Below are 144,179 nucleotides of genomic sequence, written 5' to 3'. Positions count from 1 at the left end.
TTAAAATATTAAAAATAAATGGTTTTTTGTTTGTTTGTTTTGGTCAAAGCTGAAGGGAGCCACTGGAGAGGGGCTAAAGAGCCACATATGGCTCCAGAGCCATAGGTTGCCCACCCCTGGCCTCTTTAGATCCAGGGATATTCATAATATATTCAAGGCTGAAGCCTCAGATGCCCAGGCCTAACAACGCCACTGCAGACGAGAAGGGATGAAAACGCTGGTATGGGAGCTCTTTATTTGATGACCTGGTATGAGATGAAGTTGGTAATCTTGGAGACATGAGCCATACAAAGGAAGAGTCCCAGATACAACACTGACAATCATCTCCTCCACCACCACCTTTCCACACCTGAGAGGACAAAGTGGCCTAGCACCTGGCTGATCTTGTGCCGCCTGCTATCACACACTGAAAATTGATTCTCTCACATCTAATAAAAATTTAACCATTGTTAAATTCTGACCAAAATAATGCAGATATTCAAGATTAATGTGTCCACCGCATCTACTGTAATCTAAGCCTGCCACTAGAAACTTACTTGAAGTAAAGAAATAGTGTTTCTATTCATCACTGCATTCACTGCAGAAATTCACTAAAGAGAACGTTTTTAATAAGGGAAATATTATAAACCACTGGGCGCCATAAAAAACTGTGTATCTGAACAAATATACACATTATAAGAGGAACTTGACCTAAAACAGAGGAGGAATATCCTTAACAAGCGATCTTTTACAGATTTTTTTCTTTCTGACAGATTTCAAGGTGGCCTGTGTATAGGATACAATTAACTTTTATGTGTCTACAATGTGGTGAAACGAAAAAATTATGTAACATAAATGCACCCCAGAAGAAATTTTCTTGCCTCATAACAGGAAACACAGACAAATTACAAGGCATATGTGGTATATTTAATCAAAACGCCATTGTATCTCATGTGAAATTGATACTTAAAACTATTTGCACTGCCCTAAAGTGTCTTTTATTATACTGTTGTAATGTTGCATACAAAATCACATTACAAAGAAATGGCTTAAACTACAGAAACAGACTCTTCTCTTAAAAACCAAATGATTATGGACATTCATAAGTCATTCAATGAACTACTCCCTCAGCAGGGTCGGACAATGTCCGGGGATTCCTTTCACACAGAAATGGACAATTATAGAGAAGGCCAAAAAGTCCTCTCTCACACTACTGTAATTCAAATTGACAGGAAAACAATAACAGTGCGGTTGTTTCACAAACAAGTGGAAAACACGAATGTGGGCTTTCCCCATATTTTTGTTTGTGGAAAAGCCTGTTTGTCCTCAATATGTCACATTCTTCACCATCAGTGGCACAACACACCACATGGCCTTGACCTAATGTTGTGGGTTTCCGCATAGGAGTAGCCAAGCATATTTCACAAACACATAGTTCACACTAACATATGTTGCACTGATAAGTTTCTGCGAGCAATTTTTCTGTGGAACACGGTTGTGAGGAATAACATCTATTGGGTATTAGGATTAATTCCCAAAGATGATGCTTTGAGGCAAGCTCACACGCTCACACACATGCACACAGAAATACATCCAAAGATATTGCTGCCCACCCATAAGAAAGTAAGCACCACATGAGAAAATAATACGGTAAACAGGAAACATGGGCGTAAGAATGCCAAATGCATTCTGCAGTTTCAGCTCCAGTTTGTCCTCAGCACAGCAGCATCTATTTCTGGGAAAGGCTGTGAAAACAGCCAGCAGCCTATCACTGCTGAAAAAAAATATTCTACTCCTTGTTTTGGATTGAAATAATATTGTATCATATAGTCAAATAAATGACAAGACTAATCAGTGACAGTAGATATGTAAATGTGATGTTTGTGAGCTCAGTTAAAACCATAAAGGAGGCCAGTTTTCCACTTTATTGTCTGCAGCTGTCTGCTTGAGTCACTGGCACTGTAAATTGGCGAGTGGGCAGCGTTTTTAGCAGACCTGGCGCCCCGCCAGCTTTTGGTTCCTGTCATTATCTGTGCTTTGTGTCTCAGTGATGGCCACATGCACGTAATGAATAGGCAACTCTTTTCCATTAAAATAATACCCTCATCAAGTGGGCTCCTGTCAGCAAAGTTGCATCTGTGCCCGACCGAGCTCCGTGCTTCAAGACAGCTCACGGAGTGAGGGCCAAAGGCTGGAATTTTAATTGTTTCACGGGAATCAACTAGTTAGCCATTCAAACAGGCTGGCGCAGGACAGCTTTCCATGAAAGATGATGAGCAGATAGAAAGAGGGGATTTAGGAAATGTTGCCGTAAATTAATCCTGGACAAACCACGGCTTTGGAAAGTATTGCCTTGTTGAAATGGGCTACAAAGGGTGGACTACAAAGAGGAGTGGACTTGAAAGAAGAGGTTAGACGGAGAATGAGGAGGGGGTAGTCGGCTACTTGTGAAGTTTGCCAAAGGAAAGATGCATCCTTTTCAGTCTCAGGGAGATTAGGCATTTCTTCAAGTGACAAAACACCTTATTAACCTCCGCCTGACCCTGAAGGATTGACCTTTGACTTGTGACCCCAACACTGCTGCGCCTTACTCCTGTTGGGAGTCATCAGCATGAGCCTTTTCATTACGGTTGTGCCAAAATGCCAAAAGAAAGAGAGAATGTGAGGATTGTCTGGGTGCCTGTGGGACAGAAGATGGACGGATAGCAGTAAGCAGTAAGGGGGGATCCAACAGAGAGAAGAGTTTAATTAGAGACACAGCACCTCTGGTAATCCACTCTTACCCTATTCACAAAAAGAACAAGGGTGGGAGGGATGGGCAGGGAGAGATGAGAAGTTTTTAACAAGAGGTCAGAGAAACTTTGGCTTAGAACATGGGCCTTTATCAAATCCACTGGCAAATCCGCAGATTAGTCCATTCCATTGTTTTCAGGAAGTCCGCTCCCACCGACCCCAAATGCAGGAGGCGGATTTAGGAACTTTGCAAGAGCTCCAAGCCACTGAGCTGGATGGCAGCGTGTGCATGTGTGTGTGTTCACATGTAACTGTGCGTACACGTGTGCTTGTGTCTGTGTTGGTGTGGGGGGGTTGGGATGACACAGTGAGGAAGGGGTTGTCAGGAAGGCTTGGGCTCAAGCACGGAGCTCTGACCAAAAAATTCCAATGATCGCTCATGACTTTCTGGCCACCAAAAGCAATGCAGACGGATGGCGGGCCGTTTTCCCACTGTGACCTCTCCATAGATAATATGTACTTTGGAAACTGTCATCCCTCTTGGTTTCATTAAACCTTTTTTGATATTTACATGGCCTGCTGAGCTGTTCTCTATACAGAGTCAATTTGGTCAAAATGTGAAATTCTCCCCCTTGAATAAACACTATGCTTTCTTCCCTGCAGAGTCACTTTACCACAACCAAAGTCACTGGCATTTGATATAGCGCTATGGTCAAAACACTTGTGGACAGCAACAAAAGTCAACAGAGGAGCTATGAATCAAATATTCAATTACTACATTTTGACAAAGGCCTATTCTTTTTTTTTCTCCTCTTCTTCCTCTCCTATACCTGTTACTTATCACAATGTGTCTCCAGCACTATGCTTCCTGTGCTATTCAGCCTGGGGAAATGGGGCATTGGAGTGATGACAAGGAGAAAGAATCACTTGCAAGCACTGAATCTGTCTTAGCACACTCCTGCACCTATTTAAAGTAGGCCTCTTTCAACTCCGAAACCAGGATGGAGGAGAGAAAACACATTAGCAAAATAGGCAGAAAGCCGAGACACAAAAGGCAAATGATTTATTATAGCTTTCAGCAGAAATACCTGTGGAGGAGTGCAGGCCCTCAGGTGCTTTTCTGGCAGTGTAGAGGAGGATAAGAGAGTCAGTGCTGAGAGATGCGCTGGAATGAGGAGCCGGGGAGTCTTTGGCAGTAGGTAGGCAGAGAAGATGTTGGTACCTTTCCTCGCAGGTGGGGATTTCAGGGAGAGCGGAGGGAAGGGGGCTTCAGCCACTGAAGGGTAGCTGGAAAACATTCACTGCCAAAGGGCTCTCAGTTGTTTTCTTAAACATCACGTATTCGTGACCCGCAGGCTGATGGCTGTTGCTCTCATCTGCTTTCACTGATTAATATCTTGAAAATACAAAAAAAAGAAAAAAGAAAGACACCTGTGGTGCATGAAAAGAATGAGGGAGATTCCATTCACAGCAACATTATGGACAATGAAATCTGTTTTCTGTTAAATTAAAGTTAAACTCCGCCAAGGAGGTTATGTTTCACCGGCGTTGGTCTGTTTGTTTGGTTGTCTGCAAAATAACTCAAAAAGTTATGAATGGATTTTGATGAAATTGTCAGGAGAGGTGGATAATGAGACAAGGAACAGATGATGAAATTTTGTTGGTGATCAGTTGAAGCGAAGTGGATAAAATAAGAAAAAATAAAGTCTATTGTCTGACAGCCTCAGCAGCAATTCCAATTTCAAAAGACAGTGAAAATAGCGCCATCTGGTGGCCAGAAAGCACATCTTGTTCTACTCGCTAAATATTGCTGTAATTCTAAAGTTGAAATTAATGTTCTGTGTTGGAAAAAAAGAAAGTGAAAAATACAAAAAAGCATATTATATTCTGTGTTGGTACAAAATAAAAACGAAATAAATACACCACAGTGTCTCCATGGTGAAGGCATATATAACCTAATAATGATAGTCATGCAAATAACCTAATTGTGATGCAGGCTGCAAAATCTGATGCAGAGGGGGAAGGAATATCACCTACTTGGCGGAGGTCTGAACTCTGAGTGCTTTTCTAATTTTTCACTGTTATAATCATCAAAAAGCAAAAGCAGCATGTGTATACATTCAGTAGGCTATATCTTCAGTAGCTAGCTAGCTAACCCTACACTTTAAAGGGTTTGATTTTAGTTTTGGAACAGGGAAGAAACGTTTATCTTTTTCCAACCTCTCCAGGTAACAAGTATCATTAATACATGACGTGCCCCAGGCACAACATTTAGCTCCAAATCCACAAAACCAGCTTGAAAATGAAGGAAATCTAAAACGACTGCATTAGAGTCAATGGAGCACAGTTGTGGTGTTGTCGGACCCTGGTCTGAGCCGGCCCAATGCTAGGCTATGATTGGTCAGTCTGCATCTGGGGGCGATACTGAGCAAATGGTCAATTATAGTGCATTATTTTTTGAAGGTAAGTAAGGGTAAGATCAGTGCATGAAACCAGTCTGAACCACAATATAAATACTGATAAGGTACTTGAGAACTGACCGCTTCTTCAATAAATCATTCCTGTTTGAATCTGATTAAAGGTAAGGCGAGTAGTTCATCAGTATAGACATAATCAATAATATATCACACTTCGTTACTATGGACATTTTATTTACTATTGTTGACTATGGCTCATACTGGGTCATTAGTACTTAATGCATCATTGTATTTTTTCAAAGCATTCAAATACAATAGTGCATCATTAGAGCAATATTGCTGTTCTGTACAACAAGATATTAAAATGGTATTGTGATTGGGATGAATTACTTTCATTTGGGGACACAAAAAGTGACTTATATGTGTAATAAAAGCAATACGTTATTGGTTGTATGATATTTAAGTCAGGAAGGATTCATTTAAAAAGTCCAGTCTGGTCTCATACCAGAATTTGACATTTCTGTCTAAAAGTTCTGTATCACATAAGTCTGTCTGTTGTGGTCCAAAACATGTCTGTGGATCAAGTACTGAACGACTTTTTCTTTTTTAAAAGATATTTTTATACAGCAGTCCAAGCAGCCACCACTCTTAATTGAACGTATGAACCAGTGGTACTGGCTTAACAGCACACATTCCTCACAGTGTGACAGCGCCAAGACTGTTGAGCAGCTTGAAACGGGAAACTGTGGAAACAAACTGTGTTGATCAACAACTCTTAAGTCATTATGGAGTTCGAAACAAACATTTCAACTTCTTTTGCTACATTCCAAAACCATACTTTTTTTTTTAGAGTTTCTAAATAATGTGAACAACTCAGAGGCCGTGTTCAAAAAGTACTTTTCTAGGATTTGTTCCCTAGCCATGAGTTTCTGTTTAAAGAGTATTCATAAAGTTATAAAGAGCATCTCTCAAAACTAACTAAACTAAGTTTTGGCTCTGCTTGTCCACTGGTTGGTTGATGCATTTCCAGACTCAAATAATCACATCTGCTGAGGATTCAGTGCATCTCACACTAAAAGCAGCTAATGGTGAGGCTGCGAGTCCTGTTATCAAAGTATTCTTCACATTTCTTTCTCTGTCGAAAGCTAGCTAGCTGAGAGAGGACAAGTTAAGAGTCCTTGTGTCTCACATGCATCACTTCAATCAGGAGAGACAGATGAATTAAGTAAAGATAAAGTTTAATACAGAATATGGGTGAACAGATTAACAGGTGATTTAAAATGATTAAGATTTTTGCAGAAGACTTTGGGCTCATATCCAGAGGGAGATTTTTGTGATTGAGGGACAACAACAACAGCAAGATGAATCCCAGCATGGAGTCCAGACACTGGTGGTGGTGAAGGTGGCTGATGACCCTGAGACTGATGGCAGATGAGGCAAATGAGGCTGATGAGTCTATGAGTGATGATCCATGATGATTTTTTTAGATTATTTTTTTGGGCAGTTTCTGCCTTTACTCATTAGACAGTTCAGAGAAATTGGAAACATGGCAAAGAGCGGGTAATGACATGCAGCAAAGGGCCACAGGCTGGAATTGAACTCGCACCACTGTGGAGAACTCAGCCCGTATGGGGGTCACACTTTACCAGGTGAGGCAGAGGTCGCCCCCATTAACAGGTGATTTCAGCTGATAAAGTTTTAACAGAAGACTTTGACACATGGACACCAGAGGGAATTTTTTTGTGATCAAGGGACATCTGAGCAACAGCAAGATGAATTCCCACATGGAGTCGAGATGGTGGAGGTGGCTGATGACCCTGAGGATGATGGCTGATGGGTCCGTCTGTGAAGATTAGGCAGTGATCGGGAGGTGGAGGGTACATACAGTATGACAGCAGCATGAGAGGACTACAGGCAGGAAAAGAACCATATTTAAAACAAGAAGCAGTAGGATGATAAGAAGGTGTGTCGCTATGCTATTGGTTAAATGTGAATCAGCTGTCAGACAGGTGATGACTCAGTTGACACCCCCCAGCATGCATTGAGCAAGCATGCAATCGGAGAATGACGGAAAGGATGAGTGATAAATTACAAGCCTATGCATGAAGAAGCCTGACTGAACTTTCGCTATAGCTTCATGTGTCTGAATCAATCTTAGCAAGAGCTGCCGATAAATAGATTCAAGAGCTAACTATTCACCCATTAGAGCTAGGATGAGTCAACACTAACTGTCAATTCAAGGAAACACTGGCGCCACTATTCTGTTTGAATCAACCAGTAATTACATATTTGCACGTTGCTCTGTGGGACAGGTCTTGGATTCTGAGTAAACTGGATAACAACATCAAACGGTTTTTATGAATCTCTTCCATTCGGACGGGTTAGGCCAAGTAGGTCTACACCACACAGTCCAGTGATGGCCGTGAAAACAGCTTTACTTTTGTGGAGCCGGCCAAAATCTAGGGGAAACATTTTTTAATTGTATTACACATTGTTCAGTGTAGCCTATAAATTTACCCACTTGAGTAAGATTTTCCCAGTTCTTCAGCGCTACACATCAGGATTTTCCTACTGGCCATGTGACAGAGATCTTGCGTGTTACTTCTGTTCTACTTCTTCTCCAATCAAAATGCTGTCACAATGCATATAAAAATCTTGGTGTTGTTAAACAGGGTCTCTTTTAATCTCTGAAAAATGTTGACTGAACTTTGGTCAAGTGAAAAAGCTAGTAAGTAGTTGTTGTTTTTTTGTTGGCAAATTTTTGTTTCCGTTGTAAAAATGGCTTTCACACTCAACTTTTAGGACAAGGCACACTGACTGAAGAGTCCTCTTGATTACCCCTATTTTTACAAACTGGCTCTTGAAATCTTGGTGAACTAATTCTGACAAATTTGCAGAAGTGTTTGCTGTGTAGCTGTTATGAATGTTCTCACACAAAGGAGTGTGAAAAGCTTTCCTTCATAGGGAGGATGCACATTAATCATTTAAATATGGGATAATTGCGTCCACTTTCAGACAGTCTTTCTTGGAAGGCATTCATAGGGTTAAACATGCAAAATGCTTGAAATAGTTGCATAAGGAATTAAGAAACTTAAGAAGCTGAAATTGTGTTTATTTTCTCTCTTTCGCACAAATGGCGAATCACACAGCACAGCTGAAGTTCAAGGGTGGTAACAATTCCTGTGCCAAAAAGACACCAATCAACAGCGAAGGGCAGCTTGCTGCAATGATTACATTTCAGTCAGGACCACTTCAGTCAAAGAAAACTTTATTTCCATTGCAGTATTATGGTGGTACGGCTCTGTTCTGGGGCTTCTCTGTCTTTCCTAGGCCTACACAGAAAGCCTTAAGACAGAGAGAGCACACCTCCCTGCCCTTCCATGCGCCTACATGGAAAGCCTTAAGGCAGGGAGAACAGCAGCAAAGACCCCCCAGGAACAGAACAGAGCAACATCAATGACAAACAGAAATGACATTGATAAGTCAGACACAGCATGAAAAGGAGGAGCTGGGGTGGAGGCAGGTTGCAAAGCAGCTTGCAGAGGAAGCAGCAACAGTAGACAGGCCAGAGCAATTTAAATAGGGCGCCCTGAATGACATTAGCCAGTTAGTTGTATAGAAAGGAATCATGTGATCTATCAGATGACACCCTTCCATCAATCAGCTGATCCATGAGTTAATTGGGCTGTTTGAAATTAGCTGATGAATCTGGGATGTGAGCTGAGCTTAACATCGTGTCCTGCCTGAACTAATGCTAAGTTTTTTGTGACCAGGATGTGTGTTCATGTGTTTTAGGTGAGAGGAAATTCTTTGCAACATAGGTCAACATCTCACAGGAGTCACACGACTCTGTTTATTTATTTTCTACCTGCAATTCACTGCCAAAAGTTAAATTATCCCCAACTTTTAGTTTGGCCGCAATTCACTGCAGAAACAGCCGCAGCTTGGAGCAGCCCTTGCAGCTTTCCATAGCTATTGCATAGCAGCTCACTACGGGCCGCTCTTTGCCATGTTTTTGGGGTCATTGCAGAGTTTAGAGATGTTTTTATTCTTGTACCGCTCGTCCACTATACACTGTTTTGTCAAAATGTGCCTTTTTTGCACCCCTCCCCTTTTTCTTTTTTTTCTGTGCACAGTGCTGCATCAGGAAGCTAAGCTACTTTTATTAATGCTTCTGTTATGGTTCAGGGACCTATCTGGCTAGGTTTGGGGGGTTGCCTTGGGACGCAACTCTAATCATAGGATAAATAAGTGGAAATATATTATGCGTGGTTTGTGGAGTAATTGTAGGTTTCATTAATCTTCAGGACTGTTAACACTTAATATTTCATGAAGAAAGCCCTGTGAAACTCATAAACAAGAAACCCTGAGAGCACCTACTTTACTAGGCTGGAAGGCTACACCAACCCTTGTGTTGCAGTTAAGCCTAGCTAAACAGTGTCGCCCACAACACAAAGTATTGGTCAGGTTGACTAAACAAACCTGGGTTTTTGTTTGGGTTTTGCCATAGTGTCTCAGATGCCAAGTTACTCATTTGTAATGTCTGCAGTTGTGTCTGTGTATTTTCTCAATGTAAATCCTAGACGGGAAAAGGTTCAAACACTCCTGTGATGAAAATAAACACAGCTTTAATTGCTTGCAATTTGCTGTCCTCTCATGTAGTAAATAAGCCTCAGGATCTCCCCTCCTATTGTGTAATGCTTTAGCTCATTCTTAGGATCCCACACTGACTTCCACTCTCAGTATTCATTTTCACACACGTCTCACCAGTGTCAAGTCCTGCTTTGGTTCTAAAAACGTCATTGGCAGCTTGAAGGAAAAGCAAATATTTGACTAAAACTTAAAAATAATTTTCCACCTCACTAAGAGGACCACACACACATACACACACTCACACCGACACATATGCATGCATGCATGTTGAGTGCAAGACTTTCCCTTGCACCCTCTCTCTTACACACACACACACACACACACACACCATACAGAGTTCTGCTTTCCTTCAAAGCCACATCCTGAATCTCCTTCCTCAGGGGAGAAGATTTACACTGTGGTTGTCCTTCAGGTACACCAAGAGTTCTGCATTACAGCCTCTATGCTTACAACCCCCACTTTTTTTTTTACTCTTTTCAGAGAAATTGATACAGTGGAAGGAAAAGAAAGGTGGAAACTCTTCAAATTAGGCATGAAATCATATTAGTATCTTCACATACATTTCAAATGTGCATCTATAGTGTAGTAACTCATTTCTTTCAGACATGAAAAAACACTATAGTAAACACACAGGCAAAGGAAAGCAACAAAAATGACTCACATCAGCAGCCTAGCCCACATGCTGCTCTTACATACTATGTATTGTTTGGCTGGGCTCCACTGGGGTCTTAGGTGGAGGTTAATGGGGGCTTGAAGAGGGCAGGCAAGGCCAGGGCAGCTGAGGAAGCAGCGGAAGGCGTTAATCCAAGCCCCTGATCCAGATTCAGGTTAACTATACTCACTTGGCCTCTATGATTGTGGCTGGAGTCAGCTGTGTAAGCGGAATTTATGAGGTGAAAAATTATGGGCCACAGCCTTGGTTGGTATCAAAGAATTTCTGGATAAGTGAACAGTTGAATGACGATGTCTTACTCTATCAGTCTCCAGCAATACTCAATTTTATTGTGGTTGTAAAATTTTATACCCGATGTTTGCAAGAATCTGGACAGTAACTTCACTGCAGTATTGGATCCCATTATAAGTGACACTGACTATGTTTAGATGAACAAAATATTCTGTTTTTGCACTTTTTCTGAAAAAAAAAAAGAATATTTCTACTAAACTGTTTACATAGTTAATGAAAATGAATATTCCACTAGTACCCCTGTTTACATGCAGCCATGCACACGCTGATTAACGTGCACTAACATGTCATTATCACGTCAAAGTAGACCCATTTACTGTTAGTAAACAGTATAATGTTTTTTGGTGGGCGTGGCTTAGCTGCAAAACTATTCGCCACAGACATTGGCTAACGCTAGGTAGCAACTTCTACTGGCTTGTTTTATGGCTGGTATACATTGTGCGATTTTGGGCTGTCCCAGATGAAAAATGACCATTGTGGGAGAAATGTGGCGATATCTTTGGTCGTGGCTCTAAAACGGTGGTCTTATGTCACACTGTGAGACAGGTTCAAGGACGGCCGTTGTCAACGTCTTGCAACCAAAGATAACCTGAGATAAAATTCTGATGGTGTCAGAAATTTAGGATGACTATCTCACAGTGTGACAGCTGCTACGACCTACGTCTACTAATCAACCAATAGAAGTGCAGCACGAAATGACGCAATGGTCACCGCGACACCGGCGCTAAACCCAAACAAATGATCGCTTGCCATGGAGGTAAAACAAACAAAAATGAGTCTGTGGAACTCCCAGAAAGAGGAAAGTTTGGCAGAGCTGTGGCAGCAGAAGCCTTGTTTATTTGATGTTTCCTCCAGCTGCTATCATGACCGCGAGAAAAAAGACGCTGCATGGGAGGAAATTGCGGAGGAACTGCAACTTCCAGGTGAGCAAGCTACCTATGGTGGTGCACGCTGATGATGTTGCATATTGACATATGTCGTAACCTGCGATTCGGTAGTAAACAGCCATCGTACAATCTGCACACATCAAACTTGACGTTGTACCAAAGTTTATTAGATCCACGTCTCACAGTGTGTCATGCAATAGTCTTATAAGATTGCTAAAATCGCACAGTCTATAGAGGGCATTAGACAGTGGAGGAAGATGATGTGAGTGATCCATTTGGAAATACTCATTCCGAGTGTCGGAGCGCACTCTGGCACAAACTGGACCATTCGTAAAATCGGAGCACTGTTGGAGTGTACTGAATTTACGAACACACCATGTCAGGTCACTCACTCTCTGAGTCAGTGTTTTCTTGAATAAGTTAACACTGACCAACGGGACCAGACTGGTCGACCCGTGTGCTCTCACTCAGTGGATGGATGATGTCACAGTAAGTTTTGTGGTCGATCACTATGCCAATCTTACAAAGGAGGACGACACTTGAATGGTTTCCTCCAGTTTGTTTTGCTATCAAAGCTAACGTTAGCTAATGCACTAAAAAGTTTGCGTTACGGACAAATCCAATATTCCTCTTGATACCTCCCCAGTTTCTGATGAGGTGGACATGATAACCCTTAATACACATAATGTTATTCATCCCTAGAACAGGAAATACTTTTTCCCTAACCTGATATGAAGTGTGCGCTGCACATGTAAGCATTTTTGATGTTCGCCTCCATCCAGTCGTTCATCTTATCACATTTAACCATAGTTGTTTTTGTTGACGGGCAGTGGTGGCTGGTATGCGATTAAAGATTTTTGAGTTTTGAGCCACGACTCCTTCTATTCTGGTTCCCAACAACACAAGACGACATTTTAAGACTCCTATGTATCCTCTGCAAGGAAACACTTGCAGCAGAAACACACTGCAACCTGTGTTTAACCGCCACTAAATCTCCCCAAAATTTTTAAACACAATAAGCTGTTTATTTCCCAGTAAGCTGTGACTCACTAGCCACATAGCTGTAATGCAGAACATACAGTAAGAAATAAATAGGACACAGTTCTATTTTGCAAAGCAGCTGAGCCTAGCAACATAGCAAAGGAGAGTAAATGATGGTTGATGCTTCAACTTGTGGTTTGCGGTACATGCAGTGCCAAAGCTTTACATTTTGAAATTTTGCAACTTGACAGCAGATAATGTGTGAAATGTTGCCATTTTTATGTGCAATGTATTGGGCTCTTAAAATGTGTAGTCTTGTAATCCGAACCTGGCCTGTTTCTATAACATCCTTAGTGTTATTACACAGTATAGAGTGGGTAAATATCTCTTAAATAAGAGGTGCATGTTACATTGCATCGCAAATACAAATGATTGCAGAATGCCTTAATGGAAAAAATAATACTGGACTCAGGGGGCAGCTATTTGAACGCAGCACATATTTGCAATTCCTAACTGGTCATTATATCCAATTCATGCTGACACTGATACAGTTTTACCAATCATTCTGTGACGGCCCGTGCAGACGATTGGCTGGCAATAAACACCACCCACCTTTCACAAGGGCCACCAATCTACAATAAATGATGCTTTAGCTTCCTGCGGCCAGTATAGTGTCAGCTAACACATCATCAGCATTCCTGAAGTCTTGCCCAGTGCAAAGGTCTATTTACACTGCCATAATAACACAATTGTTCAAATGGGCTGTACGAAATATGAAATGAAACGGGAGAAGAATGGAATCCAGCCTGATATGCTTGGTTTCAGAGAGGAAGGAATTGCCTGTCTCGCCTTGTTTACCGTACTCAGGCAAAATAAATCATAATGCTGACAAATATACATTTCTTTCCAATCTACCAGCATATAATGTCTTCGTGTGGTTTCTTGTCACAGGGCACCCTGTCAGATGCAATTACGTACAGCAAACCTCCTTCTTAGAAATAAACAATTCACAATAGAGGTAGCAGTACACTCAGGGGTAAATTGTTGCCCTCTGGGCTGCATTTAATGTTGTTTACTTTGCAAAGCAGTGTAGCATGTGTACACTATGGTACAATAATATGTCTGAGATTTTGGCAGTTCCCCTGACCTTGGACATAACACATGGCCTGATCAGCCAGATGCCAACATGTCTGCTTCATGCTCAATATCGAAGGCCATGCGTAGGTTGCATAGAGTCAGAGCATAGAAAATTCCTTAGCAGTGCATTTCAGTTTTGATTACAAAACTCCCCATGGTGGTATCTTGCAGCCGGTCTGTCATGGACTCTTCGCTGTAGATTCTTTAATACAGGTCTTAATAAAACACGACAAGATTAGACTCGCCAGTGGTCTCAAAACATAAACATTTATAATGAAAGCAGTAGACACCGAGGCTTCCAGATGTCGTCTTTCTACAGAGCAGGTTTACAAGGAACTCGATCCAACAGCACAAGGCTGGACAAGGCAGAGAAAAAAAAAAAGTGTTTTAGTCTGTGGCATTTCTGTCAAGCAGGAGATAAAATCAGTACATTGTCTGATGGAGAGGTATGCATGGCTTTCCTGGAACAGAATAATGGATAGCCCAACAAAACTGTTGCTAAAATAAAAACCCGCTGCTCATACACAACTGTCTCTGAAGAACAAGAAGAGAATATCGGGTAACCACGAAAAAAGGTGTTTATTACCAGTTTGGTTATGAGGAATTGCTTACAATACCTTGGTGTGATTTTCTCTTTAAAGGAGCCGTACACAACATTCAGACGATTAATATAGCTGCAAACTACTGTTTGCTATGTAAAGATCTGGTGGAGTAACGGCGTCCTGTGCAGAGAATGAAGTCAGGCTGTCTGTGTAGTAATCCGAGCATCTGTGTCCAATGTTATGGTAGACACTGTGGCCATACATGCATGTTGGTGCGTGTGAATGCCTGTGTGTTGATCTAACTGGCTAGCTAATCACCGCTACTCTGCACTGTGCAGTATACCGCTGATATTGGAATGGCGTAGCTGCAGAGGCGTAGCGCTGTCCCTTTTGTTTTCCCCAAGGTTAACAATGTTAGCTCTTTCAGCACTGTTGCCATTATTAGCACTGTTTATTGAGTTACTACTGTTAAATCCGAGTTGCCAGACTACCGGAATCATGGATATGCTCTGAATGTCGCATACTGTTCCTTTAAATCAGCATTTCCAGATGGGACATGTTTAGACTCTATAGTGACATATATGGACATGTAACACTAACCAATCACAATTGAGCAGTGGGTAAACAGTTTGCATGGAGAGCAAAAGACATGAAATATATTGGTTTAAATGCAATCTCTGAACCCATTGGTCATAATCTGATGACAATCTAGCTTTATATTAGTTTTTTAAAAATCAATCTGCCTTCATTATGCAGATAGTATGCAGGTTTATAGAGCTCAGCCACAATGCATGCACTGACGAGTAAGTCCTGGCCCAGATATCCGTTAGCTGCTCTTGAACCCCTAAAATACTGGCTGTTGCCTCTGAAGGCTTATTGTCAGACCAATAGCCAGTGAGCTCAGGGACTGGGAAATGTTAAGCTTTTATTTATTTATTTATTTAGGAACAGGGACAATGCATATTAGTGAACAAATACATGAGTATATGTAAATACGCCAGATTGTAGCCCACGGCTAATTTCCATCTGTTATGCCTATAAGCAGGTTGATGTATGAATGCAGTGAACAGCAGCGACAAAAGACAGATTTAAGATTCATAGCAACCACGTAGACACAATACAGAAGACACAAGAGGTGCACAATATATATTCAAAAATACATCAAGTGTAGCCCATAACAACACCACAAGTGACCATGGATATCGTAATATTGCACAGAAACCCTATTGCACATGGCCCCAGGTCAATCCATCTTCTGTCAAGCTTTCATAGCAGAGGCTTATAATTACTGTATTTTTAGAAAAAATATCGTATGTAACGCAAGTCATATTGTCAAGAACACATAGGTGTAAATGCAACCCGGACTCATTGTAAAGACTTCTGCATCAGACACCGACGAAAAAAGCTGTCACATTGGCATTATACACGGCCAGGTGGTTACGCTTTTTCTGCTCCAACAGTGACTCTGCCCTCCTCTTCACCTCTCGCTGTCCTCCTCACCTTTCGGTCTCTACTATTGTTTCACATGGATGTTGCAGTTTAGCTATTTCTCGTGCAAACTCTCTTCAAATGACTGGCAAGCAGCGGCAGAGGTAACAACAGCCATGCTCACGACTCAAGGTCATCCTACACCAAGCATGACTGGCTGGAAAGAGGTCATGCGAGAAGAGATGCGTAAACACAGATTCAGAATCCATTTTCTGCTATCCTGATTATGTATGAAAATGAATTAAAATGAGACACTGCAGACTAAAACCAACAACTAGTTGTTAGCATCAAAGAATTGTCAAATTATGGTATACATTATGGGACTTTTGCCATTATTAGTCATGTGGTGTGAAGTAGGTGGACACAAAAGCAGGAGACTGCAGACAACAGGAACTAAAATGAATGACTTCATGTTCAAGGTTTGATCAAGAAGAAGCAAAACTGAAGATTACATAACAAAACCAGTCATCGGACAAACACAGAACTGAAAAACAGGACTTAAATACAAACTTACTTGATGAGGGGATGAAGTGAAAAGGGCGAAGACGCTCAGGTGTAGGGAATGAGGTGATTAGTTAGGGAGATGGTTGGCTGGGAAAAACTCTTGAGCAAGGAAGGACTGACGAGGCTGATGCAGGGCAGGTGTGAAAATGAGTGAATGACAGGAAGGCAGCACAGGTACACAAGAGAGGGGGAAAACCCAAAAACCAGAAATCCAAAAACCCAGAAAACACAATCCTCTTGTGACCAGAGTAAAAAGAAAGACGAACTAACTAATATAGGCAACTTAAATGATTCTATTGTCTATTACAGATAGAATTCAATCCAGTTTTCCCAAAAGTGTCTGCAGGCATCAGGACACAGAGCAGACTTTGACATAATTAATCGTACAGAGCAAAATTATTGCAGAAATACAATAATTATTAATAATCTGGCAACACTGCTTTAAGGTAGACTGATAGGAGAGGAAACCTTAAAACATGCCAGGGTTTGAGGTTTAAATCCTGTCATAACATACAAATTTTACCCTCATATTATTATAGAATGATGAACTTAAACCTGCCCCACTATCAGGTGATGGCAGCATTACCAAGCTGCTGTGCCACGTGGTATACCGTGGGACATTGAGAACAAGCAGTGGTTTACATTTAAATCCCAAGTATTTTCTTGCGATATTCCTCTATTGTATTACCCTGAAATACTTGTGAAACTATCACTCTAAATCCTTATACTGTCTGCTGTTACTCAACATCTCCCCATGAGGTTGAATGATTATGGATTGTTTTACAATAGGTTATGCTAAGCCAAGCAATATGTCACTTAATTTACAAAACACCAATGTGCGCCAAGCAAAAACCATGTTATTGTCCATCTGTGGTCAGAGCGTCGGCTTCCCACGAAACAAGGCACCAGGGGCCAAATGTTGCTGGATTTGTGGCCAGGGCCACACTGCAGTTTGGCCATCACATGTGTCATAGATCTGCCTGGTCCCCTGATGTTGGAACAGTGTGTCCAGAGCTGGACTGAAAGGGAAAGCTTCCTGAGGTCAGGGGAGTATAATGCACTAGCTGGCTCTCAAATAAAACTGGTTTGTTTTTCTTAAAAGGAGGTTGAGGTTTCTGGGTTTCAGTCCATCACCCCCACACCACACCACCTCCACTCCTCTCCATTTGTTACAATGGGAGCCTTATGGTGTGTGCATTTGGAACTTTCTGATTCTAACACAAGGTGGTGATTGGCAGAAAACTTGTTTCATCGTGACTGGAGCTCTGGTTTGGCCCACCTAAATGTCAGCTGTGTATAAATTTGGTGAGGAGTGGTGCCATTGTTGGAAAGGTTTTTGGCATTAATAACATTACATAGAATAAACTACATATTGCACTGTTAAAAATATCCTCTGCAAAGACTGCAAGTTTATGAACAGCCATTGTAAAAGTTTATTTGCAGGGTCATCGGGGGACATTTCATATTTCAAAAAAATTCAAAGGAACAGTGTGTAAGGGTGCTCTCAGACCTAGAGTTGTCTTGCTTTGGTCCGAATCAGGGACTGATTTTGTTACAAAGTTGCATAATGGCGGTTTGTGTTCTCACGGCAGTATTTACAAGATCAATGCCTCATGCGAGAAAGTTGCTCTTGATTGGTCAGAATTCCCAAGCAGGAAAAAAACAGTACACTTGCGAGATAAATGTGACATTTTCTAATGTCACAATGGAGGGACAGCTACGCAGGTTGATTTTAGCGCTGCTCATCGTGGACTATTTTGCTGTCATTGTTCATTTTAGTCAAACCATACAGTTTGAAAACGAGGCGCGGCTCCAACTAGAAAACAATGTTTTGATGCATTGGATGTGCTGAATGTGCATATTAAGGCAGTACAGGAGGAGGTGCACATTAATAATCCTCCAGGACTGTAACATGCTCATGTTTAACCCAAACAATGTGTCATGTGACTGCACTTGGTTCACATCCAGGTCAGAACACCTTCTCACCACAAACCAACTGCACCAGGTAGTTTGTAACTGGACCGAGACCACCTCTTCAAGAAGGCCTCGGTCCAGTTGTTTTGGTGTGCACCCGAGTGCAATTGCTGTGTTCACACCTGCCCAAACAAACTGCATTTAGGGAGCAAACAAACTTGAATTTAATTGAACCAAATCAAATAGAGCAGGTGTGAAAGCACTCTAAGGTTTAGAGGGATTTAGTGGCATCTCCAGGTTCATCCAGGTTAGCATTTCTTCAGTGTTCTTTGGTCAAGAGGTTTTTACCATGTACCGAATTACCTGCAGAGGTCTTTTCCTCACCAATACAAACAGACCAGATGATTAACACACAGTTTAATATTACTAATCAATTTTTCTCCTATGCTGTTTGGCACGTTGCAGACAAGCCGCTTATGCAGCACCGACTGAGGTGCGCTCACCTTATTTCTAATCCAGACATTCAGGAAGTTTTACCGTGAACCGAATTATCCGGAGAGCCAGTAATTTAAACCAATAACAGCACTAAATAAAGCAGTATCACATTACAATTAAGTATTTCTCTGATGATGTGTGGGATGTCGGAGATGGGTTCACCTTTTCCCTCCGGATAACCTCCTGAATAACTTTAAGTTCCAGACATTCAGAAGGTTTTTACCAGGATCTGAATCATCCGCAGAGGTCTCTTCCTCTCCAGAACAAACAAGCGTGGCGATTTAAACCGGTAAAAACACAGAATGAAGCAGTTTTGTGTTTAAAAAAATCTGTTTTTCCGATGCTCTCAATGTGGACGGGCTTCTAACTGTGGTGACCTCATGAAAACGCAAATTTGCTACTGTAAAAACATAGTGATGCAACACAACTGTCTCCGTAGCCAGGGACCTGCTCCCTTTGTAGATATAAATGGCTCATTATTAGGTAACGAAACACATTCATTCTTATTTTCAGGTGATTATGCACTAAAGAAAACATAGTTATAATATCGTATTTCATTTCTGTGAATACATCCCCCTGAATCTTACACACTGGACCTTTAACTTTAGATACAAAAACAAACCTCTCAACATCCACTGAGACATAATGAGACAGAAAAAGTCATTTTCAGTCTTCATAAACAGTATGGTAAAAAAAAAAAAAGAAAGAAAATTGAGTCATCTCATTTTATAAGGTCATCCACAAGAAGACATTTGTTTTATTTTTCTAAGTCAGCGGCTGGCAAAGGAAGGAGTTATGGGGAAGAAGTTGCTCTCAGTTCCCATCGCGAGATTACACTTAAGTGTGAATGGACTCTGTTAACCTGGAGATAGCACACATCCAAAATAGTTAAAGCTCATTGGGTGTAATGGTCAGCAATGGTCAGTAATGGCCGGTGGTTTGGCGAGATCTGCTCCTCGTTACACAGTTCTTCCTGTCCACACACATACTGTATAATAAAGACTTCCTCAACAGATTGGAAACCACTCCGCTCTCACCAGCACTCTCAAGTTCCTCTTTCTCTCTCAACCCCCTCTCTCATTCTTACTTTCTTTCATTCTTGCTTTCTTTCAGCCGTTCCCATTCTCTTTCTCTATCTTTCCTTTTACATACTGACCTTCCCAGGCTGGCCTGGGTCTTTATATTTCAGGCTTTGAGGCTACATCTGAAACAAAAGCAAAATTATGGGTCTGGTTTGGCTTGAGGAGAGCGCAGTGACCCCGGCATGTGGTTTTCTTAGGCCAGACCAGAGAGAGGTGAGGTGGGGAGAAGAATTTGTGTGAATCTAGCTGTGTATTTGAAGAAAACCCTAACCACAGCTAATTTGAATGTGTCATTAGCAGGAGGGGGGTGATCTAAACTTGGGCTGGCCAGTGATGGAGTGAAATCCACATACTACCGAAGACACCGCGTTTTTTCCTTTTTCTGTTGAGAGATTTTTGGGGCAACTTAGGGACCATAGCCTCGAGAGTAAGCACACCACTTATCACCTCATAAATCTTCTCACTTCCTCATCACTTGTCTATGTCGTGAAGCTGTTGTTTTCCTGAAGCTTTTATGACTTCTGTCACTTGTTGCTCTGGGTCAGGCTGTTCTCATGGATTGTTCGTATGTATACTTACGAAAAATAATGCACCACAATTAGTATAGAACCCGTGTAATCATGAGCCAGTAATTTGTGTATAACCCACATCATCAGGAAGGCTGCAATCACGTGACCAATGTGCTGACGGGAGTAAAAAAGGAAGTCGTCTAAAGCTTAAAAGTCCATATAGGACTTTATATAGGATATAAGCCTGCGTTTACTTTCCTTACCCTAACCGGGAACTGCCCATTGGTCTGACAGCCCATTGGTCCGACATCCCATTGTTCCGACCATATTAAACTCATTGTTCCAAAGTCCATTCCAAAATCATCACGGTCTGGTTAGGTTTAGGCACAAAAACCACTTGGTTAGGGTCAGGAAAAGATCATGGTGTGGGTTAAAATGAAAAAGAAAGTGGCAAACACATAAGCCGTGAGCCTGCTTCGCCTTAAGCCTTTCCCAGCTGACCCAGAGCCGGTTGCGGCTCCTTGTTCCTTGTCTTAAACCTAACCAAAGTAACGGCAGTACGCTGGCATTGTAGTTAGCATTGTTGCCTCACAAGCAATCCAGGGTGGGGGGTTTGAATCCCAGGTGGGGCCGTCCGTCTGTGTCAGCGTGAGTTTTCGTCGGGTGCACCAGCTTCCTCCCACAGTCCAAAGATATGCAGGCTAGGTTACTTGGTGGCTCTAAATTTTCCGTAGGTGTGAATGCAAGCATGAATGGTTGTCTGTTCCTATGTGTCAGCCCTGCGATAGTCTGGCGACCTGTCCAAGGTGTACCCAGGCTACTGCCCAACGTCAGCTGGGGTAGGCTCCAGCATCCCCGCGACCCCTAACAGGATAAGCGGTTACGGAAAATGAATGAACCAAAGTAACTTTACTTGCCTAAGCCTAACCTACGTGGGAACTGCCCATTGGTCCGACATCCCATTGTTCCGACCATATTAAACCCATTGTTCCGAAGTCCGTTCCGAAATCATCATGATGCCCTGTGGTTAAGGTCTGGTTAGGTTTAGGCACAAAAACCACTTGGTTAGGGTCAGGAAAAGATCATGGTGTGGGTTAAAATGAAAAAGAAAGTGACAAACACATAAGCTGTGAGCCTGCTTCACCTCAGGCCTTTCCCAGCTGACCCAGAGCCGGTCGCGGCGCACTATCAAGGTAGAAATACGCCCACCGGGAGCCGTTCAGCACCGCGGACCGTCGGACTAATGGGATGTCGGACCAATGGGCTGTCGGACCAATGACATGGACCCAACCTACGTAACTTCACATCAAGTGTGTAGCGTAATTTGTAGGGTGCTAATTTGTGAGATATCAACTGAACCGTCATCACCATGAAGTGCAAAAGAGTGGGCTGGTATTATCCAAATTTTGACAGGTATAATTATGACATGGTCATATTGATAATATTGTGTCTTTATTCGGTTAAAGAATCCACGCTCTGGGCAGAGGATTCTTGCAGGTGTTCCAACAAAAGGTATTGCTTAATGCATGTTTTTAAGACAAAGGAAACACTTTGGTCACACAGGTACACACTCTAAAGTGCGTGGCATGACATCCCATTGTTGGTTCACATGAAAGAGAGGCGTAACAATAAAACATATAAATGGAGAACGGTGTATTTTGAGACCTGACGCAGATGGATCACCCTGAAGTAAAACAATCAGTGAAGAAAGCTCACAGTTTCTTCCTGTGTCTCTTAGAGTTTCCTACAGTGGGCCTGCATCGTACTGTGTGGTCTTGAACCCTATTTAGACCTAGTGGGTGACCACTGTACAATTAGGTATGCCATGTTTCACAGCAGCAGCAGAAAGTGGAATTCCTGTCAATGGAGCAGACCTTCTCATGTTTACTGCTCACATACTCTCCCTGCCATTCATGGCACTGCACCCAACCTGGCTTATGGTTTGATTGTATCATGCAGTATGAATAACACAATTATAAAACCCCATAAGACACTCCGTGTTTATGTAACTGCAGATCCTCCAAGGGAAGGACTTACTACATGCAAGGATGAAAGTTGATGCCCCAGATGGCAATTTCAGAGCTAACAGAGATATATGTTTCTTGGCTTAAAGGTGTTTGACACAGCTAATTTAAAGATGACATGACTTCATGTCAGAGGGAGAAATAGGTCAGCATCTCGTAGATTTTCCCAATATAATAGGCATGCAAACACAATTTTTAACACGTTATTTACATCAAAATCAATGAAAATGGCAACTCTTACTGTTATTATGCTTTCTTATCTGTCTAGATGACAAGAAACAACTACTAATGTATGCAAGCTAGCTAAAAAAGAAGCTCAAAAGTTCCCCAGAATCACCAGAAAAAATGTTTGCATTGTACGTTTCTGCAAACCAAAGGTACGTTACATTTGTATGTTATTATGTAATGAATGCACTGAAAATTTTCTTTACTCTACTTTTCAACAACACTGTGGATAATGTGAGGTATGGTTATGGTTAGGAAAACATCATATTTTGGTTTAAAATACCGAGTTTGGGGGGGCCACAATCCCGACTGGAAATGCAGCAAAGTCTTGGTAATAAACATTTGTTATTCATGGCACTTTCAGGAAACCAAACAATGTCTGTAAAAAAACAACTGCTTGTTATGGCACTATCCCGGCAGGAAAGGCAATGATGTTTCACTAATAAAGAGACGCATTTTCATGGCACTATCCACAGTGGGAAAAAAAGCCATGGTCCACTATAAAACACCCCCGTTTGGTGGCTAACAATCGTCTGGAAAAACAGTGATTGGTTACTTCAACACAACCATTTTTATGTGTTGGTCTCAAGCAGTGGTCTGCAGTGGCCTGCTGCTTGGCAGGTTTCTCACGTAGGTGTCACGCCATCCACCATTCCCTCCACCTCTACATGACAAAGTCAGCTCATATATGTCACTTTAGAAACGTTGATATGGTACATGTGAAACATACAAACAGAATGTATTTGTAGTGTGCAGAAACATGTAAAGACAACATTTTCTTTTGCCGACTGGGCTGGATATGTAGGACCATCCAGGGAGAATTTCATCAGGCCTTTGAGAAGGCAGTGTTAGCGCTATAAGCCAGTCTTGACGTATTCCTGTTTGCACTGTGAACTGCCAGTTATTCTGTATGTTTATAGATTTCAGCCAGTGACTGCTAATAGATCACAGCCATAGCCATGGATATCCCCAAAGACAATCTTGTTTTAAGGGGTGGGTCTGCAATCTGGGGGGAAAAAAGAACAATGGAGAGAAATCACATTATGGTTTTAATCCCTTGAGCCAATTGGTGCCATGCTTCATTCATAATGGTGGAAAGGAGACTTGAAGCATTGAAGTGTAGAGGGAGGTCTTATACCCATGACTGTCTTGAGAAAACCCAGCAAAAAGCCACAGCTCTGGAATCACATGTTAAAATCATTACAGCGTAAGACCCCTTACCACTGCAACCATGCCCTAACGAGAAATCTATCCATGCTGCTGCTCGTTGAGTGGTGTTGGTGGGAGGTTTGGTGACAGACCCTTGCATGAACTACTATTGCTTCATCACCCTGCAGCCCATTTGCACATCCTTGAGATTAAGCTACAGAGGCCTCCATGGCCGCTCAGCAAAGGCCGACCAAATGCAATGGCTTCTCAGAATCCACAATGCGTTCAGACTGGGCCTTCTCGCTCTCCTCTTCTATTACCATATACCACACACACAGTCCGTTTCAAAACACAGCCGGCACCCATAAATTGTAGAAACCATTGACTGATTGGCAATGAGATCTTTTTCAAATAAAGAGCTCTCTTAAATCTACCTACTTTTGCTCAAGTGGTCGTTCGAAAGTGGGAACCTTGACAATCTGATGAGATCACAATATATTTTACGGCTGAATCCTCCCTTGAAACACGCACTCTTTAGACTTTGACCCAATATCAGCAAGAGATCTAAATGTCAAATTTATGCTCATAAGTTTAAACTTGCTCTCAACCTTTCCCCAGAACAAATGGATGGCTCCCTGGCAGGTCCATCTGTTGGATAGTACTGGCCCAGAGGGTGACTGGTGGTCACAGTCTGTACCACCCTCTTCCCACACTTGGTGTCTAGGCAAGTGGGCACTAGCCAGAACGTGCTCTGGGTAAAGGGCTGTGTGTGGTCCGTGCAGCTCCCACGACAGTCCAATGTTGTCCAAAAGAAAGCCAATGCCAAATCCACAATGTACGTAAAAACGTAATAACATTTCCTTGAATTTGGGGAATCATATTTTGAAGAATATATAAAAGGACATCTACTCTTCTAGAATATACTGTAAATGTTCTCCCTGGATTGTACATGTGTCAGAGACCCTGTCAAAGTATTGTTTTTCTTGCACTATGAAGGACACTTTCTGTGCCACCAAAATACAATAAGAAACAATTTTAACAATTTGGAAAACATTTGTGTCCTCAGTCCTGGAAGATTTACATTCTAATGTAACTAACAAAGAAATTGCTTTTACAAGATGATGATTCAGTAACTGTAATGATAAGACAGAACAATGGAGCAGACTGTCATGATGACATTTTCTGGGCTGAAATACTTGTCCCCCTAGTCATGTCTCAGAGGAGATGGCAAAGGCTGCTTCTTCATCTTGTGCGTTCCCCCAGCACACAGCGGGTCTGCTCTTAATTGTGGCAGGGAGAACATCGGCAAGACTCATTCTATTCTTCATTTCATCCCACAGACACACCAGAAAACAGCTAGTAGTTTCTGCAAGCTACATTTTCCACGGGAGACAGCCACAAGCCCAAAAAAGCAAAGCGCAATGTCATCACCCAGGAATCCAAGAAATACCAGAAAGTCTGAGTTTTATTACAAAAATCATCTGTGAGCACAAACAAATGTGGAGCACAAACATGCCTTTTAATTGAGAAGGCAGATGGTCCCATCGCGGGCGGGACGGCAGTGAGAAAGGCACTGTGGAAAACAAAGCATCCGCGGCGACCACGACCCTCCATTTCTGCCGCTCCAACTGGGAGACAGGGTCTGGGGTTGGAAGCCACAAGACTCAAACAGAAATCACCATTGTTGCCTCAGCGAGACACACAGACAGAGCAATTCACAGGAACAAGTTGTATTGGGTTTCCGGGGGGAATGTTGTTTATCCACTTCATCATCATTGTTGTGTTTGTCTTCTGCCGTTTAGCTTTGATAGCTTTGGGAATGAAGCCACTTACATCTTGAACTGAAATCCCAAATGCAAAGAGATACTGGGGGAACAGTTGCTTAAAACACAACATTTACACTGAAATGAACACAGCAAAGACTCCATAGAGTGATCATCATGTAAAAGCTCAGCTTTGGTAGTCGCAGTAATTTGAGGAATACCACCAGTTGAAATGTTGTGATTTAAATAACGTGTATGAAAATGCTTTCTGTTGGCTGGGATTAAAGTGAAGCATTTTGAGGAACTAAATCTCCCCTAAAGATGCCTTCCCTCCCAGACTGATCATAGTAACTGGATCCTCTGTTTAATAGTTTGCTGTAGCAGGGGACTGACTGAGTGGTTTCCATTCCGCTGGGCTGTAACCGATTGTCCCAGTGACCACAACAAAGGGTAAAAAAGGAAGGAGGGTGAGGGGATAGAGAATAACTCGGGGCTCAGTATGGATTGGAGAACCCTGAGATCAATGACTCAATGGCTTCCAGAGTCTCCTCCGGCTTAACTGCATTTTAACCCCAACCTTATCTGCAGCATCTGCTTTACCCTTACCGCACAACAAGTCAAGGCTGTGTGATACACAGTTTGTATAACATCATCATACACACAGGATATGGTGTCTAACAACCAGTCTGGTTTCTCTGAACTTTACACTAATAGGTCGGAATCAAGGAAGCTTGATCTATTTAATTCATCCAGACATGAGAGGAAACAGAAAAAGACATCATCACAGCGGTCTACCAACAATGTAGGCCATATGTCCATTAAGTAGGCATTCTGTTTTGTGAAGTAGATGTGTGTGTTCACAAGGGTGACTGCTGTGTCAACAGACGTATGGTGTACAGACTGTGTTGTCGCGATGAAGTGGCATGACGGCGTTGCTCTACGGGCTTCCATACTGTAGCGGGTAACCATTAACCAAACCTACTTTGTGTGTATGACCCAGTACCGATGCAAGAAACATTGATGATGGATTTCCCCAACCCTCTTAAGTTACAAAGGCAGAAAACACCCTTTTGAGAAACAAAATGTGACATATTAATTATCATTGGCAATTGTAAGCTACATTTAGTCACACAGAAAAGCTGCTTGCCAGCGTGCCAGATTCAAAGGCCTTCCACTCATTAATATCACAGATGACCTTTGTCTCATTGTGGTTCCTGGAAGCCTCAATCATCCCATAGTCATGCACGGAGTAAAATGGAGCACTGAGCAGGCAGAGATACAATGATGTTAATGGGAAAGCAGGCAAACGCATTGTGACTGTCACCAAATTAAAAATGTGCCTTTTGACGCCTTAAGTCCTTTTCCCCATGATGATGCCTCCGAACAATTGGATAATTAATTCCCTGAATGTCTTTTCTTAAAATTTGAGTGTATGCAGAGACAGTGGTTTGGGAACAATGACATACAGATGTGCTCTGGAAGATCGAGCTTTGCCATTACAAACCCATAAATAGTATTTCTATCAAAAAACATTTTTTTTTCTCATTGAGCTCAGGCTAAAACAATTATAGCTTTTATATTGTCTCATAGCGGCTGATTTATTCCTCACTTCCCCTGTCAGACTGGGATTGGTTCAGACTGAGTATGTTAACAGGCTCCTTTTTGTCTTATTCAAATCACACATTTGTGTTATAATTGTGCCAAATCCAAAGCCAGATGTTTTCGTATAGACTTTGTAAGGTGTTACCAAACCAGTGTATCCTCATACAGCGGTTTGCATATCGAATGAATTAGCATCCCATGAATGTAAAGTCACGTAGGATAAGTCAGGTGTAGGAAAAGAAACATGATTTGGCGTTGTTGCGTTACGTACTTAACATAAAGTTACATAGGTTAGGTTTGGGCAAGTAAAGTACCGTAGATTAGGGTTAGGGAAAAAAACCATGGTTGGGCATTGTCATGTTACGTACATAACGTGAAGTTACATAGGTTAGGTTTAGGCAGGATAAGTTACATAGGTTACTTTTGGGCAAGTAAAGTTATGTAGGTTAGGTTTAGAAAAAGAAACATCTTTAGGGCATCTTTGGGTTTACGTGAGTAACGTTAAGTTGCGTACCTAATATAAGTTGCGAAGGTTAGGTTTAGGCAAGTAAAGTGAAGTTGTGTACCTAACATAAGTTATGAGGGTTAGGTTTAATCAAGTTAAGTTACATAGGTTCAGTTAGGTTTAGGAAAAGAAACATGGTTTAGTGTTGTTAGGTTACGTACATAACATGAATTTACATAGATTAGGTTTGGGCAAGTAAAGTTACGTTGGTTAGGTTAAGGGGAAAAAAAACATGGTTGGGCATATTTGGGTTTGGGCAAATAACGTAAAATTGTATACATAAGTAAGTTACGAGGGTTAGGTTTAGGCAAGTAATGTTATGTAAGTTAAAAAAAGTTACGTAGGTTTGGTTAGGTTTAGGAAAAGAAACGTGGTTTAGCGTTGTCACGTTACGTACTTAACGTAAAGTAACGTAGGTTAGGTTTAGAAAAAGAAACATGACTGGGAGTCTTTAGGTTTAGGCAAGTAATGTTAAGTTGAGTACCTGATGTAAGTTACAAGGTTTAGGTTTAGGCAAGTAAAGTTAGGCTCGGTTAGGTTTAGAAAAAGAAACATGGTTTGGTGTTGTTAGGTTACGTACATAACATGACGTTACATAGGTTAGGTTTAAGCAAGTAACGTTACGAATGTAATGTAATGTTACAAAGGTTAGGGTTAGGAAAAAAAATATGGCGATGACGTTCCTTAAAATAACTCAAAGTTCACTTGGTTTCACACAGGACATGGACACTGTTCTTTTCCACCACCTCATGCTTCCTTACATGGATATTTGCTCTTTTACTACTTCCTTCTTCACTCCATTGGTGATGTGATAGCTGCCTTCCTGATTACGTGAGTTATACACGAATTACTGGCTCATAACTACGTGCGTTATTCATGAATTGTGGCACATTACTTTTCATAGCTATGCTTATGAACAGTCCATGAGAACAGCCTGATTAAAGATGTCTATCTGTTAATAGGAACTCAGCAGTTTAAGTTTGGTTCATTACACATGCTGCTGAGTGATTTGGCGATGAATTACTGGGTGTGATTCTGACCACTGTAAGTGATGATTCTAAGTGTCAAAACTCAAAGGGCAAGTGAGAAGTAAGTTCCCCACGATTACATACTTGACACCTCAGATCAAAACATACAGTACGTAATGGTTTTTCTTGTTAACGAAAATGCCAAAATCCACTGACAACTCCCCGTGTTTACAGAGCAAATCTCCTTTCTCCTGATGTGTTCCCTGTCTGGTCGGCGCTCCGAGACCCAGAGACATCTGAGACGGTGCGAGGTGTCCACTGAGGGGTGACAGTTGGGCGTGTGTACGCAGCCACAGACAAAACAACTCTTTGGCAGTCACAGCAAACTCCCAGCTCATTTTCACGTACAATGAACGCTCAAACATTCCAGGTCTGAAGGCCACTTATGTCAGTGAAGCTTTTCGCAGACCTGCCGTGAAATCATGGTCACTGTCAGAGTATATAACTAAAGTCCTCAAAGGCCAAGCCTCACCGCTGGACCAGTTTTTCAAAGTGCAGACAGCTATGACGTAGGTTTGATATGGGACTAGAATCCCCATGAAATCCTTCCATTTGTACTGAAACTGACGTGGCAAACTGGAAAAAGGCATATGAGCCTCATCATGGCAAATACACATTTTCTTTTTCGAGAAACCACTTTTTGAAGTGTAACTTCCCATTATTGGACATTTAAATCTCACAGCTAGTGTCTCATGGAGTTTCCTCAATAAACATTGTGCTTTTTATCCTTATAAAGAACACATTTGTTTTAAATGTCGCAACAGGCCATAAAAGTTGACCAAATATGAAACAAATAAATGCCACGTTCAAATCACCCGTTTCATTTCAGAGAAGATGACTTTCTCAGCGTAAGGTCAGCCACTATTTTAGGTGGCCATCACACCACGTTTATATGTGGTCGGATTTGTTTCCCTTCCTCCCCTACGATATGCATCCACTTTAGCACTATGGACGTCACAGTGTGTTCTGAGCTGCTTGTAACAACAGAGAGACTGCACGCTGAATTTTCATGAGTGCAGCCTCGGTCTATATTCCCAAATGTGATTGATCCACTGTGTACTCTGGCAGCAGGTCGAGTTCAGTAGTGGTTGTAAATGGTTACACTTAAAATCTGTAAGTTATGGAGGGGCACACTTGTGTGCTTTGTGTTTTTCTTTGGGTCAAGGTGGAGCCCCCGTATAATTGGTGGACTGTCTATCAACCGAAACCTCAAAAGATTTAATTGATTTAAGGGGAGGCAATAACAGGAATCCCATATCACAAGACTGTATGGAACTTGTCATGAAATACAGAGTTGCGGAGCCAGTCCTTTACGATCCTATTTTGGGTGAAGGTCCCAGTAGAGTTTTCCCTAACATTCACATCAGATTCCCACATTGTTTTTTGTGCAATCCAACACTTTGTCAAGCTTAAATCAGAATCTTATAGGATTTTAATGCTGTACTATTTAGGTCCCAGCGGAATATATTTTCAAATGATGGGCATAAATTTCAGTAAGTTCAGATTTTATTGCAAAGTCTGTCCTACTGGATAGAAAGATTCATGAGGGGATTTCTTTTTTTAACGAAAAGTAAAAAAACATTGGTCTTATGTTGGCTGTGTCTGCCATTGTAATGTAAGGTGGTGACAGTTTTCCAGGGAAATACATTGTTAGAGCTCTGTGGCTGTGCAGCGTTGTGTTGTATGTGTCTGCCATCTATTGGACTTCTTTGAAACACCACTTTGCAAATTCCCTTAAAAGCACAGTAAGGGAACACTTTGTAGACACAGGTGAAATATGTTTGAGAGGTGCAGTGCAGAAGTATCAGCAGAGATAGTAAACTGTAATTTCTTTCAGGTTTATTCAGATTTAAAGTATGACAGATGACACATGCTCCAAGTCTGCAATAAATGCAAGATAAAACTGATCACCTTGTCACATTTAAATTTCATGAATTAAACCATTATCTTTGCAAAGATGAAGTGTACTGCAAAGATGAGGATCTCAGGGAGACGGGAGCAAAACCACAGCGAGCTGGTATTGCCCATCTACATGAAACATTTTTGTGTTTATGGTAATGAGGAACAGTGGTTTGCAAAATAGAGGAAAAAAATAAATACCCCCAAATTTATTAAAAGAACTCACTTATATCCTATAACATGTGTTGCGGTGGGAGCCGGGGTAGGACGCCAGGAAAAAGAGGGAGTGGGTGAGTGCAGGAGTCGGCCGAGCACGTGCCTCCTGAGGTCCTCTGGTCTCTGTCTGGGATCAGTCCGCCTCACCAACCCCTGGGCTAGACTCCCATCAGCCCCATACCCTGTCTACTCCGGGCCAGACACCACCATGACCACTTGTATTGAGAGGCCTGACCGCCATTGTGCCACAGCAGAGTACACAAACAAACAGTGCAGACACACAGGTCTGCTCCCCTGCCATTACGTCGACTCATCAAGCCCACTCGGCTTAGTCATACCGTAGGCTTCCAGTGCAAGCAGCTCCCTCTTGGCTTTGGATGGAGAATCTGGCAGAAGATATTTGCTCATTTGTCCCCACACATGTATGTGGTTTGGTAATGCTGCGAGGGACTGCTGCCCCAGCCTTTCTTACTGTCCAGATTCAGAGCCAGCCAGGCCTTTCCTGGGTAATGTCCTCCCACACAGTCTGGCTATATGGCTTTTTGTTGCTCATATTCAGCTGTTTATGTCCTTACAATGCGTTTTCTGAGGACTTTGGTATGCAGCACGGACGAGCCAAATATGGAGGCATTGTTTCATCTTGCAAACTACTCAGAGCCAATTTAAAGTGTGTCATGATTGAAACTGACAGTCTCATCCGACACTGATGAAGAGACCCGAGTTTTGCTCTTACTGATTTTTTCTTCTTTTTATCTGCTTGAAGAGAAGCGGCCTTAATTCTGCTAGGTGTGTATGGCTCCTTTAGGGACTTGTACTCTCCTTCAAAACAGATCATAACCTTTCTTCCTACTGATTAAATTGAAACATATATACCCAACTGCCAGGATAAATGTTCTAATTGTATGTTTAAACAAACCACATAAACTGTGTGTAACATTTGTACATTATTATATTGAAACTTTATGTTCATCTACATTTCAACAACACTGTGGTTATTGTGTGGTTATGTTTAGGCACAAAAACCACTTTGTTCTGGTTAGGAAAAGATCTTGTTTTGGCTTAAAATACCCTGTTTCGGTGCCACAATCACCACTGGAAACACACCGATTTCTCAAACAGTGGCCTACAGTTTGGCAGCCATCTGCGTAGGTGTCACGCCATGCACCATTCCCTCAACCTCCGGGTGACAAAGTCAGCTCATAAACTATGTCACTTTAGAAATGCTGACATAACGCGCCTGAAACGTACAAATGTAACAAATCTGTGGTTTGCAGAAATGTGCAATGTCAACATTTTCTTCTGCTGACTAGGCTGAGATACAGGGACGAGCCAAAATGCCATGCTGGGGAAAACAAAATCCACCATTCTCCAAACAAGCCATTTGGAATTACATTTATATACAATTAATTTGAAACAGTAAATATATTTTGAGGGGAAATGAATGCAGAGCAGATTATGTTTTCTATTAATATTATGAAGGAATGCAGCTAATTAATGTACCTGGCAAGTCGCAAAAACTGTAAAACTGCAAAATCCTCACTGGCAGTCTTTTCCCCCCACCAAAATAAGTAATCTTGCGATAAAGCCGTGTTCATTTTGACAACAATTTCAGATTTAATCTTTATCTTGAGACGAGAATGCTTATTAGTTTTAGTCACATTTGAGTCATTTTTATCCTTCATAGTTTTAGTCGACAAAAATTTATAATGTTTAAGTCAACTTTTAGTCATTATGTGTTCTATATAGTTTTTTTTCAATCTTTAAATTAATCAAGCTTATTTATGTATTAGAAATTACAATCAAGGTGACAGGTTGTATAAAAAAAGTAGCAGAAAAATAATTTAATTTCAACCTGATTTTTTGTGTTAATCAGCAACATCTCAGTCTGGAGGTTTAAATGTATGTCTTACAGGGTTGGAAACTAAATTTTAATCTCTGTCAGAGAAAACTGATCTGAGTTCAGACTGTTTACTGACAACACAGCTACACTCACAGATAACTGAGCCTCCTACCTGTCAAACAGGATCAACCCAGAGACCCTCCCAAGACAGTCCAGACTGAGTGGAGTCCTGCGGGGGATCAACAGATGTGAAGCCCAGCGGCTGGTGGCTGCTTGCTTCGCTGCCGTTCAACGGCTAGCAAGCGGAGCTAACGGCTAACTGCTAACAGCCACCGCTGCAACTAACAAACCAACACATTCTCACTCCGCCCTTGTCACATATTGATGCTAGGTTTATACCTCCACATACAACATGCACAGTACCCTGGGTGCGTTGGTTGTTGACGTTCTGGGACTGCATCTGGCTGCGTATCATGCCGATGTTAAAGGACAACTTTTTCGTTGGATTCTGACGCCGCAAGTCACTACCCAAGCGTCGGATTTCAGTGACTTCGGAGTGAGACCGGGCTCAACACACTCCACAAACAGCTCCACCATCCACAGCCAGACACACACACAGCTGATTTACTCCTGAATACACAGCTCACAACTTGCACCAACGAGTGATGCTGCTTTTTGCTGGAGTTAGATTTGTGTCTTTATTACATGCGAGAAAATAAATGATATGAGAGAAAAAAAATGTTTGAGAGAAAAAGTTTTCACACTGATAGCAAAAAATAATAATATTTGAGACTAAAAAAAGTTTTTTGAGAGAGTTTTTTTTTTTTCTCGGAAATCATTTTTTAAATCTCAAAATTTTTTATATTCTATGACAAAATACTTTCTCTCACAACTTTTTTACTCTCAAATATTATTATTTTTTGCTATCAGTGTGAAAACTTTTTCTCTCAAACATTTTTTTTTTCTCTCATATCAATTATTTTCTTGCATGTAATAAAGACACAAATCTAACTCCATAGAGAGACATCCTGGTGCTGACTTTTTACTGTTTACCAGCCTGTTGCTCATGTGGCATTTGAAGATAATTGCAAGCATGGCTGTTCTCGGCTTTCAATGTCCGACAGTCCACCATTAACATTTTTGTCATGTCTCATCTCATCAACGACAATGACACATAGATTTCGTCTCTTATTATCGAGATCTAATTTTAGCTCTTCATTGTCTTCGGAAAAAGGTTGTTGAAAAATTTCATAGCTTTCTTTGACGAAATTAACATTGCAATACCAGTGACATTCACCGTGACATTATTTTTTATTACCTCTTTTATAACATTGAACATCCCTAACCTTAACCAAAGCACTTTTGTTGTCTGAACCTAAGACAGGAGTCTGAATGCAAACCTTGGCTCTGCTGTCCAGGTCCTGCACTTTGTACGGCCACTATTCTCCCCAGCCCCCTCCGTGTGAGTCCTTAGTGGTATATGAACGTAGTGTTTCGTTACCTGAAAGAAATGTTGACTCTGAACATTATCCAGGCAGCGATTCTGTTGCCTTAACAACGTGCTGCAATTAAGAAAGCAGTTTAGTGTCGTACAAACATAATTTCTATGAGACAGTGTTGTTTTATTTACACATTAGTTAGGTTACTCAGTTCAACATTAGCATACAGGAAGAAAACGTATCATATTAAACATTAACTGAAAGTGTGATTTTAGGATTCTGAAGTTAACACACACACACACACACACACACACACACATGCAGGCACACACGCATACACAGCACTTGCTCCCTCTTTTCATGTCGACCACAGGGCTGACCTGCTGGCCTCTATTTCCTCTGAAGAGGATATCCCCCTTCAGCAGAGCCTTAAAATCCATCACGGCAGACGACTCGAGCCCCTGATGTATGCGCCTCCTCCACTATTGTCTTTGAAGCATCGGGAGGCTTTGGCTGGGCCCAGCCACAGTGATGATTACGGTCTCATAGTTAGGCCGTTACTGACATGTGCTCAGCTCACTTTCTGTCTGATGTGCCCCCCCCCCCTCACATGTTTGATGGAGAGAGGAGTTCTGGTTCACTGGTAAATGTAATTAGGATTGTGGTTGCTGGTACCCATGCCCACGGTCTTTAACTACTGCTGCCACCTTGTTCTCCTCCTCAGTTACTCAACAAAGAGGATTTCCTGAAAATCTTACATCCCCAGGCTCCCAGAATGACAATAAGACCACAAAACCCACAGTCAACATGTTTACACGCATGCACTGGGTATCTTGAGTAGAAGCTTATGTACATCCTACAGCAACTCAACATCTGAGGGCATTCTGAGGACAAGCTGTTAATATACATCTCTACTGGCCCTCCACAGATATCACTGGGCACAAAGTAAACAGAACATTCTAAATGTTGCCATGGAAACCGACGTCCCACAGACCGCCATGAACAAAAGTAAACTGGCTGAGATAGCTCTATTTGCATGTCTCTGTTTGTGAGCTAATATTGACACATCTGAATTATCATAACCAAGTTTCCTGTCACTGGGTTACGACTTTATTCAGAGTATTGCAAAGTCATGATGATTTCATGAATGGACTTCACCAGGTACAATCATACTGAATTTACAAAGTGATGAAAACACATTTCACACATTTAAAATGGCATCTTTTAGGTTGACATATTGTCAAATACAACCGGACCGTGACCTTCTTGAAGAGGTGGTCTCAGTCTGGTTACAAATGAACTCTGGTGCGGTTGGTTTGTGGTGAGAAGGTGTTCCAACCTGGATCTGAACCAACTGTAGTCACATGACACATTGTTTGGGTTAAACATGAGCATGTTACAGTCCTGGAGGATTATTAATGTGCACCTCCTCCTGTACTGCCTTAATATGCACATTCAGCACATCCAATGCATCAAAACATTGTTTTCTAGTTGGAGCCGCGCCTCGTTTTCAAACTGTATGGTTTGACTAAAATGAACAATGACAGCAAAATAGTCCACGATGAGCAGCGCTAAAATCTACCTGCGTAGTTGTCCCTCCATTGTGACATTAGAAAGTGTCACATTTATCTTGCAAGTGTACTCTTCTTCAACGTTTGGTTTACTTCCTGGATTTTTCCTGCATTGAAATTCTGACCAATCAAGAGCAGCTTTCTTGCACAGGCATTTGATCTGGTCTGCTTGTAAATGCTGCCGTGAGAACACAAACCAACTCTAGGCAATTATACAGCTTTGTAACAAAATTAGTCCCTGATTCAAAAAATAACTTTTTCAGAGTGCTCCGGCTTTTTTTGTGTGGTCGCCTCAAGTGCTTTGAGTTGAAAAGCTCTACTTTTCAGGAAGGCAATGGTGACATCACTGCTGCTTCTTTAGCTAAGCTACTCTCTACCAATAAAGACAGAATAAAGACAGAAAAAACACATTTTTTGGGAGCAGAGCAGCCGGCGAACACTGGATGTTGCTGGTGATTGTTGTGCCTTTATCGCCATTTTGTTTATTTCAACCTGTCTCCTATCGTCCTAAATTTGTTTCAAGTGACTAGTGACATAAAAATAATAGTTAGCATGTTAGCTGTTAGCCTAGATACAGCCGGGGCTGTATAGTAGCATCAGACCTGTTAAAACTTAAGTGAACGGGCAACCTTCAAGTGCAAAGTTAGTCCACTAAACAAGCTTTTTTCCACAAAGACCGCCTCATATCATTAGGATAAATGTCAGAGAACGACATATGTGTATAGCAATATGTGACAACACACGACAGTAACACCGACTTCATAACAGGTTAGTCCAACTTTCAGTTCCGTTACAGTTCCGTTAGCTGGTTTGGAGACTTGAGGAGTCCAGCCTTACAGAGAAAAAGTTGCAACACATGTCTGTCCTCCAGAGCGTGCTGCCAAAGTGTCTTGAGAAATTGCTTAGTTGACCGTTTCCTCGTCCCTTGGATACTTTTCGTGCCTATGAGAATATACGTTAAGATGTGGACATACACTTTAGGTGTCAACCTTAAATTCGGCGATGTGCTTTCCATTAATATAAATCTGATGGCACGCACTTATCACACTGTTGGATGGACTTTGTTTACTTCTGCTGGTGGTAAAGACGATCAAAACAGACTAGCCGACAGCATATAGCACATAACCAATCGGAGGAGAGCCCTTCTAGCCAATCAGAGGCGGAAAAGGCGGTACCTTCCCCTACCATCCTACGAAAAAAAATATCATGCCCCGGCTGTGTCTAGGCTAACGGCTAACATGCTAACTATTATTTTTATGTCACTAGTCACTTGAAACAAATTTAGGATGATAGGAGACAGGTTGAAATAAATTGAAATTTCCCTTTAACTGTGTAGTTAGCCCTCTGTTCATGTAGTGTTACATTAGCTACCTGGCTAATGTTAGTGTCAAGACAGTGATGTCATAGAAACATACCCATGTGGAGGACAACATTACATATAGTACTGGGAACTCTTTTTTTATGAAGCACTGGGATGAAGCGCTAATCCAGCGCCCTGCCACAGCTTTTTCCCTGGAGAATAAAACACAATGTGGACACAGGTAGATATTTGACTTGACAGGAAGCTTTAATGACAGCAGGAGGACAGGCGACCTCTCTCGAGGAAGCCAGCGTGAACCAGGGCTGCTTATATACTGGCTTGGTGATGAGATCCAGCTGGGAGCAACAGGTGAGAATGATGCTGCTGATGGGAAGGTGTGGCCAGGTGGAGAGAGAGAGAGACTGAGGCAGGATGAGTGGAAAGCAGAGCAGACTGTGACAGTAGACAATATGGCACCAACGAGACAGGCAGCAAAAGAACAGGGAAAGCCTGGCTAAAAAGTTGGATGATATTTGTAGTGAATAGCGACATTAATGATATAATCACTTAATGACTGAACTGATGACTGATGACTGACTGAGCATTAAAAAATGAACATGATTGTTCCATTTTACCCGAGCATGTCATTAAAGTCAAGTGGTGTTTTTTTGGTGTTTTAAGGGCCAATTGTTTTAAAGTATTTTACTGCAAAATATTTCTTTCAAATTTCTAAAAGTTACACTTAAGGTAGTCTTGAAAATTTCAGGTGGTGTTCTTGGTAATCTACCAGAAAGTGTACCAAATTACTAGTAATGACTTCACCCTAGATATTAGGACTTAGTTTGTAAAATAGATTCCCAATCCCAAATTTTCCACAGACGGAAAAATGTGAACATTACATCATTACAAGGGAAAAAGGAACCAAGCACAGACAAAAACAACAATTACGATGACAGATCCCATTCAGCCAGAGGTTTAAAATACTAAGTAAGTACTTATACACATTTGATGAACTGCAGCCTTCTAATTTCGACCCTGCCAAAGGACCATCAGCAGGCTGGGACAAAGGGAAATAATGGGGCACAAGGAGAACTTGAATTGTGGTGTGAGAAAAAATCTGTGGAAAACTGGACCGCCGTCTTGGTGAGCGAATGGCGTTAGCTAACGTTACCAGATCTATGCTGAGGAAGTAGTCGTGAGGAAGAGTCGCACCAGTGCATTAGTTTCACATGGTTCTTATTTTGATATTCCATCCTGAACATCAACTTCATCATATTTGGTGAAATATAATCGGCCCTGCAAAGACCACTTCACACAACTGTTTTTCATCACAGATGCAGCAGCTATCTCCTCATGTTCCCTATCTTCTGTCTGTATTTTGGTTCTTAGAGTTCCTAAAACATCTACATACAGAGGTTTTCTCCTTTCTTGTTAACCTTCTGAACCCATGAGTGTGAATTCACAGAGAAATTCAAACACTGGTCTTGAAATGTTACTGGGAGGAAATACAAAAAACAAATACTGTAACTAAAATAGTGTTTATTCCATAGAAAAAATACCTCATCCAATGCATACGGTAAGAAAGGAAAAGTGAATGTTACAAAAACATAAAGGCTTATAATGTCATGAAAAGAATATTGTTGAATTTAATCATCGTATCCTTTAATGACCTTTCTGAATGCATGCACTTTCAATTTAAAACCTTCTGGATGTCTCATTTCTAAACAGATTTTTTAATAACATAAAGTTTCTCTATATTCAGCTCCGTTATGCCAGATGCAACGCAGGGGTGCGCCTCAGGCTGAGCTTGTCATCAAAACATAGTGTAGTGCTGTCATCAGAAGCAGCTAGTAGCCTTTCATCTCAGAAACTGTCAAAAGTAATCAAACATGGGATTAAAACCTCGACACTGATCTATGCATTGATTCAACAAAACCAATGTGTACAGTGTTGACAACGAATGTCTTAATACATGTGGTAAGATTTGGCCTCTCAGAACCAGAACTCGGAGACGAAGACGTGAACGTTGACGATATTCTGGCCGGAGTCGCCTTGAGTTGTCAGGTTGCGCATGGACAGTTTCAGTACTGTAGTCAGTGGACCAATCAGAGCCTTCACCTGGCGAACAACACCTGAAGGAGGCAAAGAAGAAAAATATCAGTGACAGTAACTACCGTAAAGAGACTACAGTGGTTGGCCTGACTGACAACAAGTGAAGTTTGTCGATTTCATCATTTCTCATGAACGTCAAGTTTGATCAAAAGCAGCAATTAGCAAAGATAAATTGTTTTTATGCTTCTTCATTTTGATATGATTCTAATTTTTTTTATTTATGTATTGCTGTTTGGTTCAAAGGGTCCAACCCCAACCCCTAAACCTAAAACATGTTTTCCCCTAACGGTAACTAGCACTGCAGATAGTTTTGGTTTCAAAGCCTGAGGTTTTGATTTCGAAATTCTGCTGCCACCCTAATACAATTGAGGATAATAGAATTTTATTTGTGGTGCTCACAGCATGAAAAAAATACATTTGTCTTTCAACAGCAAGTATCTTTTCGGAAACAATGTCCCGGACGGAGGCTGTCTAAACCATTTCCGAATCGTGCAGTTGTCTGTCTCACGCACGTCTGACAGCTCTGCCACTGTTTTATTCAGTACAGCTGTCTACATCGGTTGTGCAACGGCTCACACCTTGCACTTATGGACCGAGGCCTTTTTTAAATTTCAAGTCCATTTTCTTCTGACTGTATTGATTGTGTATCAGGCTGGGAGCGTGGATGGGTTCCTGAACGGGCCTAGTGGGCACAGGCCCAAGGGTCCAAAGTGTCCGGGGCCCCTGGTTTTCATCTGCAAAATGTCACTCAAATTAACACGCACCAACCAAGAGGAGACTGAAAATTACCACAAAGAGATAAAAAAAAGACCACAAAAATATGTAGGCATAAAAGAACTGCAAAGAGACACAAAACTGCTTCAGAGATACAACAAACTACAAAAAGTGAAAACAATCACAAAGAGACACAAAAGGACAAAAAAAGACACAAAAAAAAATATAAAAGGGGCAACCGCAGAGAGACACAAACAACGAAAATAGACACCAAATAACTTTTAAGAGACACAAAATGTCTACTAAGAGATGCAAAATTACCAACAAGAAAGGTTTCACCTAAGAAGACACTCAAAAGGACCACAAAGAGATGCAAAAGAAACTGCAAAGAGACACAAAACTACTTCAAAGGGTGGAAACAATCACAAAGAGACAGGCAATGACCAAAAAAAAAGACACATAACAACTGTTCAAAGAAACACAAGACAACCAAAAAATGACCTTGAAGAGACATAAAATAACATCAAAGAGACAACAAAAAAAAAAAGAAAAACTACAAAAAGGGCAAAACAACCACAGAGTAGGGCTGTACCCAAATATTTGGATATTCGATTATTCGTTTCTATGGGTAGGTATTTGTTATGAAAATTTAGTATTCGATATTCGTTTTTTTATTTACATATTTTTTATTATTATTATTATTTATTTTATTATTATTTTTTTACATTTTTTTGGTGCTAAATGTAGTCTTTTTGTTGTTGGTAAATGTAGGTCATCAATAAAAATCAAAACTTTCAAATTCCATTGTTAAAAATGTGAAAATACAGTACAGCCTACCAACGGAGCTTGTGTGCACGGCACGCTTGAGCGCATCCGTCTGAGGCTGTGGATCAATGCCAAGTTTTACCACTTTATCTCTATTCCCTCTCACTTGTAGCTGTTTTTTCGTTATTTTTTGAATTTAACATGAATTATGGAACCGTTTTCGTCAACGTTTGTTTCCCCCGTTTTGTACAATAAAATACTGTTTAAAGTTTCAACAAGTTTCTTTTGGAGTGTGTGACACAAGTGTGTTTTGAAAACGGCCGTGGACTGTCACCTGCTCAACGCATCGGTACCTTCGGATGCCATGACAGTAACAGCCAATAATGTCAAAATATCATTTACAGACCGATTTAACAGACGATCACTGCTGCCCGACCCGCAGGTCCATTTGTGGGTCCCGTGGGTTATGGGTCGACCAGTGCATCACTACTCAGCTCAGTCTATAAAGGCTGTACACAACAGTAAGGCTATAGACATTATATTCTATTCAGGCCGGCAGAACCAGCAGCACATCGGCTCTACAGTGCACGGCACTGCTGATTAACCATTTTATTGCAGCACAGAGTGTCTGCCAGCAACCAGTTACTTGCAGAGGCTTCCTACAACTTGTTTCAACGGTTCCAATTTAATCAGAAGACAAATTAAACAGGATGACTAGCCAATGTGAAAATCAAAAGAAAGCATAGAATACTGTACTGAAGGAGACTGTTGTGCCATCACATCTTTTTGTGGTTTGAGAGCAAAGATCCGGTCGCCGCTGTGCAAAACTCTACAATACAATTAGGTCCGAAAAACTCCCGGAGGAGTGCTCTGCAAGGAGTCTTTGAAAGGAGCCGAGCCTGACGTAAAACCGGAGAGAGCAGGCAGCACAGCCACAGCACTCCCCCCCCCCCACCCACCGTGAACGAATAATCGTTATAAATTCTGCCAAAGGTCCGAATGTTAAAAAATGGTATTCGGGACAGCCCTACCACAGAGAAACACAAACAACTACAAAGAGACACACAACTACTTCAAAGAGACACAAAAACACCCTACAAAAAGGGTAGAAAAAAATCAAAGAGACACAAAATGACAAAAGACACAAAATTATTAAAAAGAGATACAAGGCAACCGAAAAAAGACACAACATTACTCCAAAGAAACAAATAAAAAAACTACAACAGGGGCAAAACAACCACAGAGACACAAACAACTTCAAACAGACACAAACAACCAAAAATGACCTCACAGAGACACATAATTATAAAAAAAGATCCAAAGTTACCACAAATAGACACAAAACCACAACAAGATGCACAATGGCAGCACGGTGGTATAGTGGTTAGCATTGTGGGCTCACAGCAAGAGGGAGCCCCCCTCTGTGGAGTTTGCATGTTCTCCCTGTGTCAGCGTGGGTTTCCTCCAGGTGCTCCAGCTTCCTCCCACAGTCCAAAGACATGCAGGTTAATTGGTGACTCTAAATTGTCCGTAGGTGTGAATGTGAGTGTGAATGGTTGTCTGTCTCTATGTGTCAGCCCTGTGATAGTCTGGTGACCTGTCCAGGGTGTACCCTGCCTCTCGCCCAGTGTCAGCTGGGATAGGCTAGGATAGGTTAGGTGTGCCACACTATCAGCTTGTACATTTGGATGAGCACTTAAATTAAGTGTTGACATGCTCAACAAAGTCTAGCGATGTCAAGACTGTCCTTGACAATCTGAGTGCCCTCCCACCCAGCTTGCACCCTCTCCATGGATAAGTGACACCCTCTGTCACGGTAAAACAGATGGGAGAATAAACATAGTGCAACCGAGCATTACTGAACGCCCATGGAATTCATTGGGTGCTCTTTTTAAGTGAACATGCGATTACACTGGGAAAAAAATGCCAGTGTTTATACAGGCTGTCAGCGAGGCCTTTTCTCTGCAGAGGGCTGGTGACATTTCAGCTCTGGCCTGTTTGAACAGCCATCGTCAGTTTGAACAGCCATCGGCAGAGTGCAGTCAGCCAGCACAATCACGCCACTGTCCTCCTATCACACCTTCAGCCACCCTTTGTCTTTATCCCATTTCCTCTTATTCATAAGTGAGTCAGTAGAGTGTTCAAGCTTTTAGTATGATGACTCACGCGTTTAACTCAACACGGATCAAAATGACGACAGATCACCGCCTTGATCGCTCTGAATTATGAGGCTCCTTTCTGTGGTACTTGTAATAAAGCAGTAAAAACCCATTTGGTCGTTCACCACAGGGCAGATGATGATCCATTATGCGCCATCCGCTGCGTCCTTTGGGACACTGGCATTGTATGACGGCGGATCCCCCCCACCCACTCATTCTCCTTCTCTCCCCCCCCTCTCTTCCCTTCCTGAGGGGGCCTGGTGTTTGTGGCACCATCACTGTGGCCCACAAGGGTAAATGAGTCCCATGTGTTTGATGGAGGGGAGCAGTCGCAGTCACGCGATACAGCCATGGAGGCATTCCTCCAGGAATCCATCTTTAACTCTGGGAGGGGCAAGCAATGGGAGTTTGAGCTGCTGTCTTTCTCTCTCTGTCACTTTATTTTGCTTTCTCGTCCCTCTCCGGGTCGGATCTGTGGGCACACAACAGATTCCAGCAGATTCCGGCGATAAGCGCTCAGAGGAGTGTGGAATGGGGCCCACTTTGACCAGGGTTGCCCCTTGTTTTGGTGTTTTGGGACTCTGTTGCGTAGTGACACTAGACGGAGGGGAGCGGGACTCAGATTTTATTGTTTCCAAAGCGTCAGCGCCATCAGAAAAAAGCTAACCTTTGCTTAAACCGAACAACAGCCACAACATTAAGAGAATAACTGACATGGAAAAAGAGATTGAATTTTGGAGTCTGAAAATTATTTTCAGACACAAGCCAGTCGAGATGTCACGCAACTCTCAGTTGACCGACGCAAAGTGGGTTCAGGAGGTTCATGATTTGTCCGTGTGCTTAAATCAAACAAAATCAAAAGCTTGAGCGGTGGGTTGAGCAAGCACACAGTGAAGATGAGTAAGATCTTATGAGCACAATATGGACCACCGCAGAGACACATGGGGTCCAGTCCACAATAACGATTTTTCTAAATTACAGTAAGTGTGGCCTGTATCTTACAAGAACTTAACACTCTAATCAGGGTCAACTGTGGGTACGTTTTCCACCGGAAATCCCAAAAATTCCTCTGAAAAAAAGAAGCTTAGCGGTCCAGATAAATAACAAAAACACAAACACATATTGCCTCTTAACTGAAAATTTATTAAGGATGTCTAAATAGTGCAATATGTGGAATGTGTTTGTTTATTTTGTAAATTTGTTTGTGGTCTAATTAGCACATGCAGGGAGTGTGCTCTTGAGAACAGAAATTATAGTTCCCTTTAGCTCCTCCAAAACCCCAAAGTCCCTCTGAGCTCACTACTGGTGACTGAAACTTAACACAAAACACAGTCAAGTGTTTCCCACCTCAGATTTTGGACTCTGGGACGCTCTCAGACATATATATGTGATATATGTGAACATGTAGGATGTATCGGGGTTACTGTAGTGATTTGTGGCATGGTAAGAAACACCCATGTTTTATACAACCTGTAGCTTTTGTTTAACTTAGTTTTTGCACAGCCTTGAGGGCGAGAAAAAGGTAATTATGTCATTACAATTTGGGCCTGATTGTGCAACAAAGGATCCTAAAGTCAGTGTACGTGACCATGATGACTGCGTGTTTCCGTAAGCTTCCCATCAAAAGCGCAGTGGTATCCTCAATGAGTGGAAAGCATCAGCTAACAGCTGGGCCTCAACATACTCACAGTGAACCTGAGGTGAAACCACAACCGCATACTCATCTTTAACATTTCATCCGGGCTGTAAGGCAAAAAGCCAACAACCGCAAAACAGGTTGACTCTGATTGGCGACCGTACCACCTGAGATTCATATAAATAAACACGAGGAGGTTTAAAAGAAAAACCACGGCTGACAATCTGCCCTGTGACTGGGTTGCAAGGTCATGTAATCCAAGACCTTAAGTTCCCAAGCAGGACATCCAGTTGGAGCGCTGGAAAGGTTTGTGGTGTCTTTCCATCTCACTGAGGTATCTTGCCACAGGGTGCAAAGGTGACTGCGCTGGCTTGAACAGCCACCATCAAACAAACAGCTGTACAATCTGTCCGCTCTCCAAAACATTCCGCCACACCATAAAGTAGCCCCTTAAGTAGAAAATAGCCTTAAATAAATGCATGCTAGTAGCAGAGACACTGCCACAAAACAAAGTGAAGCAAATGCCAGGAGGCATTTGTCATCCTTCATGGCCACGAGCGCTGCAATATTGAAGGGTTACATGTAAACAGTACAATTTCGGGGTTTTCTGGTTTCTACAACTCAGCGAGGAAGTGTATGACAAAATCCAAAATGAACGGGTTTAACACCAGAGACAAATGAAAAATATGCATTGGCCTCACCACAGTATTGTATAATGACACACTGGTTGTGGCGCTATGCATGCTCACTGCAGTGAAACCATTGGAGAGCATCCAGGTGGTGTACAAAGTTCCAGTATGCAAAGAGGGTACTGGAGGGCATTCTTCAGCGTCATTATGGCTATAACTGTGATATGTTTTGTATCTAACCATATCGCTGCTGTACAGCTGAGCACTGCTGGCATAAACATAAACACAGCAAAGAGCGGTTTCTTATTCAATTATTCATTGTTGTTTTTTTTACTGTCTGAAACTTGTCTCCAAAAAGCCCATAAAACCGAGGAGACGTGCCAAAGAAACTGCTAACTAGCTCCCTTGTTACCCTATTAGCAAAGCAACCAATTTCAGTTTTGATAACCCGTCAGCATGGCTGAAATATAATCCATTCAAATTGCCAACAGTGAGTCCACAGGCCCCTTGGGTACCGGATCTTGTGTTTACGGCCTGGTCACCGCTCACTGGTACGAGGATGGCCAGTCGGGTCAGGCCGTCCAAACCCAACTCTGACCACTCCAAAGAGGGGGTGGGAGCCCTGACCACCCCTGCTCTGACAGGCCAGCACATGTGGCTTGATATTTTAAGGTCAATTAACAGCGAGTCATACTTACAGATCTCTCAAATGGCCCGTGGGTCATTGTTGGACGGTGTCGCAAACCGGGCAGTGACATCATTGAAAAGTAGCCGTGGGGAATTGGTCTGTTCTTTTCTTGGACTTTCTGTTTTAGCAGTTGTGGGCCAGAGCAGCTGAGATGACATAACATGCACCATTATCTTTACCACAACCTTTGCACTATATTACAAGTGACCTTTCAAAGCTGAGACCCATAACTAAGGCGCAAAATATAGACCTGACAGTGTAGACTAAATGGAAAGGAAATAAAAACCTGCTTTGTTTGCATTTTAAATCAGGATTTTAGATCATATTCTCCATCTAAATTATGAATGGATGAAAGTTTACAGCATCTTGATAAACTGTTTGAGTACTTTGCTATAACAGCATTCATTTTGTGGGATGAGCTATTGCATAAACAAAGTTACATTTCTTAAAATCACAGAGCCAGACAGCAGAGAGTAATGACGAATATGAATTAACTAGATCACTAAAGATAAGTGTATCTGAGAATTATGGAGACAGCTTTATTGCATGGAATATGTACTGTATGTGTGCATACCAGTATCTCTTTGAGCGTGACATATCTGCATCACTATCTCTTCATCAGTACATTGGTGGTGGAGGACCACCCGAGGGGAGCGATGTGTGTTTGGCTGTGGGGTTGTCGGGTGGAGAAGACCCTGTTTTGATTAGCCGTACTAATCTCTTGTGGGGCAGACGAGGATTCCTTATGGGCTTGGCGCGCTCTAGTGGGCCCGCTGCTGCCATGTCATGATTCATCCAAATGACAGCCGCTCAAACGGAGCGAGTTGTCTGCTTATCTCCACTGCTGTCCTCAACTCCTCACCAGCACAGCCACAAGCCGGAGCCACAAGCAAGCTCCACTGGCTCTGAAGTAGTCATGTCTCACACAGTAGGCTCACATTCCACCAGCCACTGCGGATGGCCGCACTGACGACCATGACTACCTGCACAGAGACAAACTGTCCACTTCCTCTGCCATTCATCTTGCTGTCTGCCTCGCTGGCTGCCAGCCCTGCACCAGTGGCAATGCAGAAGGTATTTATCCTCTGCACAGGAGAAAAACCGCAAAGGCATATTTCCACCTGCTTTTCAAAAATGAGTGGAATTTAGCTGCGGCGTCTTAGACTTAGAGTTTCTCCAGAGGATAATTCATGAAGAGAAGGCACCATATTATCTGTTGCTGTCCGGTTAAATAAACATAAATACTATATAAATCAGTTTTTCCTGCTAAAGAGAATGAGACAGCAGTGATTAATGGTACTGTAAAATCCTTCCATGACAAATAATTACTCATGAAGAGGAGTCATTTGGACACGTTCAGGGATGACTAAACATGTGCTGACTATTTGATTCCACAGTTGACTACTGACTGTATTGTACATTTGATTTACACACACTGAGCCTCATTCACTGATATGTGCGTAGAAATGTTGTCACCTAGTGCGCAAAATAACCATCAGATTCACGACATGTGTGCACTGGCCAAAGTTGTTCTTACCACCGTGCGTATATTAGTGCGTCAGAATAATTCTAAATTGACAGGTGCATGCACAGCATCAGCATACTGTCACGCCCCCAGTTCTCTACTTAAAGGATAGCTTTGGCACTTTTCAACCTGGACTGTATTTCCCCATGTAAACTGATCAAAGACACTGATGTGAACAATTTTTGAAATTGGTCCAGTATTGAGGGAGCCGGCAGCGGCCTGCAGCTGCAGAACGAGCTGCAATGGAAACACAGGGGGCAACTGAACATCGTCACTGTGTGTCCATTAAAAGTGGTTATTTAGATTGATATTATAAGTGTCTGAAGTTACTCTTTACCTTTCACTTGATCTGGTCTGTTTGTTACTGCCTCGTTAAGCAGAGGTCTCTTTCTGAAATATCACAAGATGTCGTTTGTTGTAGGAAAACAACAGCGGAATCCTGTGTGAGCTCTGGAGAGAGAATACTAACCGGACTATTTTACAGTAAACGTAGTTTAGTGTTATCTAAAAGATATTCAGTGCAGTCTCTGCTGCTACTTATCTTAGCTGTTGTTTACCACTCATTGCTATTTCTGGCCGTCATTACAGACGCCATGATCACCACCGTAAATGTTTGATATCAATCTCGTTGTGGGTAAAATCTCGGGGAACTGCTGCCATTCTCTAAATAACTCTCTTTGTGCGTTTTCAATGCATTAATTAAAAAAAAATAAAAAATTACCACACAATTGTTTCACTGATAACTGGTTTTGAACTAGATATGTTTCCTTCTTGCTTAGTACTTTTATGCCTTTGTCATGCTGAAGATAATATTGTGGTTGAATGGAGGATTATTAAACAATTAATTCATTAGAGGAGCACAGTGGTTAACGTTGTCGCCTCACAGCAAGAGGGTTCCTGGTTTGAACCCAAGGGTAGGGGAGCCCCTCTGTGCGGAGTCTGCATGTTCTCCCCGGGTCAGCGTGGGTTTTCTCCAGGTACTCCGGCTTCCTCCCACAGTCCATGCAGGTTAATTGGTGACTCTAAATTGTCCATAGGTGTGAATGTGAGTGTGAATGGTTGTCTGTCCCTATGTGTCAGCCCTGTGATAGTCTGGTGACCTGTCCAGGGTGTACCCCGCCCCCCCCGTGGCCCCCTACAAGGTAAACTGTTACGAAAAATTAATCAATTAATGAATGAGTGATGAGGATGAAATCTGTCCATCCATTCATCCATTTCATCCAATGCAAGGCCAAGCAAAGCACACCAGACGTCCCTCTCCCCAGCAATGCTTTCTAGGGCCTCCTGGGGGACCCCAAGGTGTTCCCAGGCCAGATGAGATATGTGCGTGTTCTGGATCTGCCACAAATTTGCCGTACATTAGTAAATAAACAGCACTGTCTATTGAAGACTTTCTTAGCAGGCCCACCTTGGTACAAGGGAAAAAAGCAACACTAGTCTATGATACCATCAGTGGGAGTGGTCAAAGACAATATTAATCCCTGGTATGATGTCACTGAGAGATAATACAACAGGGGAACCACCAGCATATTATCAGGGGTGAGAGCCTCAGCTCCAGACTCAGCCCATGCTTCCAGCAGAGACCACAGAGAGAGTGTTTTCAAAGGGAGGACTCACCCTTCCACCTGCTGACTGACAAAATCAATCATCCCATTATCAGCCCTACACAAACAACCTGTCCCGAATCAAACGTGGACGACGGCGTCGGCATGAATACACATTCCGCCACTGTTTGTGTTTTCAAACATGTGTACGATGTGACACAGATGTTGTCTTTGCTGTGAGGATGATATGTATTACTCCTGTGTGTCTGCATACCTGCGGGGATTTTGTGTGGTCGCCGCTGCTGTGCTACTGTGGTCGTCATGGGAATCTGTAAGTGTTTGATTGGTTCTGATCATGTTTTCCAAGTGTTGTGTTTGCACAGATGCATAAGGCTGTCAGGGTTGTCTTCCAGATGTGACAGTACTGGGAAAGCCAGTGATGGATGACCAGGAACTAGGAAAGAGTGGTGCAATTCTTACACTATTTGGTGTACTGTCAGTCTCTATATGTGTGGGTGTGTGTGTGTGTGCATGTGTGTGTGCGCATACGTCTAAGCAAACACTGCATGCCTGTGTGCGCAGGCGACTGGTTTTAAAGAGTGAGTAAGTGAGCATAACGGAAAAGAGCGTCAGCCAATCAAACCTTTCAAGGATCACTTTTTCACGTTAGCAACGGATTCTGAGGATTCCTAATTGCCTCTTTTGTCCCTTTCAAAAACACACAAAGTGGCCAAAAATAATGGCCAAAGTTAGTTTGAGTTCACGCACTTGTTCATTAGTGGAGCCTCAATGTCTGCTACTCTTCACATCCCACCAAGCTGTAATACCACTGTTGGAGACACTGGAGATACTGGAAACTAAGCTTCCTTAAGTGACACGTCAGCGAGCCTCACACAATGGTTACGCAACAGCAGCATCTGTGGGCCAAAGCACCAGCAGCACAACCCACTAAATAAAACCAAGAGGGCCTTCATCGCACCGTGGACACCACACTTCACAGCGAGGAGTCAGTGACCAAAGGCTCCACTGCACAGCGCCTCAGTTTGGATGTGTGATGGGCAACTGGTGCTAACATGCAAGAGCTGCATCCAATAAGCATCCAATGGGTTTGGGAGAGAAGTGGCTCCTCACAAACAGGCCTTTCATGTGGTCGTCAGTTTAAGTGCTCTAATGCTCGGCGAGACACTGAGGCCTAGCGTGGGGAAATGGAACAATACATTTAACCACATGAAGCAAAGCGCCCAGGATTACTTCTGCACATATTTTCTCCCTCTTTCTTTCCTCTTTCATTGAATCACAGTCTCTCACTTTGTCTTTCTCTGCAATTTTATTCACCATCTCTTGCACACACACACACACACACACACACACACACACACACACATATGCAGTCTACTTGCCCCTGCAAATGAGCACCACTATAAACAGGGAATTTTGCTTAAATCCTCTTTACACACACGCACACAGACGCACACACCAGACGATATAATACAAAATAAGGCTTATCACTGATGCAGAATTACACCGCTGCATATTCCAACAAAAACATACCATTATAAGTCAGTACAATATAATTATAACTGCTTCAACATTGACTTATGTGAATTGTTGCTGGTCTTTTCTCATGTTTCGTGTGTGAATTTGGGTACGTTTGATAGGCACACATCTGTTTCTGCACAAGTGTACAACTTGCGAGCACACACAATCCAGCCTGCACCAGTGACAGTCACATCCCCCCTCCCTTGCTTTCATTCTGTAAAGACAGATGTGCATACTGACGGGCCGTCCCTTCATCCATCAACATTAGAAGACGACAGCGCTGTCCTTACGCTACCACCCTGCCTGCATCTCAGCACGAAAACAAAACAAAACACCTAGACAGGCCCAACGATGTGTCATCGTTGGGCTCACAACAACCCTCATCCTCCCGGGGCCAAGGCTCAGTTCAGCTCTCCCACAGGCGTGCAGCAGCCTTGGGTCGCCACCAGACTAAAGGATGGGAATGGCTTCCACCCAAACATGTGTTGTTGTTACACACCACTGGAGATGTTATCTGCTGCTCCTACTTGAACTAGCGCAGGGCTCCTTTTTGCATGCTGGCGGTCGCTGCAACAGGTAGTTATAATGAACCGCTTGTCAACTGCAATCACTCGTGCAAGCGTGCGCGTGAATGCACGAGCGTAGATTTATGCACTCTATTCTTGTACAACTTATTGTGGAAAGTAATGATCTGCTTGGGATAAGCAAAGCCGTAGATAAGTGAATTAAATGGTACTTTGTTTCACCACAAGACTGTGGAAATTGATGCCAAATATTTGGCGAGACAGAAACAGGCCTTCGTCTGTTTCAAAGAGCCACTCAGAGGACAACTCTCCGAAGACACAGACACCGAGAGCCCCCGTGAAGACGATGACAGCTACATGATGCCACAACACTGCAAAGACCATAACGGGCTGTGTCAGATGCAGTTATGTCAGAGTGTCCAGACATTCCTCGTGGGAGTTTTTGTGCTTTTTTGTCCCTTCTCAGTGTACACATGTGAGTTTGATTTGTTAAAAAAAAGAATACACATATTTCATACATTTCAAAATGAGAAATCAGATAAGGGAAACCGCCTTCTTGTCAAACGAAAAAATGCAGTTCTCAGTCACGGAGGCTGTCGGGTGGTACAGGCTGCATGTTAAAGCTGCTTTTGTCAAATGTTTGCACTGGTTTGGTTCATCCACAACACAAAGACGAGTGAAATCCCTGTACTCACCCACATACATTCCATTCTCTACCCGCTTGAGGATGTCGAAGGCGTTATCCACGTTGCCCTCCAGGATGTCAAACTTGACGTCGTAACTGCCTAAGTGATAGGGCCCGTAAGCCGGCACTGTGGTTCTCAGGAAAACAATCTCTGTTGGAAGATAACAATTAGACACAAAAAGCTTTTGGAGCCTAAACCCTCATAATCACACTGGGATTGCACCGCCAATCCAGTGCCAACTCTTGCTTTTCTTTTCTTTTTTTTCTCTCCGAGAGAAAGACAATAAAATGGGAGATGGAAAGGTCTGTGTTTATTGTGCACCGAGAGGGTCACAGGAAGGTTGAGGCTTTTCAATGCTGTTGTTCAGCTGAAGGGCCTCGAGTCCTTTACACCCCAACTCAGAGCTTATGGGAAATGACAAGAGCTTAACTCCCCGTGACGTTGAGCATGAGTGTGTCTGAAACATGCACTGCATGCCAGCCAATAGATGCTTGTCAGCTGTCACTGTCTGCGAGTGATTACCGTGGTTACTCATATCCAACCAGCATGGCACTTACTCTCTGGTGTGGGCCAGCCAAGCCCAGGACTGCATGGAGAACATCATGGAATAACTAATTTGGAGGTCAGAGGTAGTCATATGGATTCTGACAACTGCAGGAAAATGCATTTGATGGGAGCTTGGAGATTAAGGAAGATAAAGCAGAGCTAAAGAGAAAAAAAGGCTGAGGACCACATTGACACTAAATAAACCACGAGTTATCATGCAGTCTACAAATTTGTTGTCTCTAAAGATTTTAACAGGCACAAATGAAGCCTCAAATATGGGCCTTTGTGGGTTAGTGAAACTGTAGAGAGTAGAGGGATGCACTGAAGAAATATTAGGAGATGAGATGATCTGTAAATTTTCAAAAATTACATTAAAGCAGAAGTTCAACATTTTGGGAAATAAATGTATTTGTTTTCTTGCCAATAGTTAAATTAGAGGATTGATGAGACTATTATATCTGTGCAGTAAATATGAACCTACAGCCAGCAGCTGGTTAGCTTAGCATAAACACTGAAAACAAAACGAAACAGCTAACCTGTCCAACACTGGGGAGTTGCACTTTGACTGACTGTCCACTTTGGCTTTTAGATTAATGATTAAACATGTTAAGTAGTGAGACCAAGAGAGTCTGGTGCTGTAGGTGAGTCGGGGTCATTCCTGTGTTCCCCAGATTTATATGGCACATAATGGGAACATGACAAATGCTCCTACATTCCTCAGTTCTACCAGGGTTCTACGTTCCCATGGTCCTGTGTTCCCCAGTTTTATAGAGCACGTCATGGGAACCTGACGAAGATGTTCCCCTGCTCTGTATTCACTATGACATGGGCTAGGGTTAGATAAGTGATCATGATTATGAGTCATGAAATTGCACTGGACTTGGCCTTAATAGTACATTCTCTACTCTCTGAACTAGTGGGACGCTCAAGTACTCTTTTTGAATAAAGAGCAACACCCAAACATATTTCAGCTCTAAAAATAAGGACTAGTCAACCAATAGATTTATCAATTAAATAGAGGAAGAAAAACAATATATTAAAAGAGAAAAATTATTATGAAACATTTTAGGGTTCGGAAATCAAAAGTAGCTGACTACTGCCATTTCCAAAGATAAGGAAAGGATTAGGACGTGTAGGATCAGGTTAGTTTACTTGAAATGTGAATATTTTCATATATTTTAATTCAAACGGGTTTAATTTGAAACAAAAACAATAGGAGGTTTACTGTGTTTAAACAGATTATTAAACACAAACCTGGTAAACATGGCCCCTGGGAAAATAGGGCCATGGGAACATAGGACCCTGGGAAAATAGGACCTTGGAAACATAGGAATATAGGAACATAAGACCTTGGTAATATAGGGCCTTGGGAACATAGGACTTTGGGAGCATAGGACCCTGGGAACAAGAAACCTTGGGAGCATAGGACCCTGGACACATAGGACCTTGAAAACAAAGGAACCTGGATACAATTGAACCTTGGGAACATAGGACCCTGGGAACATAGGGCCTTGGGAACATAGGAACATTGAACATATGACCATGGAACCATGGAAACATAGCACTTTGGGAACATAGGATACTGCAAACATAGCACCTCAGGAACATAGGGCCATGGGAACATAGGACCTTGCGAAAATAGGACCCTGGAAACATATCACCTCAGTAACATAGAACCTTTGGAACATAGGACCCTGGGTACATGGGACTCTGGGAACATGGAACCTTTGGAACATAGTACCCTGGGTACATGAAACTCTGGGAACATAGGACCTTGGGAACATAGGGACTTTGAACATATGACCATGGACCAGGGAATCATAGCACGTTGGGAACAAAGGACACTGCAAACATAGCACCTCAGGAACATAGGGCCATGGGAACATAGGACCCTGGGTACATGGGACTCTGGGAACATAGAATCTTGGGAACATAGGACCCTGGGAACATAGGGCCTTGGGACCATAGGACCCTGGGAACATATAACCTTTGGAACATAGGACCCTGGGTCCATGGAACTCTGGGAACATAGGGCCTTGGGAACATAGGGACTTTGAACATATGACCACAGACCAGGGAATCATAGCACCTTGGGAACATAGAACACTGCAAACTTAGCACCTCAAGAACATAGGGCCATGGGAACAAAGGACCCTGGGAACATAGGACCCTGGGTACATGGGACTCTGGGAACACTGGGTACATGGAACTCTGGGAACATAGGGCCTTGGGAACATAGGGACTTTGAACATATGACCACTGACCAGGGAATCATAGCACCTCAGGAACATAGGACCCTGGGAACATATGACCTTGGGAACATAGGACCCTGGGAACATAGAACCTTGGGAACATAGGACCCTGGGAACATAGGACCTTGGGGACATAGGATCCTGGGAACATAGCTGTGCGTTCATGTCGAGAACGAATTCGCAAATTCACGCGTCGAGATTACATACAAAGTCAATGCAAAGACGCGATTAGACGCGAAGTCGCGCCGGGCAGCCGCGCTAGATGCGTAGTTGCGGCGCGATAGCCGCAAAATTTGTGTCAATCGCCTCATAGCTCAAGTTGAAAATATTGAACTTTTGAGGTGAATTCGCGTGACGCTGTGCCGCAAAAGCCAATCAGTGTTGAGATTCTCCCGACGTCAGTGACATCTTGACGCCCTGACGTCCAGTTGTTGACACAACAAACTGCTACTCACCGGAGACAGATGGACAGGCGCTCCGCAGCTGAAATGGAGCGCCTGTAGCTGGTGTCCTGCCGGGAAATCCTGGCGCCAACCCTCGCCAACAGGTCCTCAAACTGGGCCCCAGTCAGCCTGAAGTACCGCTGAAAGCGGCTATCATCCAGACAGAGTTCCTGGAGGAGATGGTGAAACTTGCAGAGCTTGATGTGCTTCTGCAGGATAGGGTGAACCCCAAAACGACGGCGTTTGGCCCTCCGACGCATCTGGGACTTCCAGAGCAGGTACAAAGCAGTGATGGTGGTTATCTCAGCCATGGTTGAGGAGAGAATGGCTGTTATCTAGTGAAAATGGGCGGGCTCGCTACTTGCACAACTGACGCGATAACGTGAATTAACAAAATGGTCCGGTGTCCAAACTCACGCGTTACACACGGCGCGTTACATGCATTACGCGTGAGTAATTTGCTTCACTCGCGCCCGGTGTGAACGCACAGTAGAACCTTTGGAACATAGAACCCTGGGTACATGGGACCCTGGGAACATAGAATCTTGGGAACATAGGACCCTGGGAACATAGGACCTTTGGAACATAGGACCCTGGGTACATGGAACTCTGGGAACATAGGACCTTGGGAACATAGGGACTTTGAACATATGACCACGGACCAGGGAATCATAGCACCTTGGGAATATAGGACACTGTAAACTTAGGACCTCAGGAACATAGGGCCTTGGGAACATAGGACCCTGGGTACATGGGACTCTGGGAACATAGGACCCTGGGAACATAGGACCTTGGAATCATAGAGCCTTGGTAACATAGGCACCTAGGAACATAGGGCCTTGGGAAAAATAGATCCCTGGGAACATAAGACCCTGGGAACATAGATACGCTCCCAGTGAGTTTTATTAACTGTGGACAGAACCAGGTCAGCCGTTTCCCCGTTTCCAGTCTTTATTCTATGCTAACTAGCTGACAGCTAGAGTTTTGTAATTACTTATAAATATAGAGAGTGTTATCAATCATCTCATCTAAGTTGGCAAAACAGGGAAAAGCGCTTTTCCCAAAAATGTCAAGCTGTTCTGTTAAGACTTGTTCTTTCCCAATGAACTTTGTATTACATATCATTTTGTTTTTACACTTCTTCTGTATGTTTGCCCATCTGGATCACTCCAGAACTTTCCATCATTAGTACAGACATAAAAAATGAACTTGCACCTACCCTCTGGCCTTGTGAACTCTCTGAAGGTGGGCAAGGAGATGAAGGTGTGGGATATTGAGTGCATGGGGTCCAGAACACAAGCGACGTCATTGGGCTGACAGGACTTTACACAGCGAATGGTGTCAGAGCGTTGAAGCCTCGCCACTCTACAGGACAGAGCAAACGTAGACACCCACAAAAAAAGGGAAAAAAAGAAAACACACACACATACACACACACACACACACACACACGGCCTATGACCTTTAGGTAATGTCTATATAAAGACTTCACCGTCAACCGCCTTTGGTTTCTGAAGCTCACAATAACAGGGCATCCTTGGGAGCAGCCCACTGCGTAATCAGAACCCAGTAGGACAACTCCAATGGCTGCTACACAAACAATATCTGAACAAGACAGCGGGGACACTGGATATAGCAGTCAACATCAAAAACAGTCAAATTCTGTGTGGCTTGGAAGAATAATAAACCAACAATGGCCTCAGCTCATGCCGCAGCCAACCTTTGTAGCTTGCCTTGTGGAGACTAGCGCTGCCATTGATGCTTTTCTGATGCACTATTTCAAGCTGTGTGGGAAATGAATTACTACACTCACAGAGAATGATCCACAACCTGCTCAGGAAAAATATTTGGATTTGCTGAGCATCCCCGGCTTCGCATCAGATAATCTCTTGAGGAGGATTTATGGGGCAAGGGAGTGTTCTAAAAGACTCCTAAATTGTGAGCAACATGACTAGACAACTCCCCAGCCTCTCCCCAGGGCAGCTCTCATCCTATTATTTAGGGCTTTGTTTATTCCACAGACTAATCAGTGACAGGTCGGAGGGAATGGAGGGCCTCTGCTGGCTCCTAAGGCTAACGCCACCTAAAGTATCGCTATTCACTACCTGTCTGCGGCGTAAGACTTTGAGAGAGGTTTCTAAAGCACTAACAACCTCATAAATCAGGAGTTTGTCTTTGAAACGATGAGGAACTTGTGATCATGAAAGAGCTATTGAAACAAAATAAAAGCCTCCACTTTGACATCCAAGATGTTAAATTTAAGCTCGGTTTTTCACAAAGGAGACAAGTCAGTACACGGTTATATTGGGTTATGAAAACAGCCAAGTTGCCATGTATAAGTCCAGTTAATGTGCATGGCAGCCGTATAGCCACATCGTGAGTCATGGGCCGTGGATCTCTGGCGCTCCTCAGGGGACCTATAGGCTGCAGCTCAAAGCCTGGGCCCGGCTTGGGTTGCAGGGCTCCTTCCACGGAGAGCGAGGAGAGAAGCCCCTGACAAAAAGTCAAGCCACCACTGGGTAGGGGCTTGTAATTAGCAATTAGCGGGTGGGTCCAAGTTTTGCTTTGGCCCACGCCAAACCCACAAAATGTTCTCCTAGTTTATAATACCACGGCCTGAGCTGCAGAAAGACCCGAGCGGGGCTCTAGAGGACGAGGTGAAAGCTCTGTTGAGGTAGAGAGTAAATTTACGAGAAGATAATGACCCAGGGTGAACTGCCCCCTTTACACACAGACGGACACTTCAAAGCAAAGGCAGCAAGTGGACCTAATTACAGCTCCATGTGTGTGCCGATGCATGTACACGTCTGCACCAAAACTACCTATATGTGCGTCTATGTGTTTATTTGTGCATGTGAGCCTTTGTGCATGCAAACATGCTTGTGTATATGTGACTGTGTGCGCGCGTGCATGCAGAAATGTACGTCTTCTTCATCTCCCCATGCCTCACGTGGCCCAGCCCAGGAGAAAAACCCCAATACTTTCAGACCAGAAAGAAAAACAGACTTTTTGGATGAAAGTCCTCTGGTCAAGCGTATGGGGCCTTTTATTTTTTTGGTAATTATTATTTATAGTCGGCACATTGATAACGCCCCAACACAAACACTGCAGGGCATCATTCATTCTGTGCGCGGTGATGTTGCTGCACCACAAATTGTTCAGACCACCAGCCAGAGCCCAGAGCCCCATAACTCAATGTCAAAGGGGAAGAAAAAACCTTATGCGCACCACTATGTTCTTATTTTAAGGATATCCCCACTAGGGACCAAGTGCATCCTTACTGGCCTGACAGCTCAGGACAGGAGGAACCTAGGACATCTGAATTTACAGTTATTATAAGCCACAGCCCTCGGGCAGCAGCCTCACAGCACGTCAAACTATTTATACTCTCTCCTGCTGGTGCACATTTCCCTCTCCTTTGCCACTGCATCCCATCGCGTGTCACTTACTCAGCCTTCATTTGGATTATCTGTCTGCTTTGGGGTTTACACCCGCAGTATGCAGTGGAAATCTGTGCATTTCACATTAAGCCTGAAATGTAATGGGAGCTAAAGAGATGTGCATGAAAATAGCTGCCAGAGAAAGACGTATTTGCGGTGCAAGGTAACTGATGTTTGGGAAGTGGGAGTAACAATACAGTAATCGGCCCAGTCTGGCTCTTTTCTGAATGGAATTTGGAGGTGTGGAATTACTTCATGGACTTAATAAATAGTGGAAATTGACATAGATGAAAACTTGTGTGTGTTTCAAAGCCTATTTAAAAATACAGGTCTGGCTCGCTTCTGTGTTCAAGAACATTACTGATGCAGGAAACTTTTAAAACATAATAAAATCATTAAATAAATCAGTAATTATCTAGAGCTGGTGTGTTTATTAAAATAACTTGTGTATAGATTTTTGTAGATAGTCAACCCTTTTTTTAATCAGGTCACAAAACATACTTTGACTTTAAATATTTGCATCACTAGAGATTTGCATGTGTCAATGGACTTCCTCTTTACTGAAGCTGTTGGAATAATAGTAACATGAAACTATGTGAGGAAGCCTTCTTGCCTCCATCTGTGATTTGGCCTCACATTCCAGCTGCTCCCTTTGCTGTATTTGATTAAAGCCCACAATGCACCATTATCAAGAACTGGATTTGACTTGAACATGTGTTATTTCTATTTCAATTTTAATAGAAAACTGTTCATCCAACACATAAACCATAAAATACTGCAAAATGTCAGACTTTATCATGCAACCATCATCAGATTACACTCAGTTGTAGGCAAACTTGGGTCGTTACCATTTCATCATTTACCCTGACCTAGGACGCCACCTAGCGGCTATCATGGTGCCTTACCTCCAAGAAGATACATTCAGTTGGACCTAGTTTGCACTGCTCAATCATTATTCTTAATTCTAGTAGTAAAAATTGATTATGCAAAATGCTACAGTACTAAGAAACTGTGCTTGTTTCTCCTGATTTTGTGTTGTTTTGTTTCATATCCACTCTCAAAAAAGGGTGTGTCATCTTTAACACTTGTTTTGTGTCGAACAGAGTCATATCTGTGGTGATGTATAGCAAAATAAAAGATGATATAGACAAGGCTGGACAAATAGAATGACAGAGGGGGCAGCTGCCCCACAGTACTAGATGATCAGTGTCTGTGAAAGCTGCAGAGTCACTAGTCTCCATGCAAATATAGTGTAAGTTTTAACAAAACTGAGAACATCTGCAAAGGAAAATGCAGGTTTATATGGTTTGCCATCCACTACTGTTTTTGGGAGTTGATTCAATAATAATTTTCAAATCAGATGCTAATGCAGAACAAGGTGCAACGAGATGACGGAATTAAAGAAAGAATTATTAAGTCAGACCTCACACAAAGGAAAACAATGGATGTATAATAATGGGCAGCACACTGGACAATGGAAATAGAATTTTAGAAACAGCTGTGTGTTCTTAGAAGAGTTATGGCAACAGCACTGTGTGGATAAGTGTGTTGAAAGCCATCCAGAGATGATTTAGAGAGTTTGTAGTGGCCTATGCAATGACGGTACGCCATGACTGCATGTCATCATTTATTTGCTGAATCTCCCCCAGGTGTAAACATATTTTTGTAAAATTTTTGGAGGGAATTTTTGTTGTTTCCACTCTGTTTTTTTAAACTGTGCAAATTTATAAATGCACATAAAAACAGGTGGGTGGAATCACATCAACTGTGCCTGTTGGTTTGTAGTAATTTGATGCACTGAAAAATGGTGAACAGGAATAGTTTGAAATTTTAGGAAATGCAATTAAAAAACTACTCACACTCGCTTTCTTGCTGAGAGGTGGAGCCTGGCAAGCTTTTTTCCCTGTTTCCAGTCTTCTTGCTAAACTAAGTGCTAGCTAACTAGCTAACTAACTAACTACCTGCCAGCTTCTCATCTAGTCACGTAGGAAAGAAGCAAGCGCTCTCAAAATAAATCCACTCAACAGGTGCACGGCCAAAAGCAGCAGAAAAAAGAAAAGAAGCCAGCACCCACAAATGTCCTTTTGGTAAATTTAATAAACCAACTTGGGTGGCGTTACCAGAAAGTCTTCTTCAGTGTCACTGAAGAAGACCTTCTGTCGGTTTATTAAATTTACCAAAAGGACATTTGTGAGTGCTGGCTTCTTTTCTTTTTTCAGCTTCTCATCTAGTCCCTAAAATATCCTTTATCAATATGCAATAACTCACATATCACAATATCAAGAAAAATGTTTTGGTTTTTCTGTCAAAGTCAACATTGTTAAATGAAACTGTTTTTATAGAAGACAGGATGATGTACAGATATTGTACAAAGGGCGACAGGGGTCGTTAGCAGGGCCGTCCATAAGGGGGGGGGAAAGGGGAAAACTTTATAGGGCCCAACTAAAGATATTTTTAGGGCTTTTTTCCTTTTATCAATGGGACAGTATTAGCGTGAAAGGGGGAGGACATGCAGCAGGGGGCCATGGGACAGAATCAAGCCCCCGTCCGCTACAGCAAGGACAAAGCCTTTTTATGTGGGGCACCTGCTCTACCAGGTGAGCTACTGGACACCCCAAGTATGTGTTATTTTGAAGCCTGGTTCATTCTAAAAACCCCTCTCCTGAAAATGGTATGCAGTTTTTTGTTTTTTCTTTTGTATGCAACTGTTGCAAAAAAGTGGACTGCACATGAGCACACAAATGCATTGATACGAGTGAAGCAGATTTGGGGAGAACCCACAACTGGAGCTTTTCAGGGGACAAGCCAGTTCTGTGGATGGGACTATTTGTTAGGGGCCCACAGCTCATTTCTGCCCTGGGGCCCCAAGCCAGCTAATTCAGCCATTAGTTTGGGCACATTTTTAGGCAGGCCTTACTCTAATCACACAAATCTATGAATGAAAGAAATGATTTTTGATTATAACAATAAATTTTTAGTAACTGGAAATCCTAATTTTTATTTATATCTACGCAGAATGTAACATACAGCAGTCTGCATCACCATGCTTCGCTTTGAACATACTGTGACGTTATCTCGCAGGCATTTTGTGTTGCAGATGATTTTTTTCTGTTAACTCTACGACACAGTGCATTAAAAATGACACATCCTGTTTAAGAGTGTAATAACTTGTGACCCTGTGTAACTTTAGTGTTTTATTCTAGTAGGGGATTGTAAGGTACTCTGGGCTCCTCCTGGGTAACAAACACCAGCACTTTAGCCAGGTACGTGCTGAGCGTGCCGTAGCGACGCAGCCTTAGCTCCAGAGATAGATCGAAGTCCTGCGGCTTGTTGATGAGCTTTGCCACCGACATGACGCCGCCAGTGGCCACCCGCTCCGCCTTGAAGAAACCGCCCTCGTTGCCAGAGGTGATAGCGATCTGGATGTCGTCGCCGGCCACGGTGTGGGAGGGGCCCATGCGGAAGATGTTGGTGAAGACGGGGATGTTGGTGGGGAAGGTGAGGTAGTAGTAGGTTATTCTCAGGGGCATGGCCAGGCACTCGACAGACTCATTGCAAAGCAAGCGTTCACATCGACTGCAAAGAGAGAAAGGGTATGGGGAGGGGCAGGGGCGGGGGCGGGGGCAGGATGGGACAAGACAGAACAAAACAGGCACAGGGAGAAGGAGAGAGAGACCAGGTGTAAATTTAATTTGCCGTGCATGGCATGCAGTGGGAGAAACATCAGTCTCTGCAGCGTAAACCTTCACAGGCCAGTCATGGTGCCCTCTGTGGAATCATGCAAGAGTCACTGGTGCCTCCATAACAGGGTGGTCATACACAGCCTCTACTGTAGCCACTGAGCAAATATCCATATGCATTTCATCATTATAAAACAACAGAACATGCTACAGCCAAAATCTTTTCTCAAGTCATTCCAGCATGGAGCATACTGGACATGCACAGCCTTGAATACCATCTCAATCAGGGGCAGTTTAAAAGGCCTGACATCATTTACCAGTAGGATAACCACTCAAACTTGACTGTGAAACATGGGCCTTGCTGTGTGAGTGTTTTTGTGTCAATGTTTGCATTATTTATGTCTGTCTATTGATGATAATATTGCTGGGAGAGCAGAGGACAACGTGTCCCATTAAGCAACAGTCACTACGTTTACATGCACACTAATATTCACCAATATTCTGATTTTTATTACAGGTCATGTAAACAGCATATTACATTTAAATATTTCTATATTAGGCCTTTTTCTGATTGTAGCATTTTCCGATTAAGACGTGGGATATTCCGGTATTATTCGGGTTTTAAAAGCATTCTTTCGGTGTGTATTCAACACATTCGGACTATGCATTTTAAGTTGGGTTTTTACTGCAGTTTGTGACATATAACCTCGTCTCTTGCCTTTTTACAGTCAGCTCTGGGCGTTAGACTTTGATATCAACAGGTTAGATATCTGGAAATATTGCATTCAAGAAGGTGGTTGAAGGAATAAAAGGAGGTTGTTTTTTAACAGTACAACAAGTCCGCCATTTTGATGCAAAGAAGCAAAACGATAAGCGGCTCCAGCCACTTTTCTATGTCTTAACGTGATTACAACATGTTAAGGCACGTTAATCAGAGTATGTGTGGCTGCATGTAAACAGGAATATTAGTGTAACATTCGTTGTCATTAGCCATGTATTTTGGAATACGGGTAAAAACCTGTATATTTTGTGCATGTAAACATAGTCAACATGCACCCAGTCCAGATACTCACGTCTCTCCAACGCGCCGGTAGTTGTTTGGACAGTCGAAGGACAGGCATCTGAATCCTCCCTGTACATTAAAGCAGCTCTGATTCTCCGTGCACGTGTGTGTTCCTGTCACACATTCATCAATATCTGGGAGTGAAAGGACAAAAAGTGGATTTAAAAACATTCGCAAATTTGTTGCTACGACAAAGTTCAGGAATAAGACCACATTTCTTTCTCCCACTAATCCAATCACCTGCATGTCGCTAATTTACCCATGTCTGCCTCATTAATTCAATCACATGCTCGGACCTACATACGTGTGTCTAACCGAGTCTGCACCATTACTTCATCAGCATAGCTTTACTCATACGAGTACGCCCCCCTCAACCCCATCATCCCATTAAACACAACCATTACCCCATTTTTACTTAATCATCAATCAATCACTTTTATTTATAAAGCCCAATATCACAAATCACTTTACAGATGGATTTCTAATGATGTTACCTAAAGGAAGCATATATAGAGTAAATAGGATTGGTCCGAGCACAGAACCTTGCGGAACTCCAAAACAAACTTTAGTACATAAGGATGATTAATCATGAACGTGAACAAACTGAAAATGATCAGATAAATAAGATTTAAACCAGCTTAGTGCAGAACCTTTTAGGCCAATTAAGTGATCCAGTCTCTGTAGCAGAATTTGATGGTCAATTGTGTCAAACGCCGCACTAAGTACAGTACAGAGACTAGTCCTTTGTCTGAAGCAATCAGAAGGTCATTTGTAATTTTAACTAGTGCTGTCTCAGTGCTATGATGCACTCTAAATCCTGACTGAAATTCCTCAAATAAATTATTATCATGGAGAAAATCACACAGCTGGTCTGAGACTACTTTCTCAAGGATCTTTGACATAAAGGGAAGATTAGATATTGGTCTATAGCTGGCTAACACCTCTGGATCCAGGGTGGGCTTTTTTAGTAGAGGTTTAATTACAGCTACCTTAAAAGACTGTGGTACATAGCCTGTTAATAAGGTTATATTGATCATATCTGATATATGAGTGTTAACTAAAGGAAAGACCTCCTTAAGTAGCCTAGTTGGGATGGGGTCTAAGAGACACGTTGATGATTTAGATGAAGAAATCACTGCGGCCAATTCTTGAAGAGAAATCGGGGAGAAGCAATCTAAATATATATTAGGTCTTACAGCTGTGTTCGTCATCTATTCATTCCAAATAAAACTACTTCTATAAAATACATATGTAGTAAAAAAATAACGTATCCTGTGAGCCTGCAACTTTCGTGTAGGATAGCTTACCCTGGCAGCTGCGGCCGTTGGATGCCAAGGTGTAGCCATTGATAGGACAGGAACAGTGGAAGCTGCCGGGGGTGTTGTGACAGCGATAGGAGCAAATATGACCTCCAGTGGGCAGGGCACACTCATCTATATCTAAAAATGTCACAGAGACAGATAAAAACAAGTCAAACCAGAGAGCAGATAGAAGAAATACATATTCTAACTGCTTATGATTGATCTGTTTCATTTGCTTTACTGAATGCTAACACATAAATAGATTCTCCGTAGCAGATTTTAGCTCAGTAGTACCACACATCCTCAAAGTACCTGTTGAAACGGTTCCACTTTACCTTCACAAGTCATGCCATCTATGTCACTGAGCTGGTAACCACGGCGACAGTAACACTGGTAGGAGCCGTACACGTTGGCACACTCTTGGCTACATGGGTTGCTCTCACACTCATTCAAATCTACAGAGAGGAAAAGTAACAGACCTTTTAAGAATGCATGATTTCAAGGGCCTGAAGTGTGGGATTTTTCCCCCAAAAGTAGCTACCAATTGTTATTTTTAGTTTATATTTTTACTAGAATGTCTGGGGAAATAGTTTTGGTCTAATAAAGTACAGTTGGGTATTTGTGAAGTCGGCTACTGAATGCCTGTCTCCATTTCGATGAATGTTGGACTGTGAAAACACCAGGGACATCAATGGAAATATGTCTGCACTGGATGGCACCAGCTATGTGTAAATTCAAATGTAGCCTCGTTTGATTGATTCTCCAATTAAGATTACATACTACTAACATTTTACGGGTTGCACCAGCTGACATAGTTTCACTGTTTGCAAAGTTACAACATAAACTTTAGAGGTATACTGTGCAGGACATGCTCGCCAGTAAATCTGACGGTAGAAGCCAACTCCAGATTCACTCTGGTTTGACGTTTCGCTTCGCTATATTAGTGTTGTTTTAGCGCTGTGTGTCTTGGACGCCTGTTAATTACAGTCTGGCACCTGGTCACTACCTTTTTATAGAGCCCTGACCTCAATTGAGTGCTGTGGGGGTACACACCCATAAACATCCTGAGTGCAGAAAATAAGACATGACAGGCAGAGGGCAGAGTCTCTGTAGAAAAATACACTGCCACACACTTCTACTGGGTCATAGGTAATGATGGAGAGGGATTAGCTCTGTATGAGTCTATATATTGCTTTCAGCAAAAGGTTGAGGAGAAGTAAATTAAACAACACATTGCCGTGGCTTTTATTCTCAAAATAGAGATGCTTGAAATTGAATAGGAGTGTCTGTAAACGTGCAAAATACAGGGCATACATACACATGAGGGTACAGTTACATTTGTTATTCTGCACAGTAGCTGCAGGTTAAGGTTGTACGGTTATCACCAAATAATAATGCTTTGTCCTAATTAACGTACCGTTTTGTTGCTGTTAAAGTTAGCTATTTTTTGCACTTTTCATGACAGGCCACATCAAGAGAAAACATAACTTTCTGCAGTAATATTATATTATATTATATAAAATTAGGAAACGAATGTCACGGTAAACAAAATGTTTTGATACATCAATGCACACAGCAGCTACAGATAAATAAATTTGCCGTTATGTTAAATTACATAGAAGGTTATCCACATAAGAGTACAGCAACAACTTCATTACACACAAAATAATTCCATGACTTTTACAAAAAAGTATCATCACACATGACATCTTGGTGTGGTACAAGAGCTGCTCCGCGGCTGACAACAAAGCCCTGAACAGATTCAGGAAGTCAGCCCAGAAAATAACACACATGCAGCTACCATCACTTTCCGAAATATATCACACCAGATGCCAACAACGAGCACAGAACATTATTCAGGATATTTCCCACCCAGGTCACATTCATTTCACACTGCTGCCTTCTGGGAGGCGCTACAGATCTATTCAGGCCCGTATCTCCAGATTGTCCCTCAGCTTTTATCCCAGTGATATCAGACAGCTGAACTTGACTGAGCTGAACTAATCACACTTTAGAGGACTGTGCAATATAGTTACTTATGTTTATCGACCGATCGCTGCTTGACTGTGCAATATATATATTTGTTTATTACATTTATGTCTATTTATTATTGTGTGCTGTTGCTGTCTTATTTTAAGTATGTTTTTCTTTTATCATTCTTGTCTCTTTTAATGACCACATGGGGCCTGCAATTTTAATCTCATTGTACCATGTATAATGACAATAAAGGCATTCATCATTCATTAAAACTTCCAATGATTTTTACTAATTCCATGACTTTCCCTGGCCTGGAAAATGTGATTGTTAATAGTCAATGACTTTTCTGGGATTTGTTTTTTAAGATCATGTGAACCCTATAGTTCCAGCATATAGTTTAGTGTGGATTTGCAGTCTAACTTAGGACCCTTGCAGCGGATAAGGAAAAACTCACCCCCCAAAAAACCCTTTAACGGGGGAAAAAAATGGTAGAAACCTCAGGAAGAGCAGCTGAGGAGGGATCCCTCTTCCAGGATGGACAGATGTGCAATAGATCAGAACAGTAATCCGTATGACACAGTGAAGAATAAAAAGAGGGACAGACAGAGAGAAAAAGTGAGACAGAGAAGCTGCCTGTTAGTGTGGAAGGTGAGGTGCCTTACCGTCACAATTCCTGCCATCACCAGCGAGCTTGAAGCCGGTGGTGCAGCTACACTGGTACGATCCAAGTGTGTTCTCACACTTATGAGCACACAGGCGGCCAGGGTAGTGCCTGCATTCATTAATATCTAAAACACAAAGTCCAAATATGCCACAGTGAGAAGATGAAATTATGATAAATGTCTGTTACGCACATTGTGACCAGTACTAGGTGTACAGCATGTACTTACAAGCAAAGCATGCATTTGGATTACTTATGTGAGAACATGATGTGAAATCGATCAGCTACTCACCCTCACAGACCCGACTGATGCTGTTGAAGATGTAGCCCGTCTCACACTCGCAGCGGTAGGAGCCTATCAGGTTGATGCAACCATGACCCGCACAGACCTTTTCAGGGCCCTTACACTCATCAATATCTGTGGAGGGAGAACACCATGATATGCACCTCAGGTAGGTTAGTAAGATGCTTTGTTATCGAGGAGCAGTGAGTGTTTCAGTCGTACCAACGCAGCGATTGCCCTCCTCATTGAGGTGGTATCCTCGGCCGCAGTTAACAGAGTTCCTCTGGCACATGTAGGAGCCGACTGTGTTGACACAGGTTTGCCCGCGGTGGCATGGGCCCGTCTGGCTAACACACTCATTGATATCTGAAAACACAGATACAGATAACACTGTTACATCGTGAAAAGATTGCTTTGATACATCCAATGTCCAATTTGTCAGGTTTCTTTAAGTGCGATGACCCATTTATTTGAACACATGCTCACCTTCACACAGGTTAAACACTGTAAGTCCATAATTCACCTCAGGTAAGTTTCCACTTTACAGTTTCACAGTCCATCACAGCTAAATGTTCATTCATCAATTCCAGTTTCAACATGCTACAAATCCTTCATGCTGCCACACGGTCAAAAAACGGTTTGCTTTTCCCGTCACACATGTGCCAAGTCCTGACATTCTTAATTCTGAGAATAAGCAAATTGAAGATGGTCATGTGTCAGCTGTTCCTTGTGGTTCCCTGTCTGTCTCTTTTTGTGTCTGTGTGTCTGGTTCTGCTCTCATCAGTCCAGTTACCAATCAACTCCTGCTGGCAATCTGCCTGCTCACCTGAAAGCCATCCACTAATCAACCCCAGCAGCCCTGGCTCTGCAGTCTGGTCTCCACCAGATCATTCGGTCTACCTTGAGGTACCAACTAAGGTCTATTTATTGCTTTTTTTCCACTTGGATTTTTTGCCTCCACACTCACTGGTCGCCTGTTTGCCCGCACAACCAACTCTCCTAATGGACACAGGATACGCGAGGCAACCATCGTTCACACGCAAAGGTGTAGCTAAAAAGCAAGTATATCTCTGAGTCTTCCTGTAATTACCAAGCAGTAACCTAGGGGGCAGTAACATGAAGCCAATGTAGGAGTGCCAAAAACTGCAGTTCCTCAAATAGCCACTTGAGGCTGGCTCCAAAAATGACTCAATCCCCATAGACCCCGATGTTAAAATGCCAAACTTTACAGCAGAAACAAACATGTTTACAGCCTGGTACAATTTTCCTGTTCATGACAAATGTCACCTATCACTCACCTTTTACCAAGGCTTAAAATAACGTGTAATTAAAGGCATGGCAGCTTTAAGTGACAGCGTGTCTAAGAATAGTGTCTTCAATTCAACCCTCGCTCCTCCACAGCTCCAACCCCGCGTTCAAATATGGTTACCTCTGTCTCCAAAAATCCAAGATGGCGATGGCTAAAATGCCAAACTCAAGGCTTCAAAATTGGATTCCACAAACCAATGCTACATCCATTATTTTTGTACAGTCTGTGGTCATTACAGAATCAGCTACTGTACTTCCTCCTGCCCTGCAGTAACCCCTCCCCTGCCATTCCACCTGCTCTCCATGTCTCTGATTAGTCTTGCAGTATTGTGGTCCACCTGCATTCTGTATTTGCCAAATTATCTTGTGTGTCCACCTAGCTTACCAGTGTTACTCTGCCAGTTTATTCACAGGCTGTGCCTAATATCACCAAAAATGCATCATATGAAATGTTTACTTGCTGTTGTAGTAGCAAGGTGCTTACCAATGCAGCTGCCAAGGGCATCCTGGATATATCCAGCACCACACTTGACCTTAGGGACACAACGGAATGACCCCTGGGTGTTTTGGCACTCAAACTCTGGGCCACAGTTATGGATACCAGTCTCACACTCATCAATATCTGGGTAAAGAAATCACAGACAAAAATTCCATTGAAGGCCAGCACCTAAAACAATAAAAAACAACCAACTAAGATACACAGTAACAGAGGCAGACTGAGGACAGTTTGACTGACCTTTACAATTGTTGTTGTCAGTGAGTTCATAGCCAGTCCCACAGCTGACCTCTCTCTGGCAACGGAACGAGCCCTCTGTGTTGATACAGCGCTCTCCTGCTCGACAGTTGCTGGCTCCCAGCAAACACTCGTTGATATCTGAGAGCGTGTGAAAGCAGAGGTTCACTTATTGTGCTGATGTTTCCAATAGTGACATGCAGTATTACAGCATTTGTATCACAAAACTTTCACAAGTATAACTCTCCTCTGTGCTCTTAAGTCTGTTTAAAGTTGAAGATGGGAGGGACTATTACTCACCCTCACAGCTCTTTCCATCTGGCTTGAGTTTGAAGCCTTTGTGGCAGGTGCAAGTGTCATTGCCTACACAGTTATGAGCACATTTCCCTAAAAAGAATCACAAACAGGTTGATAATTGATTGCTGAGTTTGCAAGATTAAATAATTTCGGTGTAGAAAAGGTTGTTTATTGACATATTATACTATACCTTGGCACAGATCATTTAATACTGAATTATCTCCATTGTCACTGGTGTCATCCTTGTTTGGTACTGCATGAAAGAAGAAAAACATGTTTTTATGTCTTCCATCTTAAAGGGACAGCTCGGATTTTTTGAAGTAGGGTTGTATGTTGTTCCAGTTGGCACGCCCTCAGTTTAGAGAAGCAGGCTGCAGTCCAACATGAAGCTAAGCAATGTACTGCTGGGGACTGGGGTCAGCAACAAAACATATTTTAGTCACCCCCCAAAAAAAAGTCCCACCCAAAACAATCAGTATCAGTTTAAGTGTACGCGATATTGAGAGTACTTTCATCAGTTTACTTTTCCATCACACTGCCCATTTTGTCAGAGAAGCTGTTAAGTTCCCCATCTATGCTCTCATTAAACCAGGCTCCATTGAGAAAAACAGTAATTTTGGCTCGCTGACCACAGGAGCTGCTGGTCTACCACTGCTTTGATCAGTTAGTTAGTTAATGTTATGGTGCGACTCTGGTGAATCCGAATTAAGCTTTCTTAATGCCAATGTCACACAATAGCCCAAACAACCAAATGGATAGAGGCAGTAGTAGATCAGCAGCTCCTGTGTTCAGCAGTGTTAAATTGCTGTTTTTCTCAATGGAGTCTGGCTTTGAAGAAAGTGATATAACGGCTTAATTTTCCTGTAAATCACCATCTGATGTTAAGGTAAAGCAGTGAAAATACTTGTGGGAAGTGGGAATTTTATAGGCTGCTAAAATATGTTTTGTTGCTGACCCCTCTACAGCAGTACATTGCTTAGCTTCCATGTTGGACCCCAGCCTGCTTCTCCAAACTAGGGGGTGTGCCTGACATTTACTGTCTATGGATAAGTAACCCATACAACTCCATATCAAAAACACTGAACTATCCCTTTACCACCTTATACCTTTATCTAAAGAAGCAAAAACTGTTTTTTTTTTCAGGGCTAGCTATTGCTTATATCCAAGAAGCTTCTTCAGTTCTAACAGACTGGTGCAGAGTAACTCTGTGTGGGTGTAACGGTGCGTTTGTTTTATACTTGGAGGTCGGAAATTCCCAGCTCCCAGTCGGGAAGTTTAAACTCGAACGAATCTTATTTGTTTTACATTAGGTCAGCCATACCCATAGTACTGTTCAATTTTTATCCATGGGCATGTTGCTACACTGTCTGTATGTGCAAAATACCACATAGAGCGTTGTTATCAACTGATATTGCTAACAGTGGCTATGGCTAGCCCAATGGTAGAATGGTAACGTTCTTGCGGGTGTCCATGTTTTGTTCTCCACCATTGTCAACTAGAATGCAAAAACTGTTGTTAATTCGGAGGTGACGTCATTCCCACTTCTGACTTCCGACCTCCGAGTACAAAACGAATGCACCATAAGCCCTTTCAGAGTTGTTAAGGTCAACTGTGTGTCGTTGACCCACCTGGCCATTTTGTGTGTCGTTAAGGTTAGATGGGTTCAGGTTGGGTGAATGGGTGTTCAGTTGTCTGGGGATTGATCTCAAGATTGCATTGTAGGTGGGTGATAGTGGTGTTGTTGGCCACTTCCTCTGTTTAACGATGGTCATTTGATTACCATGACCTGGATAACTGAGAGTCTTCATCGACATCCTCTGCTTATTCTATTGCCTTGTAAGATTTTCGATGGCCTTACTGTGGGTGAACGAAAAGAACAAATCAGAGCCGAGAAGTCTCTAACGCAGCTGTAAATCCAGTCAATTACTGCTCATGAACTGCAGTCAAACAGTCAAATTGACCTATGGCTAAGTCCCGCCCTCAAACGCAATAAGCCAATCACAGTGCATATAGCCATTCCCATACACTCGGACATTTCTCTGCCTGGACGTCCATTGAAATGCATTACAGAAAGTCAGTTTTGTTCGGTTTTATGAGCTTTTTCGGAGATTTGAAGTTTAAAAATGGTCAAACGGTGTCAGGGTTGCATGTACCCCATGTAACTCTGACACAAGGTATCCTGAGAGGCTGGGCGACAAGGTATATTTAAACACTTTAAACCACATCTCAACCGAGAAAAGTGTTTCCTTTGGATAAAGTTGTGTGGTAACGTTAGACCACAACATCAACTCAACATGAATAAGATTAACAATGATGTCTACATCTGTTCTAAGGTAAGTCAACATTGTGTTTGAGGCAACATATTGTCACTTTGCTGGAAAGAAATATAAAGTTATCTTTAACATCTCTAGCTAACGTTAGCTAAAATTAGCCTAACGTTAGCTCCTAGCGTTGTTCATCATGTCACCTTGTTTGCTGGGAGTTCATTAGCCTATTTTGTTCTAGTTTTGTACTTTGGTGATCGTACATCATTGTTAGCTGTTGTCCAAAGGGCTCTAGTTAAGCTAACATCAACTTCTGGAGCTTAGCTTTATTAACTTATCTGTAATGGCAGAGATAACAAAGGTTGGGAATCGTTATGCTGAATGATTCAGTGTAAATACTGTAGCACCAAACTAACGGAGAGACACTCTTGGTAAAGATGGTAAAAAGGCTGTTATCCTTTTCTCATATTCTGAGCCAAAAACCTTAACTTCAGTGGCACTTTAACTTGTTGTCTTTGATGGTGACGGCAACGAGATGCGGTTCACAAGCGTACACTGTGACCTGTAAATTTTGGCTTGTAATTTAAGCTTTTCATCGACCTTCTCAACAATAAAATGATGAATATATCCCTCCAATGCGTAGTTTAGGCCCTTTTGGTTACTTCTCAATGACATCTGATTGTTATGTGCCCAAAAATCATCAATTGCCTCCTGCGAAATGCCGTGTACTGTGACACCTGCCATAGCGCCGGTCACTGAATGTTGATAGTTTGTCCGAGTGAGTGGAGGGGGCGTGGCTTAGCCATAGGTCAATTTGGCACATGAATCAAGATTCTGGAACTGCATTGTTTATTTCTCACCTAAATATTTTCCGAAAAATATTTTAGTGTACTGCCTAACTGAAAAAGAAAAAAGTTTGCTCCAACCAGTGGGCAATGCTAAGTTCTCGGCTCCACTGTATCCAACATGGCGGTCAGGTCACAAACTTTCTTATTTTACTGTTAAACAGTAAAAAAATAACCTTAGAATAAGCCGTTTATATCTACATGATAAGTGCAAAAATATGTTTCTGAAAATATTTGGGTGAGGAATATGCAATGCAGTAACACAGCCTTGATTCATATTTGATCAGCGCTGCCTAGTTTGACTGCAGCCCATGAGCAGTGATTGGCAAGATTGACAACGATGTTCAAGACTCCTCGGCTCTGATTGGTTGTTTTCAGTGCACTGCAGTAGATTCTTGCAAAAGGCAGAAGGAAGGGAGGAGGGACTTTATGTTTTTCACAGATAATCTGTCTCGTGTACTTCTCTCAGAATATAGTGACAATTTCAGCAAATACAAGTTATTTTAAAAGTGTTACCAACTGTAGCTTTAAATGTCAGATGGCATAATATTATTAATGCCATAATAATATTCAAGACCAAGGTTACATTTTCAAATATCTCTTTTGTCTGTCCATCACTCCAGAGTTGGTGTCCTTTAGCTGAACCTTGTTTGTGTTTAGGCACAAGCCAAAAGATGGCAGCAATGACCTCAAACATCCAGGAGGGGGCAGTGTGGGCTCATGTTGACAGCTCATGTGCTCTGATTTCTACACTTAATTATTCTTCCTTCGTCTGTTTATCTTCCAAAATTTTAAAATTCAATTTAAAATGTTGGCCACAGGTTTTCCCTATTTTTTTCCTGTTTTTCTACCTGAATATTAGCATCCTCATTTGATGGAAGCAAACTGAAGGAAAACATTTTTACATTTGGCCTACTTCATGCTTGTTTTTTTAACCCACATTCAGTTGTTGTCGTGGGTGTGGTCTGGTTGTCTGGGGCTGCATCCATGCAGCAGGCTCGGGACACCAGGCCACACTGGTAACCCACTGACAGGTTGTGGTCACAGGTTAGGCCATTCTCCAGGGCCGCCTTCCCCAGAAGACAGCAGTCGCAGCACATCTACAGAACACAGGGAAGAATAAAATAGAATAACCTTTGGTGCATAATGCAGACTTAGCATGCACAAGAACATTTTTTTTTTTTTTTTATACATAAAGGAGAGGAAAAACACTGTCACAGAGAATCATCACGCCATTCAGCTCTCTAATGCACCCGGGCAAGTGAAACCAAAACTGCAGACGAGGAAAAAGAAGTTGTGGGATGATGATGATGGTTGGTAAAATACTGGAGGTAGATGAGACAAGCTTTTTATTCTGACAAATGAGGAGGATGTGAGTCAGACAGACAGCCAAGCTCTCAATCAACCCGACAGACAAAAAAGGAGGCTGATTGAGAAGACATTCCAACTGACAGGCTTCAGACAGACAGATGAAAAGCAGTAAGTCAGTGAGCGAGACGGACAGAGAGACAGACAGTGATGAGATGACATCATCCCCTCTGGCTGAAGCGTGCTCAATCAATCATTATGGCAGCCTGGTAATGTCAGTCGGGGAGGGGGATGAAAGGTGCAGAGAGTGGGGGATGGTGTGTTTGTGTTGCAGTTTGGGCAACGAGGGTATGTGCGTGAAGTGTAACCAGGTGTGGTGTATTTGTGTGAGGGTGATAGCATGACTTTCAAATATCACAGCTCTATCGGTTGTGCAGCAGTAGTCATTAAATGCTACTCAGTCTGTCTGTGTTTGTTTCTGTGGCTTTTACTCTGTCCCAGAAAAGTAAATCATTTCAGTACAGAGTGACCCGCAGAGGCTGGAGGAAAACCAGGGCTCGGCATGTTCAGAACTGTGCAAACAAAAAATGTGTCCACAAAGCCAAAGCTGTCCTGTCGTGAATATAATCAATAGTTTTGGTTTTACTCTGCTTAAAGCAACAGATCAGCAAGGTTACATAACTGGGGTAGGTCAAATGATGTTGGATATCAGTTGTCAGTCTCTCAAGGTGGGGACTTCCACTGAAAACCTACACACTTAAAAGATAATCCTATGTAAGTCCCGCCCTCAAAGGAAGACTGGTAAATCATGGGCCAGCTTCGGCCAGGGTCTGCTCAAGGTGGGAATTTTGTGCTCTTACCCCGCCTCACTATTTTTTTGTAAAAGGTACGATCGCGGATTGAGTGGACAGAGCTGTCTCGCCTTTAAGCTGGCAGCAAAGGTAATGACAGCGCCAAATCGATGTCTGCATAAAAGGGACAGCTGGCAGGATGGGATCATGGACAGGACAGGTGTGACAGCCGCTGCATTTCGCTCTGTTGACGTCATTTGGAGCAGAATCCTGCACAGGTCCATTTTTGAAAACCCGCACTCGCCCAGATCCATAAAGCTCAGTACCAGAACCAACCATCACTATGTCTAAGTCAAAGCTGCACCCGCCTGCACCCATTAATACAAGTCCCACGACCCAACCTACACCTGTGATTAAACACACACAGGCTACAGTCACTCACATTAAGCTGGGCTTTCCGTTCTGGAATTACAAATCACGGGGACAAAAAGTCTCCTCCCACTACCATAAAACTTAAAAGGATCCTCTTTGAGTGTCTGGAACTCGATGTTCGCTGCCACCTCATCCTAAAGCCTGATTTATGGTCCTGCAGTGTACCTACGACGTACCTACGTCGTTGCTGTGACGCCGTCGTGAACCCTTCGAACTTCTCTGTCACTCCATTTCGTCTCGGTGCAATTCACTGCCAGAGCGGTAGGGGGCTGCGTTCCTTTCCTGAATGGTTATCGTCATCTCTAGTTGATTCTTTGTTTAGGCTTTTCCGGTCACAGTGAACAATGGCAACCGAGAGAAAGAGAATCTTGCTGGAGTTGGAGTTGTTGGATGTCAAAGAAAGTATGTTAATACTGCAACATCTACATCGCAACAGAAGATGTTTAAAGATGGCGGGGATGGCGCAATCTGGAGATACGGAACCAGAAATGCATTGCTACCAAGCAAACCAATCACAGCCCTCTCGGTCTGCTTTGGGTCTGCGTCATCTCGATGTGTAGTTACATTTTTTGGGAGGTGCACATCAGGCTACGCCGGGGGCTACCGCGAGCCTCCTGCGTAGCCACATACCCTACGACGTAGGTACATCGTTGATTTAACGCAGGACCATAAATCAGGCTTAAGGCTGTACAGTTTCATTGCAGAAGTCCTGCAGGACTTTGATTTGGAGCCAGAGTCTGCACAATAGCAATCTCCACAGTATCAAGTATCCCGCCCATACACCCGTCTGAACAATTGCGAGCAGCACCACTGAACGCAAGCCCACCGATTGGCTCACACAGTTGTCAGTCATGTTGTAAAATCCTCATTTTATGACTAAATAACTAAAACCAAACTTATCAAAAACATTAATACTTGAACACTACCTTAAATGCCAGAACCCATCTTTAAGAAAAATTTATTTGATGTGCACTTTGAGTTTTCAGTTCGGCCCATGTCCCATCCATTAACATGTGGAGGGCGGGGTTTATGACCTATACTGCAGCCAGCCACCAGGGGGTGATTCAGATGTTTCGACTTCACTTTTGGGAAAAGCCGTCGTCCTGGATATCTTATCTTGCACTAATAAACAGCATTTCAGCGCCAGAGTCAGCACAGTAGCAATCTCCATTATATACATGCACCTGTTAAACAAATCATGAGCAGCACCACTGATAGCAAGCACACCAACTGGCACACATAACTGTCAATTATGACGTCAACCCCCTTTTTAAAGCATTAAATAACTACTTTATAACCAAACTTGTGACCCATTAAACATCAACATTTTAAGAACTATAAAAAATGACAGAAACCATCTTTTATTTGACGTTTACTTTGAGGGTGGGCTTTACGACCCATACTGCAGCCAGCCACCAGGGGCAATAGAGATTGTTTAGGACTTTTAGGGAGCCATCATGTCGTCCATCTTAATACAGTCTATGGTAGTGACTTGACCATTATTTTATCCAGTTACAGTGGGTGAAGCCATCTCCTACTCATACATATCTTCTGTCTTATTCACCTTACAGTATCTGGGCACTTTTAAGTCTGAGCCACCACCTGCACTTCAGTCGATCATGTAAAGACAAGCTGTCTCACTCCTAATTATCTCATCCTTTCCAGACAATGCACCAACTTGCATCCTCTCCTTGGTACATTTTGCCAAGCATTTATCTTCCTAATGTGTTGATGTGGTGTGTGTTGTGAAAATATGGGGGCACAGTGAGGGTTGGGTTGAGGGAATAAAAACATAGAAAGGCTGCAAAGTGCTTGGACGTGAGCCTGCGAAGGATTCTAGAGTCGGAGCTGAATTTATAATCCATCTGACAGCAACAAGCTCCATTCCTCCCTGGAGTGACATGCCTCATCCTGCTCACAGCGCACACACACACAGACAAAAACACACACAAACACACACCATCGCTCTCATCAATCATTTGCCTTCAAACTGGCTGTCCAGCAGAGTGATGTACTGTACATTGATTGAGTGGAGGGAGATTTTTTGGTGCACACTGTGATTATACTCCCTTTTTTTGTCTATATTTTCAGTTAGTAAAGCACACATACGCACAAATATATGTGCACATTCAAGTACAAACACACCTTCGTGGTCTTGGTCTCGCAGGTGTTGGTGAATAACGAATCGCAGGCTCCTTGGTCTTTGGCCACGTTGATACCAGTGGTGCACATGTTATCCTCGAGCACTGTTACACAGCACTGCTCCTGCACTATCCTGTCAGCGAGAGAAACCACAAAACACAGGTGGTGCATTTATTCTCAGCTCTATCAATAATCTCCGTGCCGCAGTACAACTCTGCCTGAAAGTGTAGCCCATTAAAATCAGCCCGAGGCGAGCCTGATGGGGATCTCGGAGTTGTCACACTAAAAATGCGTGGATGAGTGGGTTGAGCGAGTCCTGTGTGGATTCAGAGGAGGGCATCGGTCGTTTATTTTTGTTTTGCTACGCTGACATCACTGGATTTAAACTGGGTTGAGCAGCGCTCCCTGAGGCCTTTGTTCTGTTGTTTTAGAGTTGGAGCAACATTTCAGTCCCAAGATGAACATTTGTCCACCTCCGCATGTCCTTAATCAGAGTGGGATAGTGTGTGTATATTTTTAAGAAATTAATCTTATTATAATAATATCACTAAAACAAACCACTCCCTTTAGATAAGCATGCTGTGACCTGTGAGAGTGGGGAAGAGTTGCCCATTAATTGGGTGACTAACAGTTGCAAGTATATACAGTTTGTTTGAGGTAAATGACATCAGCAGGGCAGTCACTCTCCTTAGAAATCAGTGATGACATGTTGCTGATGTGATTTAAAGAATAAAGTGAGAAACACGTTGTTACTGGAGGCACTCCAGCTGACCTTAACCTCTTAGCTCTGTGCAATGAGGATAGTAAAATGTATATCTCTACTGGGATCAATAAAATACTTTACATTACTATAATGGCTGCTCAGATGTCAAAAGCAATAACTGGAGTAGCCCCTCGTGAGACTCTTATTATGAAAGTATCTGATCAGATTTCATTGTATTGTTTAGCAAAGTCCAATCAGTTAAGAGCGGATGACTGTTTCTGTTTGGTCTGAATATCTGTCTTGCTGCAACTTTACAAGACAGAGAGCATAAAACACCACCCCCTCACCTCTCCTCTCTCATTTCCAACCAGCCCTCTTTATCAACCCTTACCAGAAATCTCTTTCCAAATAAACTACCGTAGATCTCGAATTCACGTCAAGGCGCGCACCTCCTCTGCAGAACCTTTTAAGGGCACAGTCGCGCTCCTGTTTTTCTTTTCTCTTCTCCTCTCTCTGCTTTTTTTTTCTTTCATACTTCTTTTCCCCCTTTGGTGTCTGAAGTAATCGTTCAGATTTCCTGTTATTGCCTCTCTCCATCCTCCCTCTATGTCGCGTTTCACCTCTGAGGTATTTCCTGGGTTTTGAAACAGCCCCTCTTTTTGACCCCCCCCTCACCCCCTTTTCCACCCTGCTCCCCCACAAACCTCTGCCCTTTTCCTCTTTTACCCACACACTATAATTTAGACAAATTTGGGATCACTTAGGGTGGCTACGGTAAATGTGTTTGCCATCAGTGTTCACGGCGGCAGATCTCCCCGGCTTATGGGCCCTGAACCTGTGGCAGCACACCCTCTAGGGTTACCAGCAGACCTGTTATTATCCCATCACTATTAGTGTTTCCTGCTCTCACGTGAAGTGAATAATGTGCCTGGAGATTTAGTGGAGCAAGGTAAAGCAATCTCATATTAAGGGTCTACACACATTTCCCCTCATACATGGTACAGGCCAAATCCCATGGGGCCAATACTGCAGGAGCTTCTGTTGTGCAGATAGCAAATGTAAGATTGTGACAAAGGGTGCAGCAGTTAATGACTTGTAAGTCTAAATAAGCCCCGGGCAAGTCTCCTACCCAGCACTCTTATTCTGTATAGATTTGCAATCAGACAGTGAGAGCAGAGTAGCAGATAGCGCCCGCTCACCTGCATGTGTTTGACGCAGAGATGAGAGGCAAGGACGAGCAGTCTTCGTTATCACTGGCTCGCTTCTGGCCATCTTTACAGCAGTCCTCTATGGAGATCTGCTCCACTCCTGCAAAACATTAAAAACAACCCAAGGTGTGTTTGTATGAACAGGTAAAAAAAAATGGTGAGCATCTCATTCACTGAGCACTGTCAGAGGGAGATGTTCATATCTGGCATTGTCTGGTTTGCCGCAGTATGTGGACCCCTACTGACATGATCGCTGCAGGAGATGGACCCCAGATGGAGTAATGCTGCATCTGCAGGTATCACACCTGCCTCCATACACACAAGGTGATGCCCCAGAAATGTTTCATGGTGATGGCCAGATGGGGCCAATGAACATCCTGGGGTGGTACACCAAAACCAAAAGCCATAGATGAATTTCAGGAATTGGATTATGCTGCTGTAGTATGTAGGCTAGTTGAGAATATGAAAAGTTAAGGAATCACATACTGATTAATCTTTCAAGACAGATTCTGCAATTTACATTGTAGAATCTGTCGGCAGCCCTGTGTGAAAGACGACTGGGGGGGATGAATAAATACCACACATAACAACACAAAACTGCTTTGCTAGCTCAATCATGTTGTAACTAAGATATCCGCTGGAAAAATATTTTATTCACGGACCGTTTATTGAGTTATTACCTTATTTTTATACAGTCTATCGTTATTACAGACACCGCTAACGGCTAACGTTAACAGCTAACGGTTAGCCCAGCTAATCTACGATAACCATGTTATTAATTACAAAACGTGCACACAGAAATAGTAACGTTTGTTCAGTCATTGTGTTTACAGACTTAACAAACATCATATTAGTCTACACGGTGATATAGTGATGTGAAAAATGTGATATATAGCTAAACTCTGCTGGTTTTCTACCCGGAGTATTTGTAAAACACACAGCGATTCCCTGGGGGCACCACCGGAAGTGAAGGACGTGAGCGACCGCCAAGGCCCCTGCACTTCTGTTAGTCAAAAAACTCCGGGCTGTGCCTCCAGAGGTAAAGGAAGAAACCAATGGATTTACCAATGGATTGCACGCTGATAAATCCTGGTTTCTTATTGTACAGTTAATGTTGCTAATTATTCAATGTGCACAGACTAATACCAATCCAGCTACCTTTTGAGTTCCACAACAATGTGTTATGTATCCACATCATAGACTGTATATAAAGATGGATGACACGTCTCTACAGACTACCACTGTACAATAATGAACCCAAAATATCCCGGATACGGCTGCCGCCATCTTGCACTGGTGATGTCATTTGGCACCAGAGTTGCTGCAGCAGCAATCTCCATTGTCTTGAGTTCCCATCCATGCACCCGTCCAACCAATCATGAGCAGCGCCATTGATCACAAGCACACCGTTTGGCACACACAACTTTTAATCAGGACGTGAAACCTGGTTTTATAGCATCAAATAAATAGTTTTAACCAAACTTGAAAAAAACAAGCACTTGAATGAACGTCAACATTTAAAGAACTCCCTAAAATGACGAAAACCATCTTTTATTTGACGTTTATTTAGAGTTTTTAGTTTGGCCCAGGTCCCATCCACTAACATGGAGGAGGCAGGGTTTACGACCTATACTGCAGCCAGCCACCAGGAGGCGACTGAGATGTTTTGGCTTCACCTTTTGGGAGCTGTCATGTCGTCCATCTTTATATACAGTCCATAGCAGTTACTTGACCATTATTTTATCCAGTTAAAGTAGGTTAGGCCATCTCCTATTCATACATATCTTTTTTCTTATTCACCTTATAGTACCTGGACACTTTTAAGTCTGAGCCACCACCCCAATCAAGATTTGGCTTCACTTTTGGGGAGCTGTTGTGATCTGTATGTGTTAGACGATTCATTGTTCTTCAGATAGACTGGTTGTCCTTTTCCCCATCAAGACAAATATACAGCATCACAGTTGGATACTAGTAAGGAACAAAACATTTACAGGGAACAAGCCGTACTCAAGTTTAGGGTACCCTTAGAACCCGTTTTCATTCTTGAGTTAAAAGTTCAGGGACCCCTTTTTGAAAATGGCCAGTTGTTACCTCACCAAAATTTAGCCTAAATTTGGAGAGTTACTACACTGCTTACCAACAAGCTATGCCAATATTATTGGTTCCAATGGATGCCTTAGGTTGTGTCGTTTCACAAGATACCACTACCTTTGTGCTAGCTTAAAAGATGAGCGTGCCACAGCCTGTTGAAACAGTCATGTCAACCTCAAGTTATTTTCGCCAGGAGGGCAAGCAATTGTATCAGATGGGCAATGGCCCCCTAGCGTCCTCCCTTTGGGCTGCCCCTGTTAACACACTCGCCTTGAGACTAATCTCATGCCTTTTTAGCTGATCATGATGAAGCATATCAGATGGTATTGTTTTGTAACATTAAGCATTCTTTGATAAACACATTTTCTTTTGGCAAAGATAAATCCTGCTGATTGAGACGAGTTATGATAATCACATTTGGAAATCTAACCCAAACAAAAAGGATACTGCCGTTGTCCTCTAAGGCATTCTCTACAAGATGGAAAAACAAAATCAAAATCTGTCAATTCAAATTGCCCGTAGGCCTTTTTTAAAATATTTTTTTGCCAAAGACAATGAATGATGGATATGTTGTTGCAGACACAAGAGATTTTTTTTTTTTTTTTACTGGAGCAAAACCAACTCTGTGGTGATCTGGCTGTTTATTCATGTGGATTAGAGAGCGTGGAATGCCTTGACTCTGTAAACAATCAGCCGTCCCAATCACATCAAGTACATTCATTCGCCTGTGGTTTGTGTGATCTGCCAAACGTGAAATAGCTTTGGCAGATCGGCTTCTTGGACTTTTTTTGCCTTCAGCTCAAACCAGGATAAGTGCGTCAAATTGTTATTAACAGTAAATCCCCCGGGATTAAAAAAAAAAAAAAAAACACAGAAAAAATAAAACAAACTTACCGTGAAATAAATTCTGTCGACCCATTGTAACAGAATACGAGTTGTTGCTGGTTAGTGACCGAATGCCCTGAATTATTGGGAATAGTGATTGTGAAACTCGCTGAACAAATCCATCTGTTTGAGACACAGCGTCTGCCGTGAACAGTCTGGCAGAAGTCAGCAACTTCAGATAATAAGTTAGATTACGCTGGGAGGACAAGTGTCTGGAATAGCAGTCCTCAGTTTTATAGATTTGCTGTCGTCTCCCAGAGGGGCAGGAGGAATTTTATGATAACCAGTAAATCAGAGATGAAGCACAAGCAGGAATAGTCATCACCACAAACAGTTTTCTGCATTGATAAACTTTGTAACAACACAATGTAAGCATTGCAATAAAACTCTTAATTTCCCAGAACAGTTTGCAGGCTTCTATAAACCCAGTGTTGCAGCACAGAACTACGTCAGGGCCAAAACATCACAAGAGTTTATTCAAATCGATGTGTTTTTCCTCAGAAGAAAGCGAGTCATTTCTCCAGTGCAGGCTGCAGGAAAATGAAACGCAGAATTAAAACACTGTATCCAATGCTACTACGCAAAGGATGATTAAGCTGGCAGAAAGGAGTGAATATAGACAGAGGATTTATTACTAGGCAGCCACATTAGCTGACTCACTACTGACTTCTGGAAGTCTGGCACATCCCAGAATTCTCTGGCCAATAAACCTTGTAGCAGCTGGATGAAATGAGATGGTATTTTAAAAGCTTTTCACATGGGCCTACCAAGTGGGCCCTCTCAAAGTCTCTCTCTGTCCTCTATCTGTTTGCAAAGTAAAACTAGGACTCCAACATAACATTTACCTCCAAAAAATATGATAATATGGATATGAATTTGCACCATTAATGCCTCATATAAAGGTGTTAATGGCCAAAAGTCAAACACAGTGTTTGAAATGACAGCTGGCCTCCTACTGTAATTGCTCACACTGCTCTGCCCACAGTAGCTCTCTGCTGATAACTAACTCAAACCCACAAATGGCATCACAGAGTCATTCCAACGCCACCACTGTCTGCTGCTCCAGCAAACCCAAATTGAAAGACCAGAAGTGCCTTTAAAAGCCGTGTGGCGCTGTTTTATCAAAAGAGGCAAACCAGGCGCAGCCGTGCCGCGGTTCCCTGTCTCTGTGATGCATTGTCTGTCTGTCTAGAGAGAGGGCTGATTTCCATCTTGGATGGCAGTGCTGGTTGTGAGGGCCATTCTGTCTTGGCAGGGCAGCACATGGCTTGCCTGCGTCTAGACGCCTCATGTAAACAAGGCTTAATGAGCCCACTGGTGGAGCTCCGCCCAGACAGAGTAGTTGGCCTGGGCCAGACGTCACAACAGCAGTGTGCATCTCCTTCACGGGCTGCACCCGAGGCTTTAGGTCAGTCACAGTTATATAAAAACTTCAGTCTTTACATGATACACACAGGTACTCACTTAACTAAGGGAGGTGATAGCTGACTGAATTTCACCCCAGACTGACCCTTGACACAACCCCCCACAGCTTGGAGAAAAGTGGCCCTGCTGACTGTGAAAGTTGCCCCATGTGTGACCAGGGGACCAGGAGCATTTGGGTGTGTATAAATCACATTCCTCTGTCCGGACCACCCTGTCCTGGTGAGACGCTGGTCGTTCTGACAGCATCACAGCATACCAAGGCACTTGGCCTTTGACTTGGAGGGCAGAAAGTGGAGAAACCGGAGCAAGGAGAGCTCTTATCCAACTTATGTGAAACTGCATTTTGACACTCACATAAAATCTTCTTTTATCACTTTATAAATCAAGTTGAATCTTGGCTATAGCATAAACAATGTGTAATGAATGAAAGAGGGAGTCTACTTTTTGACATGACATTTTCAAGTTATATGGAGCATCTGGATGTTGTCCTCAGTCATGCATGACTGAAGAGTTTACAGCTGCTAGAAATTACTTCATATGACAGTTAATATCACTCCCTACATTGGAAGTTGGGAGGTTACATGATGTTTTGTTGCATTTATGTAATGACATAATGGGAAATCTGAGCTTCATTTCAATCCTAACATGCAACACTTTGAAGCACCCAGCTTTGTGAGCTTAGCTTTCATCACATGCCCCAACTAGTCCTGTGATAAATTCGTCACCTCCTTGTGTCTCACTCTTTGCCTTTATCACTTTGATTCCTACTGTACATACCTTCACAAAGTCGTGTTAAAAAGTTATCTTGCAACATCATATATCAACACACATGTGCAGCATATCATTCTTTGTCTCTGTTTGGATTAGCTCAATTAAAAGTCATCTGGTAGTGGTGATAGAGTTTCTTCCAGGAAGGTAACTTACCTTGTCCAAGCAGAACTCCGAACAGAGAGCAGAGCAGCACTGCACACGGACCCATTGAATGAAAAGAGATTCAACTTTGGGAGGGGAGAAAACGATGTCCGAGAGCTTTGAGAGTCCCGATGCTGGTTCTTGTGCAGGATGTGTGAATAACGAGTGTTTTAGTGCTCCTGTAAAAACAGAAAGACTGACTCCGCGGGACAGAAGTGGAAGTGATGGAGCTGAGTGAGTCGCAGTTGCAGCGTGACTGCAGGAATGAGCGTCCAATTATGACACTGCGAGGGGCGGGCTGGGCCACAGGCACACTCAGACTTATTGCTAATCACATGGGTTTTTTCCCAACTTCAGATGAAGGGTGAGCTCATTTACAGTAGCCTGTGTCGCAATTTAAAAAATGATCTGGTTTTTGGGACCTACAGATTGGCTCTATACTGTAAGTCCCAAGTCCTCAACTTTGTGTTTTGAGCCCTTAACTAGTCATTGTGCACTCTTCACCAAATGTTAAGCAATTTACTCAACATAATAATATATATATATATATTTTCTTAAATTAACAAAATCTCTTGAATAAAATCTTTTAAAAGAAGGTTTTTGGAAGTTGTTGTATCTCTTGTAACCCACATATTTTGCACACCGCAGCTCCTTTTCTGTTGACCACCACCACAGAGTAGGCCAGAAATTAGTTTTACCACTCACGCTTCCCTTGTCTCAAAGTCAATGGGTCTGTCAGACTAGCTGTTTCCCCCTGTTTCTAGTCTTCATACTAAGCTAAGCTAACTGCTTCCTGGCTTCAGTGTGACACTTAAAGGAACAGTGTGTAACATTCAAGGGGATTTAGTGCCATCTAGTGGTGATTTAAGGCAGCTGTGCGGAACTTTTTACCATTAATAAAACTGTCTCTAGTTCGTATCACCCCTCCTTGAAGATCCGCATATTTATTTGAACCCAACAGCGACAAAAAGCCTTTCTCTGTATGGCTATTTAGCGTAGCCTTGGTCGGGTCAGACACAGCAGAAGTCAGCAAACCAGAATACGGCACCCGGAGGTGGAAGAAAGTCTGCACGCCCGCAGCAGCCCGCAGCCATTAAACCACAGAAGAAGAAGAAGAAGAAGAAGAAGAAGCCGTGTTTACAGAGAGTGTTCTTCAAGTAAACGGTAAGCAACGGGCATTGCTGAACACTTAACAGTTTTACTAGATGTATCTGTAAGGACTTGGTTGTACTTTTGATGTCATGGCGGATAAAGAAGGAGCACCATCTAAAAGAAAAAGAACAGAAGAACAGAAGAAGGCTAAACGGGACAGTGATAGGGCTCGAGCCCAAACGCGTGTAAACCTCGGTCGGGCATTCACCAAGTGGAGAGAGCTGAGAGATTTGAAAGGTTTTAAAACTGATCCCGAGTTGGCCCTTTTCCTAATCGACAGGTATGAAATGTTTGTTTTTATTTAGAGAATATACCGCAACTTGTTAGACGTTGTTTCACTTCAATATATGACGACATGGAAGTTATAAGCAAGCTAAATGTAACGTTAGCTGATGTGAACCGCTTTTGTCTAGTAACGTTACAACAAATGCCACAAAATTATCTGTGACTGTGACCATGAACGCAAATATACAGCAGGCAGTTGTCCTCAGTTTATAAGGAATTCAGAGCTACACCAGAGCATTTATGATTTTCCTCTCGCTCTCCAAAACAAATGCATGCTGTAATTGCTGGTTGCAGTCGAGATTTTATGAATGAAGTCGAATGCTGGCTGCAGTTGGAATTTTACAACACCAGGCTGTGGGTGTCATACCGCTTCGACCAAAGGGGGCGCTATAATCAACGAAAATGTAAAGTTCCGCACAGCTGCTTTAAACCGGTAAAAACACTGACTAATGCAGTTTAACGCTAGAAAACAAAAATCAGTGTTTTTCCAATGTTCTTATTGTGGAGGGATTTCTTACAACAATGGCCAAAGTGAAAATGTGAATGGCCCTATCTAGAGCCAGTTTTTGGTTTGTCTCTTCTAGGCTACTGTAGAAACATGGCATTGCAACATGGCGGACTCCAGCGAGCAGGCACCAACAAGAAAGTGCGCCAGGGACGAAGCCTAAAACCTGGGAATGAGTTTGCAGTTTACCACTCACGGTTCCCTCGTTTCAAAGTGAATGGGTTTTTGGTTAGGTGCCTGAAATAAGGTCTGTGGTTCACACAAGAGACCAAGAGACTTTTGAGTTTCCTTCTACGAAAGTTACGAAAGCTTCAAGCTTCTATGTCTTGGTGGTAGCTATCAAGTGCATAAATGAAACTACAGAACGCCATCACGCCAAACCGTGCCAAACGTGGCTTTACAGTCTTGTTATGGTCATGTGACCGTAGCATTGTTTGTTCATAGCCTTACATTAGCTTTTTACTTCTGGTGATTGCATCTGGGCTTTAATAATCATGAAATAGAGTTAATTTGTGAAGATTATCTTGCTTAAAAAATCATAAACGTTTGTTTGCCACAAAGCTTATTTTCGGTAAAAATCCCAAATCCAGTTGATGAGGCTTTTTGATGAGGGAACCAGTGCGATGCTAACTTCTACCTACAGAAGAACATCATCCCTTGAGCCCTCTATAGACTGTAAAAACAATGTACATAGCCACTGCCGTCACCCATTGATTTGTGGACTCCCGTTTTGGAGTCTTGAGTTCGGCATTTGCATTTTGGCCATGGCCATCTTGGTTTTTTGGAGTCGGAAGTGACCATATTTGAGAGAGAGAGGCCACTGCACCGTTTTTGTACGTGAACAAAATTATCTTTGGTGCCATTTTTACCAACTGTCTCTCAGTAACGTGATTCTTCATCGTTCTCTCTTGCAACTCGATTGGATGCTGTCACATTCAAAGTAGATCTGGTGAATTACGTGTTGACTTCCTAGGAGTGAAAAGCGATGTTAGTTTGAATCTGGGAATGAAGGGAAATTAATTGATGCATGGCACACTTAAAAAAAGTGTTTAAACTGACTTGAAATCTTTGGGCTTGGGGGAAAGTACAAAGTATTTGCAAGTCAAAAGGCTCAAGTCTAAGGCAAGTCACAAGTCGCTGGTATTAATGTCCAAGACGAGTTGCAACTCTAACTTTGTTAAGTCGAATCTTAAGTCATCAAATTTGTGACTTATGTCTGAGTCATGTCCAAGTCATGTGACTCAAGTCCACATCTTGGCTACACTCTGACAGGAATGGTTATACAAAAGGCCGGGAACTGCCCATTGGTCCGACAAAACATTGTTCCGACCATATTAAACCCATTGTTCTGAAGTCCATTCCGAAATCATCATGATGCCCTGTGGTTAAGGTCTGGTTAGGTTTAGGCACAAAAACCACTTGGTTAGGGTCAGGAAAAGATCATGGTGTGGGTTAAAATGAAAAAGAAAGTGGCAAACACATAAGCTGTGAGCCTGCTTCGCCTCAAGCCTTTCCCAGCTGACCCAGAGCCGGTCGCGGCGCACCATCAAAGTAGAAATACGCCCACCGGGAGCCATTGAGTACTGCGGACCGTCGGACCAATGGGCGGTCGGACCAATGACATGGACCCCAAAAGGCCTACACCAGCTGACATTCTAATGTTTATTCACTGTTGAATCAACGTCATACACCATGGCTGAATCACTGCTGAATTATGTTTCTAATTTTGAGAGTGAAAATGAATCAGCGTTGATTTCACAATGTTGTTTCATAAACTTTCAGTATTGTTTCAACATTGAAACAGATTTTTCTGAACGGTCAGTGTTGATTATGACTTTTGTGACGTTCTTACAGCCATCAGAATTAAACGTTGTTTAATGTTGAAACAACTGAAATAATTTCATCCACATTTCAACGTTGAAGGTTGGTCGTGTGCCAGCTGGGACGCTTTTAAAAATATGTTTTATGATTGACACATTTATGCGTGCTGGAAAGAATAAGACCTGAAATACAACCTTGGAAGATGTGGACTTCAATGTTTGTTTTATTGCCTACAGGAAGAATTCAGGCTACTGTGCTACAAGGTATGCATGCACACATGGAAATTGTCTTCCCATCAATGGCAAAGTCGACTTCTTCTGTCTGTGACTAATGATTGTGCTGATTACTCAACATCTGGAGCCGGTTTTGGGGTATTTTAAAAATCTCCTGTGGCTATGTCCAGACTGTATGCCTTGAAACCTTTTGGATATCTCAGTTAGAGGAAATAGAGGGACTCAAAAAAATAAATATTTTCACCACCACTGCCTGAAAATAACTATGTTTTTTTCACTGCTGCATTTGAGTGTGCTGCATCTTAAGTAAAGTGAAAGATCAAAACGGAAACTGGATCTGTGCTGTGAAAACCTCCTTATATTTTAATCCTCATTGATACTGGTGGTATTAAAGGTCCCTGCAGGCCAACTGCTGAGCCTATTTTTCTCTTTACTTACTGAACTTCACAGCTGTGCCGAAGAAAATGAGGCCATTTCCCTCAAAGTTAATGAATTAAAGCTTTTGTAACGGTGCCACAGATGCGGGCACACCGTCAGCCAAAGTGATCACGAACTGTGAGAAGGAGCCGGGTATAAACAAGCCACACACGCGCTTGCATGCACGCACACACACCAGTCTACCGGAATTGGCAAGGAGCGGAGAAATAATTGCTAGACTGCATTATAAACATTTTGTACCAACTCTGCAAATTCAATCAGTCTACTGACTCTGGGCATGGTGACAGAGAGAGGTTAAATGATCTTCTAATCAGAGCCACATGTCTCCACCACCAGTCTAGCCAGTCTAGAAACATCACCAAGGACTTGATATCAGGACACCGCAGGCATACAGGAAAGCCCACAAGTATATGGCAGTTATAAATGGGTAACTGCACTGTTTAAGTGTAGTGTGCGACAAGTCATGTCTCAATCTCTCCTCAGTCCAGCAGTCTACGTCTCCTACTCTGTTAACAGTCTTTCTATACGACCACATTTTAATGGACCATACCGGTGTTTTGAAAGTTGTACTCCATTAAAATGCATAATATACATTTATGAACGTTATTTAGACTTTCCAGACGGCCACGTGCCTCCATTTATTTCTCTATATAGTGCCACTACCGCAGGCCTGACTTAGGGTAGTGGCGATTTTGCAGTTTTATGTCATGTATCTTCCTTATTTAGAAAACACAGCTGCCTTTTTCAGTATTGAGCTCCCTTTTTTCTAATAAAACCCACTTCAAAACATCCCACTGTGGTGTAAAAATGAGCTTGCAGGGAACTTGTTGGAGGAGGTAATCCATCACAGTGAACATGTCTGCTTTTATTTTTGTCTTTTACTTCACGGTTGGAAAGTAGTGGGGCAATAATTGCACCAGCGATTTAACCCTGACAACAACAAAAGCAGACACAGCAATTGTTGTAATGGATTAGCAGGTTTTCTATTATTTTATTTAAGATTATTGTTGGGTTTTTATTATCTTTTTTTTTTTTTTTTTGATAGTGCAGCTGAAGATTGACAGGAAAGGGAGGGGAGATGACGTGCAGGTAAGGGCCGTGAGTGAGACTTGGTACAAAAACACCATTTGCAAATCAAAAACACAACAGCATACCTTGAAAAATGATCTTAAATATTGTATTATGAAGTAAATCATGCAGAAACACTTTCATAGTCCTGGAAGCATGTTTAAACTGTGCAGTGAGACCTCTAGGTTAAAAGTAGACTGTTGCTATGGCAGCAAAGATATGGTTCCTGCAGACATTTATCAGTCAAGGATGTGGCAACCCCTGCACTCTGTGATATTACACTTATCACAACAAAGAGCCCCCCTTTACTGCTTTCTCTAATCTTATCTTTACCTCAGCGTAATGTAGGAAGGAGATAATAAGCCTTTAGAAGCCGTACAACGAATAAAGAATGGCCACAATGAGAGTCAGATCAGCGTCTGATTATAAACCTGGCTGCCTGGAGCACAGTGAACATCTGAGGGCAACTTCTCATGCCTGCTTTCCAGAAACGACCAGACCTTCACTCCACCTCCGATCTATATTTAGGCTTTAACAAGAAACAGCAGCGTGAGCTGACCTCCCAGCTCCTGAGGTGGAGGAAATTGGAGTGGTCGAGGTCGCATTCAAACAGTGTTAATCTTGTTGTGGGGGTGCGGTACAGTTCCTTTGAAGCTCCACAAAGCTTGTCTTGCCACGTCTGTGTCAATCAGCAGAGGGCCACTAACACGGCCAGGCAGTCAGAGGCCTGCCCCGTGGGGCCCAAAGGACTCATTCAGTGTTAGTCAACACTGAACTGTAGACACTTGTTAAAGGAGAAAGTGGCTTTGCTTAGCTCTAACGTTGTAAAGAGGGGAGTAAAACATTTCTCATGTTCCAGTGGGACATTAATAGACTCCATTAACATGCATTTATAGGGTGAAGGAGGTTTATAACATTAATCATTTCCCAGAATCATAACTCAGATGTGAGCTATCATGTTTTATTTTACCCTGTAAACACCTGCAAGCTGACTTGCATGCGAGTAGGTTTATGGCTGAATGTTCTGGCTCTTGGATGTTTTAAGAAAACAGCTCACAATGCTGAGTGTGTGGAGAAAATGTTCCTCACCTAAAGTCATCTTAGTAAAAACAGAGTCTCACTTTGCAGTGTGCTTAACTCTTCACAATAAAATCCGAAAATCTTTTATTAAATTAGCACAAATAAATAAAATTGGACTTAACATTTAGCTTTGATCTGCAGCTCTGCACTATAAAGGCCTGACAAATGAGCCCAGGCAGAAATATTGTGTAACGATGTGTGACAGTGTAACATCTTAAACAGTCTTGGGTTTTATCTAACAGCTTTGACTGCTTTGATGTTTTTCATTTCACTGGCCTCGAGGGGCCCTGAAACACATCTTATTCCGCATAAGATAGACCACAAACATCAAAGCGGATGATTATCACCCTTCCTCTGATAACTTCTATATTTACACATGGAGCGCTAAACAGGAAAAACACAGCGGACCTGATGACAGCGTCTATAGCTCAGTGACAATGAATGTATCTACTGAGAGCAGACGTATCACTTAGTGACAGTGAACTGACAACTTGTACCCTGTAAACACCCAAATGTGCTGCATGTGTGTATTCTTGCAGGAACTGTAGTCGGAATCTTCAAGCTTGTTCAGAGTCAAAACAAATGCAACAGCAGTTTCGCAGTTCAGTCCAGAAAATAGAGCTAATTTGTTGCCCTGCATCATCGTTTGTTGCTTGCTGTACATTTAATCAATAATTATAAAACATTTTTGGTGACCTGAAGGTGACTGTGTGTCATAAATGTTTGTAATTACATGTAACACACCACATATAAGTTGGAGCTGGCAGTGTTGTCAAGCGATTCATTTGTGCTTTCATACTACTCCCTCCTCTCCACTGGGACATCTCGATGTATCCTGGGAGTCTGAACATGTGCGCTGACGCTTTGCAGGCTGGGAAATATTGTCAAGAGGTGAGAGGAGAGAGTCAGACAGGGTTGTAGGTATCATCTCCAGTTTGATTTCTGGAAAGGTCTGGTCAGGGAAGGTGATCCTCAGGTGCTCTTCAAACAGCTCTTTGAGCTTTCTGCCTGCCATGGCGGCCTCTGTGTCAGCCTGGGGACCAAGAAAAGACAACCAGGTGACATGAGCTGAATTATACTGGGGGAAAAAAGGCTTTCTGCATTTAATTCTCTTCACAATACCTCACTGAGGACTGCATGGCTTCCCAAGACGAGCCTGATGTCTGATACAAACTCTGCAGGACTCTGATAGCACACACTCTGCTTCGCCTCCAGTCGTTTCTTCACAGTGGAAAGATTCACCGGTCCCTTCACAGTCAGCATGTTATTTGCACATACCTACAGTATTTAGGAAGGGAGAGATAATTAAACAATAAAACTTCATGGGAAGATGTTGAAATAAAGTCATGATTAATGTCTCATGTACAGTATATAAATTGTGCACTAGAGACGAAGGATTTTCACCCCATTTTGTTATGTGAAGGTTTATAATAAACAGAGGTAATTCTCTGTGCTGCACACAAATATAGAGTTGTAATTACTGTAATTTATAGTTTATAATCTATAATTCTTAATGTTCATCCACTCTGTGCAATAACAAATACAAGGTCTCTGTCAGCAACACAAATCCCTGTGTATTTACAGCACCTGATTAATAATGTTTCTGTATTTACTGACAAATACTGCATATTACACATCATTAAAATTACAGTTACATTAACTCCATGTGACGTTAATCCTGTGAACTTTTCGCCCGTAGTCAGCTAAGCTTCCAGACTCACCGAGGGGGATGCAGGCCCTTGAAAGTCTGAACTCAGCTCGTTGCAAAACAAGTACAGCAACAGCCTCTCACACTTCTGCAGGGGGAGAAAAATACATAATACATGTCAGCACATAACTGAGGAATCAAATGCAGTTTTCCAATCTTTAGCCTACTCCATCTGCTTACTTACTGAATCAGACACGAGTAGCATATTGGTGAGGTTTGCCTCTCATAACTGGAAACTGATCTGCTTTGTGTCTAACTATAAGTCTTAGTTGTTGTTAAATCACTGCGTCAAGCTGCTAATGAAGAGTTCAATTGTGTGTGTCTGTTTGTTCGCAGCTAATCTTGGGTACTACTGGATCCATCAGCCTAATATTCTCCGTGCATATTTCTGACTGTGTGCTCCTGTACCTCTTGTGTTAGCGGTGATTCACAACTTTTCAAAACCCTTTTTTACTAACTTTTATACAGTCACTGAATGCTGCATCTTAAACCCTCTTAAAGGGGAACACCACCTGAATGAAGAATTCTATCATGTTATTTCCATGGCCTAGAAAGTTCAATCAATATTTGAGATTTTTTTGTGAGCTATTCTTTCTTACAGTCAGAAACCAGAGAAGTTATGCAGTATTTATACTTCTGCTCTGTACCTATGGCGTAGGCTCTGTGTCAACATAGAGCCTACACTATACCTTACACCATAGCCTGACATGCACCTCCTCAAAAATGTAACTACATGTCACGGTGACGCAGACCTCCTGTCTATATTTGTAAGCTGAAACCATTTCCCTCGGTGGAAACGAGGCTTTTATTTACTTTAATTTCACAGATAAGAAACAAAAAATCGTGAAGACAATAAAGCCTCCACAAAAACAGCATTTTAAGTCTTGTGAATGTTTAATCCTTTCGGGATTTATACTTCGGGATTTATCAGGCCTTAAAGGATAACTTTGGTATTTTTCAACCTGGGCCCTATTTCCCCATGTGTATGTGTGCGTATGATTCATAGGTACAACTTGTTTTAAAATTGGTTCAGTATTGAGGGAGGCGGATGCAGCCGGCAGCCACGAAACAAGCTAAAACGATAACGGGGGCAAATGCGTCCCGTATAAGTTTGCGCATTAAAAGTGCTTTTTTTCGCCACTGACTGGTTCAGATCGCCAGTGCTATCTCTGTAAATAGCATACTAAGCGTTTCCCTTACCCTTCACTTGCTCTGGGCTGTGTGTGACGTCATCTTGCGAGAGCTTTGCTTGTTGCCGGAAGAAAACAGAGGAGCCATGCAGAGCGCCGCTCAGAGTGGCGCTGGTTGTCCCGGAGTACAGTTGAGAGTTTTACTGCATCGATTGAAAACAATGGTTCATGTTTGTGCTTATCCGAATTGCAAGAACAGGATGTCGCACAACACCCCGTACAGCTTCCATAGGCTGCCTTTGTCGGACGGCAAGATGCTGAAGTTGTGGCTAGTTGTGCTACAAATGGATGCTAACACTCCTGTCTAGACACTGCGCCTTGCAGACCATCAGGTCTGCAGTGCTCACTTCTCCCAAGATGACTACTGCCAGCTGAAGAAGAGAAGACATCCAATCCCGAAACACCTGTTCCTCAAGAAAACGGCTGTCCCACGAGTAGAGAGAGCTACAGATACAGTGGAGCAAAGCTCTCGCGAGATGACGTCACACAGCCCAGAGGTAAGGGAAACGCTTAGTATGCTATTTACAGAGATAACACTGGCGATCTGAACCGGTCAGTGGCGAAAAAAAAAGCACTTTTAATGCACAAACTTATACGGGACGCATTTGCCCACGTTACCATTTTAGCTCGTTTCGCGGCTCCCGGCTGCATCCGCCTCCCTAAATACTGAACCAATTTTAAAACGAGTAGTACCTATGAATCATACGCACACATACACATGGGGAAATAGGGCCCAGGTTGGAAAATACCGAAGCTATCCTTTGAGCAGAGGAAATCTCTGCTTGTCGCCAGGCTAATTTATACAATGTAAAATGCCACAGGCTTGTGCTAAAAACATTAGTGTTTTGTCTGGGAATACTGCGAGTTATAATGGAGCCGATTTGTGTACTTGTGTTTGAAATTGTCGCTATTAAGCCATCTTTAATGTGTGTTTTGAATCAACTAAACTTTACAGCCATTCACAGAAACCTCTGTCGCCAACTAGTGGTTTGGAGGAGTAACCGCAATATGACACAGAGACACCACCGAACAAGTAAAAATGCTCACAACCGCATAGGCCACATTTGTAGGCTATGATGTAGGGTCTGCTGCACAAGTATAAATCCCCCTTAAGTCTCAAACTTGTGATGTCATAAGGTATTAAGTCCGGATCTGCTCCATAGACAATAAATGGGAGCCTGATTTTGTGAACCCACCGAGTGCTTGCTTCTTTTTTATATCCCAATGAGCTTTATTCTATTGTAGTGTCCTCAGCTCTGAAACAGAAAACGTTTACTCAGAACATTCCCCTGAGTGCTCTCAGTGTCATCTAGGACACCTTTACCAATTCATCATCTATGGAGCAGCTCCAGATTTTACAACGTATGACATCACAAGTTTGAGTTTTGGCTCTCTAGTTTTTGGATTTGGAGAAAGCTGTTCATGTTGGTATTTTTGGACTGTCACAGGCCACAGGAATAACACATATCAACATGAAAAAATGGGCGTTGTTCCCCTTAAACTGGCCAGGAGGAGCAGCAACTGCTTCAGTTTGGAATCTAGCAGCAATGTACGTGGTGGTCATGTGGTGATGTGCTGGCGGATTCTTTTACTAGCATTTCCACTTTGAAATTGGCCTTTAACATTTCTAGCGTTTAGGAATTGTTCCTGTTCAGATTTGTTTGCCAAAGTAAGACATCTGTGGTTTGTATTCATTCCACTACTCCCATGCAAACACTTTGGACACAGCCTGCCCTGCACTCCGTGCTCTCCACCCACATGCCCCCAGACACACCTGGCAAATATCTGCACTCTACTGAGTGTGATGTTGGTTGCTTTTCAAATGCACTGCTTCACACGCCATTGTATGTCTTGTAAATCTGAGATTTTCCTCAATACAATCACTACATCTTATTCTTGTGATACACAATATAGTTGCTGAACAGTAGAAAAAGCAATATGTGTGCTAGACCACCAGTTGAAACAAGGAAAATATGAGTTAGTTGGGCTAGCCAATGAGTGAGCTAGGATTCTGTTCGATGAAGGAACAGGAGGAGGGCGCTGTAACATCTGTAAACTATCGCATGCAACTACTAACAAGCTCAAAAAGGTTATACTTAAGGATATAGACAGACTTTGAGTACTGTGTTTGCTGTGGATGAAACTACAAACTGGGATCATTTTTAAAAAAGCGTACTGACTTGTTTGTCCACAGGGGGAAATCCTCCTTCAGATCCTGGCTCCTTCTTCACTGTTTTGGCTTCAGGTTTGCTTTCACAGTCGTACTCCATCTCAGGCACTAACAGGTCACGGCAGAAAGAGCAAAACCATTCCCCACTGTAAAGAGACAGCCCAGAGACTCAATGCAAAAGCCACTAAGCGGGAACAGACATTAACAAGTACATAATTCTGCTCTCAGATGAAAGCCTCACACCAAAAGGTGAAATAAAACTTGTCAAAAAGAGACTTGTTCTTATTAGCTGAAGGGTTTTCTTTCCACAGAACACCATATTTCTTTGATTCTAGTGCAAACATGAGTTATGGGGTTTCATCTGAGACCATAAATAAATTAATTTCCCCTGTCAAAGCTTGCCTGAGAGATTTGAGGAGAGTGGGAACATGGCACGAAAGGTGAAAAACCTTGGGACACTTATCGCAGCACAGCAGCTCTCCCCCAGTTCGACACACAGCACACAAGGCTTCATTAGAGTCTTCCAGCGGCGCTCGGTGCTGCTCTACCTGCTGTTCTCCTCCCAGTGAACGGATGCCATTTGCAGCATTAGTCTTACTCTGGTCCTGTGGGCTGCTCGGAGGCTGTGAGGGGCTATGGGGTTTGTCGTTTGTGCTTTGAAGAGGGGTAGAGACTTTGTTCCCCTCACCATGGGCACTGATTTGAGGTTGGTCACCTGTGCTGTCGGGGAGGCTGGCTCTTTGGTTGGCTTGTACCTGGAATCCACAGAGAGAAAAACAACTCTGATCAAAGTTAAACCAAAAAGGTGCTTAACTTTGATCCACAATAATTGCCATCTCCACACAGGCAACTTTTCTGTCCAATAGGGGATTATCACTGATACTTCAGGTGCCATCACTTCTGGTTTTACCTCCAAATAATTAGGTTTAGGAAATCTAACTCAGCTGTGGGCTTTTTTACAACCTGTCTCACTGCTTATGTTTCTTGTCCTGTTTGATAGATGATATCTGTGTTCCCAGATCTCATTAATTACTGTGGTGAGGCAGTGTTATGGTAACCAAAAGTTGCATTTCTAGCTATTAAAGTTGTAATAACCCGCAATTTTCATTTAAACTCATACTGTTTTCTTACAACCCCATCGCCACAAAAAAAAGCTTCTATTATACATTTCTGCAAACCAGTTAGGTTACATTTGCATGTTTTTATGTGTTGGATATGTTGAAACTTCACATCTACGCTGTGGTTAACGTGTGGCTAGGTTTAGGCACTAAAGCCACTTGGTTATGGTTAGGAAAAGACCATACTTTTAAATAAAAACAACCACTCCTTGTGGCACTATCCACACTGGAAAAGCAGCAACAGGTCGCCCACGTTTAGTGCCTAAAAAGGCCCCAAAACCACGATACTGACTCACTAAATCATAACCGGTTTTGTTGTTTGCTGGTCTCAAACAGTGGTCTGCAGCTTAGCAGGCATCTTACCCCAGTGACAAGCCATCCATCATCCCCTCCATCTCCTGATGACAGTCAGCTCATATCCATAGTCACTTTAGAAACGCTGATATGATATGTATGAAATGGGCCAGTGGAATGTTTTGTGGTGTGCACAAACGACTGGGCTGTTTTTTTAAATTTGCTGTCTTCCAACAGTACTAAGATTTTGCTAAAAGCATCTGCAAGAATCTAATCTACACTATAAATATAATAGTCACTGGACTGTATTAATAATCCATTGTCTTCTTACGTAGCTGCCGTCATCATCTGGCTCGTCTTTGATGACAATGATGGGCCCTGGTGATGATCTTCGTCTTTTTTTCACAGCTGAGCCCACTGCTCCGCTCGCCTGGTGTGTTTCTGGAGGTTTCCATGTCACAGTCCTTGGAAGCAAGGCATGAACCAATTAGAGTAAAGCCAAATTCACTGGAGAGACCAATGGCCCAAAGGGACGACTGTACACAGCTGTCGCCTTACCCTGGTTTCTCCTCCTGGGATACAGCAGTGTACCCTAGTGAGTTCTGCTGTCCTTGCACTTGAGAGAAATAAAAATCCTCCATCAAGAATACAGCAATACATACAATGTGCAAATTACAAATTATGATGGTCCAGACATACCATTTCTGTGTAGCAAAGAAGGTGGCAGGCTCTGGGGATAGTTAGGTTTCAGTATATAGATGGGACCACCTGAGTCACTCCTCCTAGTCAGATACGTAGGTTCAATCTGAACACAGTATTGCAAATTGTTTACTACACTGTTAACATAATGTATATAAACAAAACTGACATTATTGGATGGAGTCACTTGCCGTCTGTCGTGATTGAGGTGAACTGACGCCGCCATTGATGGGCAGTGGTGTTATCTGGGTGTACAGAGGTGAGGAGGAAAACACGTCCACAGGTTTGGGTTGGTAGCTGGAGCTGCTTCCCATCCCCCTCAGAGGCTACAAGACAGAGACACAGGAAGATGGATAGAAGTGCTGCAGTCATTTTCATCCTACATTCCTGTCAGCGTCTGTAAGCATGTGATGATGGAGGTGGAGATGAAAGAGTGTGCTTTCATTACCCTGTCACTGGCTGCGTGGGTCGACGCCACCTGGCAACAACCGGAACACAGAGGACTTAACCATCAACAAAACACTCAGAAGTTCCAGGCTGATCCTGCCTAAGAGTTATTTTTGGTTTATTGTAGCTTTAACTTTGCAGGTGCAGCTCATCTTTCCCCTCCTACAAAATTCAAATGCATGTGTCTAATTTAGGTTGTTTCAGATGCACCTAAAGGAACAGTTCACCACATAATCAAAAACACAGATATTTCCTTTTACTTGTCGTGCTTTTTTTCCAATCTAGATTGCTTTGGTGTGAGTTCCCGTGTGTTGGAGATATAATAAAGTGCCAGACATCTCTACAGCCGATATCTCCAACACTCGGCAACTCACATCAAAACAATCTGGAATCATGAATAGCACTACAGATAAGAGGAGAAACATGTATTTCAGTCAGGAACACTTAATTAAAGAAAACTTTATTTCCATTTGCAGTATTATATTTGGCAGTATGGCTCTGCTCAGGGGCCTCTCTGGCTACAGAGAAGGCCGAAGGTGGAGAAAACACATCTCTCTGCCCTTCCATGCACCTACATGGACAGCCTTAAGGCAAAGAGAGCACACTTGTCTGCCCTTCCATGTGCAAACGAGGAAAGCCTAAGGCGGAAAGGGCACATCTCCCTGCTCTTCTATACGCCTACATGGAAATCCTAAGGCAGGTAGAGCAGCAGCAAAGGCCCCCCATGAACAGAACAGAGCAGCATCAATGACAAACAGAAATGACATTGATAAGTCAGACACAGCATGAAAAGGAGGAGCTGGGGTGGAGGCGGGTTGCAAAGCAGCTTGCAGAGGAAGCAGCAACAGTAGGCAGGCCAGAGCAGTTTAAAGAGGGCGCCCTGAATGAGATTTGCTAATTGGTTGCATAGAAAGGAATCATGTGATCTATCAGCTGACTCCCTTCCATCAATCAGCTGCTCCATCAGCTGATTGGGCTGTTTGAGATCAGCTGATGGAGCTGAGATGTGAGCTGAGCTTGACACTGTGTCCTGCCTGACCTAACCCTATGCTTCATTTTTGATTTTGGGGTGAACTGTCCCTTTAAAGGACCGTACCAACATTTTTTTAACACATAACACGACACTGCAGTTACACCAATTCACATATACTTACCTTAGTACTGAGCAACCTATTCTCTCCATCAGCCTGTTACTATGAGCCACGAGGTCCAACACTAACACAAAATGTTCAGCCAAAGTCAAAACAGTTTTTGTTATTTTACATGACATTGCATGCTGATAAAATCTAATAAATCTACACCCACACACAGTTTCTGTGTGTTAAACTCTGCTTATTAAGTCATGGACATTTACTGTACTTACTTTAATACCTAAGATTTGAAAGTTTTAAGGGGTTTTATTACTAACCACTCTAGAGAATGCAGTCACTGTTTTTGCAAACCTTCCAGGAAGCCTTTGGTTTTCATTTATTTCACAACAGTATGAAATGAACTTGCCTCATCATGTCAGCTCTTCTATTTATCAAGATTAAATGAACACTCTGAGGTAATTTTTTCACATTAATCTGCTCTTACAGTTGCACTACGGCATAACAATAAAATAACTCGAGACAAAACAACAGCAGACAGGCTCTACAGTTAAAATTATAGACTTGTCAGTTATCCTTAAATATCTTTAAGTCGATTGCACCATAGTGACGTATAAAGAAAAACAACTAAAGCACCCAGAACACAATCTAAAAACCTACCACATCTTGATTTAATATATACTCAGCACTATCATGACACAATCTGCAGTAAAACACACAACACGCTGTTATATTTCTTTCCAAATGAGAACATTCAAGAGTTCATTATGCAGCTATAACAGCTTGTTCACATCAGTGTGACACAACGTAAGTGTGCACTTCACACGCCAGTATTGTCCTGCGTACAAGCCTATACTTCAGAGCTGGAACCAAAACACCCTGTGAACTAGACTAAACAACTTGGATGACGAGATAATATCAAGCCTTTTCTTATGGAATCTTGGGCCCGTTCTCTGTCACATGTTGGCTGCTGTCGCACTGCAGATTTAGCTGTTTTATTTTATGACTCTGAGTCATAAGCGCGTCCAAGACTAAAATCCATCTTGACAAGGAAAGACATAAATTGCCCAGGATGTGAAGGCTGTCAGCTCTATTTAGGACAATGCCATCCTCTGTCAGTGCTCGTTAAGAGGGCTTGTCAGTCAAACGGACACGAGCGACACATGCACACTCACACACAGAGGCGTGCACCAACCTGGGGCGTAAACCCAGGGCTTGGTAGGCTGCTAGTTGGGCTGACGTGGTTGGCAGGAGGCACCATAAACCTGCGGCCTGGTTGGGGAAGCATAGTGTGGGAGGGAGAACCTCCTTGCAATGGCCCTGGAATAGTTCGCTGTAGCCGGACGCTCTGGTACCACGTCCAGGGTGGAGGAGGTGGTTGGGGCTGCCAGTTGGCCTGCGGGTTGAGCTTGTCCACCTGCATCTGGAGCTGAGCCAGAGTACTATGGGGTGCTCCCAGGGCAAAGCTGTGGGGTGAGCCTGAGGGGCCCTGCCCAGGGTGGGAGAGCTGATGAGGGATACCCTGAAAACCGCCCAGCTGGTGGCCTGGTACACTCTCCACCACTAAAGAGCCTGAGGGAACATACACATAGAGACAGGAGGAGCATAACAATTAGGGATGAAAATACAATCTTCTGCAGAAAACTGTGGAAAGAGAAAGTTTGTGTGGAAACTTTAGGGGCTATAGAGGGGGAAAACCAATTAGGGACACAACTACGGCTTTTATCAGTTATGTCATTGGTTATATTTCAATTAATCTGTTAAAATGGGTTTAGTGATATGAAAAAAATGTCCCTCACAAGTTCCCAGAGCCCAGTGGCATGTATTCAATTGGCTTGTTTTTACATTCCAAAACCCAAAGATATTTAATTTACGATGATATAAAATCCAATCTTAACCACTCGCCATTCCATTTTGATGCTGTCCAGACAGTGCAACTATTGAATCATCGAGTTCTAACGTCAAACAGGAAACTCTCAAGGGACAGATAATCATGACAAAAGGCATGTGACAGCTTTATGCAAGGTTTGTCATATTAACATAATCTGCCACCATCTTTGTTGTTATGCTTGTTTTATAAGCAACCCAATCCCCAGAATCAATGCTGGCATTGTATGTTTCTGCAAATGATACATTTGTGCATTATTATGTAGCAGATACGTTAAAACCTTATATTTTAACAATGCTGTGGTTAATGACTGGTTAGGTTTAAACACACAGAAGATGTGTGGAAAAGATCATGTTTTTGGCTTAAAACAACTGCTTTTCGTGGCACTATCCCCTGTGGAAACACAGTGATGTCTCTGTAAAAAACAACAGCTTGTTGTGGCGCAATCAAAACTGGAAATGCAGCAATGTCTCGGTGAAAACAATCACTGTTCATGGCGCTATCCGGCAGGGAACAAAGCAATGTCTTAGTATAAAACAGCCGCTTTTTGTGGATCTGTCCCCAGTAAAAACGCTGCGATGTCTTGGTAAAAAACAATCACTTTTGTGGCATTATCCCGGGTGAAAACACAGCAATGGCTTGGTAAAAAGAACTGCGTCTGGTGGCACTATCCAAGCTGGAAATGCAGTAATGTCTTTGTAAATAGAAACCACTTTCACAGCACTCTCCTGGGTTGAAATGCAATGTCTCAATAAAAACCAATTGGTTTCGGTGGCACATTCACAGGTGGAAACACAGCGATATCTCTGTAAAAAAAAAACAACAGCAAGCTTTTGGTGGCACAATCAAGACTAAAAAAGGAAGCAATTTTTGTGGCACTATCCCCAATGGTTTCACAGCAATAGGTCATTAAAAACCAACCACACTTAGTGCCTAAAAAGCCACTGAAAACACAGCAATGAAACAGCTGGGTCACAACAACCATGTTGGCAAATATGTGGGAACAGAGTTGCAAACCACACACATATTTTTTTAGGAATGTGCAAGCTACACCAATTCTGGGAAATGGTGAATGTTACAAAGAAATTCGAAAGAGATTCTGGGATATTACTGCAAAGTCACTTACCTTGGGAATATAAATGATTGTGTCATGGATTATGATAAATATGTGGCCAAGATATTCCCGATAACTAGCATTGAGGCAATAACAAGGAATTGGCACAAGACTAAATCCCCTAATATAGAACAATGGATGAAATTATAGGAGATTTGTGCTATACTTTGTGCTTTTAGTTAGTAAATAGGAGAAACAGATGATTTATGACACAGTGGAAAAAACATCTGGAATAACTAATGAATAAACATTCTTTAAAAATTGGACATTTGTAATCATGACTGTTCTACTTTTTACACTTTTTGCTCAGTTTTTCTCTTCACCTTTTTGATTGTGGAAAGATTGTTGTAAGTTGTTCTAAATGATACTTATGGTTGTTTACTAAATAAATATTTATTTATTTCCTGTAACCGCTTATCCTGTTGGGGGTCGCAGGGGCAGCTGACATTGCGTGAGAGGCAGGGTACACCCTGGACAGGTCACCAGACTTTCACAGAGCTGACACATAGAGACAGACAACCATTCACCAATTAACCTGCATGTCTTTGGACTGTGGGAGGAAGCGGGAGTACTCTGAGAAAACCCACGCTGACATGGGAGGACATGCAAACTCCGCACAGGGGGGCTCCCCCACCCTAGGCTCAAACCAGGAACCCTCTTGCTGTGAGGCAACAATGCTAACCACTGTGCCACTGTGCCACCAGTAGATAAACATTTAAGTAAAAAAAAAAAAAAATGCAGCAATGACTGGCTTAAAAAACAACCAGTTTGGCTGTTTGTTGGTCTCAAACAATGGTCTGCAGCTTGACAGGCATCTCACGTAGATATCACATTATCAACCATCCCCTGTTTTACTTGACTTCAGGGAACATTATGATGCGTTTCAAATATGAAAATGTAACACATTTGTGGTTTGCAGAAACATACAATGCAGACATTTTCTTCTGGCTATTTGGCACGTATTTGAAAATGCTGTCTTTCAACAGTAGCGAGCTTTAGTTAAACGTATCTACAGAAATACCAAACAATAATATGATCAGTGTGGCTTTTATTGTGTGGTTAGAGATTGTGTAGCAGTTAACCAGTTCAACAACACTCTTGAAGTTATCCAGTAATACAGTACAGTAAAATTTGGTTGAGGTTTAAAGCTCTCAAAAACTACAAAAACAGAAAACTCACAATGAAAACAGTGCCCTGACCAAGAGAAATGTATTCTGGGGATTCTGGATAAGCTTCCATAACAGAGACATTTGTTCATGTCTTACCCAGATCAACATTTGAGGCCCAGTAAGAGGATCGACTCTGGAAGCGTACAGTGCTCTGTGGTATGAACGAGGTACTACATTTTGCCCTCAGGAGGTTTCCAATCTGAAACAGAATCTGCAACAGAAGGGATGTTATTAATAATTTTTAGAGGAGGACGCCTGTGTGTTACAAAAGGCATATGTTCCCACTTCATCACGTCCAAGATAGACCACGCTCCTAACTGGCTTTCAGAGCTGAGGTTCATGTTGGGGGAAAAAACAGGACTGTGATGATCAGACAGGCCTCACCAAACGTTTACAGTACAAGAGGGCCGTGCCCCCATTCCTGGCTGTGGCCCATTTGGTGAAGTTGATGACATGATCCAGGTGTCTGGATAGATAGCCGATGTCCTCCTGTTGTTTTCGCAGGACAGTCTCGTGATCCTTTGTTACAGCCTGGAAAACATGAATAAGTGAACATCTGCAGTGTTCAAACAGCTCGAGGGTATGCGCTCTGGGCCTCGGGGTAAGACAGTCAACGGAGTTTGCATGCAAGTAATGTTCCTCTGGAAACAACACCACAGCAATCTACAGGTCTGCACCATGCAGCTCATAAACAACACAGTTTTATGATATTTGTGATATATTTAGAAGCTTTTCCCATACCTCTAGTTGATTAACTAGCATCTTGCCCTTTTTGTTTATCTCCAGGATCAAACTGCAGATGGATTTCTTTATTTCATTATGAACAGACGTGCGGTTCTGATCAACCTGAACAAGTCTGAAAAACATAATTATTCACAACCATCAATAAGCATTCAAATTTGATCAATTCTATGCAAAGCAAACACACTTTACAAACATCTTTTTATTACTGGAATCGTGCATTCCTTTATCCTTAAACAGTTGTTCTTGTTCATAAAATTCAGAGGTCATGGGGAAGAACAAAATGGCTCACAGTTCTGTAAACCATGAGTGCGTTCAACTTTTGTTTAGATTCTGCACACTTGACATATATAATCGTGTGGTGTCGTAATACATACCCACTGTTTATGGAGTTAGACACCTCTTCGATCAGTTTCTGTTTCTCCTGCAGCTGATGGGTCATGCTCTCCATGTGCTGTTTGTGGTTTCTATAAGCATCTTCAAGGAACTGGTAGCTAATCCAATAAGAACATATTACGTCAGTGGGTACAATACTGACAGTGAACGTGCCTCTTCAACTTGGATATGAGGACGATGTGATTTACAGCAGCAAGCCTAAGACTAACAATGGTTCAGTGACACTTCTGCAGGCAGCACAAAAAACAATATGGTTGAAATCAGTGTCATGAAAACATCAGGATTTTGTAGTATCAAAATGTATATTAATTTCATGCTTAATCAAATGTCAGGCAGTCAAAGTTATGTTAATCACATTTAACTACACAGCAGTGTTAAAGGAGCTCTATACAATATTAAGAGTGCATGATTCAGAGATTGTCTGCACACAGTTCTCAACATGAAGGTCCCTCTGATGGTGGCTAGCTGCTAACAATGCTAACAGCATGAACAGTGCAAAAAATGGTAAAGCAAGGTTTAAGCTTCTGCGCACCTACGACGCAGAGCGCTTTGTAGAGGCATTGTGTTCCTCTGCGACCGACGCAGAGACGCAACGTGCACCTCCAAAAAATTGTAACCCCACATCGAGGCAAGGCAGACCCAACGCAGGTTTCACTTCCTGCTGCAGTACCACAAAACTGCCTGGTGCCATTCAACAGGCGTAGACCATCGGCGCAGTCGCCTCTCTCTTCGATGTTGTTGTAACATTTGTAATAAGCGCATTTGTTGTTCAATGTCAATCATTTCGAGCTTCAGCAACAGTCCTTCTCTCTTGGTCGCCATCTTTACTTTGACTAGAGCCAATCCGGAAGATAAACAAACAATGAACAAGCAACGACCATAGATGTCACAGAGTCTAGGTAGGTATATAAAAAAACACAGTGCCCCCAAGCGCTTTGGTGGGGAATTGCATAGCGACAGAGACCAATAGGACGCAGAACTGTGATAGGCACACAGCAACTGTGTGCACGTTGCGTCAAGTGTACGCAGAAGCATAAAGAAACTTTCATGGTACTGACAGAGCTAACGGTGTGACAATACTTTTCAGTGTACCAACAACATGCCGATATTATCGTGCATCCCTAGTTTCAATACCAGTGTTACACACACGGGATTTAGATGCACTGACATGCACGTGCAGCCAGACCGTCTACCACAACAACGAAACGAGGAGCTCTGATTTCAAAACACACAGAGGTAGTGTGACTTCATTTTATGCTCAGAACACCTTTCCACCACTATATCTTCATGTAACAGGCTCAACTATACAGCAATAATATGTGTAACAAATTCAAATGTGCATTTGTGATATCAAGTATTATAATTACACAAAATGTGGAGGTACCTCCCCTATAAAGGTGTGTCTCCTGCCTTACCTCTCCCCTTTTTGCATGGGGGAGGTAAGTGGCATTGCTCTTGTAGTAATTTCCATGTTTTAGTGCTGTTAAGCCATGTTTAGAAGTTCATTTTTTAGCCTATCCCATCTATAAAGGGGTGTCTCCCGCCTTACCTCTCCCCTTTTGCTGCTGGACTCCATGGGAGAGGTAAGTGACATTGCTCTCGTAGTAATTTCTGTGTTTTAGTGCTGTTAAACTGAAGTTTTTTTAGCCTAAACTTATTGTATAATATGCTAACATATTCCTGTGTCACTTAGTTTGTGCAGGGGCTTGAGTTTATATGGTTGTTATTGTCGGAGGATTTTGTCTTTAACCTCTTCCTGTCAGGTATGTTTTCTGTGTTTTATTTATGCACTCCATGGGAGAGGGGCTCAAGTTCATCTGGTCATAATTGATGGAGGATTTTGTTTATATCTCTTGCTGTCAGTTGTCAGGAATAAACGGAGATCACCTCCAGAGATATCCACAGTCTTGGCCTCTTCATATCAACACAATGCAGACAACACTAGAGTCCACGGGTTACATTTACATAGCAAATAGTTGTTTTATGAATTCCCTGAATGTCGTATAGTGCTCTGTTAATTGTAATGTCAAACAAAACTGAACCTTTATATGGCATAGATGTATTATAGTATAAATTGTGACTGTACTTGTGGTCCTTGTGCTTCACTAGCTGGCAGTCACGGCAGGTTAGCAGGTCACAGGTCTCACAGAACAGCTTCAGCGGCTCTTGTTTGTGGATGTCACAGAACATCGGCCTCTGAGCCGACACACCATGGACCTCTGGAAAACAACAAAAGGTCATCGTCATTTGGCCTTTTCCTCTGTGCAAGTAATTTCTGTTCTTACATGTGACGCCCTCGATAATAACCCTTTGACTTTTGCTTCTTTTCAAACCACACATCTGAAGGTTTTAATTTAATTTGAATCGTGCAGCACTTAATGAGCAATGTGTTCCATTATTTAACTTAGTGTGAAGGTTTCATTTGCTCCAATTACCACAAAATTGCTTTTTTTCTGGGTAAGATGAAAAATTTCAGTGTACCATCTGGGCCATTAAAAATATTAAGTGTCACCATTCTTGGTGGATAAGCATAAAGGTTACTTCAAACAATATTAGTCAAGAATGTAAAATATTGTTGCAGGTGCCAAGGTGATTCGATTTTTGACACACTGAATGCTGGGTCATGTTTAGTGGACTGTCCTAGAAGAAAAGGTGTTCAGTTTTTATGCATTTACCCCTAAAAAAAAAAAAAATCTGTTATAAGTTTAATACAAGAGCCAGAGCAAAGTGTGACATCTGCAGCACTGAGCTTATAATAGCTCTTTTCTTTGTCATGGAAACACCACGAGTAATTCAAAGAAGAGAAAACTGAAATAACTGGTGAGAATACCTTGTGATACTTCAGCCTTCTGTCTGATGGTGTGGTCTTTGGTAAATTTGACTCTTTGGTGGGCCTCCACACAGGTGACACAGAGGTACTCGACACAGTCCACACAAAAGCCGGCGGCTTCAGTGTTGTCATCACAGGTCATACAGAGCTGCAGGTAAACGAGACATGCATCAGAGGATGATACATTTTTGGTGGGCAGGTAACATGTTGGAGAGATGCTGGGCCTCATTTGATAGATCCAATCAGCAAAAATAATGTCAGGGTGGGGCTGGCGATACAACAACTATATGCGATATATCAATATATTTTCAAGCAAGATATAAATTTAGACAATGTTTATATCGATATAGGCTCAAGTTGTGTTACATACCAGTGTGCATCTCTCCTCTCTCACACTCTCTGCACAGCTCCACCCCACTCATTCACTCACAGAGACACAGAGCTGCTCCTCTGTTTAACCTGGCTGTTAATTGTCGGTCTATATGTTGCATATGCTACATTAAATTTACTTTTTTAGTGCCAGGTTGGACCCCTTTTGCCTTCAGAACTGTCTTTATTCTTTGTGGCATAGATTCAACAAGGTGCTGGAAACATTCCTCAGAGATGTTGGTCCATATTGACATGATGACGTCACACAGTTGCTGCAGATTTGTCGGCTGCACATCCATGATGAGAATCTGCCGTTCCACTACATCCCAAAGGTGCTCTATTGGACTGAGATCTGGTGACTGTGGAGGCCATTGGAGTACAGTGAACTCATTGTCATGTTCAAGAAACCAGTTTGAGATGATGTGAGCTTTGTGACATGGTGCGTTATCCTGCTGGAAGTAGCCATCAGAAGATGGGTACACTGTGGTCATAAAGGGATGGACACGCTCAGCAACAATACTCAGGTAGGCTGTGGTGTTTAAACCATGCTCAGTTGGTACTAAGAAAATATCCCCCACACCATTACACCAGCAGCAGCAGCCTGAACCGTTGATACAAGGCAGGATGGATCCATGCTTTCATGTTGTTCACACCAAATTCTGACCCTACCATCTGAATGTGGCAGCAGAAATCCAGACTCATCAGACCAGGCAACGTTTTTCCAATCTTCTATTGTCCAGTTTTGGTGAGCCTGTGTGATCTGTAGCCTCAGTTTCCTGTTGTTAGCTGACAGGAGTGGCACCTGGTGTGGTCTTCTGCTGCTGTACGGTCTGAACTTCAGCAGGTCGTCTTCACCATGTCTACATACCTATATGCATGAAGTTGCTGCCACTTGATTGGCTGATTAACCATTTGCATTAACAAGCAGTTGAACAGGTGTACCTAATAGTGTATATCCGCCTGTAAATACCTAGACATGAATTTTTGTCCATATGGCCCAGCCCTATGTCAGAGTAAATGAAAGACATATTGAAGTACCGACACCTGTGAAGTGAAAAGAACCTCAGTTTTCCCACTTCAAATCCTCTCTTGCTCATCATGTAGGAATGTAACAGCCCTGACTCAAACTAGTAACAACGCTGCCCCCATATGGTTATGCATTTTGTCACTAACCTGCACCGTCCTCTCCACTGTGCTGCTGGGAGCCTCAACTGAGTCCTTCACAAAGGCATTCTCCATCACATCTACCTCCATGCACTCCTGCCTGCACACCGGACAGCGGATCACATTCACTGGAATGAAACAGGGTCACACATGTGGGTCAAAATCAGCAACACTGGACATGCATGTGCTTTTATTGATGACATAACTGACACATGACACCAGATATTTATAGTCAGATCCATGCACTTAAGCCCGGCAGCCTTACAGAGCCACACTGACTGCATGCAGGGAGGGTGACACCCTTTAATCGATCCATGGTCATTGTTTGTAAACAAAGTGACTCACGTGGTTTGCTCGCGCTCTCAACCTGGGAGTTTGGCGGCTCTGCCATGGCCAGATTCCTGGATGGTGAAGGCAAGCATTTCTTGCAGAAAGAGTGCAGACACGGCAGAAGTTTGGGCTCTCGGCTGTGAAAGTTCAGGTGGCAAACGGGGCAGGTGTCCAGGTAATTCCAGCCGGTCACACCGGACTTTTCCTCCTGCACTTGCTTGCTCTCCGCTTCGTTCCCAACGACGATGGCAGCAGCGGCAGCGGCAGCAGCAGCAGCAGCAGCATCCCCCGGCTCCTGCTTCTCTGTGCGTCCGTCCATTTGCTCCACTTTTATCCTCCGAGGCTGTTTCTCTCTGTGTTTACGAGATGTAGGATATCCACACAGGTAAGGTCATTCCTCTCCGACATTTCGCATCTTCTCACACCTCAGTCCGTGCTTCTCACACAGCGCTGCTCACACAGAAACAAATCTGATAACATGGTTGTAAAACGACAGAATACCGAGCGGAGCACAAACCTGTAGCCCCACAGATAAATACACAATAGCTCCGTGTGACGGTGTCGTGCTGCAGATGTTGTGAGATGAGATGTAAGATGTTGCTCAAATTGCACCGCACGCGCTCGTTGCGGCACGAGAGGGGTGGGGTCAAACTGCGCGCGCTCTTACAAGAGGAACAGTGTGTGAGTGATGGAGGACAAACTCCACCCGCCACAGGCTGAGGTTAGTAGGATGGTACTCTTAAAGTAAGTGCGTTACTAAACAGTTACCTTTTATCAATTAATATATAGTTAATTTGACTGATACTGCGTTACATTTGTGTTGACGCTACTTTTCATCCTGTCACATCCATCTGACCTGAAAACCAAGCCAGTTTTGAACTTACATGGCATCACCTCTAGCCAACCAAAACGTGTGTGCGCAGAGAATCATTAATTTTAAACGTTTCCATTCTTTAGGGGCCGCAAATTAATAGATTCATTATTTCTTAATGAAAATAATGATTTGTATCAGTCTCATGCCTAAAGATGGGTACACTGCAAAATGTATTGGCGTTGTAATTACATTACACTACACTATGATTGACTGGGTATGTTTTATTCTATTTCATTCTATTTAATTTAATTTTGTCAGTGAGACACAAGGGCGGATCATGAGACAATGGGACCCGGGCACAGATATGCAAAGGGCCCCACCACCTCTCCTACACAGGAGTGAGACACACAGACTTCATGGTTATTTCTGTATCTCCTTGTAGTTTGTGGTCACTAGCCATGTTTCCATCAGCCTGTTTAGATGCGCATCTAGAAGTATCGCATGGGAAAATTATTATTATATAATAATTTATATTATTACGCCAAAATTCGAATTAAAATCCCCTGATTCGCACAAACTAAAATATGCTTGCTTTAGCCGGTCGAAAAAATGTTGATTTGCAAAACAGGGGATGGAAACAGTTATGTTCGAATTAAGTCTGACGTAGCGCACCTATCTCCACGGTGATATCCACACTCCGGGTCGGAAAGGCGGTAATGCATTTACAAGCTGGTTGCCAACCGCCAGAAAACGCAGAAGAAGAATGTGAGACTTGTTTTGTTTCCGGTTCTGCAGAAAAATCGCACAAGTTTGTAGTTTTCACCAAAGTCCGTACATTTAATGGAAACACACAGGATTTGTATTTCTTTTAATGCACATTTCCCAATGATTCGAATCACTTTTGGATGGAAACATAGCTACTGTGTGTAGGGCTGCCACTAACGATTATTTTCATTGTCGACTAATCTGTCGATTATTTCTTTGATTAGTCGACTAATCATTTCATCGAAAAATGTGTTAAAATGTTGAAAAATGTCAGTCTGTCTCGCCCAAACCCCAAAATTACGTCATCTAATGTCTTGTTTCGTGCTCACGCCAAAGGGTTTTAGTTCACTGTCACGGGAGAGTGTGTAAAGCTGCCAATATCTGAACGTAAGAAGCTGCAGTAAGAGTATTTTGGGGTACTTTTGTACTTTTCTATGAAAAATGACTCAAACCGATTAGTCGACTACTAAAATAGTCACCGATTATTTTAATAGTCGATTAGTCATCGATTAGTCGACTAATTGTGGCAGCCCTAATTGTGCGTCTCCTTGTGGTTGTTTTGTGTCACTTTGTAGTCATTTTGTGTCTGCTTGTGATTGTTTTGTGTCTTTCTGTTGTCATTTCAATCTTTTTGCGGTACCTTTGTGTCTCTTTGTAGTCATTTTGTGTCTCCACCTGGTTATGTTGTGCCTTTTTGCAATAGTTTGGGTCTCTTTGAGGTAATGATGTGTCTTACTGAGGTCATTTTTGCCTCTTTGAGGTAATTTTTTTGTCTTTTTTCATTGCTTTGTGTCTCTGTGTAGTCATTTTGTGTCCCCACCTAGTTGTGTTGTGTCTTTTTGTAGTGGTTTAGGGCCCTTTGAGATAACATTATGTCTCATTGAGGAAATTTTGGGCTCTTTGAGGAAAGTGTTGATCATTTTGTGTCACTGTATAGACATTTTTTGTCTCTTTGTGGTTGTTTTGTGTCATTTGGGTCTCTTTGAGGTAATTTTGTGTTTTGGGGTAGTTTTGTGTCTGTTTGAGGTAAATTTGTGTCTCTTTTGGTCATTTTGTGTAACGATGTAGTCATTTTGTGTCTCCATCTGGTTGTTCTGTGTCTTTTTGTAGTGGTTTGGGTTTCTTTGTGTTAATGCTGTGTCTTATTGAGGTAATTTATTTGCCTCTGAGATAATTGTTTGTCTTTTTTGGTCATTTCGTGTCACTTTATAGTCATTGTGAGTCTCCTTGAGGTTGTTTTGTGTCTCTTTGTGGGCACTGTGTGTCTCCTTGTGGTCGTTTGGGGTCTTTTTGTGGTCGTTTGGATCTCTTTGGGGTAATTTTGTGTTTTACTGGGGAAGTTTTTGTCTGCTTGAGGTCATTTCTGTCTTTTTTGGTCATTTTGTGTCACTTTGTAGTTGTTTTGTCGCTCTTTGTGGTTGTTTTGAGTCTTTCTGTAGTCACTGTGTGTCTCCTTGTGGTTGTTTTGTGTCTTTTTGTTGTCATGTGGTAATTTTTTGTTTTAGTGGGGTAGATTTTTGCAGTTTCTTTGCATCTCTTTGTGGTTGTTTTTGTGTCTCTTTGTGGTCATTTTGATTCTCCTCCTGGTTGGTGAGTGTTAATTTGAATGACATTTTGTTCAATAATTCATCCATGGTGTGACATGGGGCAAACAGGTGTCACAGTTGACGTATAGAGACACAAGATGAGAGACATATTGATTTGAGTATTGTACTGATTTTGTGTTGTTTCTGTTAGTGGGAGCGTTGTTAATGTTTGTGTGCATTTATGAAAGTGTGTTTAATGAGTGTGTCCTATATTTATAAATGAAAAACAGTATGTGTGCAGGAATGTGCAGATATGTGCAAGGAGATGGAGGAGAACAAGAAAACATAAAATAAATGTCAGTAATAATAATTATTATAAGTACGTTCAACTACACTATAAAAATAAATAACAATAATCAGAAAAAAAGAAAAATTATAGAAAACAATGAATCAATTAAGAAGTTCGGTGTAGCCTGAAAAGGAGGCGTCCAGGAAGAGCTAATGGAGGTCATGTTTTTTTAATGTGTAATGCAATAATGCTGTACTATCACATCCATTGTGATCATCACTCAGTTTGTTAAAGTAACTTATCTTTTGTTCATAAAATCATTAAATTAGATTATTTTGGTACAGATTTCAATTATGCACAGCCTATTTAAACTGCTATAATAACAACAATAACAGCGTGACCACATAGTTGTTATCACAGCATGTTGAGACGCTGGATAATATTTACATAAGATTATGAGCAGAGGGTAAACATTACAGTTTACTATTGCAATTAACACTTTGTCTTCATTATTTTCTCTCATGTGAGGAAAACACCTGTGAGACAGCACAATGTGCCACAAGTCCATCATCGCGGTCAGGGTTCAAGGTTCATGGTCTTTCACAGATAAACAGCCAGGCTGTAGAGAGCTTTAGTTAATCAGATATGTTCACACACATGAATCTGACAGCAGAAAGCCACAGAATCCCTCTCAGCAATGGGAACCATATTCCATTGCTGGGATTGGGCACCTATGGGGATCCTCGAACGGTGAGAAGAATTACATCTGTGTGTTTGTTGATTAGTATGCGAGCTCAGCTTGTTTATGACTGCTTCACCTTCACAATGTACGAGTGCAGTGTGGAGACTGAATAAACATTAATAGCATAATGTGAGCGTTCATTGACCATTTGAACAGGAATGCATGTCAGCACAAACTGCACCAGGTTAAATAATATTTACATTTTCTGTGGTTTTTACAACAGACACCCAAAGGCACAGCATATGAGTGTGTCAAGCTGGCCATAGATGTGGGTTACAGGCACTTTGATGGGGCATTGGTGTATTTCAATGAGCATGAAGTGGGTCGAGCCATTCGAGAGAAGATTGCTGATGGAACCGTTCAAAGAAAGGACATCTTTTACTGCGGAAAGGTAATAGGTCCTGTCAAATATCAGGCATTTTACATGTCTTAATTTCATGTGATTGTTTTCTGATTTGTTCTCTGTTATCTTCCTCAGCTCTGGAATACCTTCCATCCGCCAGAGCTGGTGCGACCGGCCTTGGAGAGGACACTGAAAGCCTTAAAACTAGACTATGTGGATCTCTACATCGTTGAGCTTCCTATGGCCTTCAAGGTTTCTAAACGCAGTACACAAATAGGTTGCAGTTCACTTATTAGCCAGCCACTGAGTGCCTGAACTTTGCCCAAAGATATGGCGTATTGGTTGTGTTTAGTTAGGATAATGCTGTCACTGATTTATCCTATCAAGCAGGATGTTTTGAAGTTCGAAGATACTTCAGTTTCAAAGAATTAGAAAGGATAGCAACACAAACCTAGAAACACATCTGTATGTTGTTTCACAATCTAACAGACAGTTTTTTATTTTTTAACTTAAAGCTCCAGATGGTAACTTCTATGTAAATAACCTTTTTTCATATTTGCTGAATTTGTCACCACATCCTGACAGTAGTTCATTAAGACAGATACTCTGTTGAAAAAAATCATGTTCCTCTGCCTTCTTCTAGTAGTCCTAAAGGCATTTGCAAGAATCTATCAAGCCTGAATTGAAATAACCAATCAGAGCTGAGGAGTCTCTCTGGCCAGCGGGCGGTTCTCACACTGAATCCTGGCCACCCTATTGGCCACCCTGGCCCAGTGTTGCCAACTTAGCAATTTTGTCACTATATTTAGCGACTTTTCAGACCCCTCTAGCAACTCTTTTTCAAAAAACGACTAGCGACAAATCTAGTGACTTTTTCTGATGTTATTGGAGACTGTCGTGAGAGCACGTATCGTTTCTATTCTTTTCAACGAGCAGCGGATGCTGCCGTGGGCTCCTCCCTCTCCCCAAAGCACTCAAGGCGGCCCAGTCCTCCCTCCCAGCAGCAGTCAGAGCAGGAGATGTTAACCCCTCCACGTCCAGACTGCAAGTGAATCGCGCATGCACGGAACCGCCGCTGGCTGATCCCGACCTGGTTTACAGTCAGGGCGGGATGTCAATGTAAAATTTTCTTTGTCTAATATAAATCACTGAAAGAAGGTTCATTTGTAGTTCTAAACATATTCAGGATGTTTTTTATTCAGTTTTTGTCTCTCCCACGACGTTATTCCTCTCTCCTACAGCGTCCATTACAATTACATGCATATGGACAATTATGCAAATTGGGCGATGACCTCATTAAGTGATTTCTAGCGACTTTAGGACAGCCAATAGCTACTTTTCTTACTGAGGAGTTGGCAACAGTGCCCTGGCCTGACCCCAACCACCGCACTAGTTTCCGGCATGCGGAACCTTTCCTGCACTGCGACGGCACTACCGGACACTTTAGATGTGCACACATCCTGTGTTTTGGATATCTGGTGTGAAGGCGTGACCAGACAAAGACGGTACCACCGTTAAACAAAAAGAAGAGAAGACAAAGACGGTGGATAACATAGTAATCCAGTATTGGTGGACCAGAGCACACCCATAGGCCAGTCACCACTGAGTGCTGGCGGCGCTGTCCAAATGCGACCGAACAACAGATAATAACAGGTAAGCTATACAGTAGCCCTTAACCCCATGGGCCCGAACGACGCATAGTGCGTCCAAATTCACACCTGTTCTTCTCTATTGATTTTCTCCGCGACCAATCGTCATAGCGAGAAGCCACGCATATCATGTGAAACAGCAGAACCGTAGCTTTCCGACAAGCACTTGTCAGTAGTCCAATGTTTACAGCGAAAAAAAATTGATAAAGTTACACTAAAATGATGTATAACAAAGCTTTCATACAACTTTGCACACACATTACTCTTGGATGGATTACTTGCGAATGCAGGCTCGCACAGAAATGCCACGCATATCACATGAAAGCGCAGGACCAGAGCTTTCCAGTGATACCACACACATCATTGTGCTGTCATCCCATCACGCTATAAATCCAGATCAATTGTCTACAAAATAAAAACCTGACGAATTTCTTCACAATCCATTATACAGATCTTGTTATCAGTCACTTCATATAGTGAGGAATATCGTATCTTACCACGTGTTAGGCTTGCATGTGTTTCTCCCTGTCTATCCACATTTACCTGCTTTCAAGATGCAAATATCTCCATATTGTCCAGTTGACAAGACCAGCACACCTCCCCTTTGCGCACCCAGACAACTGAGGCCTAATTATGTATGCATGACAGGGCAGTAGTCACCATATACATTGAGGGGGGACATCTCCAAGTCCTCTCAGCACAGTACGCAGTACAGTTGTCTGTATATTGTGCTACATTTGTATAGTGTAAGCATCTTTGTTACTTTACTTGCAGGAATAAGAAAAAAAGTTAGATACACTGAATATTATTTGATCTTTTCCATCATTACCCGCATTCCAAATATTGTGGAGGTGTGTGGTTTAGGTGCCCTAAATACCCCTATATTTTCTAGTGAGACATTGCCACCCCAAAATGATCACATAACCATCCTGGCCACCCCACAGAAAATTTTCTGGCTCCGCCACTGGGTTCCAGAAAAGATTAGTCAGCAAGGGGTATGTTTGGTTAAGAGTGGGTAACTGATATCATTTAGCCATGTTTACATAACTTACAGTACATGAAAGTGTCTTTGTCATAGTCAGATATTTGTATGAGTTGTGAAAGGAGCCAACCTCACTTCTTCACTTTGTACAGTATTTGTACAGTATATACATGACCAATATTTAAGTCATAAGTGTTAATGCAAATTATTCATTTCTGTTTAAATTTTAGCCCGGAAATGAATACTATCCAAAAGACAAGAATGGAAAATACATCTACCACCACACAGACCTCTGTGCAACATGGGAGGTGAGTCCTGTTGAGGTCCTGGTGGATGGCCCTGCTATTTAATGACTTTGTATGACTTTGCCCTTCTCCTTCTTGTTTTCTATAGTGTCCGGATATGGTATTTTCATGATTTCCAGGCACTGAAAAATGTTTTGTTTTAAAATGTGTCTGAATAATCCCATGAGGGATGGGCTGCCTTGGGGCAGCCAGACACAAAAATAAAAATTTCATTCATTCATTCATTCATTCATTCATTCATTCATGACGTGTTGTTTTCTCACTTAATGTATTCAGTCATGTTTTTTAAGTAGAACTATGGAGACATCAAAACATTCATAAACTAAATATACGTACATTTATGTGAGTATAAAGTCAGCACTATGAAATACACATAGGCTACACTAAACTAGCAGTAACAAGAGAGTGAAAAAATAGAGCAATAGAGTTGAATCTGTGTCACTGTTTAGACTCAGACTTCACAAACTAAAAACCACAGCCTTCAAAGCAGTAGAATGAATTGCATGGATCTTGTATTGGATTGCATTAGATTTAACTAGAAGTGTCTAACATGTCGATTAGGCCTGGGCAGCATCAAGGTATTACAGTCTACTGCGGTATTTAGAAATCCTGAAGGTATGATTTTCAGTAACGTAAAAAATATGGATGCTCCTCTTTCTGATAAAGTGATACGGAGATGCTGTGTTGAGGCGATGTGTTGTAGTACACAGCACCCACCACCAGAGGCCAGTCTCTACTGGTGGAAAAGACAGCTGAGCTGAGAAAGATGGCGACTGTGAGTGGTGGGGATAATGTTACAAGACTAGTAATTGAGAAAAATGCCTCTGCTCCTGTTTGGGAGTATTGCCGCATATAACTTTTTTTGGGGGGAAATTCTTCCAACTACAAAAGCAGTTAATTAGCGGCATGATTATGTTTAACACATCATCTCCGTTCAGCCCACTGATTCGTTAACTGAGTTCAATAAGATAATTTTCATCTGCTAGCTTTTGAGCTATCAGCACACTAAGATGCCTAACGTGTTAACCACCACATTATTGCAATTGCTAACCACACACCAAATATTTTAACTTACACATAGTAATGTCAACTTCAGCAAACGATACGATAACGTTACAAGGTTAACGTTACTCCTCATATATGTAATATTTGCCAAATGTAGACAGGTATGCGAGTAGCTAACGTCACTAAGATTTTTTTTAATACTTTAATACTTATCTCTAAAGTTTCCCTTGAATTATGGAAGCTAACTTTGTTAGCGGCAATTTAGCACGGCAAGCTAGGTGTAGTGTTCAGTCAGGTTGCCTGTGTAGGCTGGCTTTCGTAGTGTCCTCTGGCTCCCTCAGTCAGATCCACCCCTTGCTCCTCCACAGCTCCATCCTCGTGTCCAAATTTGCATGAAATTTTCAGAAATCCAGGATGGCAGTGGCCAAAATGCCAAACTAAAGGCTTCAAAACAGCAGTCTACAAACTAATGGGAGACTTCACGGTGGCTACGTCCATTATTTTCACAGTCTATGGTAGCTATCCACTGCTGCAACAAGTGTCATTGGGTCCTCAAGAAAGAAGGGCGCTTATTTCCTTTCTCTTGATTATTCTATGGGCCATAAGTATTCAAACCCAGCAAGTCTTGTCTAAGTGGACGAATTGTGGTATTTTTTTTTTTAAAGATTTACTCCAATGCTGTATACTGTATGTCCTGGTGAAATGTCAGGAAGGTATAAAGGCATGAAAAAACAGACAATGCCCAGGCCAGGTTATTTTCTCTGTGCACTGTAGTGAATGTCTTCCAAGAAAATATGACAGTGCTAACATAAAAATTATGATACAAGAGAAGTCACTTTGGCATTTGATATTCCTTCATTCTTGAAAGCTGGTGCCAGAACATTCTCTGCTGCAGCATCGCAAACCATCAAGGACGGTGTCATAAAGAGCCAAGCTCTGTTTGTTCAAGGATCTGTGTTTTTCCCTCTTCACTGTGTTTTTCTCTCCACTCTTTCAGTCAGTCTGTAAAGATAATCACAATCAGTCTTTGAGAGGAAGTAAATCTTTTCTTCTCAACAGGCTTTAGAGGCTTGCAAAGACGCAGGGCTGGTTAAGTCTTTGGGAGTCTCTAACTTCAACCGCAGGCAGCTGGAACTACTTCTCAACAAACCTGGACTCAAGCACAGACCTGTATCCAACCAGGTGACCCCAACTTGTCCTTTTAGACTCTAACTGACATCAGAGATAGCATAGTGTATGTAGTACGGTTGTATATAATATACAGTAGGCTATTAACAAGAATTCAGTGCTTAGCTTCTGACAAATTAGGGCTTAGTTCTTCCATGTAAATGCAAAGTTTTAGCATATCTATGTATCCTTTATAGGGTATGTTTTACAGTCAACAGACTTGCATCCAATTCCTCATCAAAAATAGTCTAGACTATCCCATAAGACATCTTTCTTTAGCTTTAATGGTTTTGAAAAGAGTGAGCCTTTCCTATCTATTCCCATCCAATTTGATTCTGGCGACTAAGAGTAGAGGGAGCTGATGTAATCTCAGATCACTTTGGGCCAGTTTTCTCTTATATTATTTATTTTCTTCTCACTTTCCCGTAGGTTGAATGCCATCCATATTTCACACAGCCCAAGCTTCTGGAGTACTGTCGTCAGAATGACATTGTGATTGTTGGCTACTGCCCAATTGGGTCCTCCAGAGATGCGTCCTGGTATGTAGGTTTTAAGAGATGTGCACTTTTCACTGACAGCTGGTATTTTGTAATGTTTTGTTCCCCCTGGTATTGTATTGATGGAAGGTTGAAAAATGCTCAGAGAAAAGCATTTTTAGATTTGTCAGTAAAATCTCTGTGACACTAAAAGCAAAGGAAATACTGGTGATTCATTGTGTGAATAGACAAAATCTGCAATCAAACTAACATAAAGTGTAACTTCAGTCATGGAAAGAGCTAGATCATTATACACTGGCAATGTCCAAAATTATTATCATTGTCATGAGCCTGGGTTTTTGTTATACTCTGTTATCCTACGGATTTTGTTTTGGAGTTTTCTGTTTGTGTTCCTTATTATTCATCCATGTTTAAATTGATTCCTGTTTTATTTTGTAGATTCTCTCCTCATGTGTCATGTCTGGTTTTACTTCCTGTCTTTGTGTGTTTTCCCACCTGTTTTCTGTCACACCTGCCTCATTAGTCCCTCCCTGTTCCAAGAGTCTTCCCATCACAACTGATCTGTATTAGTACTGGTTTGGTCCAACTAGTGCACACAGAAAACTAATCACAAGAATGAGACACAGCTAGAGAAGGAGGACACAGGCAAAAGGAGGGGAATGGGGATTGGCTAACAACAAGGGTGTGGACAAGGCTATTCAAGAGAAGGCTGAGACGCATGTGCAGTCCCCCTGTGTTTGACCCCGTGTCTCAGCCTTCTCTTGAATAGCCTTGGGGGTGGAGGGGAACACTAAGGTGGAGCAAACAATGCCAATGCAGAACAACTGTGAGGGGAAGCCTTTGGGAACAGGGAAGGACTAACGAGACAGGTGTGACAGAAAACAGGCGGGAAAACACACAAAGACAGGAAGTAAAACGAGACATGACATGAGGAGAGAATCTACAAAATAAAACAGGAAGCAGATTAAACATGAATGAATAACATGAAACAAGGAACACAAACTGAAAACTCCAAAACAAAGTCCATAGGATCATGGCAATTATCTTTACCAAACCCTCATTAGTTGGGATACTAGATATAAAAACTCTGCTAAAAGTCTCCATCCTGTCACCATCTGTGTGCTCTTCTGTCTCTGGTGTAGGGTGAATGTGAAATGTCCTCCCCTGCTGGAAGACGAGCTGCTTGTATCCATCGGGAGAAAGTACAACAAGAGCTCCGCCCAGGTAGCTCTGCGCTTCAACGCTCAGAGAGGAGTCGTCGTGATCCCCAAGAGCTTCAGCCCTGAGAGGATCAAACACAACTTCCAGGTAGTTAACAAAAATGCTCTGAAAAAATTACCTTTAATGAATTTTCAAAAATATTCTGGTATTCACTATATAATATACAAATTACGAAACCACACTCCCCTTTCCCAGTCCCCTGGTCTATCCTACTCATCCTCCTAATCCATCCAACCACCCAGTCCTACCCCAACAGGCTACACCTGTCTACAACTGACTAGAACAATAACATCAAAATATCATGGCCACGGTGTGCATATGATGATGCTCTTGTCACAAAGACAAGTTATGGTGACGTATTCCCTGTTTTTACAGCATTCATAAATTCATTTAAGTGACAACAAATCATGTTTTGTTCCAGATATTTGATTTTTCACTCACTGAGGAAGAAATGAAAGCCATTGAGGCGCTGAACAAAAATATTCGCTTTGTGGAGCTGCTTATGTAAGTATAATCTATAATGTTATATATAATCACAAGTGAGTTAAACCTAACACTGTACTTTAGATTTTTCTAAAAGACTAATAAGTCCTCATCATTAAGCTCAGAGCAATAATAAAAACTCTTTTTGTGTGTGTTGTCTCAACACAGGTGGAGTGACCATCCAGAGTACCCCTTTCATGATGAATATTAATGTTTTGACTGATTCTTTTCAGCTTCTTTATTTTACCCATGAAGTTTGCACTGGTATGTTTTCAAACTAAACACTAGAGGGCTCCAGCTAACAGAAAATGAAAAGCTCAAATAAATGAATGGCATTAAAAAGAACAACATACAGCTCAGATGGATGATGACAAAGTTTTTCAGTTATTGCATGTGAGTTTCACAAAAGACTCATGTGCAGCTTGTGTGATATCTGAAGAGAGTTTATTGTTACTTACACCTGATTTGAAATGAATTGATGCACCTACTGCTGATAAATAAAGTTTGCTTCTCAAGATATCCATCCAGGTTTGTCTTTTGAACATGTTTCAAATACATCAGCCTCTCGTGGCCATGTGATCGCTGTATATAAGTATAAGTATGAAGATTACAGTAACTAAAAAACAACCAAAGCTGACCAAAGTCCTGTACCTTGTTCAAGGTCAGGCAACAAAAACGGCTGCATTACAGCAAACACCACAAATATAGAACAGGTAGTTATGTAAGTCCAAGAGCCAAACAAACTCACATGGCCTTTTAGGAGGGCATACAAATTTCAGCTGTGGGGGATCTCTAAAATAAAGAACAGCTCTAGTTGTAACAAAGTCAAATATATGAACATTCATTAATAAACACAAGGATGAAGTCAAATTTTTCGGTGAATGTATTAAAAAGTACTACCTCTGAGGTAAGAAATAAACAAATCAGGTTAGATCTGCTGGCCACTGTAATCATTTACTAGATGTAGTTACCGCAACACACACCGCCGCCATACGCCGCGCGTCAAACCGCCCGCCTCCGTTATATTCTATGAATAAACCCACACCGGCGCCGCGCCGCTCTGCTTCAGCCCACTGCTCTGTTTCCAACGCGGCCGGCGCTGCGAGAAAAGCCTTTTATGTACGTCTCGGCCGCCGTAGTATCAACTCCGGTTGCAAATTTTTAATAAGACGATTTTGATAAACTCACCCGTGAAATCCAATTTGTTGTAGCCTCAAAGTTGTTCCTCTTCTTCTTCCGTTACTAGCAGTTGGCAACCGTTGGCAACTAGTGTAGGTACAGCCACCTAGCGGGCTGGGGTGGGAAGTACCCCAGCTCATTGGCCTAGTGGTAGAGTGTCAGCTCTGTGACTGGGAGGTCGTGAGTTCGATCCCCGGCCAGGTCATACCAAAGCCTATAAAACTGGGACCCATTGCCTCCCTGCTTGGCACTCAGAATCAGCGGTTGGAATTGGGGGGTTATATCACCACATGATTCCCGGGGAACAAATTTCATACAGTCAGTGGAACTATAATCTTTAATACACTTTAGTGTCGCTGCACACCGCTGCCAATGTGTGTTGGGGGGCGGCACTTGACGGCGCCGCGTCAGCGGCAGCGTGTGTTGCACTTAATTCATACAGAAGCAATGGGCAATTTTTGCCTATTGCGGGTTTAGTTGTGGCACTGATTTCGCATGTGATAGTAAGATGTAACCACATACTTAAACCATGGGTTTGAGTATATACATATACAATCACCTAAGTATGTTGCTGAAAGACGTCTTCATGTTAACCTACCAGAGGGGTGAATATTATCTGTTCTATTAAAAATCTATAGCACATAATCCTCTCAGAACACCTCATATTAAAAACAGACTGATATACTGTATGCTTGAGAATTAAAATGACCAACAAAAATAGGAATAATTTTGCCAAGGGGTTGTTGTCCTGAGAACAACATTTTGTACGATAGCTCTTGGACAACAACTGCCTCGGTCAAAGTGGCCACGCCTTTAATTATGCAGAACTTAAAACCTTAACAACATTTAAACAGGATTGTTATAAAAACAAAATCAGCCCCCACTGTACAGTTGTCATGAATGATGAAATAAGCCATAGAGACCAAAACTGTTTTTTGAACCAGGCTGTAAACATGTTTATTTTAGCTGTGGCCTGTCGATGAATTGCTGTTTTTAGCACTTTGCAGTGGCTTCACCTGTCCGCCCTGTAGGTTGCAGCTTGGCTAACAGTTAGCCCGCCAGAGAGCTAGCTGCTTAGTATTAACTCCTTAATCATAACAGAATACAGTTATGTCAAGGTTCATCCCTGCTCATTTTAGAAATGCCACTACAAGAAAATATGTTCTTTGTTTGTATTGTCAAAGGGACAGTGAGTCATGGATGTTTGTTTCTGGCTGCCAGAGTGAGTGGACTAGCTGTTTCCATAGTGGCAAAATATTACCAGTTAATCTTAAAAGCATATATTTTAAAGTCTGTAGTACCAGAGTGGTGTAAACCAAAATAAAACTTTCAGGTTGGGTCTCATCTTGTAATTTGCGCCTCTGTACACAGCTGTTTTGTATATATTTTGCAGGATGTGAGCAGCAGGTCTCTCTTCGATGACATCACAAACATTGACTGGCTGAGGCAGTTGTTGTTCCAGGGCTATCATACAAAACGTTGTTCTCAGGACAGCGACCACTTGGCAAAATCAGGAAGTGCTTCATTGACCTGTATTATGCTTTCTTGGAGACACTGTAGTAAAGAAGGACATATGTGATACTTATTAGTTTTTTTAGTAAATGATTTCACATATCAGAACACATTTTGATAAACAACAGTAAAGCAGAATCAGCCCAGTCACCAGAAGAAAATCTTGCCATTGTACATTTCTGCAAACCACAGAAACGTTACATTTGTATGTATCATATGGTACACATCATATAAGCGTTTCTACGGTGACGTAGTTCTAATTACATGTATAACTTCACTTTTGGTAGATGGCGTGACACCTAGGCAAGATGGCTGCCAAGCTGCGAACCACTGTTTGGCATCAAAAAACAACACAGCTGAGACATTGGCAGCATGTCTGGCAGGGATTCTGGCACCAAAGCCAGGAATATTAGCCAAACCGTGATCTTTTCCAAACCATAACCATGTGGTTTCTATGTCTAAACATATTCACTTGTTAAGCAGCATTGTTGAAACATGAAGTTTCAACATATCCACTACATGATAATAATAATGTTTGCTACCCATGGTTTGCAAAAATGTACAATACCAACATTTATTCTGGGGATCAGGATGAGCAAAATACATTTATAGCTGGAACGTTTTTGTGTATTGTTAATTAAATGTGATCATTTTTGTTGTGCATCTGCCGGTATTCCCCTTTAAAAGCATGACACAACAGCTTCAAACTGTCCGTCAGACTCGGGTAAAATCTGAGCTCTCTCTGTCTTGTTTGGTCACGGAGGTTATATGAGTTTGATCAGTCACAGTGTTGACTCACATTGTGTAATCTTTATGTACACACCTATCACCTACTTCAACCATCATGGCCAGTTTTTATTCTTGGTTGTCTGTCAAAGACCAAGTTTCCCCTACAATGTGAAAGGAAGGAGCCGTCAGCAGCATTTTATGAATCTGGGTATTTTGTTATTAGTAATGTCTGATAAGATCTGTTTCAAGAAACTTTTACTTTTTAGGACACCATTTGCTGGACAAGGCCCCTCTTTGAGAAAGGTTTGAGTAAATAGGCTATTTGTGTATGCCACAGTTGATCATTTGATTTTGCAGAAACCTAAAAGTGAAGGCAAGAGTGTAGGTGAAGACTATTAATCTGGAAATCCATCCATCAGTGCATCCAAATGCAGTATAACATGAAGTCTGATTTTTCCAAACATGCCGTCCAATTAAAATATCAAATACAGTTTTCTTCCACTGAGCTCAAGTGACACAAATCTGGTCAAATATTAATCATTAACAAGCTCTGTGAGCCCCCGTAATGTATAAATCTTGTTGACTAAACTTTAAGTTCTCATGCCAGGAGATCTTGAACCAGATGCTTTCACACATTAATTTAACCAGCACAACTGAGATTGATCTGAAGAGACAGGATGGACCCTTCAGAGAAGGCAGACTACAATCTGATCAGTGACCTGTGGCAGTACAGTTAAAGAACAGCAGGAAGCTGCAGAGAATGAAGAAATACACTTCATTATTAAACCCCCTCCTGGTGCTTTGTCTTCCTTTGTCTTCTTCTTTCTGAATAACTGAATAATAAAAGCTGAAAGGATGTTTTTGAACCTGCTTTGTACCTATCCACCACAGTAGTTGTATTTTTTAATCAGAGCTGAACCAGTATTTTCGGTAACACTTCATAAGACAGCCCACGTTTTAGAGTGTACCTCTCGCCAACTTTCCCGGGAATTAGCGTATAACTCCCGGGAACTTACATGTACTTTCCCGGGAGTTAGAGTATAACGACGACGCAGTCACTTGGCATATACTTCCCCGGGAGTTAGAGTTGACTGGGAGGAATTATACCCTAACTCCCGGGAAAGTGGGCAAGAGGTACACTCTAAAACGCGGGCTGTCTTATGAAGTGTTACCGTATTTTCCAGTCAGCACCGTACCCTATTGTATCTTATTGTGATTTAGTTTTGAACTGTTTTTTTAGGGTATCCTAAAAAAAAAGGGGGAAAAAGAGTTAATGGCTTTCTTGCAAAGAGTTAGATGAGATGTTTGATACCACTCTCATGGCCAGATGATAAGGCTACAGCTAGCAGCCGGTTAGCTTAACTTAGCATAGCTCAAAGACTCACTGTAAACAGAAGGAAACAGCTATGACTTTGTAAAAACAACAACAAAAAAAGGTGACATAATCTACTAGCACCTCTGAAGCTTGCTAACTAACACGTTAGCATGTGATTTGTTTAATCTGATACAAATACCGAAGTGTAAAAACAATATGTTGCTGTTTAATTGGCATAAGCCGCCTGTGAAACCACAAGTAGCAATTTTTCCACTTCCGTTTCATAGAGATTAAAGAAATAAATAAGGCCCTTTTCCCCACTTCCTGTCTTTTTGCTAAACTAAGCTAAGCTAAGCTAAACTACACTAAGCTAAGACAAGCTAAGCTAAGTTGCTGGCTGTAGCTTCATATGTATCGCACAGATATGAGAGTGGTATTAATCTTTTCATGTAACTCTCTGCAAGAAAGCCAGTTAGTGTTTTTCTTAAAAACTGTTCCCCTAAATACAGAAGTTTTAAGTGAAACATAAAACATGATTTTGAGAATGAAACACATGAAACTGTAGTGTTAGTGAGGTTATGAATTTATCCACCATGCTTAAAAAAAACACTGAGGAGGAGGAGGACTTTAAGGTACCCTGGGTGAGTCTGTTGATGACGTTCTGGGGTGCCATGTCAACTTCAGTCTGTTCATATATATTTTTCATATGTCTATGTAACTTCCTTGGCCAGGTCTCTCCTGTATTTAGATTTTTCATCTCAGTGGGACCTCCTGTTAAAATAAAGGTTAAATTAATTAAAAAAAAAAAAAAAAACAAAAACGTGGCCAGGTGTTGCACTCATGCTAAAAATTGCATACAGATTTAAAATTAAACAAGTTACTAGGTGAGAACTTGTATACAAGGTTTCAAGGCTTTTTTGACTTGTATCTAGTTCATTTTTAATGTATTCAGAAAAGATTAAACCGGTTGTTTGTTCATAGATAAATCGTCTTAACTGCGACTAAACTAAAGTCAGGCAGACTGCTTTATTTTTATAGAAAGCCAATGTGGCTGTGTCTTGAATTATAATTTGATTTTAGGTGGGGGGTGGGGGAGTTTACAAAAAAAAGACCTCACCCTGAAAGACAGGAAAAGCAGAAGCACATCACTTCCCCCCATCCCCACCTCCATAAAGACCCTCTGGATTGTGACCTTCTAACAAATGCCCTGAAACGGGCCACTCTGGACCCCTGTGGTGGGAAAATGTTCTGAATGGGCTACTGGGTCTGTTGGGGGAATAAAGAGTCTTTCCGGGGGCTGAATTAAGGATGAGTTTGGAGCAGGGGCTTCATGAAGCAATAGTGATGTTTTAATTACACTCAGTCAGAAAAGACCCCTGAAATATTGGACACTCGTATTGTGAATCTTGTGCATAATAATTTAAAGGGTTTGTGGATGATGCATTTTTGTATCTTTAAATATTTTTTAAACCAGCGACACAAATAATTTAGATCATTTCATATATATGTGTGTGCATGCCTGTGATATATCATCTGAGATGCCGCCTTAATACAAGTGTGACCAGCTTCTCCCCCCCATACTCTGTGGTTGCTCTCCGGACAGAAAAGGCCCTGGGAGAATGTGTGTGTCAAAAGGTTACGCAATCAGCCCACCATGCTGAGACAGCACAGACCTCTAGTGTGCTGCGGAGAGTGAGTGTGTGTGTGTTTGTGTGTGGGGGTGTCTGAATGGAATTGGATAAAGGGAAAGGGGGGGTCTTTGGAGAGGGGGCAACTCAGAGGGAAAATTTCACTGCGGGCTGCACCAAAGTTTTCAGTTTGTCAGATCTCCGCCCCTCTATGAATGTTATATAGTGAAACCTTAAGCGGCAGCAGGCCTTTATTTGGTGGCCCACTCTTGTCTGGAGACTGTCATTGTGCAGCATTATGAAAGGTGAGTGTCACTAGATTTTTTTTTCTCCAGTCTGAGGCTGATAATATGTGAAATTATTGCTATACAACATGACCTATAATTAAAATATTGACAGGCATCTTAATTTTAATTAAATTATGCATGCTTTTGACAGGTAGTGAAAGGCCTGCAGTATTGAAATATTACAAACTTGCTCATGTGCACATCCGGGAATCAAAACTTGGCTTTCATAACGTAGTTATTTAATTCAGAATATTTTTATGCGGCACGGGTCATCCTATGCTAATGCTGCTCCATGGTGTCATCAGAAATCACATCAAACGTGCTGTTAATCTGAGACAAGAGCTGCTTCTACGGAGCACAATTCATCTGAGCTTTATTTTTTATGGAGCTTTACTGTATGAAATTACATGGATGTTGTTTTGTTGTTGAGAACATATGTTTGTACAGACACTCATATATGATTTTGTATAAAAACGAAATAATCTATAGGAAATTAAAGACAATTATTTAACTTTATTAAAGGTTTATGAATCAATTTAATAAGTAATAGTTAAAATATGTATGCCATTTTTAATCACATCTCATGCTATTGCTTTTTTTTGCACCAACCACAGTGATCATTTCTAACTTTCATGCAGACATACGTACATCAATTAGTATTCAACATTACATCCTGTAGCTGTAAATCTTTACTATGTACACACAGACATGTGACACGTGACTACCCTATGTAATGAAGTTATATATTAGCTTGCAATTATTAAAATGTAGGAGTGTCATGGTACAGTATACCCTGAATATGTAACTCTCAGCTGTTTAGAGGAAGAGCCAGACTGCTGTTTTTTTCCATGAGATGCCACAAAGACATACAGGAGAGGGAGAGCATTGTTTTTCAGGCTTTTATTCCTACCTATAATGATGTTGTGAATAAGACTTAGTACCATACTAGAGCCCGACTGATCTATCAGTGTACTCTTCACTTTGATATCAAACTCTGGACTCTACTTATCTCAGTTAGGGTCACTCACACTGCCTGAATGGTGCTTTCTGATTCATATCAGTTCAAAAAACAAAAGTAGCAGTACTATCAAAAGCAAAAAGAAACATTTTTATAATAACAATCAACTGACTACTTGAGAATGGGGTCACTCGTAGTGTCAGTCCCACAGACAATTTCACCCGACTGTGCAGTTCCCTGCAGTGCCAGAGTTTGATTGTCTTTCAGCCTATTGTTTTGGTTTTATGGCCCGCAATTGTGTTTTGGTTTACTCTTACCACTCCCATTAACTCGATTTCCAGCAGCAGCAGGGAGCTGTCTCCAGCACCAATCAGCAGACAGTCGAAGTGACTAGTGAACATGGTGGAGCATGGGGGGCAGTGAAGCAATGCTTTTCAGTCTGGTCTTTAAGGGGCACTCCTTAGACTTTACATATGAAGTTCAGATTACTACGCACAGTCTATAAAAACAGCTGTATAATGTCTTGATCCAGAGGGAGCTTTCTAAAACTTGACAAAATAAACCTGATGACATCATCACGGCCATTTTTGGCATCTTACTACCACAAGACTTAATATTCTTCACAGGAAGCTAGAGTTACAAGGTGAGAGATGCAGAGGTTTTGTGGCTGAATAAAATATCTCTGTCTCTTTTCAGTCTCCCAGCTTCATGGAAGTGCGATGCTAAATGTTGTTTTGCCCTTTAAGTGACCCTTTAATGTCCCAGTTGTCCTTTATTTACATTAGAACTGAACCAAAGGGCAAGCATGTGACTGAGCAGCTTTATTTTTTTGTCATATTGATGCTTAAAGAGGTCCGACTTAACACATCAAAGGCTGGTTACGGGTCTTAGGGAGTACTGAATATGTGTAAAGAATTATAGGCTATAGATCCTTGTGTGCTCCACAGGGAGCTGTGCGACGTGTGATAAATCGCTTAAGTGGCGCATGGTCAGTTGGGACTTAAAGTCTGAAAATGAAAAAGGTTAGTGGAGTAAGAAAAAAGGGAGCTAACCAGACCTTAGCCCACTCATTGTCGCTCTGGCTGCTACCGGGGTAACACATCCGAATCTCTGACAAAACCGCCAGCAGCTGAGTTGCATTGTGGGTAATGTAGGTGCCAAGTTTTGTCAAGGAGATAGCATGCTTGAAATGAAGAGGACAATATTTCTGGTCCTGCTGAATCCATTTTATGTCCATTGTGCATTCGACAATGCTTTAGAAGTGCAATGCTAAATCAGTTTGGTACTCTTTTAAGGATCATTGGTGCATAAGGACAAAACAGAGGAAACAATGACCAGTAAGTCAGCCACACATTTATTCATCCAGTCAATCCCTCAATGGGTCAGCCTGTCAGTCACTTGCTCAGTCAGTCCACAGCTTTTCAGAGAGGTGAAGTTGGCGCCGTTTCCTGGGATACAGCCCCACTGTGCCTCGATGAGGTCATTCCCAATCTTGGCATGACTTGTATGTCTCTCCTCTGATGGTCTATAAACATGTATGTATGAAAACTATTTCAACCACTACGCTGCTATAAATAACGACAATATTTAGTCTCAGCTATTAAAGGGACTGTTTGAAGCGAGGTTTTTGGCTTGTGTGTTGAGCTTCCCAGCATCCACAAAGAAACTGTGAAAAAGTGAGGTAAAGTGTGATCTGGCTGCAGGGCCACCGAGGATTCTCATTTGCCACCAGAGAGCGGTGGGGCTCCTTGGCTTTTGTTGCACCAAGCCTTCATTCCCACCAAGTACCTTCTGAAAACAAGGGGCTCTATTTTTACCTCAGGCCACAATTTGGCTCCAGTGCCAGAGATTTTGGCTGCTAAAACGGGTCCGACCTCCAACCCTATGCACGCAGCACACACAGAGTCACAGTTGTACTCCACCTCTGCCCTTTGCCAGTAGGAGCACATTCCTTAAGGTGGCTTCACACAAGGGTTTTGGCTAAATGGGATGTCAATCCCCTGTGTTGTTTTCAGAGCTGAACTCAAAAACAGGCGGCTTCATTGGACCCGTGAGACACACAGGTCACACAACATGTAATGTGTAAGATAAAGGAAGTGAGAGTTGTTGTTGACGTGTATTCCTGTCACTGAATTAGCTCGAGCATCTCTCCTGCAGACTGATGACTGATTTGTTTGTATTTGGACGACAGCAGCGATCATGATGTGCCCGAGAGAGAGAGAGGGAGAGAGGGAACAGGGTAACAGAAGGACTGGTGAGAGGCCTGTTAATGCAACCTGACAGGAGTGAGCACAGTCAGTGAGTTGTCTGTTTCCTCCACAGAGAGAAGCTCTTTCAGCAGCACTGGCCCCAAAACAGGGTCTGGCCCTTGGCTTCACTAACTTCTAGCGTGGTCACGTAACATCAAGCCATTACTGATCTCAGGAAAAGTAGTGACATACATCATAGCTCATGTAAACAAGAAGCGGCACATTTGGAACATCACATACACAGCGGGGATTATTCTTGAGAACTAGCCAAGGTCCTGAAATTCCTTCTTCTACCTCCAGGTCTTAAGTACACTCAGTCTTCAAATAGATCCCCTTTACACACACTGACACTGATTAGTTCAAAGCCAAACTGTGAAGTGTTTTAATGACTACTGGGCAAAATTTGAAGGTGGCTCTGCTTTGCACTGGGAGCCAATAAGAGGATTTAAAGGAATACTTCAACCGTGCTGTGTTACCTTAAATTTGTTAAGTAAACTTGACTCTTTCACATGCTTTCATGGACAATGGCTAACATATTAATTCATGCATTGATTGCGGACCATGCTTCACAACTCACAGTGTTAATTTCACTGACGAAAACTAGGATGAAAATTCATTGACCTATCTTTCCACGACGAGAGGATGACGACCTAACAATAGACTCAGATGAGACAAGACATGACAAAAATGTTCGTGGTCGACTATCAGACATTGGAGGCTGAGAATGGCTGTGCTTGTAATTATCTCCAAATGCTGCATGAGCGTCAGGCCGGTAAACTCCAGTCAATAGTCTGTGCCAGGATGTTTCGCTAGCCAGCAAAAACACACATACTGGAGCAGCGTCAGCCGTTGGTGTGAGTTGTGACCTGTAATCCAGCAGGAAATATCAGCCGTGTGTGTCTGACTGTGGATGGTGGAGCTGCTGAACGGATTTGTGGAGCTCGTTAGTTGATGGCTGTTAGCAGCTAGCTCCGCCTGTGAGCCTCTGAATGGCAGCGGAGCGAGCAGCCACCAGCTGCCAGTCTTCACATTTGATCCCCGTGGAACTCCACTCAGTCCAGACTATCTCAGGAAGGTTCATGGGTTGATGGTGTCTGACAGGCAGGTAGGAGGCTCTGTTATCTCTGAGTGTAGCTGTGTTTAATGTAAACAGTGAAAATGCATGTGTTTGGGAAGTACTGTTTACATGGATGGCTTTGGCTCAGAGGTAGAACAGGTCGTCTACTTACTGTAAGATTGGCTGTAAGATACTGAACCCCAAATCGCCCCTGATGGCTGTACTGTTCTTCATGAATTCAACGTAACATGGCACGACTAACTGAGTTACAAATGACCATTCTGTGGGTGAAGTTACCTTTAATTGCTGGAGTAATATGTTCAGTTATACATGTATGCCTGCAGACTGGCTGCTGCATTCTGAATTAGCTGGAGTTCTCTTGTTGGGTACAGTTTTAGGCTTACTACTCACCATTTTGTGGGGCTCATCTGCTGTGAGGGTCCAAGGACAGAGGGAGGTCATATGCTTGAGAGCATATTTGTGATTGGGCTACAATGAACTTTGACGTGACTAATCTGCGAAGGGTTTTCAGTTGCCTTTGGATATGAAATGTGCTATAAAAATAAATTTGCCTTGCCTTGCCTACTAGTTGTGCTAATTCAAATCATTTTGTATGTTAAAATATTTAGACAACTGTCATCGAAATTTGTTTCCATAACTAATTTCTTACTTTCTTCCAGATTTTTCTTGACTAGAGAAGTGTGATGCTTCAGTAATAGGCTATAATTTATTGACTGTCAGTTAAATTATATTGTGATGACATAATCATGCCATGTTATACCTCAACAACATTTGCCAACATTTATAATTTGAGGATATTTTGATTACAAAAAAATAGTCATGAATTTCAGAGGAAATGATGATGTCTTTTGATGACACAGGGGACACGGAAAACACATCCAAGGTGGAGCCTTCCAATGGGCACAGCAGGCCCCTGGACATCGTTCCAAGTACAGAGGAGAAGATGACAGACAGGGGTCAGTGGGGCAACAAGATTGAGTTTGTTCTGTCAGTAGCCGGAGAAATTATTGGCCTGGGGAATGTTTGGCGTTTCCCATACCTTTGTTACAAGAACGGAGGAGGTGAGTGCTGGAATAAATTAACTCTGGTTTATTATCCTGCTGCCTCTTCAACACAAAAGCTCGAGTTTCTGCATTTAGTCATTCATGTACGACACCAGGACTAAAATCTTAAAATCTTAATCTTAAATTATTCCATCACAGAAGTACGAGGCTTCTGGGAAATCCATCTTGCAGTTGTTTGCAGCTGCCTGACCTCTGAGAGGGAGAGATTTTGAACTATAGGAGATAATACACGGGTTAATATTTGATCAATTCCAGGCAGATCCATTGATTAGTGAGGGTCATGGTTCACTGGAAATTGGAGTAGAGCCAGACAAATTTTGGCAGCCAGTCAGATAATGTCTGATACATGAACCTCACTGGCAAAGAATATAACTGGCAAATAATACAATTTTAGCTCCTTAATGTCCCATAGGAAGTAAAACTCTTTGTTGATTTCAGATTTAGACATAATATTTGCATGACTTTGTATCAAGCCCTCTGCTTACAAAAACCTTTTTGCACCAGACTCTGCTAGTCTGCATTGTTTGAAAGCACATTAAAAGTGTCTTAGTGAACTGTTTCTTTAATCTGTGTCCTTATTCAGGTGCTTTCTTCATCCCATACCTCATCTTCCTGTTTGCTTGTGGGATACCGGTCTTCTTCCTGGAGACGTCTCTGGGTCAGTACACCAGTGAAGGAGGCATCACCTGCTGGAGGAAGATCTGCCCTCTGTTTGAAGGTAATCTACCTATTTCCTTAGGAAATATAATTTAATGGCTGCTTAATGATGTTTAAAACACTTTACAGCACCAAGCGTGGATCACACTCCCCAGCTTGGTTTAGTTTTAGTGCCATGCACTCCCAACGTCTGTTTATGGCATACCTAAGATGATTCGTGTGCTTTGTAAAAGTTTATATTCGGTAAAACAACCATCATGTTTATTTTAATTCAAATACGTAATGATGTAATGATCATGGTGTGCGTGTTTTCTGAAACAATGAGTTGCTTGTGCTCTACATGGGATACAAACAAAGATTTATGTGGCCAGACTAGTGACAACATCTGAATATGTCTGTGCAACAACGTAGGATGAAAGAGGAGTTTCAGACATGTGTCTACAATGTGTTTATGTGCATGTATCCTTTTCAGTGTACACTGTATGTGTGTATGTGTGGGTTTTGTGTGTCTGTGTGCACGCATGTGTGTCAGACAACCAGTGTGCATGTCATACAGATTTGGGACGGTGATGAATGTGGCTGTAACAGCTGGCACGCAACCAACACTGGCTAATGTCCCATTTTCTGCCCTCAAATGAGTCTGTAATCAGCAATAATCATAACCCACACGGGACGACAGCTGGTAAAGAGTTGAGTCAGACGTACAGTCACGTGTTGGAACAAAAGTTTCAAATAGTGCCTGGTATTACTTACCCATCTTTTAATTTACTGTACTCTGATGCAGTCATTTGAAAGGCAGCAGCAGTGAGCAGAGGATGGCTTTAATCAAATGCTGAGATACAGAGATGTGCTGTTTTCAAGGTTGAATGATGTTTCTGTATTGTGAATGGAACTGTGACTGATTCAAAATCATTTCTGTGAGTCATTTGAGATTAACTACAGTAACTGTTTAGTGCTCACTGCCACTTCATGTGGGCGTATTTAATGGCGTCCAAGCTGCTGTGAGGCATCGCGTGAACAGAAATTACGGTAGCACTTTATAATACAGCCCGTGTTTTACGACGTAACTCCCCGTGTCTTACGACGTAACTCCCCGTGTCTTATGGCATAACTTCCCGTGTCTTACGGTATAACTTCCCGTGTCTTACGGCATAACTCCCCGTGTCTTACCATATACTTATTGGGACTTTCATGGTAACTCTCTGACATCTACATGGCATTTTAGAGGAACCTGTTGTGTAGTTTTGCTTGTCTTACAGTAGACCTGCCGGGGTCTTACAGTGGAACTGCTACTGTCTTATGCTGTCACTCCCAGTGTCTTATAATGGAACTTCATGCGTCTTACCTTGCACTTACTGGGACTTCCCGGGTGACTCTCTGACATCTACCATGACATTTTGGGGGAGCCTATATGGTTTAGTTTCACTTATGACTTACAGTGTAACTCGCTATGTCTTACAGTAAAAACGTCTTACAGTCCAACTCCTTTTGTCTTACCATGTAGGCCTACTTATTAAAACTTATAACTATAAAATCAGATATGATTTACAGTTTTAAAATACACGAAAATCATACTGCAATATGTAACCTGTTTAATCACACAATGACAACTTCAGAGTTATAAAATATCTTTATTCTTTACCACGCAGACACCTGGTACTTACATGCTAAGTGCCCAAGACTTCCTGTAAGTACCAGGACCGGGCTGTATTGTAAAGTGCACACTGTTCACCCTTCCTTACCATGCAGGTACCTAGTACTTACACTCTAAGCACCCGAGACTTCTGCTGTACCTACCAGGGACTTTCCCTGTAATTACCAGAGACCTACACTGTACTTATCAGGGACCGGGCTGTATTGTAAAGTGCACACTGTTCACCCTTCCTTACCATGCAGGTACCTGGTACTTACACTCTAAGCACCCGAGACTTCTGCTGTACCTACCATTGACTTTCCCTGTAATTACCAGAGACCTACACTGTGGCTGTATTCTAAAGTGCACACTGTTCACCCTTCCTTACCATGCAGGTACCTGGTACTTACACTCTAAGCACCCGAGACTTCTGCTGTACCTACCAGGGACTTTCCCTGTAATTACCAGAGACCTACACTGTACTTATCAGGGACCGGGCTGTATTGTAAAGTGCACACTGTTCGCCCTTCCTTACCATGCAGGTACCTGGTACTTACACTCTAAGCACCCGAGACTGTTTATTTACCAGTATGCACTTTGCCTGGTACCAGGTACCTGCATGGTAAGGAAGGGTGAACAGTGTGCAATTTATAATACAGCCCGCTCCCTGATAAGTACAGTGTAGGTCTCTGGTAATTACAGGGAAAGTCCCTGGTAGGTACAGCAGAAGTCTCGGGTGCTTAGAGTGTAAGTACCAGGTACCTGCATGGTAAGGAAGGGAGAACAGTGTGCACTTTACAATACAGCCCGCTCCTGACAAGGACAGAGTAGGTCTCTGGTAATTACAGGGAAAGTCCCTGGTAGGTACAGCAGAAGTCTCGGGTGCTTAGAGTGTAAGTACTAGGTACCTGCATGGTAAGGAAGGGTGAACAGTGTGCACTTTACAATACAGCCCGGTCCCTGGTACTTACAGGGGAAGTCTTGGGCACTTAGCATGTAAGTACCAGGTGTCTGCGTGGTAAAGAATAAAGATATTTTATAACTCTGAAGTTGTCATTGTGTGATTAAACAGGTTACATATTGCAGTATGATTTTCGTGTATTTTAAAACTGTAAATCATATCTGATTTTATAGTTATAAGTTTTAATAAGTAGGCCTACATGGTAAGACAAAAGGAGTTGGACTGTAAGACGTTTTACTGTAAGACATAGCGAGTTACACTGTAAGTCATAAGTGAAACTAAACCATATAGGCTCCCCCAAAATGTCATGGTAGATGTCAGAGAGTCACCCGGGAAGTCCCAGTAAGTGCAAGGTAAGACGCATGAAGTTCCATTATAAGACACTGGGAGTGACAGCATAAGACAGTAGCAGTTCCACTGTAAGACCCCGGCAGGTCTTGGAGGAGTTACGCCGTAAGACACGGGGAGTTACGCCGTAAGACACGGGAAGTTACGCCGTAAGACACGGGGAGTTACGTCGTAAAACACGGGCTGTATTATAAAGTGCTACCGAAATTACCTGCAAGACATGTTTCTCAGCTTTACAGCAATGTCAGAGCATACCTCTGTGAAAATCAAAAATATGACCTCACTAAGTGGCTGCAGTAGTGTGTGGACTGTTAGCTGGAGACATGCCAGTTCACCTCCTCGGCACTGGCAAGGTGCTCTTGAGTTAGGCACCGAACCCCCTCGCTTAGTCCTGTTTGTGCGTGTGTGTGTGTATTTTCGGGCCTTTGTGTGAATGACAACAGAGTGAAAAAACTTAATTTCCCCCAGGGCAGTGGCTCCCAACTGGTCCAGCCCCGGGGTCCAGATTTCTCCTTAGTCAACAGTTCAAGTTTCACACTGTTTAATACATTCAGTGTCATACTTGTGTTTGGCCATGTCATTGAGCTAGTTTGCTGTCTCTGTTAAGTAGCTGTCTGTTTTTCACTCACTCTACATCATGAAGCAGCACTTCAGAATAAAAGCTCTGTGCCAGAAATTCACTGTACTTAAGAATAAATTGTGTTTTTTACAAACTTGCGGTCCATTCAGAATGGACCTGCCACTCACTTCTGGACCACGACCCAATCACTATCTTCTCTTCTCTGTCACATATACTTACCTATTACACTGTCGAAGTCTTAATGCAAAGTTTCTCTTTGGTCACAACAATGTGTTTCAAAAAATGCTGCATGCTACATTTTTTCCAAAAAAAAAAAAAGTTAGAATTATGGCCTAATTTAACTGTTTTTATTTTTTTGTTAATTTCAGGAGTGGGTTATGCCACCCAGGTGATTGTTGGTCTGCTCAACATCTACTACATCATAGTGTTAGCCTGGGCCATCTTCTTCCTGTCCAACTCCTTCACCTGGGATCTGCCCTGGGCCTCCTGCAACAACACCTGGAACACAGGTGAGCTACAGGACACAAAGCCAAAAGCAAAATGTTGTGCTTCTACTCTGTGTGTAAACATTAATCAGGTATAGCCAAGTCTCCATCTTGACATGCTTATAGGATAGTCTGAGTAATTGAATCTTCAGCCACATGTGGATGGCAACAGTGATCTTTCGGTCCTAATCTTGGGACTAAAAAATCTCAACAACTGTTGCCATGAAGTTTTGAACAGGATTCATGGTCTACAGGGGATGCACCTTAATGACTTTGGTGATTCCTTCTCTTTTCCTCTTGTGCCATCATGAGGTGGATGTTTTGGATTTTTAGTGAAATGTGTCTACAACTAATGGATGGATTACCATGGTGTGTATACCCCCCCTCACAATGAATTACAGTAACTTTGGTGATTGCCTGACTTTTTATCTAGTGCTATCTTCAGGTCAAAATTTTAGTTTGTCCAAGACCATGGTTTATGGTCAGATGCCTTAAAAACTAATAACAGTCCCATCAGGTCCAGATGCATTTTGTGTTTAGTGCTAATTAGCAAATGTTAGCATGCTAACACCCCCAAACTAAACAGTGAACATGGTAAACAGTGCATCTACTTGTTAGCACTGAACTGCTAGCATGTTTGTAGACTTTCAGTGCTGTTTATATACACATATATTGCTGTTTAATTCCGTTCCTGGTGTTTCCCATCATTTTCTTTAATTTATGGTTCCACTTTATCTTAAAGGAGTGAATGTTGGTGCAGCGTTTCACTCCTCCATCTCAGTAGTGGCATTGTTTCCCTCGCCTGTGTGTAACTTGGAAACCTCAGAGAAAGCTTGGATTTCTTCACGGGATTGAATGTCTTTTTGTCTTTCCTTTCATTCCAGATTCCTGTATGGCATTTCAGAGGGGGAATAGCACCATCAATCACCATGAGAACGCCACCTCTCCTGTCATTGAGTTCTGGGAGTAAGTGCCTTTTTGTTTGGCCGTGTCCTCAAATGGCCTCATGGGGGCCAGCAAGTTCACCAGATATTCAAATTAAGTGGGCTAATTTAATCTTGTACTCCATACTGTTTAAAAAATCTATGATTGTTAGACTAAGTAAAACTTTTACTACTAAGTTAGAAGATTGGTAAATGTGTTACAAGCAATGGCGGTTCTTAGAAGGGAGAGGGGGCAGCACCCACGTAATGTTAAGCCTGGCTCTACTAACTGGATATTTTTGTTCATTTTTAACAACATTTTAACAATTTTAATGATTCATGAGCAGTGATGAATGAAATATGTGTTAACACTAAATGAGTACTCTTGTGTTTATTGTGTATTCTTAGTCTTTTGGAGAGCATAACCTCATAACCTCTTGGGGTGTGGGTGGTATGTAACAGATGTGCTTAATATATTTGGTAACCCAAATATTGCTTTTGGCTAAAGCCTGGACCCCCATTTGAAATGGTCTAGAAATGCCACTGGCTACCCTGCCTTTTGAATTACTTGTAGACCCTTTGGCTCTTAGCTCCTGAGAGAAAGGACAAGAGAAAGTATGAATTCTCAGACTAGATGAAAATTATTTCTAATGTTTGTCATATTTGTGTTTGTGTCCCAGACGCAGAGTTCTGAGAATTTCCTCAGGTATTGATCACATCGGCTCTCTAAATTGGGACCTAGTTATCTGTCTGGTGGTTGCTTGGATTATCTGCTACTTCTGCATCTGGAAGGGAGTCAAGTCTACTGGCAAGGTGAAACCTCTCCTCCATCAATGAGTGGGTTTACACGGACAGTTTAATTACCTTTTCATTCGGAATGAAAGTTCATTCCTATTAAAAGTGATCTTGTAAACACCTAATTCGGAATGAAAATGGCCAATGCGATTGAAAATTCAATATGATCTAAGGGGCTGGAATATTCCGTTTCTAATTCGGAATGAAAGAATTTCTCGCACTTGTATACACTCATTCCTCTTTATGTTCATTCTGCTCTTTCTGAGCATGCTCGTTTCCTTGGCCTTCTGGTGTGATGACGTATATAGCGCGCATAGCAACGGGCTGAGATAGAGCAGTCGGACTCGTTGCACGAACCGGTTTCCATTCTCCACAGCATGGTCTTCTATCTCCCTTCTTCGACCTTCTACCTCCCTTCTCCAGACGAAGCATTAGCAGAACAAGTTTGTTGTCGTACTGCTGCTTCAAGAATATAAGCAAAACAAGCCCGAAAAAGGCACTAAGAATGGCGTCGTCAAGCACCTTGTTATCCGTAGCGAGGACCAGTGTTTTCTTCCGGTAAACGTAAACATGTAACATCCGCCCCGCTCCCTATCCAATCAGAAACCTTCCCTGCTCCAAACCTTGCGCGGACTGGAATACAGGTGATTAAAAGCCAATTAAACTGATCTCCCGTTTAAACCCTCATTCAGAATGAATATTTCTCATGTAAACTACCTGGAAAGACTTTAATTCCGAATGATTTCATTCAGATTTATTTCATTCTGAATGAGAAGTCATCATGTAACCGCACCCAGTGACCAAAAAACAATAAAACCCCTTTCTCACTACACAAGAAAACACTAACACCCACTAACATCTGGCTTTTGTACACAATGGGAAAGCCTACAATCAGCAATCACTCCTAGGTTAAATGACTCTGCAGTAGTCATGGGTTTTAGCCCCTTTACTTGCAAGATGCAATGACGTGCCGCCACCAAATACCGCCTATCTCAGCCCAAACAGCGCCTTAACCTTTCCAGATTTGTCTGCGCTTCTTATTATTGTCTTTTGTCTCACCTGTCATGCCATTATGTGTCATGTGATGGCATCTGATTGGTTCCTGCCACTATATAGTTGGGGCTATACCTGTGTTATATGTTTTGAAAGCCCTGATGAAGACCTGTTGTGGTCGAAACATGTTGGCTCTTACTGATTAAGCCACTACAATAAAGGCTTTTTAATATTTCCTTACTCATTTTTCTATATATTTTTTTCGGACTGCCTCGATTGCCTTCCTGGCGATCCTGGTGTTTGCCGTTCTTCATGGGCACCCGACACAAGGTTTTGATCTACATTTGTATATACAGTGCAACTAGTTGTCTCTCTTTTTTTCTAGTCTGCACTGAGTTTGAAAGAGACTGAACAAGTAAGAGATATATGGTAAGAAGTAACCAGTGTAACATTTTCACTGCCTCCATACTGCTTTCTACTGTTTACTAATCAGTTATCCGGCCTGTCTGTGACATTGAATGTGACACGCCAGCAAAAAGAAAAAAATCCTTTTATGCTTTTTGCTCTGGTTTTGATTGATATACACTTGCTGTGTGGTGAGGTTATTACTAAGAGATGAATAGCAGTCAAATTTAAGCCTAAACACACTACTGGAAAAGGAAGAATTTCTAAAAGGGGGGCACTGTCATAAGTCTTGTAGACATGCTCTATTTCCTATCAGGAAGTGCTGCTGTTTCCCTGCAGGTGGTTTACTTCACAGCCACCTTCCCTTACGCCATGCTGCTGGTCCTGCTGATCAGAGGGGTCACCCTGCCAGGAGCGTCAAGGGGAATCCACTTCTACCTCTACCCCGATCTGGGGCGGCTGTCTGACCCACAGGTAGGCTGGAAATGCACTGCTGGTGGTCTCATGCCTACCAGCATTTTAATTATTTACGTCCACATTATTGTTATAATACTCAACAATAGTGACAGGTATTTTCGCACATTATTAAGAATGTGTCAAAACACAACATCCAACACGGCTCCCTAGCTTGAGCCACATTTATGGTTTCATGAAGGTTAATCAGGACCATATGGAGGAAGCTGCTATAAACTGGCGTGGTTGTTATTGGTTGTATGAAGTTGGCAGTTTTGGCATTAAAAGACTTTAAAAGACTTCCCTGCTGGAACAGATACGACATATTTCACAGCATGTGATCGCTCAGGAAAGCTACACTGTCAAATGAAAGTATGTCCTTGTAAGTGCCTTTCAGAATTACCAGCAAGTGTTTCTGATCTGCTGCCCCTTTGGTTAGGTTTAGGCACCTACTTATTTGAATATGCTCAGGATAGATTGCTGTTTTTATTTTCCAGCCTACATCTTTACTGTTTTGTTCACTTACACCACTCTCTGGGCACTGTTGAATTTTGATGTGAACACTGACAGCATCCGTATGAAGGCAAACCAACGCCTATTCTTTTTAAGGAAGCTGGGGAGTTTAATGTGCAATCATGATAATGCTTTATTCTGCTTTTACCGAGTCCGTTCTTTCCTTCAGCACTGTCCGTTGGTTTAATAATTTTAGCCTTAAAAACAAGAACAAGTTGGAAAAAGTGGTCAAGTTTAATAACCCACAGCCCTGTATGGAGAGAGGGTCACCTCTAAAGCTCAGTCATTGTCTCAGACTTTCAACATCCCCTCCGCGTTTAGTTTCAGATGCCTCCATCAGGGCGGAGGATTAGGCTCCCTACGTGCAGCACAAAGTGTTACAGATCATCCTTTGTCCTGTCTGCTACTGTGTATCTCAACAAGCAGTGACCCTTAATGTCCATGATTAACCCCTGACAGCATGTGATACTGGATACTGTGTGTTATGTGTTGTACTGCCTGTTTTGTTGTATCTCAAATTGCTCCTCAGGGACATTAAAGTTCACCTTACCTACCTTATCTTACCACATCTTACCTCATAGTGTCATTTTTGGCTGCAGCAGGCAGTTGTTCTCAGTAAAGGTTAGCAGCTAGCTGGTTTACATAACAGAGCATTTAGCAGATAATGAGCCAGATTTTACTCCTCTTCAGGTGACCAGAAACACAACTCCAAATTAATTCTAATGTAGATGCTTAAATATGCACGGTTTGCTGACAAGTTTGCATGTTGTGTCTGTTAAAGTTGCCTTCACAGCTTGTTTCCGCTGTCTCCCATGCAGTGGCCAAACAGTCAGTAATTGCTGTTTTAAGGGTGCAAATCCCATCTCACACCTCAATAGGCTACTTTGTGCATCCGTCCACTCCTATGTCATTTTGTGGCAATAATATTACACAATTTCCTGCTTTTACGCTGGACATGAACATAGCTTGCTTTAAGCAGTTGTAACAAACAATGCTGCCACCAATTTGTCCTGAGGGAACAGTGTCATGTAATAATGCGCTCTGCAAAATGTCAAGGACTTATTCACCGCTGAAGGATGGAGAGTGGATTGAGGATGGTGGTGGTAAGAGGGACTTTACAATTTCCTCTCTCCTTCGCTATTAGATTGCAACCAGTGTGAAAATCTCAAAGAGGGGCCCTCTTAAATCCCTCTCAGGGCTCTGGGGATGAATACAGGCCCTGTGTGTGCAGGCAGTTCCGTGCCTTGGGAATACCTTCCTTTGTGTGATGTCGTGTCCAGAGCTTGTGTTGTTGGTCGGACCCCCAGTCAATCAGATCTTCAGTGCTGGCTGCCAGCTATCTGAAACATGCCCCAGTGCCCTGGGAGCACTTTACCAGGATTTCAAGCATAAAGACAAACCTTATTTGAATTTTCAAGTGTGATGGAGTCTTCCAGGAGAGGATGTAAAAGTGCTGGGTGGATGAATAGGCTTGGCTGGGTGGGTGATGTCAGGATAGAGGAGTTGAGAGAGTGAGTTACAGGGTAACATGGTTCAGAATTTGATGGTTGTTTTTTAGTTCAGATGATGTGAGTGGAGATAACTCATTCAGTATGACAGGTGCATGGAAGGCTGTGTGAGGAGAGCAGTCCCTGACACTTAGCACTTAAAACCTTTACATTACCTATCAAATGCTTCTTGTCATTACATATCCCATTCACTCCAATTAATCATATTTCCACATGTATTTTGTATCTACTGTTAAGACTTGTTTTCTTATTTTGAAAAGCAAAGGAAGTCGCAAAGGTAGTCACATGTGTGCCTACCTTGAAAAAAGTCAGATCAAACACTGATTGAGGAAACTGCTGTCAAATATGAAATCATAAGAAATCAGGAGTGAATATATATTTGCTTTTCTTCATTTATTCATTCAACCTTGAGGTTACTTTAATTAAATATTGATCTAATTGCTTTGTTTTCCTGTCAAACCCAATTTTATGCATTTTCAAGACT

General features: G+C 42.2%; 4 protein-coding genes across 6 annotated transcripts in view; 2 read left to right on the top strand and 2 right to left on the bottom strand.

The window, feature by feature from the left end:
- Positions 1–38,368: 38,368 nt before the first annotated feature.
- On the bottom strand, positions 38,369–84,657 carry fbln1 (fibulin 1). 2 transcript variants are annotated; one of them, XM_049573248.1, is made up of 17 exons: positions 84,370–84,650; positions 79,036–79,144; positions 77,137–77,266; positions 73,401–73,560; positions 69,542–69,604; positions 69,355–69,441; positions 69,058–69,195; positions 68,806–68,943; positions 67,236–67,379; positions 67,023–67,148; positions 66,732–66,857; positions 64,428–64,547; positions 64,099–64,230; positions 62,802–62,925; positions 55,828–55,973; positions 51,377–51,517; positions 38,369–38,978 (listed from the first exon to the last, which is right to left on the bottom strand). In XM_049573248.1, exons 1-17 carry the CDS (start codon positions 84,422–84,424, stop codon positions 38,839–38,841), a joined length of 2,079 nt encoding a protein of 692 aa, XP_049429205.1. In that variant the 5' UTR covers positions 84,425–84,650; the 3' UTR covers positions 38,369–38,838. The 2 variants fall into 2 exon arrangements, with proteins under 2 accessions (XP_049429205.1, XP_049429206.1); XM_049573249.1 differs by lacking the exons at positions 38,369–38,978; positions 51,377–51,517; positions 55,828–55,973 and adding an exon at positions 58,764–61,624 and having other exon boundaries at positions 84,370–84,657.
- Positions 84,658–89,799: 5,142 nt separating this feature from the next.
- Positions 89,800–110,340, bottom strand: LOC125887921 (transcription intermediary factor 1-alpha-like). Of its 2 annotated transcripts, XM_049575054.1 has the most exons (19): positions 109,670–110,340; positions 109,334–109,452; positions 107,792–107,939; positions 107,048–107,180; positions 104,943–105,059; positions 104,566–104,680; positions 104,209–104,355; positions 103,921–104,035; positions 100,849–101,225; positions 98,567–98,596; positions 98,310–98,444; positions 98,119–98,224; positions 97,978–98,035; positions 97,751–97,883; positions 96,410–96,762; positions 96,018–96,153; positions 92,661–92,735; positions 92,062–92,217; positions 89,800–91,972 (listed from the first exon to the last, which is right to left on the bottom strand). In XM_049575054.1, the coding sequence occupies exons 1-19, from the start codon at positions 109,971–109,973 to the stop codon at positions 91,733–91,735; spliced, it is 2,997 nt and encodes a 998-aa protein (XP_049431011.1). In that variant the 5' UTR covers positions 109,974–110,340; the 3' UTR covers positions 89,800–91,732. The 2 variants fall into 2 exon arrangements, with proteins under 2 accessions (XP_049431011.1, XP_049431012.1); XM_049575055.1 differs by lacking the exon at positions 98,567–98,596.
- Positions 110,341–113,659: 3,319 nt separating this feature from the next.
- LOC125888077 (aldo-keto reductase family 1 member D1-like) lies at positions 113,660–121,961 on the top strand. The gene is made up of 9 exons (XM_049575266.1): positions 113,660–113,798; positions 114,014–114,181; positions 114,269–114,385; positions 116,995–117,072; positions 119,134–119,256; positions 119,671–119,780; positions 120,881–121,046; positions 121,381–121,463; positions 121,611–121,961. The coding sequence occupies exons 1-9, from the start codon at positions 113,694–113,696 to the stop codon at positions 121,651–121,653; spliced, it is 993 nt and encodes a 330-aa protein (XP_049431223.1). The 5' UTR covers positions 113,660–113,693; the 3' UTR covers positions 121,654–121,961.
- Positions 121,962–127,977: 6,016 nt separating this feature from the next.
- The window catches only part of slc6a13 (solute carrier family 6 member 13), a 24,094-nt gene continuing 7,892 nt past the window's right edge, over positions 127,978–144,179 (top strand). The window contains exons 1-7 of the mRNA XM_049573022.1: positions 127,978–128,110; positions 133,238–133,438; positions 134,025–134,159; positions 137,989–138,129; positions 138,990–139,071; positions 139,709–139,841; positions 141,561–141,695. Coding sequence (XP_049428979.1) covers positions 128,104–128,110; positions 133,238–133,438; positions 134,025–134,159; positions 137,989–138,129; positions 138,990–139,071; positions 139,709–139,841; positions 141,561–141,695 — 834 coding nt within the window. The 5' untranslated portion in view covers positions 127,978–128,103. The remainder of the gene's footprint in view (positions 128,111–133,237; positions 133,439–134,024; positions 134,160–137,988; positions 138,130–138,989; positions 139,072–139,708; positions 139,842–141,560; positions 141,696–144,179) is intronic.

Source organism: Epinephelus fuscoguttatus, linkage group LG4 (assembly GCF_011397635.1).
Source record: "Epinephelus fuscoguttatus linkage group LG4, E.fuscoguttatus.final_Chr_v1".
Classification (NCBI taxonomy): domain Eukaryota; kingdom Metazoa; phylum Chordata; class Actinopteri; order Perciformes; family Serranidae; genus Epinephelus; species Epinephelus fuscoguttatus.
Note: the sequence above shows the minus strand (reverse complement) of the source record. Positions and strands in the feature narration are given on the sequence as shown.

What these genes read in the sequence shown, in the direction of transcription:
- LOC125888077 (XM_049575266.1), top strand. Translation starts at nt 113,694, where the DNA reads ATGTTCACACACATGAATCTGACAGCAGAAAGCCACAGAATCCCTCTC. An exon ending in ACAGACCTGTATCCAACCAG is followed by an intron (nt 119,257 to 119,670) that starts GTGACCCCAACT and finishes ACTTTCCCGTAG; the next exon opens with GTTGAATGCCATCCATATTT. An exon ending in GGATCAAACACAACTTCCAG is followed by an intron (nt 121,047 to 121,380) that starts GTAGTTAACAAA and finishes GTTTTGTTCCAG; the next exon opens with ATATTTGATTTTTCACTCAC.
- LOC125887921 (XM_049575054.1), bottom strand. Translation starts at nt 109,973, where the DNA reads ATGGACGGACGCACAGAGAAGCAGGAGCCGGGGGATGCTGCTGCTGCT. An exon ending in TGAGAGCGCGAGCAAACCAC is followed by an intron (nt 109,453 to 109,669) that starts GTGAGTCACTTT and finishes GTTTCATTCCAG; the next exon opens with TGAATGTGATCCGCTGTCCG. An exon ending in TGCTAGTTAATCAACTAGAG is followed by an intron (nt 104,356 to 104,565) that starts GTATGGGAAAAG and finishes CATGTTTTCCAG; the next exon opens with GCTGTAACAAAGGATCACGA.
- fbln1 (XM_049573248.1), bottom strand. Translation starts at nt 84,424, where the DNA reads ATGGGTCCGTGTGCAGTGCTGCTCTGCTCTCTGTTCGGAGTTCTGCTT. An exon ending in TGATGGCAGGAATTGTGACG is followed by an intron (nt 64,548 to 66,731) that starts GTAAGGCACCTC and finishes TCCTCTCTGTAG; the next exon opens with ATTTGAATGAGTGTGAGAGC. An exon ending in AGAGTTCACAAGGCCAGAGG is followed by an intron (nt 51,518 to 55,827) that starts GTAGGTGCAAGT and finishes ATCTTCCAACAG; the next exon opens with AGATTGTTTTCCTGAGAACC.